This window comes from Oncorhynchus tshawytscha, linkage group LG09, assembly GCF_018296145.1.
Source record: "Oncorhynchus tshawytscha isolate Ot180627B linkage group LG09, Otsh_v2.0, whole genome shotgun sequence".
NCBI lineage: Eukaryota > Metazoa > Chordata > Actinopteri > Salmoniformes > Salmonidae > Oncorhynchus > Oncorhynchus tshawytscha.
The window spans coordinates 80,939,770-81,055,825 of record NC_056437.1 but is presented as its reverse complement, the minus strand read 5'-3'; the positions used below and the strand labels follow the sequence as shown (position 1 = coordinate 81,055,825).

At 44.4% G+C, this 116,056-nt stretch overlaps 5 protein-coding genes across 5 annotated transcripts; 1 reads left to right on the top strand and 4 right to left on the bottom strand.

The window, feature by feature from the left end:
* Positions 1-5,999: 5,999 nt before the first annotated feature.
* LOC112234629 (transcription activator BRG1) lies at positions 6,000-22,803 on the bottom strand. The gene is given in 31 exon segments (XM_042327630.1): positions 6,000-6,220; positions 6,529-6,665; positions 7,125-7,263; positions 7,461-7,562; positions 9,893-10,001; positions 10,154-10,416; positions 10,532-10,750; positions 10,985-11,062; positions 11,362-11,628; positions 11,832-11,995; positions 12,259-12,425; positions 12,541-12,587; positions 12,708-12,794; positions 12,922-13,029; positions 13,137-13,250; positions 13,344-13,586; positions 13,716-13,826; positions 13,970-14,036; positions 14,279-14,442; positions 14,638-14,901; positions 15,366-15,420; positions 15,668-15,798; positions 16,157-16,207; positions 16,355-16,531; positions 16,645-16,818; positions 17,469-18,022; positions 18,296-18,394; positions 18,632-19,057; positions 19,761-19,896; positions 20,084-20,341; positions 22,550-22,803. Coding segments are annotated over 30 exon segments (4,902 nt in total). The 5' UTR covers positions 20,300-20,341; positions 22,550-22,803; the 3' UTR covers positions 6,000-6,187.
* Positions 22,804-27,285: 4,482 nt separating this feature from the next.
* On the bottom strand, positions 27,286-35,537 carry LOC121838737 (transcription activator BRG1-like). The gene is made up of 7 exons (XM_042327887.1): positions 34,806-35,537; positions 31,134-31,391; positions 30,811-30,946; positions 29,131-29,550; positions 28,752-28,850; positions 28,127-28,477; positions 27,286-27,290 (listed from the first exon to the last, which is right to left on the bottom strand). The coding sequence occupies exons 2-7, from the start codon at positions 31,347-31,349 to the stop codon at positions 27,286-27,288; spliced, it is 1,227 nt and encodes a 408-aa protein (XP_042183821.1). The 5' UTR covers positions 31,350-31,391; positions 34,806-35,537.
* A 3,092-nt stretch (positions 35,538-38,629) lies between these two features.
* Positions 38,630-40,793, top strand: LOC112258865 (galactose-3-O-sulfotransferase 2-like). Its single transcript, XM_024433496.2, has 3 exons — positions 38,630-38,893; positions 39,182-39,487; positions 39,685-40,793. The coding sequence occupies exons 1-3, from the start codon at positions 38,775-38,777 to the stop codon at positions 40,592-40,594; spliced, it is 1,335 nt and encodes a 444-aa protein (XP_024289264.1). The 5' UTR covers positions 38,630-38,774; the 3' UTR covers positions 40,595-40,793.
* A 532-nt stretch (positions 40,794-41,325) lies between these two features.
* LOC112258864 (cysteine protease ATG4D) lies at positions 41,326-47,953 on the bottom strand. The gene is made up of 11 exons (XM_024433495.2): positions 47,781-47,953; positions 44,950-45,197; positions 44,782-44,865; positions 44,478-44,651; positions 44,043-44,319; positions 43,878-43,945; positions 43,636-43,784; positions 43,452-43,530; positions 43,289-43,365; positions 42,891-43,010; positions 41,326-42,398 (listed from the first exon to the last, which is right to left on the bottom strand). Exons 2-11 carry the CDS (start codon positions 45,134-45,136, stop codon positions 42,225-42,227), a joined length of 1,389 nt encoding a protein of 462 aa, XP_024289263.1. The 5' UTR covers positions 45,137-45,197; positions 47,781-47,953; the 3' UTR covers positions 41,326-42,224.
* Positions 47,954-48,386: 433 nt separating this feature from the next.
* On the bottom strand, positions 48,387-108,389 carry LOC112258862 (microtubule-associated serine/threonine-protein kinase 1-like). The gene is made up of 26 exons (XM_024433494.2): positions 107,491-108,389; positions 99,274-99,302; positions 73,122-73,219; positions 72,926-73,001; positions 72,268-72,340; positions 70,186-70,422; positions 69,602-69,811; positions 68,900-69,001; positions 66,399-66,531; positions 66,202-66,269; positions 65,712-65,788; positions 65,313-65,521; positions 65,050-65,188; positions 64,792-64,924; positions 63,997-64,162; positions 63,786-63,887; positions 63,434-63,556; positions 57,510-57,619; positions 56,095-56,255; positions 55,652-55,923; positions 55,323-55,553; positions 54,884-55,113; positions 54,574-54,696; positions 52,483-52,619; positions 52,160-52,347; positions 48,387-52,038 (listed from the first exon to the last, which is right to left on the bottom strand). Exons 1-26 carry the CDS (start codon positions 107,527-107,529, stop codon positions 50,366-50,368), a joined length of 5,139 nt encoding a protein of 1,712 aa, XP_024289262.2. The 5' UTR covers positions 107,530-108,389; the 3' UTR covers positions 48,387-50,365.
* Between the last annotated feature and the right edge of the window lie 7,667 nt (positions 108,390-116,056).

Here is a 116,056-nt window from a genome sequence, read left to right as displayed (position 1 = left end):
AGTTCTCATGGGTCTGCTGCACCGACCAGTACTAGTATGACATCCTGCCATGCCTCTGTCAACCAGTAACTGACTACAGCTCCCTATCCTATTTCGGACCAAATAGAACAAGCTAAAAACTGTAATCTAATAGTGGCTTCACATCAGAGTTGAGGATCTAGCTACACACTGTAGCTGGAAATAAGATGGCAGGAGAAGCCAAGGCTTTGATGATGACAGCAAATTCTATAGCTATTGCCCTCTCTTTCTGAAGCAATGGTGTTTTATTTAGTAACAGGGAGTGGTAACACAGATGTAATCAAGATTATGTCAGACAGATTTGGATCATACTACACTACATCAATATGAAAGAGTAACAATTACATTTCATGTTACAATACCTTACAAAATAATCATTGCTAATTTATTTTTACTCCAGGATTGAGATGGATTTCCTTCACAGGGATTCTGAGAAAGCTGACCTAATATTTGAGACCAATAATAGGAGTTGACAGTCTCTCTGACACAACTCTCTGCCCTCTGGTGAGAGTGGGTCCTCTCAGTGACCGGCCCTTGAATAGCCCACCATGGGGCATGAAAGCTTCTGAAACTGTGCAAAGGAGAACCACAGAAGTGCCAAATGAGACTGTCACTAATTGTGCTGCCCTCACTGCTCCCACTATTGGAATGCTGATGGAGCAGATACAGTGACATTTCACATTCTTAAAATAAAGTAGTGATCCTAACTGACTTAAGCCAGGGAATTTTTACTAGGATTAAATGTCAGGAATTGTGAAAAACTGATTTTAAACGTATTTGGCTAAGGTGTATGTAAACTTCCTACTTCAACTGTATATATCCTTCAAATGTTGATATTTGAGTGTTGACAATATTGCAAATGCTATATAGGCCTAAATAGCATTAACAATTATATACAGTTGAAGTCAGAAGTTTACATACTGTCACACCCTGACCATAGTATGCTTTGTATGTTTCTATGTTTTGGTTGGTCAGGGTGTGAGCTGAGTGGGCATTCTATGTTACATGTCTAGTTTGTCTAGTTCTATGTATGGCCTGATATGGTTCTCAATCAGAGGCAGGTGTTCGTCATTGTCTCTGATTGGGAACCATATTTAGGTAGCCTGTTTGGTGTTGGGTTTTGTGGGTGATTGTCCTTGTTCCTGTGTACTTTGCATCAGTATTAGGCTGTTTTGGTTTTCGTGTTACGTTTTTGTATTTGATTCGTGTTTACTTTGTTTTATTAAACATGGATCGCAATAGCCATGCCGCATTTTGGTCTGGCTCTCTTTCACATAAAGAAAACCGTTACACATACACCTTAGCCAAATACATTTAAAATCAATTTTTCACAATTCCTGACATTTAATCCTAGTAAAAATTCCCTGTCTTAAGTCAGTTAGGATCACTACTTTATTTTAAGAACGTGAAACATCAGAATAATAGTGGAGAGAATGATTTATTTCAGCTTTAATTTCTTTCATCACATTCCCAGTGGGTCAAACGTTTACACACAATCAATTAGTATTTCGTATCATTGCCTTTAAATTGTTTAACTTGGGTGAAACGTTTCAGGTAGCCTTCCACAAGCTTCCAACAATAAGTTGGGTGAATTTTGGCCCATTCCTCCTGACAGGGCTGGTGTAACTGAATCAGATTTGTATGCCTCCTTGCTCACACACGCTTTTTCAGTTCTGCCCACACATTTTCTATAGGATTGAGGTCAGGGCTTTGTGATGGCCACTCCAATACCTTGACTTTGTTGTGCTTAAGCCATTTTGCCACAACTTTGGAACTATGCTCGGGGTCATTGTCCACGTGGAAGACCCATTTGTGACCAAGCTTAACTTCCTGACTGATGTCTTGAGACGTTGCATCAATATATCCACATAATTTTCCATCCTCATGATGCCATCTATTTTGTGAAGTGCACCAGTCCCTCCTGCAGCAAAGCACCCCACAACATGAGGCTGCCACCCCTGTGCTTCACAGTTGGGATGGTGTTCTTCGACTTGCAAGCCTCTCCCTTTTTCCTCCAAACATAACGATGGTCATTACAGCCAAACAGTTCTATTTTTGTTTCATCAGACCAGAGGACATTTCTCCAAAAAGTACGATCTTTGTCCCCATGTGCAGTTGCAAACCGTAGTCTGGCTTTTTTATGGCGGTTTTGGAGCAGTGGCTTCTTCCTTGAAGAGCAGCCTTTCAGGTTATGTCGATATAGGATTCGTTTTACTGTGGATATAGATACTTTTATACCTGCTTCCTCCAGCATCTTCACAAGGTCCTTTGCTGTTGTTCTGGGATTGATTTGCACTTTTCGCACCAAAGAACGTTCATCTCTAGGAGGCAGAAAGCGTCTCCTTCCTGAGCGGTATGACGGCTGCGTTGTCCCATGGTGTTTATACTTGTATACTATTGTTTGTACAGATGAACGTGGTTCCTTCAGGCATTTGGAAATGGCTCCCAAGGATGAACCAGACTTGTGGAGTTCTACAAAATATTTTTCTGAGGTGATTTATTTTTGATTTCCCCATGATGTCAAGCAAAGAGGCACTGAGTTTGAAGGTAGGCCTTGAAATACATCCACAGGTACGCCTCCAATTGACTCAAATTATGCCAATTAGCCTATCAGAAGCTTCTGAAGCCATGACATCATTTTATGGAGTTTTCCAAGCTGTTTAAAGGCACAGCCAACTTACTGTATGTAAACTTCTGACCCACTGGAATTGTGATACAGTGAATTGTAAGTGAAATAATCTGTCTGTAAACAATTGTTGGAAAAATGTATTGTGTCATGCACAAAGTAAGATGTCCTAACCGACTTGCCAAAACTATAGTTTATTAACAAGAAATTTGTGGAGTGGTTGAAAAACAAGTTTTAATGACTCCAACCTAAGTGTATGTAAACTTCCGACTTCAACTGTATATTGTTTTGTATTTAACTAGGCAAGTCAGTTAAGAACAAATTCTTATTATAATGACGGCCTACACCAGTCAAACCCAGACGACGCTGGGCCAATTGTGTTCCGCCCTATGGGACTCCCAATCACAGCCTGGTTGTGATACAGCCTGGATTCAAACCAGGGTGTCTGTAGTGATGCCTCTAGAACTGAGATGCAGTGCCTTAGACCGCTGCGCCACTCAGGAGAATATGAGTGATAAAGTCTGGTCACATTTAATTTGCTCTGTTAAACCTACCCTTTGGAATGATTTTTTTAGCAATGCTGAATAAAAAAATAAACGCACGTGTGAAGTGTTGGTCCCATGTTTCATGAGCTGAAATAAAAGATTCCATACATTTTCCATTCACACAAAAAACTTATTTCTCTCAAATTTTGTGCACTAATTTGTTTACATCCCTGTTTGTGATCATTTCTATTTGCCAAGATAATCCATCCACCTGACAGTTGTAGCATAAATCAACAGCCTGATCAACTCTATGCGAAGGAGATGTGTTGCGCTGCATGAGGCAATTGGTGGTCACACCAGATACTGACTGGTTTTCTGATCCACGCGCCTACTTTTTTTTAAGGTATCTTTGACCAACAGATACTTATCTGTATTTCCAGTCATGTGAAATCCATAGATTAGGGCCAAATTTATTTATTTAAATTGACTGATTTACTTATATGAACTGTAACACAGTAACATCTTTGAAATTGTTGCATGTTGCGTTTTTATTTCTGTTCAGTGTATTTCATTTTTCAGGCGAAGATCCCTCAACAATCATTCCCACAATAGCACATTGGTAGTAGTCAGGGAAAACCAAGATAGTGAAGCAGGGCTGGTTAAAGCCCTGGATGGGAGACCAAAGGGTTACTGTAGACATATTAATTCTCCAGTAAGGGGTTCTGACCAGCCTGTTTTTTCTTCTGATAGTGGATATAACTTTGAAGATCTGACATTGTTTTAAATGTATTCTACATAGTTTATACAAGTTTAATCTATTTTGGAATTTGGTTACCATGATAACAAAATCCTGTGGTTGAAATTTCACCCTCAAAACAACAGTTTACATTGATGACCTTTTTCAAATCCAATGTATTTTCCATATCACAACACGCTGACAAATTAGATTGGAACAACGTTGATTCAACCAGTGTGTCCAGTGGGTTGGCTGGGAATGAGAGTCCTTTCTCCCTCACAAGAGAGGAGACATGAGAGTCAGATCAGGATCCTCCAGCTGCAGTAGAGCCTGTTGGCCCAGAGATCCATCTTGACAGACCTGGGAAGCATATGCTGCGTAGACATTGGGTGCCTTGCACTAGATGTACTATAGTAAGTTAAAATGAGGAAAGCACTAGGTTCTTGGCATGTAGACTAACTAGTCTGATGTGTCCAACACTCAAGGTCACTTCTGTTGGAACCTTGCTATCCAGCTTTCTCTCGTATGTCACGAGTCTTGGAGATATGACAATGTGAGACAACTTGTGCAGATACATGTTGAAACATAACCACTGGTTGCAGCCCCTCTGCCTTGCCCTCCACTCAACCCCTCAAGACAGCTCACATCCATGACACACCCCTTGTTCATAACAGACCGTCTCCTCTGCCTACAGAGCAGTGAGAGGAACTGTTCCATTGGCTACTTGGTCCTTACACCCCTGTGGTGCGCCAGCTGTTAATCCTGTACACTGATCTGTTGGTTTCAACCATCACATTCTTGCCCATCTTCCATGTCTCTTCAGATTTCACCTCAACTTCACCACTCTTGACCATCATCCATCCTAGCAAAGAAGCTTTCTTATTGGAATGTATTTCTGATCAATGACTTTTTTTTTTTAAATCACAAAATAAACCGGCCATGTTAACCTATATACACATAGGATAATAAGGCTAGTCAGAGGTTGGTCTCAGTGCAGTCAGAATCTCTGCCATCATGGTTAATGCGGTGACGGTAGCTCTTTAGAGTCACTTAAAATGAGTTGACAAACCATTTGAGGAGAGAACAGACTCTACTGCAGATCCATTCAAAAACGTTCCACTGAAAAATGACTTTCCACACACACAAAAAAAGTATTTGTCCAGGTGTTATGACATGAGCCCATGGCTGGAACAAAGCAGTGTGAGGGGGAGCGGGAAAAACAGCAGGGTCAATGAGTGACCTGAGGAAGAAGAAACTGATGTGTATCTGAGATCAGAGGCATGGAAGCCCTGGCAGGATCTCACACAAGCCCAGAGTAACATTGTTTGAAAAACAACTGTGAGTGCTACAAGCCTTTAAAAGCACTGTGGCCTAAAATACATAATTTATATAATTCAGTTTATCATAGCAAACTAGCGTTCATTTAGTGGTCAGCATGTTTACAGTTCAGACTCAAGGAGAAAATCCTCAACCTAAACATCAACAAAACACCTACATTTTCAACCCATGGCTTTTCATCCAGAGGCATTCAGTACTGTTATCTGGTCAAGGTGAGAGGGCCATCTACTGTACATACAAGATAACTACAGGTAGTCAAAGATGGCTTAACAAGTTCATTCCTTCCAGCACATTTAGGATACAGCAATCAATCATGTGTAGTGCATAAAGTGAATAAAGACAACAGCAGTGAGGAAAGTTTAATTACGAGACGCCTTTATTGTACTTTTTGGAATCCAGTGACACAGACGCGAGACAGAGTCCCGCCCTTCCCTTCTCACTCGTAGCCGGAGGAAGGCCTAAGGGGGAACGTACCGTTATCTCACTTGTATTCTTAAATTAAACAGAGATATAATAGAACGACACACCCAGGTGCATTTCCACAGACCAAACGACATGCATTCAGGGGACTTAGAAACCACAGCGACTCCGGTCACACAGCTCCATCTCAAAGGAAACAAAACAAACTCACTTAAAAAGTCAGCAAACTCTCCCTGTGGTCCACGATCAGTCTGCTAATCAAACCTTGTCCACCTTAAATCACTTTCATGAGAAAACAACAAGGCAAAAAGACACAGTCCAGCTATTCATACCAGGATTGCCTGCTTAAATATGTAAGTGTTTTTAATCATTTGTGTTTTTTTAAATTGATGGTGTATTTTAATTATGGAATACATTTCTCTCACTAAAAATCATCTCATCTAGGTAAAACTAGGCCCCTCTCCACTGGCTTGTCTCCCTGCTATAGAATCTAGGTAAAATATATAAGTTCCAGTCAAGGGTGTCAGTGGGCCGTTGGTCCTCACAGAACAGGAGTGGTTCAGTTCAGTCCTCCTCACTGCCGCTGACCGAACCCGCCTGAAACAGAAGCCAGAAGAAAAAACACTTAATCCTACAACCCAATACAACAGATCTTGTTGATCACAAGCCCAGTCTACTGTAGAGTACACGTTTAAGAAAACATTTCTGAAAACAAAGGTAAGTGTTAAATATATTTATTTTTAAATACTGCTGCTCTGAGTTACATACGTTAATCAGTGTTGCTAGACAGCCTTCTGTGCAAAGAGCTTAGAAGAGGTCAACTTCAGTCAGTACAGTAGACCGCTTCGATAGGAAGTTTAAATTGACAGTTAAGTAGTGTCTCAATGTATTTGTGTGTGTCTTACCTCCTCCTGCTCCTCCTCGCTGTCGTCGTCGCTCACCACAGGTTTGGCCCGGGAGCCACGGCCTCTCCGGCGCTGGCCCTTCCCTCTGCCCTCCTTCTCCTTCCTCCCCAGTTTAATCTTCACCTTCACTGAACGAGCTAAAAGAGAGGGAGAGATAAAGAAAGAAACATGGACACAAATCCATTAGTATACAATTCCTCAAAAGTACAACAAATGATTAAATAGTTTAAAGGGGCAATCCCTGATTGCAACATCTATTTTTGGACTTTTAAATGAATTTACACCCATTGATTCTTGAAGAATATAAGTTAAATTGTCACATTCCACCAGAACCCAAAATATAATCTTGTTTATCTCCTTTGTAAACAATGTAATAGTAAACAAACACTGTACAGCCTCAAAACATGGTTAAAACTATAATTATGTATTCATAGCTCAGTCTATGAATTTGAGAGTGGTTTCAACAGCCCCATCAGTCAGCTATTTACCAAACACCGGTGGAGGGAGGGTGGGATGCGTTGTTGTTTGAGCGGCAGATTGCCTTTTTGACAGTGGACTATGACACTAAGTGCATATGTAAATACTGTAACACTCACATTCAGACTCAGAGCCTTCGTCCACCTCCTCCTCTTCTTCCTCACTCTCCTCTCCCTCACTCTCCTCCTCCTTCTCCTTTTCAATCTTCTGCCGGACGCTGGTGAAGACTGACTGAAGTACGATGGAGTCCTCATAGATCTGGGGGGGTGAGAGACGTTTCTTCAGAGTATGAGAGGTTCAATTCACCATAAAAAGGTTGTGACAAGTCTACTCAGATCTGTAATACATTGGGCTGTAAAAGGCCCTCCATATCCCAGCACCCACACAGCGTTGTCTTATCATGCCCAACAACGGTCTGTCCTCCACTCACTCCCTCCCTGTTGCCGGACACTCACCAGAGAGCCCTCCAGGTTGAAGGTCTGAGCGTTACTACACAGCAGCATCACATCCTTCTCCAGGTCATTCAGGCTGCGGTACTTATGGCTGCGGATCCTCTCCTGGAGGGGAACAGAGGAGAGGACATCAGAATAGTGATCAGACTAGTAGAGAACAACACAGGACTGAAAAGATCAGAACTAGACAGCTAGATGTGACTTGTCAGTCCTCTAACCTCCCAGAAGGACTGTTTTACTGAATGCGATTCCCTAGTCGATTCCCGCAATGTCTAATATTAAAGAAGTCTCGAGGTATTGCTCGCCTGAGGGAGAGTACCTTATGATAAGCTGTAGACCACACTATCTACCAAGAGAGTTCTGATCTATATTATTCGTAGCCTTCTATTTACCACCACAGACCAATGCCGGCACTAAGAACACAATCAACGAACTCCATAAGCAAACAAGAAAATGCTCATCCAGAAGCGGCGCTTCTAGTGGCCGGGGACATAAATGCAGGCAAACTTAAATCAGTTTTACCAGCATGTCACATGTGCAACCAGAGAAAAAAAATCAATAATTCTAGACCACCTTTACTCAACACACAGAGATTCATACAAAGCTCTCCCCTGCCTTCCATTTGGCAAATCTGACCATAATTCTATCTTCCTGCTTACAAGCTAAAACTAAAGCAGGAAGTGCCTACCAGTGACTCACTCAATACGTAAGTGGTCAGATGAAGCGGATGCTACGCTACAGGACTATTTGCTAGCACAGAGTGGAATATGTTCCGGGATTCATCCAATGGCATTGAGGGGTATCCCACCTCATTCTTCGGCTTCATCAATAAGTGCATCGACGACGTCCCCCCACAGTGACCGTACGTACCGATCCCAACCAGAAGTAATGGATTACAGGCAACATCCGCATTGAGCTAAAGGCTAGAGCTGCCGCTTTCAAGGAGCGGGACACTAATCCAGATGCTTATAAGAAATCCCGCTATGCCATCAGACAAACCATCAAACAAGCAAAGCGTCAATACAGGATTAAGATTGAATCCTACTACACCGGCTCTGACGCTCGTCGGATATGGCAGGGCTTGAAAACTATTACGGACTACAGACGCGGAGGAAACTCAGACGCGAGATGCCCAGTGACACGAGCCTACCAGACGAGCTAAATGCCTTTAATGCTTGCTTCGAGGCAAGCAACAATGAATCATGCACGAGAACACCAGCTGTTCTGGATGACTATGTGATAACGCTCTCGGTAGCTGATGTGAGTAAGACCTTTAAACAGGTCAACATTTACAGAGCCGCGGTGCCAGACGGATTACCAGGTGTACTCACAGAATGCATGGACCAACTGTCAAGTGACTTAACTGATATTTCTCAACCTCTCCCTGACCGAGTCTGTAATACATACATGTTTCAAGCAGACCACCATAGTCCCTGTGCCCAAGGAAGCGAAGGTAACCTGCCTAAATGATTACCGCCCTGTAGCACTCACGTTGGTAGCCATGAAGTGTTACCCACCTGAACAAAAGGAACACCTATGTGAGAATGCTGTTCATTGACTACAGCTTAGTGTTCAACACCTTAGTGCCCACAAAGCTCATCACTAAACTAAGGACCCTGGGACTAAACACCTCCTTCTGCAACTGGATCCTGGACTTCCTAACGGGCCGCCTCCAGGTGGTAAGGGTAGGTAACAATACGTCTGCCGCACTGATCCTCAACACTGGGGCCCCTCAGGGGTGTGTACTTAGTTCCCTCCTGTACTCCAACACCATAATTAGGTTTGCTGATGACAACAGTGGTAGGCCTGATCACCAACAACGATGAGAAAGCCTATAGGGAAGAGGTCAGAGAACTGGCAGTGTGGTGCCAGGACAACAACCTCTCCCTCAACGTGAGCAAGAGAAAGGAGCTGATTGTGGACTACAGGAAAAAGCGGTCCGGACTGGCCCTCATTAACTGTAGTGGAGTGGGTCGAGGGTTTCAAGTTCCTTGGTGTCCACGTCACCAACGAACTATCATGGTCCAAACACACCAAGACAGTCATGAAGAGGGCACATTTACATTAACACCCCCCCCCTCCCTTCATTTCATTTGTTTTGTACACTGCTGCTACTCACTATTTATTATCTATGCATAGTCACTTCACCCCTACCTACATGTACAAATTACCTCAACTAACCTGTACCACCGCACACTGACTCGGTATCAGCGCCCCCTGTATATAGCCTCTTTATTGTTATTTTATTGTTATATTTATTACTTTAGTTTATTTGGTAAATATTTTCTAAACTCTTCTTGAACTGCACTGTTGGTTAAGAGCCTGTAAGTAAGCATTTCACAGTAAGGTCTAAACTTGTTATAGTCGGCGCATGTGACAAAAAGTTTGATTTGATTTAGTCTTCTAACCGATATATTAAAGTGTTAGCCCCATACCTTAATCTTCCTGAAGTCGACAGGTTTGCGGATGAGCTCGTAGTACTCAGGCAACTCCTTGCGCGAGGGCAGCTGGATGAAGACTTCACTCAGCTGGCGCCCATTGCTGCTGTGAAATAGGAGAACAGGGAAACTCCGGGATTAGTCCACCTCAACATGCTCTGCTGACCACTACATGACAAAACAGGTTGTGTTTGTGTATGTTGTCATGTTCTGACCTTCACTGAGTTGTCATCCAGACATAGGAGCTCACCAACTCACCCGTCCTTGTACTTGATGACAGTGTCCACCACCTTCTTCATCTTCTTGGTGAGGGATGGGGGGTTAGGGGACAGTTTTTCAGCTGGAGGGCGCCCACGTTTCTTGGCCTTCTTTACCTCCTCATCCTTGTCACGGCTGCGACCACCGCTGGAGCTGGGCGTGGCCGAGCCGGGCATGTCATCACGGTCTCGCTTGCGCTTCCGGGTCGTCTTCTTGTGACGCACCTCCTCCTCGAGGTCCTCCAGATTACCGTCCTCTATGGCCTGTTGGAGGGGAAACCACACATCAGCATTGCAGGTCATAGACCATAGATCTCAGTTATAGGACTTTCAATTATTAGTTAAATTATTTTTCGACTACAACAGCTGGATAGCTGACCTTGAGCCACTGCTTCTCTGTGAGTGAGTCGCTGTAGTCCACCTCCTTGCGCTGGCGAGAGCCGCGACCAAACATCTTCTCCTCCTCCTCCTCACAGGTGAGCCTCTCCACCTCGGCATCATCCTTTAGGATCCAGGTGGGCAGCTCGTCATCCTCCATCAGACGGGGCTTTCTCTTGGGGTTGCGGGCGTCCTCGCGGCGCCGGTCCAGGTCCATACGCTGGAGGGGGGAGGTAGAGTGTAAGAAAAGAGGGGGAAAAAAAAAAACTGTTGAAGAATGGTAGATTTCCACCTTAAGTCTATGCATGGGTGTCATTTTATATCAGACTTGAGGTTGTTTCAAAGCCTCCAACAAGGCAGTCTTCAGTCTAAAGGTTGACCGTGAAACCTCCAGTTGCCTCAAGCAAGACTCAAGACTACATTACTGTAAATCCTGAAGAACTATGGGACTGACCATGAACTGGTCAAACTCCTCCTCGCTTCTGGCAATCATCTGGTTGACGGTCTCATCATCAGGCACCTCGTCCTCCTCCTGTCGACAATAGAAAGGGTGAACACAGGGCTGTTAGTGGTGCCTCAGTCTCTGAACTAGAATTCTTGAATGCTTAACAGTTATGTTAGTATCATATAAAGTGCATTGTAATATGTAGCACATGATGCATTTTTAAAGAAAACGCAGGAAGAGGAGAAGAGGGGAAACCAAACCTAAAAAAAGGAACAGCCGCTAAATCCAGAAGGTAGAGAGGAGGAGAGAAAAGTAAAGAAAGGTTCAACCGTAGGGAGGCGTGTGGGTGGTTGGGTAGTGTGGTGGACGGTCATGATCACACCCACCAACGCCCCCCCAGCGCGCCAGCCCCCCGGGGCCCCGACCTCGTCCTGTTCCTCATGCTCCAGGATGGCCTGCAGGAAGGCACGGCGCTCGTGACTCGACGACTTCTGGTCGAACATGCCGGCCTGGATGACCTTCTGGTCCACGTTCAGCTTGTACTTGGCCGCCGCCAGGATCTTCTCCTCCACACTTTGAACGGTGCAGAGACGCAACACACGCACCTCGTTCCGCTGCCCGATACGGTGGGCTCTGTCCTGGGCCTGCAGATCCTGTACAGGGGAGGGAGAGAGAAAGAGAGGTGTGAGTGATCAGAGTTAGGGGGAGGGCAGGACATGGGAGTTGGCTATGTTATCTCACAAAAATCACCTCAATAGCCACTAATCCTAGCTGTTTTCTAAATATATATCAATAACTCCAGTGAGATTCCTAGATCATAATACTACAGTAGACAGTAGAGGGTAATGAGCTGAACCTGATGTGGGTTCCAGTCGGAGTCAAAGATGACCACAGTGTCAGCAGACTGAAGGTTGAGGCCCAGCCCGCCGGCCCTGGTGCTGAGCAGGAACACAAAGTACTGAGAGGCGGGGTCATTGAAGGTCTTCAAAAGCATCCCACGATCCTCAGCCTTGGTGGTTCCTATGGACAACGACCAATGGTGTTAGTTACCAGTTACCAGGACAACAGCAGGAGGGATGCAAGTAACATGAGCTCGTGAACGTACACCAGCCTCCCCACATCACAATGTTGAGCCATTGTGTTCTAATAAACTGCATACTACAAGTACAAAACAAACCCTACACATAGTTCTGTATTTCTCATAGTACAAAATACTTCTGGAATTTGTCTTGAATTTATTTCCCCAGCACCAGCCAAAATAACTCTCCTATCCCGCCTCTCACCGTCCAGACGCAGGTACTTAAAGTTGCGCCAGCCAAAGTAGTCCTCCATGATGGTCATGGTGGAAGTCATCTGACAGAAGAGCAGGACCTTGTGGTCAGTGACCATCAGCTTGGGCAGGATACGGTCTAGCAGCTCAAACTTCCCAGCGGCGCGGTACAGGTCAGGTCTGGAGGAGGCAGGGGACGAGAACAGAGGGGTGGATGAGGGAACGCGCCACACATAGTAAGATCAACCACAGCACCATGAAGCATCAACATGCAACGCCAAGATGCTTTGCTTACCCAGACACTACGCCTCCAGTGAATCCCAAATGCTCAGAGAAGGACTCCTGTGAACAGACGAATCACAACTACTCGGTTAAAATGAGAAGCTTTTACCACAATCTTACACTTCAGTCAACATCTCTTCTCAATTCATGGAAGAGTTGAGGTGGGCCCTTGCACTGTACCTCGATCTGCTGGAACATGTAGGGATGGTTACAGATCTTCCTCAGCTGCATGATGGTGTTCATCAGGGTCTTGGTGCCTCCTTTACCCTGAAACACAACACTCCGCACTTAGTCATCCTGTAGTACCCATCTAAACAGCCCAGTATAACTGACCCCCAGTCAGTTGTTAGGGGGTGTATGGAGAGCAGTGAGGGGGTTCTCTACTCCTCCTTACCTTCTTGTCTTTCTCAGAGCCGTCGGTGAGCAACACACCCTTAGCCTGCATGTGTCTGTACAGCACTCTCTGCAGGGCTGACATGTCACACTTGATCACATACTCCACCTGGGGAACACACACACACACACACGAACGAGAGAACAGAAAGAATCAATTGATTGATCTTCATTGTCCTTGGATACTGAAAGCCAAGTGATTGACAGGAGTCAGACCTTCTCAGGCAGCTGGGACTCCACTTCCTTTTTCAGTCTGCGCAGCAGGAAGGGGCGGAGCACTTTGTGCAAACGACGGATAATCAGGATGGTCTCTTCCTCGTTCAGATCCACCTGGGGTCGAGACAGAGAGGGGGGGGTAAGAGTCCAGCCATGATGACCCCAATGTCTCCAGAACACCCCTCTCCACGTCCCCGACTAACTCACCTTCTCTCCGGTCATGGCGAAGGGGGCGTTGAACCACTGCTCGAAGGTTGTGCAGGACTTGAAGATGGTCGGCAGCAGGAAGTTGAGCAGGGCCCAGAGCTCCGGCAGCTTGTTCTGCAGCGGGGTGCCGGTCAGCAGCAGACGCCGCGGGGCCAGGTAGTGGGTGTTCAAAACCACAGTCAGCTTACAGTGGTGGTTTTTCATACGGTGGCCCTCGTCCACTATCATGTACTTCCATCGCAGCTGAGAGGGAAAGAGTACAGTGGCGTGAGAAGATGAAATGGAAGTTTCCATAGGTTCACCTGTCTGACTAGGGCCATTTCTAAGGCGGTGTACTATTGCACAGGGTGATTTGAAGAGGTGGGTCCCTACCTTAGCCAGCACTTGCTTGTCTTTGATGATGTACTCGTAGGTGGTGAGCAGTACATTGAACTTGCCGCTGCGCAGGATGGGGAGGAATGCCCGGCGAGCCTGTGGGGAGCCCTGGACAGAGACATAGTAGAACACACATCAACTTTACATCTACAGAACACTGTAATCAAAGGATATTCACATGTACATGCGGACCACCTACTATGCAATTGTCAAACTTCACCCTGGAAGAAGGGTTGAAAGGGGCTACTCACTTTGTAAGAGACTTTCACCACCGTTGGAGCCCACTTATCAAACTCATACACCCAGTTGGACAGAGTTCTGAAAACAAAGACGGGAGATAAATGGCTAAACATACACTTTCTCTGTCCACCTCAAGTCGCACTGACATAAAACAAGGCAAAAATATCTATGACCGTGGAAAATACCTATAACAGCCCTTCTGGGCTTGTATCTGTATAATTACAGAACATCTCGATTGAAACAACAGAAATACTGCATCAGTCCCAGTCTATAAAGGAGCAGAGAAGTGACTAGAGGAAAGGAGAGGCAGAGGGACTCACGAGAGGGGCACGATGATGAGGAAGGGACCGTTGATGCGCTTGTGCTCCATGAGGTAGGTGATGAGGCCGATGGTCTGGATGGTCTTGCCCAGACCCATCTCATCAGCCAGGATCCCATTCAGGTTGTTGTTGTACAGAGACACCAGCCACTCCAAGCCCTTGATCTTAGATGTGAGAGGGACACAAACCAGTCATTCTACTGTCTCACATGGTCATCAGGTAGACATGGTTTTGGTCATGTGTTATCTCTTCTTTTTTGACCTCGTTACTTCTTGTAAGCATTGTGAAAGGTAATGAAACACTACAGCATGCATTGTGTATGTGAAATCATGTTACTGTGACGTGGGTAGACTGTGTACCTGGTAATGTTTGAGCTGCCCGTTGACCAGCAGCGTGGACTGTTTGTCCACCGTCTCAGTGACGGCGTGGGCCACAGCATAGTAAGACTGCAGGCCTCGGGCGAACGCCGCCTCGGCACTGTTATACTCATCATCAACATCCTGCTTGGCTCCCTCGATGATGTAGCGGGCGTCGACCTCGGACACGTCCTCTGTGTCGGGGTCTGGGATTTTCTTTTTCTCCTCAGTGGGAGCCTGGGAGGGCTGGGGCTCCTCCTCTTCCTCCTGAGGGGTACAGAGCAAGAGGATGGACTCAAATACAGACGCCACACAGCCTGGCTCAAATTGTCTCAGCTAAGGTCAAGTCAAAAGACGTTATCGAATCGGAATAAAATATTCTTTATGGAAACTAAAACACGGCTTGTCCCATGAACTGGTCAGGATTAAGATTTATCTGGAAAAGATCCAGTAAAGATATTTACAGCACAATATGTTTTGATTTACATTAATATAAGCTTTATAGTACACAATGCAGAGAAAGGGTTACATTAGTTTGGGCTTGGCAATGGCCTAGTTTCTGATAGCCCAAGGCAAGAGTGGTACGCCTCTGAACAGACTCCATACGCAAGGTCTCATCCACGGCGGTCTGCTTACATTTATTTAAAGGTGACTTGAGGTTTACGATATACATATATTAGAGGGGAAAGTGGGGGGTAAGGAGAGCATTGCGGTCTCTGTAAGGTACATACCTCCTCTTCCTCTGAGCCACTGTCCTCGCTGTCTGAACGAGGAGCCACTTCATACCTGCAGGAGAAAAGTTAAAATGATTAGTTGTGATCCCCGATGAAATTGTTTTGCGATGACAGTGTTTATGTACTTATGGCTAAGCAACAGTGTGAAAGGCATTTAGAATTGTACAATGTTCATCCTTTCCCAAGGAAAATGGTATTTCACATTCCTCAGACTCGTGTCGTCATCATAATTATTATTATTATTATTCCCACAGTCTGGGTAAACAAGCGTGTCTTCTAGCTAGCTGTGTTTAACTGACCCAGGGTTCATCTCCAGCCAGGTGTCCAGCTGGCCAGCCCGGGGCGCATCCAGCCCCGTCAGGATCTTCCCACTATCTACATGGATCACCTTCACAGGCAGGTCACTCATCTGACTGGTCTCATCCAGAGGCTGAGAGTGGATGAGGGAGTGAGTGAGAAATTGACTGGAAACTGTGTGATATATTATTGCCTGTCAATATGATAATTTCATAGTAAATTAAACAAGTATTCCTGTGGCCTTGTGAAAAACAGGGAGCCTGGAAACAATGCTACTTTTCAGTTTCTTATCAACACACCATGAGGCAAATGGCCTATTACCAGACATGAAAAGGGCCTATTAGTTCAAATGTTGAGTGATGGGGCTTACATTCGTTCATCATATTGTTCTTCATGAACTAATGGCAGAGAAGATTACTTTGTAAAAAATCTTGGGGGGAAATTGTCTGGATTTTATCAGACCAAATCTTTCACTGGGATCTGAAACTCACCTCTCCGTCGGGTCCCAGGGCAGGAGGCTGGCCCTCCCCACTCTCTGGCTTCTAGGGAACATGAACATCAGTTTCTCATATTACAATGACAGGCTCAACAACGTAAACACAGGGGGCCGCATATCGCAGTAAAACACAAGGTAACACAATAAAACAAATGGAACTTCAGAAAGATGCACTTTCAACATTTGGCTTCACCTTCTTCTTCTTCTTCTTTTTCTTCTTCTTCTTATCCTTGAGGGCCTGATCAGCCTTGTGGGCTCTGACCAGATCGGTGAGGTTGGCCACGTACTCGTCTGTCTGCTGCAGCAGGTAGGCCAGGCGCTTGTCTTTCTTCTGGTCAATCAGCTTACGGTAGCCCTCTTCATCTTCAGCCTAGAGAAGGACACACATTGACTACAGGTGTTAGAGGCACTGGGTGTGAGAGTAGATCTATGGCTATTTAATAGTGATTGTGTAAACGAGCATGCAGCTGTGTGGTCACTCACCATTAGCCTCCTCATTCTCTCCTTCTCAATGCGCTCGTTCTCCTTCTTCTGCTCACGCTCAGTGTTGGCATGGTACGTGGCCACAGCTTTGGTGGCCTTCTGGAGCTTGGCTGTGATAGAGCGGTGGTACTCCTTGAAGTCTTTAGCATGCTGCAGGATGCTGTTAAGGTATTCCTACACAAAAACCTCAGAATATTAGTGTCTATACAATACAACGCAAAGCACTGGAGGCACAAGATGTGAGGATCACCTGACATCTAGATTGTGAACTTCAGTCCCGACCCCTCTGTGTACCTGGCGTTTCTGTCCCGACCCCTCTGTGTACCTGGCGTTTCTGCCCCGACCCCTCTGTGTACCTGCGCGACCCCTCTGTGTACCCCCGACCCCTCTGTGTACCTGGCGTTTCTGCCCCGACCCCTCTGTGTACCTGGCCCCGACCCCTCTGTGTACCTGGCGTTTCTGCCCCGACCCCTCTGTGTACCTGGCGTTTCTGCCCCGACCCCTCTGTGTACCTGGCGTTTCTGCCCCGACCCCTACCTGTGACCCCTCTGTGTACCTGGCGTTTCTGACCCCTCTGTGTACCTGGCGTTTCTGCCCCGACCCCTCTGTGTACCTGGCGTTTCTGCCCCGACCCTCTGTGTACCTGGCGTTTCTGCCCCGACCCCTCTGTGTACCTGGCGTTTCTGCCCCGACCCCTCTGTGTACCTGGCGTTTCTGCCCCGTGTACCTGGCGTTTCTGCCCCTGTGTACCCTTCTGTGTACCTGGCGTTTCTGCCCCGACCCTTCTGTGTACCTGGCGTTTCTGCCCCGACCCTTCTGTGTACCTGGTGTTTCTGGCGTCGTTTGCGCTCCTGTTCAATCTTCTGTTGCTTCTCCAGTTTCTCTGTGATGCGGGCCTCGCGGAGGGATTGCCGCTTGCTGCGCTTGTAGGCCTTAGCGTTGAGGGCCGTCTCCAGGGCCGTGTCACGACGCATACACACCACTACCTCCTGACGCAGCTGTCTCTGGAAATTTAGCAGCCTCAGGGCCTTGAGCTCGATGTTGGCTTTGGTGCGCAGGTCTCCGGCCAGAGACCCTGGTAGATGCTCCAGCTCCTGGATACGGTGGGTGATACGAGCCTGCAGCCTGTACTCTCTCTCCTGGAGGATCTCTACTGGGTCCAACCCACGGGGCTTCTGGATGGGCGTGATGCGGTTCTGTTTCTGGTGCAGCACCATGGGTGGGGGCTGGAGGGGTTGCCCAGGGGACTGGGTCTGGGGGCATTACCGGGGAGGCAGCAGGGGGCACAGAGGGGGAGCAGGGGAGGGTCTGCCAGTGGGCTGAGGGGGAATCAGCTTCTGGGGGGCACTGGATGGAGCAGCAGCATTCACCATGGGCCCTAGAATATATGGCATTGAAAGAGGTATTAGTTCTACCATTCCACAGAATGTTTTGGTGCAATGATTATCTGTTCAATATGTGTGTATTAATTTTATTTAACTAGGCAAGTCAGTTAAGAACTAATTCTTATTTACAATGACGGCCAACCCTTGTGATAGGTCTGGTGAAATTATCAGCACAGGAAAGAGAAGAACATGGACTAAAAACACTACAGACTAGTGCCTTCTCACACACAGGTAAATCACTGCCCAGGGGTCAACTTGAGGCTCACCTTCGGGCCATTGTTTAGGGGGGCCATTGGTGGGCTGGCCCTGCATACCAGGAGGAACACCTGAGGGTCCTGGAGGAGGCATGTTTGGGCCTAACATTCCTGCAAGATGACATAAGATATGATCAGACACTACCTGGGCATTCATGCCTACTGAAGTCTAGTTAAAGTAGAAAATGGTGCCTGAACTGAGAACATGTGTTTGTAGTTTCACCACCAGGGGTCCGTGTTAAGCATTCAAATTATTTATTTGAGACAGACAGCATTTGTGTGTCATTCATAGGGTTGCAAAACTCAATGACAGACTGAAGCATAACCTTGTACACCCACCCCCCTCACCATGAGGTCGGTTATAGTTTGCTGGTGGCTGTCCAGGCCCCGCTCCAGGCCCAGAGGAAGGGGGCATGTTGGGCATCCCTGGCTGCTGCTGCATCCCTGGCATGGGCCTCTTACCCTGCACAGCCATCTGCAGGTGGTCTGGTAGGGGCTGGCTGCGAGCCAGCATCTTGTAGGCCATGATCTGGGCCCTGAGCTGGTGTAGCTGGTTTTGATTGAAGGGGGTGGGTCCACCAGGCCCAACCCCGCCTGGCCCAGAACCACCACTTGGACCTGGGACCCCAACACGGTTCTGCTGGCCCATGGACTGGGGGTCACCGCCCTCCATGGGGACACCTGGGCCAGAGGGCATCATGGGGCCAGCGGGAGGGCCGTTGGCTGGCACAGGGCTGGGAGAGTGCTCAGATCCCCCCAGTGGAGAGGGGTAGCCTGGGGAGGAGAGACAACAGCACAGGTGAGAAAAGTAATCTTCCCTGGGAATGGTAGGGCATGACTGTCCCTTTATCTGAGAACAGTGGGGAACTGATTTGAATGACCATTAAAATGGCTAGATACATTGAAATTGGTGGCAGAATGGATGCTAACAGACTAGACGAAATGTTAACCAAATCCAGACTGGTATTATGATTATGAGCTGGACTGGCGAAACAAACACTTTACAAATCAGTCTAACAGACATGCACACATTACAGCTGAGCCTCGCACTCTGTCACACCAGTCAATACAGGATAGAACAGTCAACAGAAAAACACAGTTACAGTATTTCAACAGCCCCTCTGTCCCTCTCTCCTTGGTGACTGAGTAGTTTTGTAGCAGACAGCTGCCACCAGCATTGTCTGAAAGGAGAAGCCTCATGCCCCGCCCCTCCACTGAGCGTCTGCTGCTCACGCTACCCAACAAAACGACAGAAGTGAAAGAGGAGAAACTAGCTGGTTGAGTTCACAGTACAAGTGCACACAAGTCTACACAAGTTAGCATTCTATTTTCGGGTAATCAGCTTTAAAAACAATTGTGCTTAAGTCTAAAATCATAAGCATCATATTTAGATCATTAACCTTTTGTGTAAAGCTCCTTCAATAACAGAGTCAATGTTTCCTCTATCCAATCTAATCAGTACCCCATGGTATGGTACCTTGTGAATGTTGATCCATGGGGCTAGGAGGGGGTCCCATTCCAATGTGGCCTCCACCTGGTCTCATGCCCATGCTCTTCATTGGTCCATAGCGAGGGTCATCAGACATGCCCTTCTCATGCATGCCTTCCATAGGCTGGGAGAAGAGAACACACAGTAATACATTGACATAAGCATGTCCTACTTAGAAAGCACATACATTTCTTATGTACAGTAAAGGATGAATAGATTAATGCAAAAAAAGTATCATAAAATGGTACCGCAGACCATAGAAGACATTTGACATACATTACAGTTATGGATATGCCCATTTTCTGTCTTACTTTGTGCATCTGATGCATATTCTCCTGAGGATATCCTGAGGGCCCCTGTTGTGGGTGGGAGTGTCCAGAGGCTGGGGGACCTGGGCTGGGTCCCATCATGCTATGAGCAGAGCCCGGGGAAGGGCTGGGTCCCCTCATGGCTCCTGGAGAAGGCCCCGGTCCTGGGGAGGGGCCCGGCCGAGGCGTCCCTCCCATGGGGGGGTCTGGGGTGGACATCTCTCAGCTGAGTCTGAGAATTTGACAGCACCAAGCTCCACTCTGCAGAGAGGACAAATTACAGATGATACTGTGCTCAGTTGTTGACAAATTTCACAATATTTGTTTGTGTTAGTTGGCTGTACCTGCACCAAATCTCCAGTGGTTTTCCTTCATAGCTTGTTGTCCATGATCTTTTTAAATAGGGAGGCCTTTTTTGTTGTATCGTGAATAATCGTGATATCGTATTGTGAGGTCCCTGGCAATTCCCAGCCCTAGTGCGTACCAGATGATCTCTATGTAGCCATCATCCACAAATGGACTTTGTGTTCTCTGAGCTTTGGGTTCTCGGATGTGCCCAAATTACCCAAATTACACCAGTTCGTTTGAATAACAAGATCCAATTCTCAAGATAGCCTTTTTGTAGTCATTTGAGTATGTTTTGCGTTAATATGCACACCTGGCACAAATATACACAAGTAGGATAAGAAAAAAGTAGAAATTAAGACACTAGACTGGTAGAACCTGAAAGCACAGTTCACACAGCTCCTGAGTTAGTTTATTTGAAAGCCAGTTTCTGCTTCAGTCACAAGGTGGCTCATTTTGTCAAGATATTAGCCCAAGCATTCTCAACTTAAGACAAAAGTGTGAGTGTAGGCAACTACACATCAGCCACACTGACTCTCAACATGCTACTGCTTATTATTTATCCTGTTGCCTAGTCACTTTACCCCTACCTATTTGTACATAGCTATCTACCTCAATTCCCTCGTACCCCTGCACATCGACTCGGTACGGGAACCTCGTATATAGCCATGTTATCGTTACTCATTGTGTATTTTGGCTATTCCTCAAATTACTTTTATATTTTTCTCTACATTGTTGGGAAGTTAGTCTACACCTGTTCGTTATGAAGCATTTGATTTGTTTAAAGACACCAATGTTCTGTTTATCTTCAGTTTGTACAGGCCTACCTAAAAACCTCTGGATGATTACATGAAGTGGTCCGCCTTTGATAATACAACACATATCACAAATAAATTAATAAAAGTATACCATTTATAATAATTGCTTTCCTCAAATATAATAATTGCACATACATAGTTGGACAGATATATGCTCCAATGACTAAATATGTTTTTCCAGTGTGTGGCGATTGACAGAATGAGGAGAGTTCTTGTTTGAAAACCTTAGACGAGGTGATTCAGACGATGCTGCCCAGCAGCAGCTGCATGCATAAAAAGAACCCCCATACACTCCCGACAGAATAAACAACATAAAAGGTAAACAGCAACCATGATGCGTGGGTAAAGTTGTCGACATCATGACATTCATGTTAGTGAGACGAGTAACGTTATAGCTAGCTATTTAAACGATTGAGAGTGGAATCTATTGTCGTTCCTCCTCACTAGATATTGTTATGTTAACAGTTATGTCCAAGGACTGATGCATTCTCTTTGGTGAGACAGTAGTAGCTTGATACTGTAAACCCTGCTACCGGCGACTTGACTTAAGCTAGCTAGCTTTAGTAAAACACGGATATTTAGCTAGCTAGTGGAACATAGTTGCCGGTTGCAGTTGGTAATCGTAGCAATTGAATTGCGGTAACTAACTAATTAATTAAAGACTTCGTTAACTACTTGCTTAATATTTAGTTATAGAAGCTAACTAACCAACGTTATAAAAAAACAGTTAACGGATGCTAAGCTAATGTGGTGTACGGTGTAGTTAGCATAGCTTGACCTGGCTAGAAAGCTAGCTATGTATAGTAACTCAGTTCCGTTTACAACACAGGTTAGAAACCATTCACTCATGTGATGTGCTAACAAACATTGTTTTCTAGCAAAATAATAAATGTATAACATGAAAACTAAAAACACAAAGAAACACTGCCAGACAGTTGGCTAACGTTAGCTGGTATAGTCTCTACTAGCCGAACATGCTGTCGTTACAAAATGTATGGTGAGAATTGGGTTATTTTGCTGACTTTGGAGATGCAGCAAGAGAGTTAAAGTTAATCATTTCAGTTGATTGATCCAACCTGCATCCCGTACCCCCGCTCTAGCTAGACAGATACATTTACAAAAAACACAATTCATTCATTTCACTCTGCCGCCAGTCTGCATTGCAGACTAGACAAAAAAAATGTCGGTCTAGATACTAACGTTCCTTCCAACGATAAACAAAAGAAACTGAAATTATGTAACAATAAGCTGAATAAGGATACCATCGAGGAAGTCTTAAAAAATAAAACTTTTGAATCTGACTTACATTGAAATCACCCTTCGCCGATAGGTCCCTTCGATTTCCAACGCTAGCCCAGAAACAAAGAGCGACCTAGCCTGTTAGCATTTTTTCTCTCACCACCCCCACTTCTCGTCTGATTGTATCGCCAAGGAACGGCCTTCACTACAGCAACGGTGATACAAGAGCGCCCCCCTACACGTTCATCCCCCATGAACGACTGGAAAATCAACGCATGCCCAGTCTAGGCCCCATTGCAGAGAAGAATGCGGGCGAAGTATGTCGACGTGGGGGATGGGTGTACAAGTTATTACAGAACAGCACCATTACATGTAGTAAAATAAGATGAGGGGTCCTTGTTGATTGTAGTCATTGACAGTAACAATTAAATTAATTGAGCTCCGTTTACATAGATTTTTTTCTGCCTGAATAAAATGTGCAATGTCAAAAAAGCATTTGCCGATATCAACACTCGTTTTTATTTTATTTAACTAGGCATGTCAGTTAAGAATAAATTCTTATTTACAATGACGGCCAAACCCGGACGACACTGGGCCTATTGTGTCACCCTATGGGACTCCCAATCACAGCCGGTTGTGATACAGCCTGGATTTGAACCAGGGTGTCTGTAGTGACGCCTCTAGCACTGAGATGTAAATGCCTTAGACCGCAGCGGCACTCGGGCTCGCCACTCAGTAGATGGCGTAGTAAAGGCCTGGGCCTTCAGCAAATGACTTGTGCGAGAATGATACTATAAAGACATAGAAGAGCCTTGTCTAGAATAATCCCTGAGCTGCAAAATAGAAAGTAAACATGATTTAGGCTAGGCCTATTCCACCATCTAAATATGTGTGTTATTTAATGGACATATAATTGCATAATATTTTTACAGCCACATGGGGCTACTGTAGTGATCATGTAACCTAATGAATCACACTTTTTCCAGTATTTGGGATTTTGACCTTGTATTTGCGAATTCCAACCTGTATGTAGGCTTGTTTTAGCCATTTGCATTGCACAACCCCATCACACAGAGGCTATATCCATTTCAAATAACGAGACAAAACAAAATATTAAGTGTTGGCTATAACCTGTCTTGAGCAGAATAGCCATGAGGTCCCAAATGGTCAAGACTGCCAGATCTGTTTTTCCCTATCAGCCACTGCATGTGTTTCTTCAACTATTTTGTTTAAAATGTATTTAGAGGCTATATTTAGAGGCCTGTGATCTAGGGTCTCTTTTTAAGGGGAGGCCTATAATAAAAACAGTAATAAAACACAAATAGAATCCTACAATTATTCCGCAAGACACCAGTACCAAAATTATAGCCCACATTGCAATGCCTGGCCCATTGTTTTATTTGGATAGGCCTAAATTAAACATTGATTTATTAAAATAGGCGACTTGAGAATTGAGATACTTTTGAATACACATATGGATTTCAATAAACAAACAGATAAGACTGTTGTTCTATTCTCTTTGATTTAGTTCCTATTACAACTCAGACCATAGACAGAATGGATGACATACTGACTGAACTGAATGAAGGATGAATTAAATGTTGAAATATGTGGGAATGAGTTGCACGCATTGTGCATGCTCGGTACTTTATTTGGCTAGTCGGCAAATAGGCATTAGGGTATAATGACTATGGCTGCATGCCTCCAGAGGGACATAGTGCTGTGGTAATGCATGGAGATCACAAGCTCTTCAACTGGGCAGCAGTTTCACAATGGAGGGAATAGCCTACAAGGAGACTACTTAAGACCACTGCAACAGAGTTATTGTAAAGTGTGGGAATAAGATCATGCTAGTGTAACAGTATAACTTTAGACCGTCCCCTCGCCCATACCCAGGCCGAAACAGGGACCCTCTGCACACAACAACAGTCACCCACGAAGCATCGTTTACCCATCGCTCCACAAAAGCCGCGGCCCTTGCAGAGCAAGGGGAACCACTACTTCAAGGTCTCAGAGCAAGTGACGTCACCGAGTGAAACGCTATTTAGCGCGCACCGCTAACTAAGCTAGCCGTTTCACATCCGTTACACCAGACTTAGCCTACGTTTAATCTCTCCCTTGTTCATTTTAAAAGGCCATATGTTCATGACCTGATTCATATAAATCATGTACAATTATTTTAAATTCATATTAACCCGTCCAACAGAATATGCTTTGGCAAGATTGAGTTGATTAAATAAATGTCAAAATATTCTAAAAATAATATTGAGTGGCAAAGGCTCCAGTGGTCATACATAATTCATAGATTCACCAAACATCTATGTTTCATTATTCCTGGTATATACTACCGGTTATGATTGCAGACAGAGAATGGGATGGTGCAGTACTAATTAGTCATATGTTGATAAGGTGCATGCATGGGGATGTCCGCGACACCCAGAAATATGCCCATGCTGTATTGAATCACCTGGTAATTTGAAAAATCAGTTAATCAATCAATCAATAATACTCTTAAGCAAAAATGTTTATATTTAATTTACAATCTGTTGAAACTATGAGAATAGAAAGGTTCTGAACTTTTGTGAAACATCACAGTACAGTTGAAAAATATATGGCAAATAGACATTAAAACTGGATGGTGTTCAGAGATGGATGGGAGGGGTTGAGAGGAGCTGAATGTTGGGACTAAAAATAACAAAAAAACAAGAAAGTAAAATGTACTGTGTCCGTAAAATGTAGAGGATATAGTATGTATAAGCTGTAAGTAGAAGCCTAAGTGTTGTCCATTAGTTTAATCCAATTAGGGGAGGGGTGGTAGGGTTATGGGAAAATAATAAACGGACAATATATAACAAATGTTTATATACATAAAACCTGTCAAAAGTTGACACACCTACTCATTCAAGGGTTTTTCTTTATTTGTACTATTCATTGTAGAATAATAGTGAAGACATCAAAACTATGAAATCATGCAGTAACCAAAAGTGTTAAATCAAAATATGTAATATTTTTCAAAGTAGCCACCCTTTGCCTCGGTGACAGCTTTACACACTCTTGGCATTCTCTCAACCAGCTTCATGAGGTAGTCACCTGGAATGCTTTTCCAACAGTCTAAGAAATTCCCACATATGCTGAACACTTGTTGGCTGCACGCTAGTAAAACCAAATGCCTGCTTTTCAACCGTTCGCTGCCTGCACCTGCACGCCCGACTAGCATCATCACCCTGGATGGTTCCCACCTAGAATATGTGGACAACTACAAGTACCTAGGTGTCTGGCTAGACTGCAAACTCTCCTTTCAGACTCATATCAAACATCTCCAATCCAAAATCAAATCTAGAGTCGGCTTTCTATTTCGCAACAAAGCCTCCTTCACTCACGCCGCAAAACTTACCCTAGTAAAACTGACTATCCTACCGATCCTCGACTTCGGCGATGTCATCTACAAAATAGCTTCCAATACTCTACTCAGCATACTGGATGCAGTTTATCACAGTGCCATCCGTTTTGTTACTAAAGCACCTTATACCACCCACCACTGCGACCTGTATGCTCTAGTCAGCTGGCCCTCGCTACATGTTCGTCGCCAGACCCACTGGCTCCAGGTCATCTACAAGTCTATGCTAGGTAAAGCTCCGCCTTATCTCAGTTCACTGGTCACGATGGCAACACCCACCCGTAGCACGCGCTCCAGCAGGTGTATCTCACTGATCATCCCTAAAGCTAAAACCTCATTTGGCCGCCTTTCCTTCCAGTTCTCTGCTGCCTGTGAATGGAACGAATTGCAAAAAAAATATATATATATTATTTTTTTTAAATCGCTGAAGTTGGAGACTTATCTCCCTCACCAGCTTCAAACATCTGCTATCTGAGCAGCTAACCGATCGCTGCAGCTGTACATAGTCCACCGGTAAATAGTCCACCCAATTTACCTACCTCATCCCCATACTGTTTATTTGATTTACTTTTCTGCTCTTTTGCACACCAGTATCTCTACCTGCACATGTTCATCTGATCATTTATCACTCCAGTGTTAATCTGCTAAATTGTAATTATTCACTCCTATGGCCTATTTATTGCCTACCTCATGCCTTTTGCACACAATGTATATAGATTATTTTTTTTCTACTATGTTATTGACTTGTTAATTGTTTACTCCATGTGTAACTCTGTGTTGTCTGTTCACACTGCTATGCTTTATCTTGGCCAGGTCGCAGTTGCAAATGAGAACTTGTTCTCAACTAGCCTACCTGGTTAAATAAAGGTGAAATAAAAATAAAATACAAATCTGAGGTGCAGTTAATTGCCAATTTTTGAAGCTGGTAACTGTAATGAATGACCATGTCTTAAAGTAAATATGGTCTATCATTTCTCTTTGCTTATTTGAGCTGATCTTACCATAATAAGGACTTGGTATTTTACCAAATAGGGCTATCTTCTGTATACCACCCCGACCTTGTCACAACACAACTGATTGGCTCAAGCGCATTAACTTTATCAAGGCACACTTGTTAATTGAAATGCATTTCAGGTGACTACCTCATGAAGCTGGTTGAGAGAATGCAAAGAGTGTGAAAAGCTGTCATCTACTTTGAAGAATCTCAAATATATTTTGATTTGTTTAACACTTTTTTGGTTACTACATGTGTTATTTCATAGTTTAAGTCTATACTATTATTCTACAATGTAGAAAATAGTACCTTTAAAAAAACAACAAGTAGGTGTCTAAACTTGAGACTGGTACTGTGTGTGTGTATATATATATATCCCAAAAATATGTGGGATTGGAAATTATGCAGATATTTACACTGATAGAAGCCACAGATATTTACACTGATAGAAGCCACAATCTATCTGCAACATTTGAGCTGATCTAACCCCCCTGCCAATTGTGTAGACTACATGACCAAAAGTATGTGGACACCTGCTCTTTGAACATTTCATTCCAAAAATCATGGGCGTTAATATGGAGTTGGTCCCCCCTTTGCTGCTATAACAGCCTCAACTCTTCGGGGAAGGCTTTCCACTAGATGTTGGAACATTGCTGAGGGGACTTGCTTCCATTCAGCCATAAGAGCATTAGTGAGGTCAGGCACTGATGTTGGGCGATTAGGCCTGGCTCGCAATCTGCGTTCCAATTCATCCCAAAGGTGTTCGATGGGATTGAGGTCAGGGCTCTGTGCAGGCCAGTCAAGTTCTTCCACACCAATCTCGGTAAACCATTTCTGTATGGACCTCGCTTTGTGCATGGGGCCATTGTCATGCTGAAACAGGAAAGGGCCTTCCCCAAACTGTTGCCACAAAGTTGGAAGCACAGAATCGTCTAGAATGTCATTGTATGCTGTAGCGTTTAGATTTCCCTTCACTGGAACTAAGGGGCCTAACCCGAACCATGAAAAACATCCCCAGACCATTATTCCCCCCCCACCAAACTTTACAGTTGGTACTATGCATTCAGTTAGGTAGCTTTCTCCTGGCATCCGCCAGAGCCAGATTCGTCCATCGGACTGCCAGATGGTGAAGCGTGATTCATCACTCCAGAGAACGCGTTTCCACTGCTCCAGAGTCCAATGGCGGCGAGCTTTACACCACTCCAGCCGACGCTTGGCATTGCGCATGGTGATCTTAGGCTTGTGTGTGGCTGCTCGGCCATGGAAACCCATTTCATGAAGCTCCCGACGAACAGTTCTTGTGCTGACGTTGCTTCCAGAGGCAGTTTGAAACTCGGTAGTGAGTGTTGGAACGGAGGACAGATGATTTTTACTCGCTACGTGCCTCAGCACTCGAGCCTGCAGCCTGTACTCTCTCTCCTGGAGGATCTCTACTGAGTCCAGGCCATGGGGCTTCTGGATGGGCGTGATGCGGTTCTGTTTTTGGTGCAGCACCATGGGTGGGGGCTGGGGGGAGGGGGGAGCAGGGGAGGGTCTGCCAATGGGCTGAGGGGGAATCAGCTTCTGGGGGGCACTGGATGGAGCAGCAGCATTCACCATGGGCCCTAGAATACATGGCATTGAAGGGGTATTAGTTCTACCATTGATTCCACAGTGTTTTGGTGCAATTATTATCTGTTAAATATGCGTGTATTCCTTGTTTAGTTTTTTATTTAACTAGGCAAGTCAGTTAAGAACAAATTCTTACTTACTAACCTTGTGATAGGTCTGGTGAAATTATCAGCACAGGAAAGAGAAGTACATGGACTAAAAACACTACAGACTAGTGCCTTCTCACACACAGGTAAATCACTGCCCAGGGGTCAAGCTGAGGCTCACCTTCTGGCCATTGTTTAGGGGGTCCATTGGTGGGCTGGCCCTGCATACCAGGAAGAACACCTGAGGGTCCTGGAGGAGGCATGTTTGGGCCTAACATTCCTGCAAGATGACATTAGATATGATCAGACACTACCTGGGCATTCATGCCTACTGAAGTCTTGTTAACGTAGAAAATGGTGCCTGAACCGAGAGCATGTGTTTGTAGTTTCACACCAAGGGTCGTTGTTAAGCATTTAAAATTATTTATTTTCTTTGTTTGAGATGGACAGCATTTGTGTGTGATTGACTGTAATTATGTGCATTTGTGTGTCATTCATAGGGTTGCAAACCTCATTAACAGGCTGTGTAGCATAAACTTGCATGTGCCCACCCCACTCACCAAGTGGTCTGTTGTAGTTTGCTGGTGGCTGTCCAGGCCACGCTCCAGGCCCAGAGGAAGGGGTCATGTTGGGCATCCCTGGCTGCTGCTGCATCCCTGACATGGGCTTCTTGCCCTGCACAGCCATCTGCAGGTGGTCTGGTAGGGGCTGGCTGCGAGCCAGCATCTTGTAGGCCATGATCTGGGCCCTGAGCTGGTGCAGCTGGTTTTGGTTGAAGGGGGTGGGTCCACCAGGCCCAACCCCGCCTGGCACAGAACCACCACTTAGGAAACCCCCGAGGCTCTGCTGGCCCATGGCCTGGGGGTCACCGCCCTCCATGGGGACACCTGGGCCAGAGGGCATCATGGGGCCGGGGGGAGGGCTGTTGGCTGGCACAGGGTTGGGAGAGTGCTCAGAACTCCCCAGTGGAGAGGGGTAGTCTGGGGAGGAGAGACAACAGCACAGGTGAGAAAAGTCATCTTCCCTGGGAATGGTAGGGCATGAAATGGTGGCGAAATGGATGCTAACAGACCAGAAGAAATGTTAATCAAATCCAGACTGGTATTATGATTATGAGCTGGACTGGCGATACAAACACTTTACAAATCAGTCTCTAACAGACATCAAATAAAATGTATTTATATAGCCCTTCTTACATCAGCTGATATATTAAAGTGCTGTACAGAAACCCAGTCTAAAACCCCAAACAGTAAGCAATGCAGGTGTAGAAGCACGGTGGCTAGGAAAAACTCCCTAGAAAGGCCAAAACCTAGGAAGAAACCTAGAGAGGAACCAGGCTATGAGGGGTGGCCAGTCCTCTTCTGGCTGTGCCGGGTGAAGATTATAACAGAACATGGCCAAGATGTTCAAATGTTCATAAATGACCAGCATGGTCAAAAAATAATAATCACAGTAGTTGTCGAGGGTGCAACAAGTCAGCACCTCAGGAGCACCAGTAAGCCAGTGACTCAGCCCCTGTAATAGGGTTAGAGGCATTCGTCACATGCACCCATTACAGCTGAGTCTCACTCTCTGTACATATTACCTCAATACCCCCGCACATTGACTCTGTACCGGTACCCACTGTATATAGCCCCGCTATTTTTATTTACTGTTGCTCTTTATTATTTGTTAATCTTATCTCTTACTTTTATTTTATATAAAGGTATTGTCTTAACTGCCATGTTGGTTAAGTGCTTGTAAGTAAGCATTTCACTGCAAGGTCTACACTTGTTGTATTCGGCGCATGTGACGAATACAATTTGATTTGTCACCAGTCAATACAGGATAGAAGAGTCAACAGAAAAACACCCTCTCCTGTGTTACAGTATTTCAACAGCCCCTCTGTCCCTCTCTCCTTGGTGACTGAGTAGTTTTGTAGCAGACAGCTGCCACCAGCATTGTCTGAAAGGAGAAGCCTCATGCCCCGCCCCTCCACTGAGCGTCTGCTGCTCACGCTACCCAACAAAACGACAGAAGTGAAAGAGGAGAAACTAGCTGGTTGAGTTCACAGTACAAGTGCACACAAGTCTACACAAGTTAGCATTCTCTTTTCGGGTAATAAGCTTTAAAAACAATTGTGCTTAAGTCTAAAATCATAAGCATCATATTTAGATCATTAACCTTTTGTGTAAAGCTCCTTCAATAACAGAGTCAATGTTTCCTCTATCCAATCTAATCAGTACCCCATGGTATGGTACCTTGTGAATGTTGATCCATGGGGCTAGGAGGGGGTCCCATTCCAATGTGGCCTCCACCTGGTCTCATGCCCATGCTCTTCATTGGTCCATAGCGAGGGTCATCAGACATGCCCTTCTCATGCATGCCTTCCATAGGCTGGGAGAAGAGAACACACAGTAATACATTGACATAAGCATGTCCTACTTAGAAAGCACATACATTTCTTATGTACAGTAAAGGATGAATAGATTAATGCAAAAAAAGTATCATAAAATGGTACCGCAGACCATAGAAGACATTTGACATACATTACAGTTATGGATATGCCCATTTTCTGTCTTACTTTGTGCATCTGATGCATATTCTCCTGAGGATATCCTGAGGGCCCCTGTTGTGGGTGGGAGTGTCCAGAGGCTGGGGGACCTGGGCTGGGTCCCATCATGCTATGTGCAGAGCCTGGGGAAGGGCTGGGTCCCCTCATGGCTCCTGGAGAAGGCCCCGGTCCTGGGGAGGGGCCCAGCCGAGGTGTCCCTCCCATGGGGGGGTCTGGGATGGACATCTCTCAGCTGAGTCTGAGAATTTGACAGCACCAAGCTCCACTCTGCAGAGGACAAATGACAGATGAGATACTGACCACTATTTACAACAAACCAACCCAGCAGTGGGGAGTAAAATGTAATGTGTACTAGTGATGGGGGCGATTGATACCGTTACATATCGGGATACTGTTGACGATATATTGTATCATTCTGACAATATTGCATTCGTTGGCTGTACCTAGGGTGGCAAAGGGTTGGAAACTTTCCAGTAAATTTTCTGATTTTTTTCCTGGAAAGTTAAGCCCTGGAATTTGGGGAATTTTGCTTAAATTCATCAAAGAAGTTAGCTTAAAACAGTGAACCTTTTTTGTGGGATACATGGCAATTCTAGGTCTTGTGGCATATTTTGGATAACCTATCCCCAATTCAATAGAATTGCAACCCTCTGCATGCACAGTGCATTCTTCCATCACATGTACAGCTGATTCTCAAGATCTTGCACACTAATGAGATGCTATTCAGCCCACACTACTACACTGTCTGATCTAAGGACTACATGCTTTCTGGTAAGTTTAGATTACAATATTGGGTGGGGTGAATTTTTTTTGTTAACTAGGGAATTGTTGCCACACAGAAAAGTGTGTTTAAATTATTTCTAACTTGTTAACAATTTCTGCTAGTTAGTGTTTGCTACCATGTGGGATTTAGCTCGCTTGAGCTGTTAATTCACCTGTTTCCATACACGTTTCATTTTAAAACATGTAACTTACAAAAGGAGTAATTTAATCTAACTGCTTAACTATTTATCTTTACATTGTAAAGAATTGTATTTGTTTTTTTACTAATTTTTTTCAAATCTTTACAGGAAAATGCCACGGGCACCATCTGATGTGTGGAGACATTTCACTACAGGTAACGTAGAAGGAAAAGTTGTGTACATTTGCAAATACAGTGCCAAATCATGTGAAGACTGCAACACAGATGCAGAATCATCTGGCCAAGTGCATCTGGCCAACTGGTTCACCTCTGATGCTCACAGGCAATGTGTATTGGAAGAGATTTCTGAATGTTCTTCGCCCAGCATACACCCCTCCAACCAGACATGCTTTATCTACTAATTTGCTGGATGCAGAGTTCAACATAGTTCAAGTCAAGATAAATCAAAGCATAGAGAAAGCAGACTGTATTGCAATAATCTCTGATGGGTGGTTGAATGTTTGTGGCCAAGGAATAGTTAACTACATCATCTCCACCCCTCAACCAGTTTTCTACAAGAGCACAGACACAAGAGACAGACACACCAGTCTCTACATTGCAGATGAGCTGTCATCAATGACCTTGGACCACAGAAGGTATTTGCACTGGTGACAGACAATGCTACAAACATGAAGGCTGCTTGGTCTAAAGTGGAGGAGTCCTATCCTCACATCACACCCATTGGCTGTGCTGCTCATGCATTGAATCTGCTCCTCAAGGACATCATGGCACTGAAAACAATGGATACACTCTACAAGAGAGCCAAGGAAATGGTTAGTTATGTGAAGGGTCATCAAGTTATAGCAGCAATCTATCTCACCAAGCAAAGTGAGAAGAATAAGAGCACCACATTGAAGCTGCCCAGCAACACCCGTTGGGGTGGTGTTGTCATCATGTTGTCTATGGTGTCATCACTACCGTGTCTCGCCACCTTGGCCTGGATGATGGCAAGGTTCTTGGCAGTCTGGCGAAGTACACTTCCAAGCAAGGGCTTTGGGATGGAGATGCAACATGGCAGTCGTGCCAACATATCTCATTAGTCACCTGGTGGAAGGAACTTTGTGGATCTGAGGCTCTTTCCCCTGTTGCCTCCATTATCCTCCAAATCCCACCAACAGCCGCCGCCTCAGAGCACAACTGGTCCTTGTTTGGAAACACACAACAAAGCACACAACAGGCTGACCAATACATGGGTTAAAAAATTGGTGGCCATCCAGGCAAATTTGAGGCTTTTTGAGCCTGACAATGAGCCATCCTCAACCAGGTTGGAAAGTGACAGTGAAGATGAGGCATCAGAGTCTGATGATCAAGAGGTGGACATTGAGGAGGTCCAGGGAGAAGACATGGAAGCCTGAGAGGAAGACGACCAAAGCTTTAGTTTCATTTTAAAGATATATGTTGAAAACGTTTTTGGGAGATGTGATGGACCATTGGGGATCATTCAATATTCCCTTTCTTTTGTTGTTCATTCTATGTGAAGAGTCATCTCATTTGAAAAAAGTTCAATTCGTAACAATTTTTATTTTATTATTATTTATATTGGAAGGATTGAATGATTTGCAATTATGTCTACTTTTAAGGTAAAAGGTTTATGTTTGTCTCCATATTATATGGTAAATACATCCAATGCAGAAAACATCTATATTTAAACGGTATTAATATGAATTTGCATATTGCCATTAATTCGCATATATTCCTGTTAATTCCCAAGGAAAGTATCCACCTCTGAATATTCCCCATAATGTGCAACTCTAGACACACCTACTCATTCAAGGGTTTTTCTTTATTTTTTAAAACTATTTTCTACATGGTAGAATAATAGTGAAGACATCAAAACTATGAATTAACACATATGAATTATGTAATAACCCAAAAAAGTGTTAAAACAAATCAGAATATATTTTATATTTGAGATTCTTCAAAGTAGCCATCCTTTGCCTTGACAGCTTTGCACACTTGTCATTCTCTCAACCAAAATTCACCAACGCTACACATACCCTTTCATGTCCTTCTGCACACATAGGAACCTCCAATCTACACTGCTGCCACATGACCATTAGCATGACACACCTGTAACGTTTACATCGTAATTTATTCGGTACAAAAGCTCGTACAGGGATAACTGATATAACATCACTTTGCCGGGCAAAGACTCAACATCAAAAGAACACAACGACTCCTCTGTTTCTCCACTCAAGCCACACGGTCTGCGTCACACCAAACGAAGAGCATCCCAAACACCGGGAATCTTCCCCTGGCTTCAGATTGTCCACTTTCACATTTACCGCTACCCCAGTAATCACTCCTTTTAATGGCGCCCTATGCTGGAGAGCAAAACAATTCACATATCCTGACCCCAGACGGTTGACGCGAAGCGCCTGCTTCATCTGGCCCAACACAGAAACACAAACAATCACAAGACCACTTCGAGTTTCCTTCACCGATTCCATACCACCCAACTCAATTTGAAAATGGATCCGCCAAAAGGCAAGGGTCCACTTTTTCCGTAATTTCACTCTTACGGTCACAGACTAATCTTTATCCTAACCCTCCGTGTAATCCTCCGGCTCCGAGAACTTCACCACACCTACCACCTCCGATACTTCGCCCTTATTCACTTTCATTTATCCTGTCTTCGATCCAGTGTACAGATCACACTTTCTACCATTCTTCAACAAACCATCTCCCTTTTCCTCCGCTTTTGACCAATTCAAACTCACCTTCCTCTGTTTCCTTCCATTCGTCCTCCGTAATCCAAGTATATATCTCCTGATAAATCTAGGACGCCATTCCCCGCTCGCCCCAGACCTCTGCATCCAGATTCGACACACACTTCAAGTTTGATCACCCCAAACATTTCCCTCACCAAAAAATAATGTTAACTCCTTATCGGTCATAACACTTTCAAAACTCGCAGAGATCTACAGTATTGCAGCGCGTAAGGCACCTAATGTGGTGCATAATTTGACTAGAAAGCTAGCTAGCAGCACAACAACCTCCGTTCGCAACATAATAGCACGCTATATTTGTTTGATGTCAGAATCCATTCACCCATGTGATGGGCTACATTTCAAACATTGTTTTCCACATAATAAATGCCAATAAACTGGAACACTGCCAGGCAGTTGGCTAACGTTAGCTAATGGTATGGTCTCTGCTAGCCGAACATGCTGTTTTAACAAAATGTATGGTTTGAATGACGTTGTTTTGCTGACTTGAGAGAAGACGCAAGTAAAAAAATAAATATTTCAGTTGATTGATCCAACCCGCATCCCGTACCCCGGCTCGAGTTAACTAGATACATTTACCAAAAAGTATGTATTAATTTCAGTCTGTCGCCACTGTCTGCAGAGACAGACGAGTAATGTCGGTCCTGACTACCGTTCCTTCCCAACCCAACGATAACCAAAAGGTACTAGAAAGTGAAATTACGTATCATTAATCTGAACAAGGATAACATCGACGAAGTATTGAAAATAAAACACCTGAATCTGACTTACATTGAAATCACCCTTCGCGAGTAGGTCCTTTCGAAGTATGTCGACGTGGGGGATGGGTGTACAAATTATTATAGAACAGCATTATTACAAGTAGTAAAATAAGATCATGAGGTATCATTGTTGATAGTAGTCGTTGACAATAATAATAATAGCAATTGAGCTCTGTTTACATGCATTTTTCTATCTGAATAAAATGTGCAATGTCAAAAAAACATTGACCGTTATCAACACAAGCAATATTGACTCGTTTAATAACCATAACCAAAGGTGCTGTTTTGTAGATTGGCATATTACCAGTCCGCTTTACAGTAAAACAAAATATGATGATACGGGTTATTGAAATTAAATGCATAGGGACTAGAGAGAACTGGGTAGTGGTGGATTGTCGACCTCAAAATAATCGATTCCTCGACTCCTTGCCTGTCGACTCCCTTTCCTTGGTGTCAAGCTTCGACTCCTAAAATTCAGTATTTTTGCAATGGAGGAAACTATTTCCAGAAGAACACAAACTCGCATCTTTCACCGCAAAGAAAGAGCGAGGGGGAGATGGGAGGGGCACAGCCAGGCATGTCCGCTAGCAGACAGAACTGTGCATCGGTAATCAAAATATGTAGGGTATTGCAATGTATTTCACAATTGCTTGCCTTGTAATGTCTCGCGCAAATTCACGAAGGCCAGGGCTATCAATGAGTAGGCTGAGCTATTCTACACGCAATAGACCGAAGACCAAGTACACACTAGGGTTTTTCATAGCGAAGAGAAAGAGGAGCAGGCGAGGGAGAGAGAAGATATGGGCAGGCAGAAAGACTGTTAGAACCATGCGCATAGGCTGTATCTTGGTAATCTGTATCTAGCTATGCCTCGCAAATTACCAAAAGTATATTAAAGTATATATTAAGCCGTCAGTGAGTATGGCTAAACTGATCTTCATAGTGCCAGTGAATTGAAGTTGAACATCGCCAAATGCATCAGTTAAATTAGGACTAAATGCGCTCTAAAAATGATTGCCTATAGTTTATTTAATGAAACTGGCTGGCTTTTGATGACCTAGGTCAGGGCTCCCCAACCCTGTTCATGGAGAGTTCCTGTAGGGTTTTGCTCCAGATCCAGTTGTAGCCTAACTTGATTCCGTTTATCAAGCAGCTAATTATTGAATCAGATGCGATAGATTAGGGTTAGAGAGCCCTGTCCTAGGCAATAGTTCGCAAAGCAGGATCCCCGCTGAACTTTATGTAAATAGAAAATTCACGTTCTCACCCATATACACAATCAAACGTGTATATACCGTTCAGCAGCTGAAATCAGCAGGATGTGGGGCATTGTTATTAGGAAGGACGTCATGAATGGATCGCAAAAATAATGGTTATGATCACACTTCATCAATATAAATATTATGGGGAGACCTCTATTTTTGTCAACGCACATACTTGGATAATAATTACAAAACCAACCCGTCCGAGTAGGGCTATAACATGTCAAAGAATAGGCTTAACAGCCTCGAGTGCGCAGTATCATCGCATGGGATCCGTGGAGGCTGCACACGGAAGAAATATCACTGAAATAGTATAGATGTAACTTCTTACACATCACCATCTATATTCAAACAAAATAGTAATTTAATATGCACCTGGTAGGCATCATGCTCTTTCCAGTCCTCTTAAACACAAATATAATCTTCCTAGTACGACTGCAATAATGAGGTGGTGCGTACGTGTGTGTGCATCCGTTTCAGCGTGTTTTTGGAGTTGAGCAAGAGTCGAATAAGTGGCGACTCATTTCGACTCCGATCACAGGAGTCGACTCCAAAAATCCTGAAGTCGCGCACCACTGGAACCGCGTTCATAAGGACACAACTTTTTGCATTATTTGATTTGATTTGATTTGACCTTTAACTAGGCAAGTCAGTTATGAACATATTCGTATTTACAATGACGGTCTACCAAAAGGCCTCCTGCGGGGACGGGCCCTGGGATTAAAAATACAAAATAAATACAATATAAATATAGGACAAAACACACATCACAACAAGAGAGACGACACTACATAAAGGGATGCCTAAGACAACAACGCAGCAACACATGACAACACAGCATGGTAGCAGCACAAAACATGGTACAAACATTATTGGGCTCAGACAACAGCACAAAGGGCAAGAAGGTAGATAAGACAACACATCGCACAAAGCAGCCTTAATTGTCAGTAAGTGTCCACGATTGAGTCTTTGAATGAAGAGCTTGAGATAAAACTGTCCAGTTTGAGTGTTTGTTGTAGCTTGTTCCAGTAAAGATTTTGGCCAACGTTCAGATAGAAATGTATGATGTAGAACAAATATTTAGTGTATAAAATCAGGTCTGCTCTAGTCATGGCATTTCTATCTGCAACGTTTTTGTAATGAACATGGCCTCCTCACAGGAGGGTAAGGGTTACCCGTTTATCACCGGTTTTATTATGAGCCAATAGTATCTTGACATGTAGCATTTTAACCAATTGAATGATAATGCACATTAAGGGTCGATGAGGAAAGCAACGCCCCCTCCAATATCAGACCAGTCCCTTTCAATGAAAAGCACTGTCAATGTGTTTGCCACCGTCATATCACACACATTCATATCAGACAATAGTGAAATACCATAAAAACAAGGGTGTCATTAACTTGTTTGTAGATGTGTAGGTTATTATTAAAATACATTTTCATTGTTGCACACCTTGATTTAGGTCTAGGTGGTTTTACTATTATTTGTGTTGGGGAATTTTGTGTTCTTATTTATTTTAATTGTATCTAATTTATTTTATGTATTTATTTTCCTTAATGTCCTTGTCTCTTGTCCAATTTAGATTTTAGTATTTGCGATCCCTGATATACAAAAAGTGATTGCTGCTCTTAACATGTGAATAAGGACATTAGCCTTGTCATATTGCAGTTGCACCTTACACAACAGCAGCAAAGCTTGAGAATAGACATTCTCAAATCTTATGTTAGTCAAAAACTCAATCATGGCTTCTTGGCTGGAGAGTTGCTGGCTGGCTGCGTGACGTCTCACTGAGCCAGCTTAGAGGGTGAGGTCAGGTCTCTCAGTTTCTTTAAGCTCCGGAACCCAGTCTCACCTTCAAAGTCCCAGAGCCTATTTTCCATGCTAGGAGGGAAGAAGGTTCCAGAGAAAAGTGTTTCGGGTGGGCCACAGAAAGGAGATGACCCTCCGCTGGTTGTCCACCCAACTTTGGAGACACCGTGTGATGGGTCTCCTGATGGCTTTCTGTGTCACCTTGTTACTCATGCTCCTGGCTACTCAGTCATTGCAGCATCCAAGGTAAGGGACAGTCTGTCTCTCTCTTTCTCCCCACACCATTATGCACTGTCTGTAGCTGTAGGTGGTGGTAAAACTAATAGATTTAACTCAGTGGTTATTGTGAAAATGTACCAGAGAAACACTACATATATTTGCGTAAATGCATTACAGTTTAAAAAAACCTTTCAAATACAGAACTGATTAATGAGGAGTTCTTTGTCATGGCATACAGCTAAGCTACATATGTTCTGTTGAGACTTTATTTACCTAGATGTCTGTTGAAATCCTCTCTCTTTCCTATGTCGAAAGCCACTATGGTGGCCATAAGGTGGAGAAGGGAGCACTTTCCGACAATGCTCCTCCAAACACCCCCGTCCCATCCCACACTGCCCCTAACAGCAGGAAGGAGGTTCAGACACCCAATCTGCAGCATCAAAGAGATCCCAATGGGTACACCTTTATGAGGACAAGGAGGAGCCCTCCACCTGTAGCTTTCCTCAAAACACACAAGACTGGAAGCAGCACTGTCCAGAATCTGATGTTCCGCCTTGGGGAGAAGGAGAATCTCACTTTCGCCTTCCCCTATTACGCATACCAGTTCAGCTACCCAGATAGGTATGGGCACGACTACTATCTCCTGTAAGATACGGTTACCTCTATTCATCTGATGAGTAGATATGTTCTATTGCAATGTTCAGATGATCAAATATACTGTCAGGTCTCTGGTACATTTGGAGCCCATCCATTTGGTGGATATTAACTGCAGATAACTTTCACTACTTTAACATGTTTAACCTTCCTTATGGCTCCAGGTTCCGAGCAGACTTTGTAGATGAGCTGCCACCGGGTTCCTCTCAGTTCGACATGCTCTGCAGCCACATGCGGCTGGACCTGGGACAGCTGAAACAGGTGATGCCCAAGAACACTATCTACATCACCCTGCTGCGTGATCCTCTACATACCTTTGAGTCCGTTTTCAGCTACTACACTTCCACTGTACCTGCCTTCACTCTAGCCAAAAAGGCAGCTGACACAGCTAACAGGAAGTCAGCCCTCTCAGTCTTCCTGGAGGCCCCAGAGTCCTACTGGGACCCTACAGAACCTGGGAATGGCCTAGCCAGGAACCCTATGAGCTTTGACCTGGGCCTCAGCAGCCAAGAGTGGAACGCATCCTGGCCCATGGAGCTGACTCAGCTGGAGGAGGCCTTCCAGCTGGTAATGATTGCTGAGCACTTTGATGAGTCTCTGGTTCTCCTGGGGGCTCTGCTGCAGCTGGAGCCTGAGGAGCTGGCCTATGTGCACCTGAATGTCCGCGCCCCCTCGGACATCACCCCGATAGAGGACGACACCAAGGCCAGGCTCTGGGCCTGGAACAGTCTGGATGTGCTGCTCTATAACTTATTTCTGCAGGTGTTCTGGGAGAAAGCTGAGCAGTATGGCCTGGGGAGACTGAAAAGGGAGGTGAACCTACTGAGGGCCTCCACACAGAGGCTCAGACAGAAGTGTGTGGCCAGAGGTGGAGTGCCCCCTGGTGAGCTGGAGGACCTGGTCAGGCCCTGGCAGACCGACACAGTCACCATCCTGGGATACAAGGTACGAGGGAACCTGACTCTGCAGGAAGAGGGGCTCTGTGTGCGACTAGTGCTGCCTGAGCTACAGTACCACTCTCACCTGTATTTCCAGCAGTATGGCCATGACATGAGGTCCATACCTACAGACTAATGTGCAGCACTTTCCCTTTTAGATACTACACTGCTCAGAATTTCTGCTTTTGATGCATTTTTCCAATAAACCAGAAATACTAACATTGTTAGGTCTCTTTCCAAATGTATTTTTAAATGTGGATCTTGTTAAAATACTATAACGACCTTAATTGAACTCCTAGAGACCTAACCAAGAGATGAAGCTAAAAGAGGCATAGTTCAGCCATAATCTGAGAGGAAGTGGCATAGCTCTCTACTAGAAGCTTGAGGACATTATTTTAGCTACAATCATTACATTTTTCAGTAAAATGTTCAGATTTTTTGGGGTGGGGAGAAAACTGAAGAGGGGTATCAAACAAATGTATTTATCAAGCCCTTTTTACATCAGCAGGTCACAAAGTGCTATACAGAAACCCTGCCTAAAACCCCAAATAACAAACAATGTAGAAGCACTGCAGGGTATCCGTTAAACATGTAATAAGTGGCTAAATAAGTGGCTTAGTGTTACACTGCTAGACCGAGATACAATCTTGGTCTAAGACCTGGGCTAGTGTCGTGGATATAGAATAATGTATAGGGTTTGCAAACAACACAGACAGCCAAAATAGAAAGAGAGCACCTTCCATTACCTTCCATTAACCCTGCCTAAAACCCCAAATAACAAACCATGTAGAAGCACTGCAGGGTATCCGTTAAACATGTTATTCAAATTTGTATGGCCTAAACTAAAATCAGTCTGATGAAGTTGACTGAGTTACTGAGCTTTTATTGAGTGCATTGTGCCACTCATTTTCCATGTAAAAAATATTCATTCCGAAAACAGGGCAAATGCAACCCCATATTGCTCAGAATGTGCCTCTTCATTGAAATTATTATTTTATACTCTCCCCACTCAACCACATAAAACCAACACATCTCTAAGAAGACAAATTGATTCCTTCACCAGTTCCATGTGCACGTCACAAGGTCTAAGGAATCCAATTTCCTAATCCATTCACAGAGCAGACATCCTGTCACATGATGTCAAACAGCAGCTCAGAGCCCAGATTGTCCAGCATTAGACTCAATACAAAGTAGTTCAACAAAAGGTTGTAGTGGAGAGCACTATGGGATGAGCAGCCTATCTACACAATGATGAAATAGGGTCAGTTAGTGTCTTTCAGCCAGGCAGTCACCCATGACTTCATGTAGAATAATAAACAATGAAGTTGAAGGCAGGTTATTTAAGGTGAGAACCTCAAAACCATACTGATATCAAAACAATTATACAAAAACCTTCATTTAAAAAATATTGTTACATTCATAAAAACACATCCCCTTAAATCAAATAATTAGCCCAAACTAATAAATACACAAGAATAGTGTCATTGGCCTGTTCTATTCAGCAACACCTCACCCAGCCTGGTTATTGCCTGTGGAGGTTGGGGATAAAGGCGAATGCTGGAGCATGTGCCCCGTCAGTAGCTGCCACTGAAAGCTCAGTTCAGTAACTGTGTGTATGAGTTGGTATGTGAATTATGTTCCCTGCTGGCCACATTGTCAGTCTGTCCACAGCACCCTTAGCAGAGTTGCCAACAACCGGATGTTCCGGTTTTCAGGGATACAGCTAATTCAACCTAGCTTAGAACTTTTATACCTGCTACGTTAATTCACAATAACACAAACTCATCCATGCTGTTACTGTTATTGGTCCTTTGCAGCCTCGCCTTGTCCTTGGTCAGGATGTGGGTGATAGAGTTTGGGGGTGCATCTCTCTCATCCTCCTGTCCCTGACCCTCTGCAATGGTGAAGATGGGGTACTTTTCTGTTGATGATGAGAGAGCCTGGGGAAGAGAGATGAATGAGAGAACCATCTCTAGAAGAGCTCTTATTTTTCCCCTCATCTCAATTTAACCATTAACCAATGACTGTATTACAGACATACTGTAAAAGCAATAATGTACTTGGCTCCTTGCAACTAAAACATGTTCTGCACCAGTTATATAGCATACTCTTCATATATGCATATTTGATCTCAAGAGTAAACAACAGCACCTTGTCCATGGTTCAAATTCATAGCCAGACATGGACACCACAAGTAAAATCAAGTTGGTCACATGCACAGGATACCAGGTGTAAACGGTACAGTGAAATGCATACTTGCAAGCTTTCCTCAACAGTGCAATACCCATTTATAAAAAGAATACACAATAAGTAATAAAGTAGTAACAAAATAACCATTTTTATGTTTGGAAATATATACACAAAAATAATATACAGTATAGCGTAAATAAATAGTAGCAGCAATAGTGCCTGTGTATGTGCCCCCCACATACCGTGCTAACAGTTGAACACAGTAACTCAAATTCCTTCTGGCTCTTGGCAAAGAAGCCTATAGTGCAGCTGGGATCCATGCGACTGAAGGAGATCTTCCTGGGACACTTACAGTGAAACGACTGCAGGGGGAGTGGAGAGGAGAAGAAGGCCCCATTAAGGCGAGAGATGGTGGCGTCAGGGTAGCCCAGTTTCTAGACCGAGATCTTATCTTGATTGTATCACGAAAGCGTGGCCAACAGGCACAGACAGGTCGGTAAATAAGTGGCTTAGTGTTACACTGCTAGACCGAGATACAATCTTGGTCTAAGACCTGGGCTAGTGTCGTGGATATAGAATAATGTATAGGGTTTGCAAACAACACAGACAGCCAAAATAGGAAGAGAGCGCCTTCCATTACCTCTAAGGGGAAGTTATCCTGTGTGATATCTACTGTGGACTGGCTGTAGTGGGGGTCCAAGTACAGCAGCTGTTCGTCTAGCACAGGAGACATGAACATGGTCAGAGTGAGGGTACAAGGAAGGTAAAATTACATAATGACAACAGGAAGACCATACACCTACCTTGGTACCCAACGAAGAACAGAGAGTGCTTGGGTTTGCCACCAATGATTCCAATGCAGCATTCTAACCTCAGGAGATTCTATGGAAATAAAAACAAGAATGGTTTACCAATCTCTCACTGTGTTCTGTGGTTGTCAGTGTCTGTGTGCATGTCTCTAGCATGTTACTCTGACTTGACACATACTTTGACACATTTGATGTAGGTGGTGTTGAGGACTTCTCCTCCCAGGCGCACAGGGACCAGGATGATGACAGACTTCCAGGCTGGACTGGGTCCTGTGGAGCCCTCAGATAGAGGTCTCTCACACAGCCTCACCACATCATCTACGTACACTACACAGGGACCACATAATGATACCACCTATTACTATAGTCTGATGGGCACCCTGCCAAATAGTGAGAATTAAATAACAAGGGAACACTCACCAGTGCAGTCCTGTGCTACATACACTGTCAGATTGGACACCTCTGCTGATGCTGCGTCAACAGCCTTACTAAAACAAACAGACAGCCCACATCACTAAGGGAAGATGTATTGTATGGAATGCAGATGGCTGGGGGGGGGGGCAGGTTTAGCTTTTAAGTTCTCACCGAAGAATGTGTGCTACGATGGAGGGGCCATACCAGTCCCCTGCCTTCTTCCCTGCGCTTGTGCCCTGTTCCACCAGCTGGTGCAGCCCGAACGGGGCGATGGGATGGTCCCCAAACCAGGACACCACCCGTCTGTGAGTGACCTCAGTCCGGCTCTCCAGGAAGGACACTATGCTCTTCCTCCTTCCCTTCTTAGTCACCTCTGGACCCAAGGAGCGAGACTCCTGTACCTCCATGTCATCTTTAGACACATGGTTGGCAGAGAGCCAGGTCCAGCCTGGCAACAATAGAGAGACAAGGGACAAGGCTAAGTAGTGATAAACTGTAGTAGTGTGTTACTCAGGAGATACTTTGAGATGCTGCTGGAAACATGCACCTGTATGTATGTATATATGTGTGTGTCTCCCACGTGCACAAGTGTGTTTTGTCTTTTACCTGGCGGCAGCAGGTGTAGCAGCAGCCCCTGTGCCAGCAGCATCTGTCCACTGCGCAGCATGCAGCCCCACCCACTGTCTGTGGTCAGAGAGGAACCATCCAGCTGTGGGAAGCCCCGCCTGTACGTCAGCCACAGCAGAGTGGCAAAGGCCTGGCGAAAGCACTCCCTCTCCACTGACAAAACAAAGGACAGACACTGGCCTTGAATATAGAATTTTCTCAAATCCAGTTACATACCAGTTTGCCATTCGGTGTGGGACTTTTTAAAAGGGTGGAGTTACGCAACCAACAGAACATCTCTCACCTCCATGACTGAGCAGATAAGACTGTCCAAGCATGGTCAGAGGAGAGGTCTTGCTGAAGTGGGCCTTTGACTTGAACGACCAGCCTGGATGGGCAAAGGAAAACTATAAAATGACAAGCAATAAGTGGCTGGTCACTGTTAGGTCAAAACGGTTTTAGGCACACATACCATATTTGACATTGTTCCATGCCAACACCAACTTGGACTTGAGTCTGCCTCTCTCCTCAGGTTCCTCTGGGTCATCCCGGCTCCCATCAGAGCCCTGAGTTCCCAGAGACATGGTGGAAAGGTGGAACCAATCATCTGGAGGGTCACCCTCAGGGCTCTGGCCCTCACAGGGAGAACTGGGGTTCATGACTACTGGGCTTGTCCAACTGTCTGGAGTCTGGAGGTCGTTTCCTTATTGCCATATCAACCTGAGAGTGGACACACCATTGAGTATTCAGCTAAGAAGAAACCTTGATTACCATCAGGGACAAAGCTCAGATGTAAGCTGAGAGATATTGGCTGCACAGAACATAGTAGTAGCTTATACTAAATCTTCTCTCCAGGAAGTAGCTACAAACGTATGTTAAACTGCATCACATGTTAATAATTCCCCTCAGTGAGTTAGACTGAGGGCACGTGACTAGCTTGTGATGACAGTAGGAATTTCAGACATGGGTTTCTTTCAAATAGATAGACTAGAATGTTGTTGCTAGAAGATACCAACCCTACCGTTAGGCTTGTTTACACTGAGCTCAAAACGCGATCATGGTTAAATTAAGACAATGGGGAGCCAGTGCGAGATATGGGTCGGAGTATAAATCGCAATGTAGGGATGGGATATGTATTATTACTAACATACGCTAGCTAGCATGAGGATGAAAAGGGCAGTTTCATTTGTCACAGCGCATTCGGAAAATATTCAGACCCCTTGACTTTTTCAACATTGTTCCATCTGCCTTACAGCCTTATTCTAAACTGGATTCAATATACAGCCTTATTCTAAACTGGATTCCCCCCATCATTCTAAACACAATACCCCATAATGACAAACCAAAAACAGGTTGACATTTTTGCAAATAAATAAATATATATATATATATACACACACACACACACACAATCCCATTTACATAGGTATTCCCTTGACTTAGTACTTTGTTGAAGCACCTTTGGCAGAAATTAAAGCCTCAAGTCTTCTTGGGTGTGACACTACAAGCTTGGCAACCCTGTATTTGGGGAGTTTCTCCCATTCTTCTCTGCGGATCCTCAAGCTCTGTCAGCTTGGATGGGGAGCGTTGCTCCACAGCTATTTACAGGTCTCTCCAGAGATGTTAAAATCGGGTTCAAGTCTGGCCTCTGGCTGGGCCATTCAAGTACATTCATAGACTTGTCTCGAAGCCACTCCTGCATTGTCTTGGCTGTGTGCTTAGGGTCATTGTCCTGTTGGAAGGTGACCCTTCACCCCAGTCTGAGGGCCATTGTGCTCTGGAGCAGGTTTTCATCAAGGATCTCTCTGTACTTTGCTCTGTTCATCTTTCCTTGATCCAGACTAGTCTCCCAGTCCCTGCCGCTGAAAAACACCCCCACAGCATGATGCTGCCACCACTATGCTTCACCGTAGGGATGGTTCCAGGTTTCCTCCAGTCGTGACACTTGGCATTCAGGCCAAAGAGTTCAATCTTGGTTTCATCAGACCAGAGAATCTTGTTTCTCATGGTCAGAGTCCTTTAGATGCCTTTTGGCAAACTCCAACCGGGCTATCATGTACCTTTTACTGAGGAGTGGCTCCGGTTTGGCCACTCTACCATAAAGGCCTGATTGGAGGAGTGCTGCAGAGATGGTTGTCCATCTGAAAGATTATCCCATCGCCACAGAAGAACTCTGGAGTTCTGTCAGAGTGACTATCGGGTTCTTGGTCACCACTCTAACCAAGGCCCTTCTCCCCCGATTGCTCAGTTTGGCCGGACGGCCAGCTCTAGGAAGAGTCTTGTTGGTTCCAAACTTCTTCCATTTAAGAATGATGGAGGCCACTGTGTTCTCGGGGACCATCAATGCTACAGAAATGTTTTGGTAGCCTTCCCCAGATCTGTGCCTCAACACAATCCTGTCCCGGAGCTCTACGGACAACTCCTTCAACCTCATGGCTTGGTTTTTGCTCTGACATGCACTGTCAACTGTGGGACCTTATATAGACAGGTGTGTGCCTTTCCAAATTATGTCTAAATAAATTGATATTTACCACAGGTGGAATCCAATCCAGTTGAAGAAACATCTCAATGATGATCAATGGAAGCAGGATGCACCTGAGCTCAATTTAGAGTCTCATAGTAAAGGGTCTGAACATTTATGTAAATAAGGTATTTTATTTTTAATACATTTGCAAACATTTCGAAAAACCTGTTTACACTTTGTCATTATTGGGTATTGCGTGTAGATTGATGAGGAAGCTCATTTATTTAATCCATTTTAGAATAAGGCTGTAACGTAACAATGTGGAAAACGTCAAGGGGTCTAAATACTTCCGAATACACTGTATATCAGTAACGTTAGCGAGCTAACAATCTGTGATACGTTGTGTGATAAGTCAGCACCTGAATTGTTTAACGTAAGTAATAATATTCGTGTTGACAACCAGCTAACATTACAGTGACATGCCTAGGGTTCAGGTAACTACATGTCTCAACATTACAGATGAATAGTTAACATTTTTTCCAACACGTTAGCAAGCACGTTGGTATTCATTTGTCACTGGCGAGCTTCTTGCCGGCTGAATGTGTTCTAACGTTGCATTGTAAAAATATAGCTAACAAAAATATTGTATATTGCTTTCAAATCTTAAGCGAACTCAATGCAGGCTGAATGACTTGCTAGTGAGTGAGCTAATAACTAATTGACAGCGGGTTAACTAGCTAGCCAACGACATCCATGTCTTTATTATATTCTGTAAAGAAGCTAACATTAGCTGTTCTCTCCTGAGCTCTTTATAGTTGGTCGATAATTTGTCCTCTTACCTTTATTTACATATCTGTCATCTTGTATGTTTCACTTACAAACTAACGTTACTGTCAACAAAATAAGCGTCGGAATTGGAGATGCCTTTCAAAAACAAGTTATCCCATGATTAGCTAGCGGCCTGACTTCCTGTTTGTCTACTTGGGTATCGTGATTGGTCAATAAAGGACCAACGTTTCATTTACCCTATGCATTTAACCCCATTTATTTACTCCGTCCACAGCGGGGTGTTCAGCATGACGTAACGTTTTGGAAGGTTCATATATATATGCTACGTTAAAAAAAACATGCCTCTCTGACGTATAGAATAAGGATTTATGTATTACTCTATTCATGAAACGTCTATCTGCAAGGTTGGGAAAAGTTTTGCTGAACGTGGCCCTGCTGTAGACCCCTCTGATATCCATTTAGAAGTTGTCTGTCAAAGTTATGTCTGACAACAAGAACACAAACATGCACATTATAATTTAAGGATTCTCTTTAAGTATTTTATTACTCTTTAGGCTTTTTTTTTTGCATTGGTTTCATAACAGTGCCCAGGGAATAAAATAACATGGACAACAATGAACTGAGAGAAGTGTCATAAAAAAGTCAAAACTCACAAATAAGTCAACATGGACAGAGGCCATGGTGTATTGCAACTCTCTTATGGAATGACAGAAGTATAACTGCACAAAATAGGACAACCACACAGATTTGGTAAATTCTCTCATTTGTAGACTTACAATTTAAAGATATAAATAACAATTCAAAGAACAATGCACAAGTAAACCATTTGAGGGCAATTGACAAATAATCAAATACAATAAATAGTGTAATAAATAGATAAATACATTTGACACAAAATAAAGTGCAATTTCCACACACACCCCCGCATACACAAACACAAGCTTTTAACTAGCATTCATCTAAATAAGAGCTGTTTGTTTTCTCCTAGAAGCACTGTATCTGTATCATACAGCTCTCTTTATCGGTCATAATACAAACAACAAAAGTTTTTTCAAATTGTATTTAGACAAACACGTTTCTAGTAGCTATATGAATGGAACAATGGTTACAATAGAACATAATGAAGATATGAGGGTAATATCTCGGATAAAATCTAATCTTGTGTCATTAAATTGTGAACTGATTATGTGTAAATTACATTTTGACCTCAAATGCCATCGTGTGATGGCCACAAGATGGCAGTCTGATACAGGTATGGGCATGAACATATTAAGTTACGTCACTGAGGAGAGCGCTGCCTAGGTCTCCGGTGGGCTCTCAGATCTCACTAGGAATTCTACATATAACTTGCATATCATTACATATCACTGTAAACAACATGTTATCCCTCAATTAAAACTGGCACTTTTATTCGCACATTACATTATACAATGCTAATTTTGCATACATTGAAAAGGGAGAGAGTTCTGTTGCCAGAGTATGAGTAAGTCTCAAAGAAGACTCCCATTCTATAGTATCTATTTCATCACCTGACTACACTTAATTCACACAGAGACATATGGGTTCCACTTCTTTAGTTCAATTCATTAGCACTGTATTCATGTCAGAACCTAAATAATTGCACAATTTACAATGCTCACTGGGCACAGACGTCAATTCAATGTCTATTCCATATTAGTTCAACGTAATTTCATTGAAATGACGTGGAAATAACATTGATTCAACCATTGTGTGCCCAGTGGGTGGAGTCAATGCAGACAATTCGGAGAACAATATATCTGCTCTGCTTGGCTTATTGCTTGGCTTACTCCCTAACATCTGTTCATGGGTACATTGTAGGGGACACACAGGAAAATACCTCAAAATCCCATTGCATAGTGTCCCTGTGCAAGTTCAGATAGTCCACCTAAATCCAACCAGGACTCAGCCCTTAAAACACTCAAACAAATTCATTCAGCTCTTCTTTACACAATACAATTCCAAGTTCCATATTTAGCAAGCAGGTCATCATCTTAGTCCAGTTAGGAACACATCTCAATGTGTTACACCAATACATGTTACACCAATGCAACAATTCTTCTCTCAATCTTTTTTTCCAGGTACTGTGTGAGAAAAAGAACAAGGTCTTTGTATTATCTTCATATTTTAACTGACTGAAGAGATAGCATCGAAGTTGACGGACATGGGTAATGCTCCTCATGGTGACAGACTGTGACAGGAGCCTGCCTATAGACATGCTGTTTACATTGGGAACATGTGGGGGCTGTTGACATGATGTTCACAGTGTTCACTACCATCAGGTCTGTTAGATGTTTTTCCTCATCTCTTTAAATATTCTCTTTCATCTCTCATGTACAATTTGGAACATGCAAGAAGACACGCTTTTACTATATACATTACACATACAGTACATACATACACACACATTTGAGAACAGCATTAAAGCACATTCCTCCACATATTCTTGTTTTATCTATAGGTCTGTATTTTCTAGCTATTTGGTGTGTGTTTCTTTAGGCGTACATGTTTTTGTCCCTTTTTTGAGGGTGCCCTGTCCGTGCCTGATATGGTGGCATGATATTCCGGTCCAAAAGGCATTTTCTGGGAGATCCCAGGTTTGTCCCTCACTCGCAGATCAGGAGTGGTGCTTACCTGAATTCCTTGTGTTTGCCTTTTCAGGCTGAGCTGAGCCGGAAGGACTTTGAGATGTCCCCTGAACCCCCCGCCGACCACCTCCAGATGGAGCCTCAGACTTTCCTGCTGAACTTCCCCGTTTCTCCTCACCGCCCTTGGGCCCTTCCTGGGATCCCATCTTCATAGGCCCCAGCACGTTTTTGGCCACACTGGTCAGCTGAGTCACAAAGCTTGGCTTGTCACCAGGGGAGACGGGGCGTGACTTGCTGGAGCAGGGGGAGGCAGCGGTGGAGGAGGGGGACATAGGGTTCTCCTCCACCACCTCCAGGTGACTCCTCTCCTCCTTGGCCCCTCGGTAGCTGCTCAACGGGACAGAAACCTTGTCTGCTCTGGATTTTGTTGAAGCAGGAACTGGGCCTATGGTAAGAGGGGATGTGGCCGGGGTTGGGGCTGGCGCTTGGGTTGGGACTGAAGGAGCAGGTCCTTTAACCTTGGTCTCAGTGGCTTTGTCAATGCCACCCATCCCTCCTTTCAAAGTGCTCTCTCCCATCTGTGTGTCTTTACTTGCCTTGGCCAACTCTGTAGCTCCCGCCCTCTGTGTAGTGACTTTGTCTGGGCCCACACTCCCTTTCTCCTCACTCTTCTCCTGGCTTCTGCTTGCTGGGGTGGTGTCTGTCTGGACAGCCTGGTGCTTACGCTCCTGGGAGAGTGGACTCTGGGATGTAGCCTGGACTGGGGCCCTCTCAGTGGGTTTAGGGCCTCCACTGGCTGTTTCAGAGCTTGGAGCACCAGAGCTTAGAGGTCTGTCTGCTGGGCTGGACTTGGCCCCTGGAGTGGAGAGGGTTGAGGCTGGGCTAGGCTGGGCCTCATCTGGTACTGGGGAAGCTTTTCTATTCAGAGCCTCACAAGGGGTTAATGTCTTAGCTGTCTCACCAGCGCTGGTCTTGGGCTCTACTTTAACAGGTGTGCTGTCAGTGTGAGAGTCAGATGCTGTAGTCTGGGCAGCTCTCTCCCTCCCTGTCTGCAATGTGTCCCGGCTCAGGGGCGACTCCTGTCTCCCTAGCCTCCTCACAGGCTTCAGGCACCCTGTCTCTCCAACCGTGGGGGGAGAGGGGGAGGAGGAAGATGAGGGAGAGGGGGGAACGGGCCCGTTCTCTCCTTCCATCTCCAGCAGACTCTGCAGGCTGTGCTCGCAGTGGAAAGACTCCCTCCTGTAGTCCCCATGTGACACCTCCAGGCTGTGCTTACGCATTGACACCCCCCCTGCAAGGGGAGAGGAAGCTGATGACGAAGATGAAAAGGAGGGCAGGAGGGTCGCGCCCAGTTTCTCTGACGACTGAACCCGCTGTAGCAAGGGTGAGCGGGGGGGCTCTGCGCTTTTGGGCCTGGGACGGGCCACAGGGGGAGAGGAGTGGAGCTTGGCTGGGAAGGCCTGGGTGGTGTTGGAGCTACCCACCGTGTGGCCAGACAGGGGTGGGGGAGAGGAGGTAGTGGGGGAGGGTGTGTGGGCCAGGGGGGACAGGGGGATGTTGCCAGCTGACTTGCAGCGGGCTGAGCGGTACTGGCGGTGCAGCTTGGGGGAGAGGCCGTGCAGGGAGCTGGGCCTCATGTGCTGTGAGGCAGCCGGGGAGTTAGGGGTGCTGGAGACTGGAGAGCTGCTCTGAGAAGAGTTGCCTGAGGAATGAAGAGGAGATATAGCAATAATTCAAACTGTATTATTTTATCATGTGAGAGTGCAGATGCTAAGAGGAGTGCTGTACAGTAATGTAGGTAGAGTATTGCCCTTCATACTGACCCAGGTAGGTGGATTCGGGGGTGGAGCGGTAGCTCTGTGTGGGGGAGCGGGCAGAGAGGTTGTGGGTGGGGGAGCCTGGGAGGCTGTCCCCTGATGACAGAGAGCGGTTCAGAGAGGACAGGCTGCGGCTGGTGTGGAGCAGGTTCGACTGCTTAGTGATCTTCCTGAACAACGAGCTGCGCTTCTTACTGCGAATAAGAAGTGAAAAGAGAGAGGTGGGAGGATGAGAGAGTTAGAAGAACAGAGTCAATGACATTGATTTTCTAGAGCGCTCATCTGAAATCATAGTGTAGCATCTGCTGTGCAGAGAAACCCACTTGTACCTTTCTTGTCCCTCCTTAGCCCCTATCTTCTTGTTGCGCCGTGCCATCTTGGACTTGTAGCTGGACTTGCGGGCAGGACCAATCTTGATGGAGGTGTTTTCAAAGGGAGTGGTGGTCACCGTCACATTGTTTCCACTCTGGAGAAACAACGGAAACAAAAAACGTACAGTATGCACTGCTTGCAGAATTATTAGGCAAATTGTATTCCTCAGGATTCATTTTATTGTTGAACAAACACAATGCTCTCAGTCAATCCAAAATGTTATTGCATCTCAAACCTGAATGTTTAACAAAGGAATAGTGAGGTTTGTCTTTCTCAGGGGAATATAAAAGTGTTAGGCAAGTATTAGTGTGCACAATTATTAGGCAACTAAACTACAAAAATAATTTGTCTCAACTCACTTTTTATTCTCAATTTTTAGAGTAAGTGTAACAAATAAGTAACACAAAATGACAATTAAATAACAAGTTTGGCCTTTCAAAAATATTCAGTGACCAATACAGCCACCCTCCTTTTCAAATACTGCCATGAGCCTTCCATCCATGGAGTCTGTCAGTTTCTTGATCTGTTCACAATCAACTTTCGCTGAAGCAGCAACTACAGCCTCACAAATACTGTTCAAAGAGGTGTATTGTCTTCCCTCACTGTAAATCTCATGTTTGGGAAGGGCCCACAAGTTCTCAATACGATTTAAGTCAGGTGAGGAAGAGGGCCAGGTCATGATTCAGGCATCTTTGAGGCCCTTGCTGGCTAGCCAAGCAGTGGAGTACTTGGATACACGTGATGGAGCATTGTCCTGCATAAAGATCATGGCCTTCTTGAATGCTGAGGACTACTTCCTGTACCACTGCTTGAAGAAAGTATCGTCCAGTTTCAGTCCATCTTCAACCTGATAAGGTCCAACTACCTCATCCTTAATGATAGCAGCCCATACCAGTACCCCTCCTCTACCTTGCTGGCGCCTGAATCAAAGTGGTACCCTGTGTCCATTACTGATCCAGCCACGGGCCCATCCATCTGGTCCATGAAGAGTCACTCTCATTTCATCTGTCCATAAAACCATAGAAAAATCTGTCTTCAGCTATTTCTTTGCCCAATCTTGACGCTTCAACTTGTGAATCTTATTCAGTGGTGGTGGTGTTTCAGCCTTCTTGACCTTGGCCTTGTCTCTGAGCACTTGACACCTTGTACTTCTGGACTCTCCAGGTAGGTAGCAACTCTGGAATATGGTGGCACTGGAGGATAATGGGTTCTTGGTAGCTTGATGTTTAATTCTTCTCAGCTCTGGAATATGGTGGCACTGGAGGATAATGGGTTCCTGGTAGCTTGACGTTTAATTCTTCTCAAGTCTGGAATATGGTGGCACTGGAGGATAATGGGTTCCTGGTAGCTTGATGTTTAATTCTTCTCAGCTCTGGAATATGGTGGCACTGGAGGATAATGGGTTCCTGGTAGCTTGATGTTTAATTCTTCTCAGCTCTGGAATATGGTGGCACTGGAGGATAATGGGTTCCTGGTAGCTTGATGTTTAATTCTTCTCAGCTCTGGAATAAGGTGGCACTGGAGGATAATGGGTTCCTGGTAGCTTGACGTTTAATTCTTCTCAAGTCTTTTGCAGTTCATTTGTGCCTTTTCTTCTCCATGCGTTTTTTGCGACCCAGTTGACTATTCACAACAAAACGTTTGATTGTCTGGTGGTCACGCCTCAATAGTTTAGCTATTTCAAGAGTGTTGCATCCGTCTGAAAGGCGTTTGACAATTTGTGACTTTTCAGTGTCAGTTAAATCTCTTTTTTGGCCCATTTTACCTGAGGTAATGAAGCTGCCTGGTAATTATGCACACCTTGACATAAGGTGTTATTCACTTTCACCACACCCTCCCTCATTACACAAATACATATCACCTGAAAATTATTCAATCCAAAAAGCATTCCAGTTTATATGGTTTGGAGTTGGAAAATGTGCATAGAAATAATGATAAGATCAGAATACTCACTTGCCTAATAATTGTGCACACAGTGTATGATAGGCTTCACCTGTATTCTATACTGTAGAAAAAAAACACCTGTTGTTTCTTTCCTTTCCTCTCACCTTCAGAATGAGCTCCACCACCTCAGTGTGCACCAGCCCGTGGACAGACTCCCCATTCACATGAGTGATGAGGTCACCAGCGCAGAGTCCCGCCTCCTGTGCAGGGCCTCCGTCCTCCACATGCTGTGATTGAAACAGATCAACATCAATCAAACAAGTCATCATGCTATTGGACAAGTCTGTTTTTTCCAATACAATTGTAGCGATGCTTTGTTATGATACAGAACTTCTTCAATAGAGTGATGTCTACTTAACACTACTTTCTCCATAGAAATGAACACAGAACATATAATCTCTATCGCTGTCTCACCCAGACCACGTGGTGTACGCTGTAGACATCACTGTCTCCCATGTAGACTCGAATGGCTCGGAGGGTGAAACCGTACTTCTTCCCAGAGCGGTGGATGGTGATGGGAGAACGCAGCACGTTGACCGTGGGTGAGTAGTCTCGGCTGGGGGAGGAGTCACGAGACGACAGGTCGGAGGATATGGATCGAGGAGACATGGGGCTGGCCAGGGGGGACATACCATGCTGCTCCACTGAGGAGGGGGGAGAGAATCACAGGAATAAAGTGTGACAAAAAACATCTGAATAAGTCAATTGAAGGTCAAATCAATAGATAGTCTTTAAGAAATGTACAATTTTCCATAACAAGCCCAGTTAACCATTTTACTGTTTAACATTAATATTGTCATTAGCAACAGGCAGCCTCGTTCTTCTCACACTCCCTTGCCTTCCAGCTCCTCACCTGCAGGTATGATGACAGACAGGGCTGTGGTGGAGGCAGACTTGATGACCTTGGTCACGGGTCGCGAGTTGCGTTTCTCTCCCTCAGCTGAGAGCTGGCTGTGGCGGACCCTCCTCAGGACCAGTTCGTTGGTGGCCCGGGACCCCTGGGGCTCTGTTGCCCCAGCAGTCACAATACTGTTGGGGCTGGGGATGACTCCCATTGGTACATCAGCTGGCCTCAAAAGCTTGTCTGGAGCAGAGCAGAAAGATGGAGGAATAATATCATGTAGGTATCAAAGTGTATGTCAAGCCAGGATTCATCCATTATCTAATGCCAAATGCCCTCACCTCCAGCAGTCAAACCGTTGCCCTCCTTTTCCTTCCTAAAATCCCCCTGGCTGGATGTGGTGCCCATGGATGTGGTGCCCATGGCCCCCTCCAGAGAGGTGCCCCTGGCCTTGACTGGGGGCTGCCTGGTGGGCACTGGCAGCTCAGGATCGGCCTCTAGTGGGGAGGCGAAGCGATGAGTGTCCATGAGGGCAGAAAAGCGTCGCCGGGCCCCAGATGGAGGACTGGAGTCACTCTCAGTGAAGGATGACTCTGAGCATGACAGTCGCTTCCTACACACAACACAACACAGAATAAATGTATTGTATTTATGAAAACAAACCATGAGTAATGATAATGAGAGCCGTGATAATGAGGACCAACAATGTCACATTTCCTACTTGTTATGCAAGGTAAGAGGGCACTAGTACTAGTCAGAGTACATATGGTGTGGTCATACTCACATCTCAGGTGATCCTGTCCTCCAGCTCTTATCTCTCAAGGTCAGGCTGCCCAGGCTCTCTCTCTTGGCCGCCCGGTCCTCCCGGGGGCCCTTGTGCTCCCGCCGGGTCACCGTCGGGGGCTTGTGCTCCAGCTGGGACAGGTGCTCCATGCTGCTGTATACCTGTAGTTCCCATCAGAGAGAGGACGCATAAGCTTTCAGCACCCACAGTGGGAAAAATCACACATTTCCCCATGATTCTTTCTTTTACAATGGGTTCAGTGGAACAATTAGCTTTCACAGATTAGTCAAGAAGGGGAGATCTGAGCAGAAAGATACATTTGTCTGAGGCATGTGTGTCAATAAATTCCAAGGTTACCAAAGAGGTTCTTTCATGACTTAGTCTCCCATGTGTGATAGTCACGTTAAGTCACTTGGCTCAGACGTATGTCTCTTTCTGCTCAGATCTCCCCTTCTTGACTAATCTGTGAAAGCTAATTGTGCTACTGAAACCATTTTAAAAGAAAGACTCATGAGAATTTAGGATTATGAGATTTACTGACAGGCTTTAGGGAAGGCACGTTTACATGGACTAGACTTGTACAATGAGGGGCATCAAGTTAATCTAGATCAGCAAGGAGTGTTGGAGAAGGGAGGTGAGACAGAATAACTAATTAGGCCGAAGTATAGGTTTTACTTAAACATCAATTAATAGCCCAGGCGTTTATTTGCTTGAATCACTGAACACAACAGGCGCTTATTAGACACAGGCTTCTATTTGAGTCATGAGTCTCTTTCCTTAAATGCACACAGCGTTTGCTCATTTGCTCACTTCATTGTTTAATTCCAGCATTCACTTCCAGTATTTTAATCAATATCTTAATTTCCTGCACAAATGTGCTATCATTTACACACTGTGCCACATTTATTTTGTCTTAGTTTGCCTCTAATAAAAATGTATAAAAAACCCCACCCATGACAAAATAATTATTCTCCCCTTTGAATGTGCATTTTTTCTGCAGTTCTTACTTTCGTCACTAGAGCGAACAGCTGATTTCTGGAGGGTCTGTATTCATGAAGTTGTTGACAGTTTTTGTGCTTGCCAGTTAGCTAGCAGTTCTCATCGGTTAGCAGCCAATGGCTAGTAGTTCTCATCTGTTAGCAGCCAATGGCTAGCAGTTTCTTACTGGTGATAAAAACTGATGATTGCCATCACTTTTTCAAGACATTGCTGGATTATTTCATGAACAAATTAAACATTAAACCTTGTAATGTTGTAAACAATTAATTTAGACCCAGTGTTTATTTGAAACAGGTGTTTATTAGCTGAAATGTGTAGCGTTGGCCGGCTATTAAAATGGACAGGTCGGCTATTTGAGACTGTGTTTAATTGAAGTTTTAAGGTAAGTTTAAAGATGAGTATGTGTAGAGTTTGACCTTGCTGAAGCGAGGGGAGCAGGAGGAGAAACGACGGATCTCGACAGGTTCATCATCATTGGTGTCGTCCTCATCATAAGAGTGGACGTGGTGGTAGCGGTCTGAGCGGGCTGGGGACAGAAGAGGACATGACACACACACACACACACTTACAAATGAAAACAGACAAATAGCAATATAATAACAATATACTTGCATTGAAGCCGCTCAACAACTACATCATACCAGTCATCCAACAGATTCCCATTCAGAGCGACACACAGAAGCAGCCAGGGTTAATGCCCCGCTCAAGGGAACGTTGACAGATCTCCCACCAGGCCAAAAAATGTGAACCCGAACCCTCCAAAATCCACCCCCACAGTTCCCCAGTTTCCCAACAACCAAGAGAATGAACTAAACAGGACAACTAAAATCATAACACTAAAGCCAACTGTACATGTTTGTGTGCATGTCTGGCACTATTACATGTATGTGTGTGTTCTTGTATGCGTTTATTTGAATGAGAGTATGTGTATATGCATGTGTACAAACACCTGCACGGCATCAACCTCAGGCAAACCGGCATTAGTTGTAAAAACACTACCCCCCCAGTGTCATTCAAGTATACTTTTTATTATGTTTTTACTTTAAAAAATATATATATCTTTGACCATCATTCTATCTTCTGCACAGCAACTCCACTCCCACTTGTCTCCAGTTCCACATCCCAACCCTCAGCTTCCCTCAGCCCATCCCATCTATCTCTGCTGGCCACCCTTAGCCCATCCCATCTATCTCTTCTGGCCACCCTCAGCCCATCCCATCTATCTATTCCCCACTGTACCTTAAAGAAGAAGTTACAGGTCTGTGAGAGCCAGAAATCTTGCTTGATGGTAGGTGACCAAATACTTATTTTCCACCATAATTTGCAAATAAATTCATAAAAAATCCTACAATGTGATTTTCTGGATTTTTTTTCTCATTTTGTCTGTCATAGATGAAGTGTACCTATGATGAAAATTACAAGCCTCTCTCATTTTTAAGTGGGAGAACTTGCACAATTGGTGGCTGACTAAATACTTTTTTGCCCCACTGTAGGTAGATGGGCTGTTTACAGATAGGCTAAGTACAGGTGCAGTGATCTGTAAACTGCTCTGACAGCTGGTGCTTAAAGCTAGTGAGGGAGATGTGAGTCTCCAGCTTCAGAGATTTTTGCAATTCGTTCCAGTCATGGGCAGCAGAGAACTGGAAGGTAAGACGACCAAAGGAGGAATTGGCTTTGGGGGTGACCAGTGAGATATACCTGCTGGAGCGCGTGCTACGAGTGGGTGCTGCTATGGTGACCAGTGAGCTGAGATAAGGCGGGGCTTTACCTAGCAGAGACTTGTAGATAACCTGAGCCAGTGAGTTGGCGACGAGTATGAAGCGAGGGCCAACCAATGAGAGCGTACAGGTCTCAATGGTGGGTAGTGTATGGGGCTTTGGTGACAAAACGGATGGCACTGTGATAGACTGCATCCAGTTTGTTGAGTAGAGTGTTGGAGGCTATTTTATAGATGACATCACTGAAGTCGAGGATCGGTAGGATGGTCAGTTTTACGAGGGTATGTTTGGCAGCATGAGTGAAGGATGCTTTGTTGCCGATTCTAGATTTAATTTTGGATTGGAGATGCTTAATGTGAGTCTGGAAGGAGAGTTTACAGTCTAACCAGACACCAAGGTATTTGTAGTTTTCCACGTATTCTAAGTCAGAGCCGTCCAGAGTAGTGATGCTGGACTGGAGAGCAGGTGCGGGCAGCGATCGATTGAAAAGCATGCATTTAGTTTTACTTGCGTTTAAGAGCAGTTGGAGGCCACGGAAGGAGAATTGTATGGCATTGAAGCTCGTCTGGAGGTTAGTTAACACAGTGTCCAAGGAGGGGCCAGAAGTATACAGAATGGTGTCGTCTGCGTAGAGGTGGATCAGAGAATCACCAGCAGCATGAGCAACATCATTGATATATACAGAGAAGAGAGTCGGCCCGAGAATTGAACCCTGTGGCACACCCATAGAGACTGTCAGAGGTCCAGAAAACAGGCCCTCCGATTTGACACACTGAACTCTATCAGAGAAGTAGTTGGTAAACTAGGCGAGGCAATCATTTGAGAAACTGTTGAGTCTGCCAATAAGAATGTTGTGATTGACAGAGTCGAAAGCCTTGGCCAGGTTGATGAATACGGCTGCACAGTAATGTCTCTAGGGGTCCAGATTTTGCAGCTCTTTCAGAACATCAGCTATCTGGATATCGGTGAAGGAGAAATGGTGGGGGCTTGGGCGGGTTGCTGTGGAGGGTGCCGGGCAGTTGACCGGGGTAGGGGTAGCCATGTGGAAAGCATGGCCAGCCGTAGAGAAATGCTTATTGAAATTCTCAATTATAGTGGATTTATCAGTGGTGACAATGTTTCCTAGCCTCAGAGCAGTGGGCAGCTGGGAGGAGGTGCTCTTATTCTCCATGGACTTTACAGTGTCCCAGAACTTTTTTGAGTTGGTACTACAGGATGCAAATTTCTGTTTGAAAAAGCTTGCCTTGGCTTTTCTAACTGCCTGTGTATATTTGTTCCTAACTTCCCTGAAAAGTTGCATATCACGGGGGCTATTCGATGCTAATGCAGAATGCCACAGGATGTTTTTGTGCTGGTCAAGGGCAGACAGGTCTGGCGTGAACCAAGGACTATATCTATTCCTAGTTCAACATTTTTTGAGAGGCGCATGCTTATTTAAGATGGTGGGGAAAGCACTTTTAAAGAATAGCCAGGCATCATCTACTGACGGGATGAGGTCAATGTCATTCCAGGATACCCCGGCCAGGTCGATTAGAAAGGCCTGCTCGCAAAAGTGTTTCAGGGAGCGTTTGACAGTGATGAGGGGTGGTCGTTTGGTCGCAGACCCATTATGGATGCAGGCAATGAGGCAGTGATCGCTGAGATCTTGATTGAAAACAGCAGAGGTGTATTTGGAGGGTGAATTCATTAGGATGGCATCTATGAGGGTGCCCGTGTTTACTGATTTGGGTTTGTACCTGGTAGGTTCATTGATAATTTGTGTGAGATTGAGGGCATCAAGCTTAGTTTGTAGGATGGCCGGGGTGTTAAGCATGTCCCAGGTCACCTAGTAGCACGAGCTCAGAAGATAGATGGGAGGCAATCAGTTCACATATAGTATCGAGGGCACAGCTGGGGGCAGAGGGAGGTCTATAGCAAGCGGCAACAGTGAAAGACTTGTTTCTGGAAAGGTGAATTTTTAGAAGTAGAAGCTCAAATTGTTTGGGTACAGACTTAGCCTGCAGAGTTCTGTATTACTTTCTATCTTTTCAGTAGATTGCAACACCGCCCCCTTTGGCAGTTCTATCTTGGCGGAAAACGTTATAGTTAGCAATGGAGATTTCAGCATTTTTGGTGGTTTTCCTAAGCCAGGATTCAGACACGGCTAAGACATCTGGGTTGGCAGAGTGTGCTAAAGCAGTGAGTAAAACAAACTTAGGGAGTAGGCTTCTAATGTTAACATGCATGAAACCAAGGCTTTTACGTTTACAGAAGTCAACAAATGAGAGCACCTGGGGGGTGGGAGTGGAGCTAGGCACTGCAGGACCTGGATTAACCTCCACATCACCAGAGGAACAGAGGAGAAGTAGGATAAGGGTATGGCTAAAGACTATACGAACTGGCCGTCTAGCATGTTCAGAACAGAGAGTAAAAGGAGCAGGTTTCTGGGCACAATAGCATAGATTCAAGGCATAGTGTAAAGACAAAGGTAAGGTAGGATGTGAGTACATTGGAGGTAAACCTAGGCATTGAGTAATGACGAGAGAGATATAGTATCTAGAGATGTTTAAACCAGGTGATGTCATCGCATATGTAGGAGGTGGAACAACATTGTTGGTTAAGGCATATTGAGCAGGGCTAGAGGTTCTACAGTGAAATAAGACAGTAATCACTAACCAGGACAGTAAATGGACAAGGCATATTGATATTAGAGAGAGGCATGCGTAGCCAAGTGAACATATGGGTCCAGTGAGTGGTCGGGCTGGCTGGGGACACGGCGATTCAGTCAGTTAGCAGGCTAACAAGCTAGCAGCTAGTAGACCAGGGCAAGCTAGCAGTTAGCAGGCCCGGGTTAGTAAGCAAGCAGTTAGCATGGGCTAGCAGTTAGTAGACCAGGGCAAGCTAGCAGTTAGCAGACCGGGTTAGCAAGCAAGCAGTTAGCAAGGGCTAGCAGTTAGCAGACCGGGCAGGCAAGCTAGCAGTTAGCAGACCAGGGCCCGGCAGTTTAGCAGTTAGCAGACCGGGTTAGCAAGCAAGAAGATAGCAGGGGCTAGAAAGTTAGCCTTTTGGGGGGGACGTCGCGATGGGGGTAAGTCTGTTTTTGCCTCTTCGTGCGGTGACGTCAATAGACCAGTCGTGGAATTAGTAGGGTTCCAAGTAGCTCTAGGTAGCTAGCAGGCCGATATTGTAGCCCAGGAGTATGCTTCGGTGGTAGCACAGGAGCCCTGGCCGGGCTAGCTTCAAGCTAAATTGGTGCTTGCTCTGGGATGGAAACGCTAGCCAGGAGTAGTCATCCGGGATTGTGGTTAGCTAGTTGTGACGATCCAGACGAAAATGTTCAGTTTGTGGTAGGAATCCGGGGATAAAAAATAACAGGTCCGTTATGCTCTGGTTAGAGTCACGTTGTTCGAACTGGCGAGAGCTTTCCGAGCTGAAGGTTAGCTGATGACCGCTGGCAATGGTTTGCTGACTGATATCTGGTAGTTAGCTGGCTAGCTTCAGTTGAGGAATTCCAGATCCGAAGAAAGTATCAATACTTTAGGAAAAAAAAGCAGATCCACGCCATATTGGGTGAGGCGGGTTGCAGGAGAGTATTTAGATGATGAGGTTTAGCAAAATATTTTAAAGGATATGCGACGAAAAATATGTAAACTGATATATACAAGGGACATGACAGGACAAGGACGTCTGACTGCTACGCCATCTTGGATTTTAGTGTTGTTATTGGATCTGATTTTAATAGCTAACATTTCGATGGCCATAACGAATAGATATGGTGACAACGGACACCCTTGTTTAACTCCTCTTGACAATTCAAAACTCTCTGAGAAGTAGCCGTTATTTACTATTTACACCTGGGGTTGCTATACATCCGTTTTATCCATTTTATAAGAGAATTACTGAAATTGAAAAAATCCAGACATTTCTAAATAAAATCCAGTCTTACTTTATCAAATGCCTTTTCAAAATCCGCTATAAATACCAGGCCTGGCTTCTTAGATGTTTCATGATGTTCTATTATTTCTAGTAGTGTCGTATATTATCTCCAATGTATCGTCCATGTAAAAAACCTGTCTGATAAGGATGAACAATACCTGGTAAAACCCTTTTAATTCTGAGTGCTATGTATTTCACAAGTATTTTTGCATCACAATATTGAAGTGTAAGGGGCCTCCAGTTTTTTAGATAGACTGGGTCTTTATATTTGCCATCTGGGTCTTGTTTTAATAATAGCGAAATCAGACCTTTCTGCTGAGTATCTAAAAGACTACCATTTCTATAGGAGTAGTTAAAACAATCTAACAATGGAGCTTTTAGTATATCAAAAAAGGCTTGGTATGGGCCTCCAGGGTGGCGCAGTGGTCTAGGGCACTGTGTCGCGGGTTCGCGCCCAGGCTCTGGTTATTTGTTGATGTAAAAATCAACATATAGCTATTGTCAATAGATTAGGGGTGGGGTGGGGTCACGAGAAACTGTTGCAAAAAAAATGGGTTCCCCAGAAATTCTGGAGAAGAGAATGGGGTCCCCGTTGAAAATGTTTGAAAACCACTGCCTTATGGTGATTCTATACATTAAGAATGCAACAAATCAGCACAGTTCCCCTCCATGTGACCAGGGGGCAGTGCAGTTAGAGAGAGACTCACTGTCGAAGTAGCTGGTGTCCTCCTCTGACTCTAGGTGGGGGATGAACTCAGCCTTCTGTCTCAGTAGACTGTTCCAGTCCAGTTCAGTGAAGAATGAGTGCTGCTTCACCTCAAATGCACCACCTGGGGCAGCAAAAGAGAAGGAATGAGAAAGAGAGAGAGAGAGAGAGAGAGAGAGAGAGAGAGAGAGAGAGAGAGAGAGAGAGCGAGAGAGAATGAAAGGGAGAGTGAGAATGAAAGGGCGAGCGAGAGAGTGAATCTATATTTTCACTATGAATAGGCAGTTTAGTCCATCTCAGTTACAGCACACATCTGATGTTAGCATGTTGTCAACATGCACGTTTATGCTGACCTGTGCCCAGTCGGACCAGTGGGTTGGTCTGAAGCAGAGTAGAGATCAGATACTGGGCATCGGCAGGAAGAGCGTCATCACCTTCTGGCCACACTATGTCATCTACAAGAGACAGAGATAAGTTGCATTGGACAATGTAGACGTGAGAAAGATGGCTTCAAAATGGCTGTAAGATGCTGCTCAATGAACCCACTAACCGCCAACCTCTCACCTGTGATGACCTGTCCAAAGAGCTCCTCAGGCGTGTCTCCAAAGAACGGCACACAGCCCACCAGGAACTCATAGAGGATGATGCCCATAGCCCACCAGTCTACTGGCTTCCCATAGCCCTGTCTCAGGATCACCTCCGGGGCGATGTACTCTGGCGTGCCACACACCTGATGGAGGGCAGAACCACAGCACTCCTATGAGAGGCTCTGTATTCATATTTATGGACAAAACACTACTGGTGAGATGCTAAGGCCAGTCTCTCTCAAAATGTGAGTGGGAGACATGTGTGGCCAATACACGTTTCTGCCAAGCTGAGGGGATCAATGCGAGAATGCCAGGATGAAACATGAAAGCTTTGGATGTTGTGTTTTCATGTGCAGATGGGTATTCGTCAAATGCTAACAGATCTGTTGCTGTGAGAAAGCCGAGCCAATAAATAATTGGGGATTTAATTGAAGCAGTACCATTCAAAGGGTGGGAAAAACAAAACATCTGAACATCTGTTGATTATAATAACTAAGGCATATTTCGTTATCATTTTGATCAACATTTTGTTTGATGTTGATCATTTCATTTCTTCACGCTTTGACAACTATATGCACACATTTATAAATTCAGCCTTAATTTATTAATTTGTCTAGAAATAAATACATAAAAAATGGATTAGGTATAGTTTTTTTTCTGAATGGTTATGGAAAATGTAGAACTTTAAATATATTACTGCAAATTAATGTTGAACGCCTGCCAAGGTTGTGTATACTGTGGTGGGTTTCTCTGCTCTATATACAATGCACACCTGTTTGTCCAGGAACTCTCTGGTGTCCTTCTCAATGTGTCCCTCGTACAGGTTAGTGGTGAGGCTCATCAGACCCATCTTAGACAGGCCGAAGTCAGTCAGCTTGATGTGCCCCATGGAAGTGATCAGAAGACTGGGGACAGACAGGTCAAAGGTTACCTGAAACACTCTTCGTGTTTGTAATATAATCAAACTTTGAGTTCACTCCAATGAGTCTCATATGATAATTGTTCAATGCCAACCCAAGTGAGGTCTTACTTGTCTGGTTTGAGGTCGCGGTGCACGATGCCATAGTTGTGGATGTACTCCAGTGCCAGGACGGTCTCGGCAAAGTACATGCGTGCCATCTCCACAGGCAATGCCCCGATGTTTTTCAGCAGGGTGGCACAGTCTCCCCCTGGAAACCGATAACACATGATCAGGCTGACTGCTAACATTCCCATCACCAGCAATGTCCTAAATGCTGCTCTTGTCCTAAACAGACAAGAAGTGGTGCCCAGTGTATTATTGTGTTAACTTACCCTCCACATACTCCATGACCATACAGAGGTGCCTGCGGGTCTCAAAGGAGCAGAACATGGAGACCACGAATGGGTTCTCAGCGAAGGTCAGGATGTCTCTCTCTACGAAGGCCTGCTGGATCTGGTTCCTCAGGATCAGGTTCTGCTTGTTGATCTTCTTCATGGCGAAACGCTGACGGGTCTCCAGGTGACGGACCAGGTAAACAGCCCTGGAGACACACACACGCATACACACAGTTAGTAATCTGATTTTATACACATTTTACTGAGTAAATCTAGTGTTTTCTCCTAAAAGCATTCAATGGACATCAACAGATGGCTCAGAGACATGTACTAATGTAACACTCATATGCGTGAACACACCCTCACACACACACCCACACTCACACCCACACTCACCCATAGGCTCCATTGCTGATCAGCTTTATGGTCTGGAAGTCAGCCTCTTCGGGCGTCTTCATAGCTCTCATCTTGCCCTGAGGGAGAGAGCATGACAGCAGGGTAAGACGAGACTGGATCTGGCCAGACCTCCAACACCAGGCCCACAGGAGTGACGTTGTCTCTTTTTCCCCCAGTGCTACCCTTGTCTTCCTGACTTCTTGTCCAGTTAGCGGAATTTTGGTACCTGTCCTGATGGTTGTAGGAGGGCTGATTGCAAGGCTACAAGGCACTAGAGGATATCCTGCTTTGACTTCGGACTCTAATCAAAGCAAATGGACTCAATTACGTAGGGTAATGTCCACTGTGCCAAGTAATTAGTAGAGGAAGCATATTCATTAGAGTCAGCAGGACCTTGGACTACAGTTTGACTTAACCCAAAGGGACAGAGGGAGAGGGGGGTTGATGGTGGGTGGGCTGAGAAGAGGTGGAGTAGGGACAGGGTTCTCACCTCTGTTGAGTCATCTGTTTCTGGAGTGAGAGGTCCCTCACTGTCGTAGCTGTCCAGGTTCACCATTTCTGGGGACATACAGAGGGAGTACCTATGAGCTGCATTTCAGCAATACATAGAGTGAGAGAGCAACAGTAGTCAACACAAGTCAAGTTTTCGTCTTTCTCTCTCTCTCTCGGGCTCATTTTCTCGCTCACCCTCTATAGGGTCTCGTGTCAGTCCCAGCTGGCTGATAATGTAGCGAGGGATGTCCGTCTTCATCAGGTGTCCCTCCTTGGCGTGGTCCTCTGCTGCCTCCAGCAGGTGGTAGAACTCCTCTGGATTAAACTCCTGAGGGACAGGAACAGGGGGACCACATTCAGTGTGACACAGGTATAACACTGCTTGAATCAAGATATAACTAATTTTATTGCCGCACTACAGACATGATATCAGTCCGCTAATACTGGATTAGTAAAGGCCCAATGCACTACTTTTTTGAAGAAATTTTTTTCAAATAATTATTCAGATTTTTCTACTTCCCACGTCTATGCATGTACCAAATATAAAATACTAGTTAAATGGGTTTCCATCACATTTTCAACTCTACTGATGATTTTCTCACCCCAAATGTTTTATATAGCGAGTGAGTCATCAGAGTCATCAGAGTCTCACCCTCTTTTACACTGCTGCTACTCTCTGTTCATCATATATGCATAGTCACTTTAACTATACATTCATGTACATACTACCTCAATTGGGCCGACCAACCACTGCTCCCACACATTGGCTAACCGGGCTATCTGCATTGTGTCCCGCCACCCGCCAACCCCTCTTTGACGCTACTGCTACTCTCTGTTCATCATATATGCATAGTCACTTTAACCATATCTACATGTACATACTACCTCAATAAGCCTGACTAACCGGTGTCTGTATATAGCCTTGCTACTGTTATTTTCAAATGTCTTTTTACTGTTGTTTTATTTCTTTACTTACACACACACACACACACACCTTTTTTCGCACTATTGGTTAGAGCCTGTAAGTAAGCATTTCACTGTAAGGTCTACTATACCTGTTGTATTCGGTGCACGTGACAAATAAACTTTGATTTGATTTGATTTGTGTCCACTCTGGTATTGGCACGGTACTGTTTCTGCGCCCTGCAGGCTGTTGGCTAGAGCACACGCATAGCCTACATCACGGGTATTCAACTCTTAACCTACGAGTCCAGGAGCCTGCTGGTTTTCTGTCCTACCTGATAATAAATTGCACTCACCTGGTGTCCCAGGTATAAATCAGTCTCTAATTAGAGGGGAACAATGAAAGTAATGCAGTAGAACTGGCTTCAAGGTCCAGAATTGAGTTGATGAGATTATTGATTATTGCATCGATGATGATGTCACTAGAATAAGACCCTCGATATTTATTGGAAAGGAGCATCAAGATCATGACCTTGCACTTTCACCACCCTGTGAAGTTCATCATAAATTATTTAATCTTTAGCCTAATAAACTGCATGCTTCCCTGACGAGTTGTAGTGGGAGGACCATACACATGTCATTGCAAGACTCTAAGTTAACTTAACTTCCATTTGATGGGTTATTATTTCAAAATTTGAGCATAAAAGAGTCAGAGTGCAGTATAACTACAGTATGCTGCAAATACTGTGTCCAAAATAGCACTGTTTTATTTACAGCAGTAATTTAGCAGTCAGAGTGCAGTATAACTACAGTATGCTGCAAATACTGCGTCCAAAATACCACTGTTTTATTTACAGCAGTAATTAAGCAGTTAGAGTGCAGTATAACACTACAGTTATTCTGCAATTACTGCATCTAAAACACCACAGTCAACTGCAGTTACTGCACTTTTACTGCAGTTTCAAAATTGCAATCTTTTTTTGCAAGGGCTTGTCTAACATATTTTGTTTGGTCGACATTTGGAAGGTTCACCGAAAAAAAATTATGTTTCCATCAGGCCTGTCATGACATTTTTTTATCCAACATGTCCTTTACGCACATAAAAAGGTTGGATGGAAGCCAAGTTTATGAGGCCTGCTGCCTGCGTTCACCCAGAGGACAGGACTACTGCTCTGCCAGAGACCCTGAGTCAGTCTGGGCTATACACACAGGCTCAAACTTTAAATGACACAGTCACGGTCTGTGAGACTCAGACAGGACTTCAGGGGGCCGCTGGTATTTGTAATACTGTAGCAAGGCAACTGGAATTTTAATCTAAATGCAAATGGGATTGCTAGCCAGTCAGATTGGGCCTTTTATCAAGGTGCTTAGTTGGAGCTCAGTATTTTTGCCCTACTGTGTAATAAACCCCCTGTTTAAATTTTTCTAATGACTGTTTGTGCTCATATTTATTTAAGGAAATGAATTTGTCTTTGGTCCAGGACAGGGATATGGTCTGTTAAATAATTAGTGGGGCCATGGACCGTGAATGTGACTGTGAACACTCCCATGACCATTCCCATGACCATTACCATGACTGTGAACACTCTCATGACCATTACCATGACTGTGAACACTCTCATGACCATTACCATGACTGTGAACACTCCCATGACCATTACCATGACTGTGAACACTCCCATGACCATTACCATGACTGTGAACACTCCCATGACCATTACCATGACTGTGAACACTCCCATGACCATTACCATGACTGTGATTGTGTTGAGAGTTCTGTTTTCTGTTCTCACCAGGCACTCCAGCAGCCTTGCTGGGCGAGAGATGATGATGAGGAGTTTCTTCACCAGCTCTGTGACGAAGGCCACCTCTGAGCTCTCTGATCGCTCGTACGCCTGAGAGAGAGAGAAATAGACGGAGGAAGAGAGAGAGAGAGAAACGTTGAGGGAGAGAGAGAAGTAGAGAGAGAGAGAGAGAGAGAGACAGCGACAGACAGAAAAATACAAAATAAATCAAAGCTTGGCAGCAGCGCTGGATGTGAGAACAGTCATATTCCAGGCAAAACTAATCCAATCAAACAGAATACTGGCAACCCAAAATAATCAGACCGATTTAATCAACCCGCCAAACCAGGGATACAGAGGAAGTTCCATGATAGGTTCTATCTGCTCACACAAATCACACACACTATTACACAATTAGCCTTATTTTACTCCTCTACTCATTCTTATCCTTCAGAAAGGCGTAGTGCTGTCATTTGAAATGAGATGATAGGAACTAAATGTGCCTCTCAGCAGCCTGCAGCTAGGCCACCCAGACCTGAGAAGAGCCTGATATTGAGACAATGTGGCTCCCATTCAACAATTCCACTCAGGGCTATGCTGATGTTATACACTGCAACATGGCTTATGGGCAGCTCTATAACCCCAGAACTGACCTGTCCTGGCACCTATCATGACATCTTAGCCTATAGTTGCAGAGTTTCTGTGACTCACGTCATTGAGCAGCTTCTCCAGGTTCTCCTGCAGCTCAAAGAAGTAGACAGTGGTGATGAGGCCCTCGCGAGCTTTGGACAGGCAGTCCCTGGACAGCTCTGCTATCTGATGGTGGATGAAGCTGATGACCCCGTCGGCCAGCGGCAGCACGCTCTCAGGGGAGAAGGCATTGATGAACTCTGCAAGATGCTCCTCCATCTGAGCCGTGGCCTGGGAGAGGGAGATACAGGAAACAGAGTTAGGAGAGTTTTACCCATTTCATATTTTAAATTCAAAACTGAAATAGTTCAGTTTCGCTCCATTGACCCGTGGTATTTCCATCATTCTCACTTCCACCTGTTTAAAAGTAGACATAACTCCTGACATACAAATCAGAGAGGAGACAGCCTCGTTTCCCCTCAACTTCCATAGAAGAGAGTTTCTATGACATACAGTACCACACTGAGCAAACACCATAACCTGCTTCCTTTTGATACCAGTGTGCTATAACCAATCCGTATCCTTACTTGCACTTGAAAGTGTGAGAGACAATTATGTTTTGTGTGTGTGTGTGGATGTGCGTCTGTGTGTGTGTCATGTCTTACTTTGGGGAAGCGCTCCTTGTACACATGGTTCATCATGACGATCTCATTGTCATAGCAGGAGGGGGAGCGTCCAGGACTGAGGCTGCGGGAGCGCGGTCGCATGTGTGGTGAGCAGCGGCCCCCATCATCGTCAGTGATGCTCTCCGTGCTGCCAAAGTGCTTGGACAGGAAGTGCAACTCGTCCATGGTGGGCTGGAAGGGCAGCTGGTGCAGCCGCTCCTGAGATGAGCTGGAGGACTGGAGGGGGAGGAAGAGAGAAGGAGGAGAAAGAGAAGGGAGGAAGAGTGGGGGTGTTGGACAGAAGACAAAAGAAGAAGAAAATTGATGTTCTCTCATACATGAAATCCAGTTTTTGTATTGGCCAGAACCATAGCTAATCATGTACTCTGGTGGCTCTGGTAGTGGCTATACTGGGAAGTGGGGACAGTTAACCTCATCCATCTGTCTCACCTCTGAGAGACAGAGAGAGACACTAATGAAGTGAGCACAGCACCAGGGTCTGCTACATTAATCTGTCCCTTTCTGACACAGACTCATTTACCTGCTGAGTCAAAGCAATGGGACTTGACATTCACCACTAACCACAGGCTCAATCCCAAATCAATCCCAATTGGCATCCCTGCTTAAAACAATCAGGACAAGGTTGGATGGAAGGACGGGTAGATTATCTCTGTCACTGCATTTCATGGTTATAAATGTTCTGTCATTCATCGATGCTGCTTTCTCAATATGTCTGCCAGGGTATTGAAAAATCACAGTTTTCACTCCCAAATGGATCTGTCTCCACCATAGCCATGATCAGACTCAGTCCCAGGGGAGAGGAGGGGACTCTGGGGTAGGACTGGTACTAGTTGTGAAGAGGGCATGATAACACCCTTTCCCCCTCAGGAGACTGAAAAGATTTGGCATCAAGATCCTCAAAAGGTTCTACAGTTGTACCATTGAGAACATCCTGACCGGTTGCATCACTGCTTGGTATGGTAAGTGCTCGGCATCTGACCGTAAGGCGCTACAGAGGGGCCAAGCTTCCTGCCATCCAGGACCTACTGTATATACTAGGCGGTGTCAGAGGAAAGCCCCCCAAAAAATTCTCTGCTACCGCACGGCAAGCGGTACTGGAACGCCAAGTCTAGGGCCAAAAGGCTCCTTAACAGCTTCTACCCCCAAGCCATAAGACTGCTGAACAACTAATGAAATGGCCACCAGATTATTTACATTGATCCTCCATTTGTGTTGTACACTGCTGCTACTCGCTGTATATTATCTATGCATAGTAACTTTACCCCTACCTACATGTACAAATTACCTCAACTAACCGGTACCCCCTGTATATAGCCTCGTTATTGTTATTTTATTGTGTTACTTTATACACACTTAGTTTATTTGGTAAATATTTTCTTAACTCTTTCTTGAACTGCATTGTGTTGGTTAAGGTTTTGCAAGTAAGCATTTCACGATAAGGTTGTATTCGGCGCATGTGACAAATAAAGTTTGATTTGATTTGAAGCCACCCTGCCAGCTCCATACTAAGTTCCATGTCTGGGCTTATTCAGATATATATGTGTTGTTTGTTGACGCATTATTTCCAGTGGGGGTATTTAGCTAAATAGAGCCTGTGGTGAATTGGGCACCGAACAGCATGTACTTGCGCTATCTATTTTCTCCTCTTTTCTACTCTCCTCTCTTATCCCACCGGTCTGGTACTTATCTAGCTACCCTCGTCTGTTCCTCCCTCTCTCACTGGCCAGACGAGAGCAGTCCCCAGGCCTCTGATGTTGTGTTACATAAGTGAGGAAAACAGAGAGAGAGAGAGAGAGAGGGAGACCTGAGGGAGGAGAATCAAAGACAGAGAAAATGTGGGTAGAGATGATGTACCATGGTGTTAGAAAGAGAAAAGAGACAGAGACAGTAAGAGTGTACCATGGTGTTAGAAAGAGAAAGGAGACAGAGACAGTAAGAGTGTACCATGGTGTTAGAAAGAGAAAGGAGACAGAGACAGTAAGAGTGTACCATGGTGTTAGAAAGAGAAAGGAGACAGAGAAAGTGAAGTAAGTCAGACAAAGCAGGGTAAATCTGTGCTACCGTGGAGCTGGGTGTGTTGGTGCCATATCCAGAGGAGGGCAGAGATGCCAGGGACCATCGTCGACCATCCGCCCTTCAGAGGAGAAAAACAATGTACAGTAATAAACCTGAGAGCATCAGACTTATGCCCAACATCCTCAATGCATCCACCAATCGAACTAATAAGGAAATATGCGAATGAGGCGGAGCCTGCACCCTGTATAACACAACTGATCCACCGTATTGTGTTAGTCATAAGTGCCATCCGAAGGGAGAGGGAATTGAGTGGAGTGGCCTGGCCATTGTGTTTCTATGGGGCTGCAGCATGCTGCAGTGACAGACTGGCAGAAAGATTTGATAAACACGAACAGTGAGTACAAAAAGCTATTACTGCTCATGCCTCTGCTCCTCTAACTCTGACTGACTGACTGAGTGGGAAGAGAAGGGATGACTGGATTGGACCTCTTCACATGTGTATGTTGTTGTGTATCTCAAACATACATACACACATTCCTACCTCCTGGCTAGGCTCTTTGGCACCCTCTCACCACTGACTCTGAGAGGTGTGATCATTCTCACTGGGAGGTGCTAGACCTGCATCTAACAGGTATTCAACTCTCCCTCCCTCTCTCGCACACATACACACGCATGCATACACACAGTGTCAGGGAGTTGTTACCTTCTGGAGGAGGCAAATGAGAAGTGTGCCGCGGTGCTGGAAGAGAAGTTGCGTGGGCTGTCCAGAGGGCTACTTCCTAGAAACATAAAGGAATGGGAATAGAGAAACAGACAGAGCATGAAAGATGGGGAGAGGTACTGTATAATGACGTGTTTACAGTAGGATGTTTCCAGTCCGAGATGGCTGTAGTACGTACCGAGGTGTCCAGGGAGGGGCAGAGGAGAGTGTGGGCGGTGGGGCAGAGTGGGGGAGGTGGTGGTCAGGATCAGACTCTTCCTGTTACTGGTACGACAACTGGAAACACAGAGAAAGACAAATAGAGGGAGTTTTATGAACAATGATGTATTAGTAGGAGACCTTCTGTGAAGGTTTAGTGTGGTACATAAAAGATAGAGTGTGTTACTGCAAGTATGTGTGTGTGTTTGTCTGTGGTTTAGTGTGTTCAAATGTGTGTTTGTGTGTGTGGATATGTGTGTATGCAGGGCTTACTGTAGGAGGAACAAGACGATAAAGAACATTCAATTTGCCATCAATCCCCAGCCGTCTCCTCTCATGCAAGATAAGGGTGAAGAGTAGGAAGTGGGGAGAGATACAGAGCGAGAGAGAGAGAGAGGGAAGACAACAGGATCCTCTCAAATCAATGGGAGAACCTCAATCCTAATTGGAACCTCCACTCCACACACTCTCCTCCATGTTGTACTACACATGATGACTCTATCTGAGTCACACACAGGCATTCTCAGTAATGGCACGAGGCCTCTTTAATGGCACTCTAAAAGCCCACAGCTGAGATCCATTTGAAACACACTCAGATAGCTCCATCACCAGCACTATGACATATTGCCCCATCCACTCCTCTTTAATACTGTATGCACTACCAGTCAGTCAGTGTAGCTTGGCTTTACCATCAAGGAAAGGAGGAGAGATGCTGCGTTCATATGCTGGTCGGAAATAGGAAACTCGAAAATGTCCGACTTGCTGATTCGTGGGACACGGCAAGTGTATAACTACAACCAGTTAGAAAGATAATCCTAGTTCCATATAGCACGTGAATGTGAGAAGAGTCCTGCTGGTTTTCCACATCCTACCTCTGTCACACAGGGGAGAGGTTATACAGACATGCCTGTTGCCATAGCCGCAGGAAGTAGGGGTGCTGAGGGTGCTGAAAATCCCCCTAAATAAAAACTCTGAATAAAATAAATAATAATAAAAAATAAAAAATACATTTCTTCACAAAAGTGGCGCACTGGGCCTTTACTAGTCCTTTATTAGCGGACCGGTGTAGCCCTCTGTAGCACGGAAAGATTTTCCTTCCCAAAAAGTGCCTCAAGCCTTGAACAATACAACATTTAACTGATTGAAAGTAAGGGCATATCAGTGAACAAATTCCATGGTCAAGGCTACGACGGCGCCAGAGCAATGAATGAAGCTTACTCACGTGTTCAAAAGCGCACATCAGACTGGGAGCCTAATGGTTCTCAGGCAGGCCTAGCTCTTCATGTGTTTAAGTTTAGAAAACTATCTCTCTGCAGAAGCGACAGTTACAGGGTTGGTAAAAACAGCTTGATTGCTCTAGCAACATCCGGGAAACTGGACAGAAGGGAATGGTGCTTCAAATACAGCAATTGTATATATTCAATTATATATTTAATTGTGTCTCTCATTCTCCTTCAATATATTATTGAAATAGATAAATTGCATCAAAAAAGTTATTTAACCATTTGCAATGTTTGAATTTCCAACATTAATTACTGAACAAGTAATTACATTATTGCCGCCAGCAAGTAGTCTAAAGATGGCAGCATTGCGATACCATGTATAGTGTCGTGAAATGTGAACATGAGGAAAGGATGACCAAATAGGCCTACCAATAAACATTTATCCATTAGCTAAAGCTCTAGGCTACATTCCTTTCTGCTACCACAGAAAGCCCATCATCGAATAGATGTCGCAATTTCAGCACCATGGACAGTGATCAGCAGTCTATACTTTGTTAGTGCCTGTCTGGTTAACGGGAGGATGAGCTCCTACCATGTGGGGAACCAGAGAAGCTACTTTATACCAGTGGCACAGATGGGGGGGGGTCTACCTGTGTCAGAGGACCGTCCCCTTGGCCATCCCACTCCTCAAGTGCCCTTTTGGGTATTTTTCTGTATACAGTTTTTGTCATTGTTGTTCTGAACCCACTGACCCCAAGTTGTCATGATGTCATCAAGTAACACTTGATAACACTTGATTTAAATAGTCATCCATATTCAGTCTGGTTTTTGACTGCTACCGTGACAATCCAATTGCTAACTCAACGACAAGCCGATGCTGATGACCAGCGCAACAGTGGTGCAATTCCATCGAGGTGCAATTCCCACTCTTTCTTCCTTCCGACTGGGCAGTAGCAGAGAGACAGCAGTTGTGTCCCACACCTGTGTGAAGCTAGCCACAATAAGGATTAGCCACAATAGTGGAATTTTTGCTTCGCCTTAAAAATAAAAGTCCCCAATTAATACTGACCAAAACAGATAGAGATAGTGGAATAATGCCATATTAAGACTAGATATTAATGATAAACAAGGTTGGAATGTTGTTATTTAACTTAAAAAGAAATACAATAATTTATTAATTTGACAATAAACAGTAAAAAGACAGTTAATTGGTGGCATAAATATATGCACATGTACAGCCTTGCCTATAGAGTGTGCACCCATGAAATGGGGTATCAGACTACTGTACAGTGACACCCACAGAACACAACTATGTCTCGGGTCAGATCTTGGGTATTCGGATTCTGAGTGGACCCGAGAAGAATTCTAATCCCCACTCAACTATTGCTACATGACATATGTCATCAATTTAGGGCACCAGGCATATACATTCAGCCTTTCCCAGCACACAGGCAGATACGTGAGAGGAACTCTCCTTGACCACACACATACACAGCCCCCCCCACTTTCACCACACCCCACCGCCACACACACAGTTTCTTTGACGTTGTTTCAGAGGAGTGTTTTTCCGTCTGAATAAATGCAGAGTCACTGGGACTAATAGGCTGATTGCTGAGTCATGACGTGAGCTGACTGTAGGATCACCCAGTCGGACAGACACAGAGGCAGTCGCAGAGACAACCTCCTCTATTCCATTGGGAGACAGTAACAGAGTGCTGCTAGCAACCAATCACAGACAGTCTAGTCAGGCTGCAGGTAATGCTAATGATTAGCATGACTCTGCAACAAATCAGTTCAATCAACCCCTGTGTTTGCTCTATCTGTTTGTTTCAGTTGTGAAGATTGTACTCCTGTGCTTGTGGTTATTACCGAGAATGTTGATAAAGAGTTGATCACAAAACCAGCTGTTAGCCTAAACCCAAATATCCCCAACCACTAACCAGAGTGAGTTCATTCATTTTTGTTTTCATTACCTATCCTATAAAATATGATCCGTCATCAAGCTTATAGTTATGGTCATTTAAGGTCTCAACTCTTTAGTCTTTGCTACTGATGGATGCCTCTGTAATCCTAATTTGTGGCCCTCATCCCCAGCACTGGGCCTCTCCAGATTCAGTCCTAATTCAACGTGAGGGAGAGGCTTTGGAGACGTATTAATTAACGTTTCATTTCACTAAAGATGATGGTGGGACCAGAAAGCGACGGCGAGCACATTAAACACTGTTTCACTTGGCTTTCATCACGTTTGTGGTTAATTGTTTCTTCAGCAACTGGGGCTATTTAAAGGAGTGCAGGGCGCTCAGAGGCATCAGTGAGAAACCCAGAGTACAAAGAGCCTCACTGGCTGAGATTCTACTTCTGTGGTTCTCAGACTAGCAGGATAAATGCACTCTCAATGCCGTGGGAAATAAATATGGCTAAGTGTTCACACAAATATGTACACACGCACACAAAGGCACGCACGCAAACGTACACACATGCAATTTAAGATGCACTACATGGCCAAAAAGGTGTGGACATCCCTCAAAATGAGTAAATGTGGCTATTTAAACCACATCCATTGCTGACAGGTGCATAAAATCGAGCACACAACCATGCAATCTCCATAGACAAACATTGGCATTAGAATGGCCCATTCGGAAGAGCTCAGAGACTTTCAACGTGGCACCGTCATAGGATGCCACCTTTCCAACAAGTCAGTTCGTCAAATTTCTGCCCAGCTAGAGCTGCCCCGGTCAACTGTAAGTGCTGTTATTGTGAAGTGGAAACGTCTAGGAGCAACAACGGCTCAGCCACGAAGTGGTAGGCCGTACAAGTGCATAGAATGGGACCGCTGAGTGCTGAAGAGTGTAGTGCGTAAAAATCATTTGTCCTTGGTTGCAACACTCACTAATGAGTTTCAAACTGCCTCGGGAAGCAACGTTAGCACAAGAACTGTTCATCGGGAGCTTTATGAAATGGGTTTCCATGGCCGAGCAGCCACCACATGTCTAAGATCACCATGTGCAGAGTGGTGTAAAGCTCGCCGCCTTTGGACTCTGGAGCAGTGGAAACGCATTCTCTGTAGTGATGAATCACACTTCACCATCTGGCAGTCTGACAGACATCTCTGGGTTTAGGGGATGCCAGGAGAATGCTACCTGCCCCATAGTGCCAATTTTAAAATGTGGTGGAGGAGGCTGTTTTTCATGGTGAAGGGAAATCTTAACACTACAGCATATAATGACATTTTAAATGTACAGGTTTTTTTTAACCAGGCAAGTCAGTTATTAAGAACAAATTCTTATTTACAATGACGGCCTACCGTGGAACAGTGGGTTAACTGCCTTGTTCAGGGGTAGAACGACAGACTGTCAGCTCGGGGATTTGATCCAGCAACCTTTCGGTTACTGTCCCAACGCTCTAACCACTAGGCTACCTGCCGCCCTGAATGATGATTTTGTGTTTCCAAGTTTGTGGCAACAGTTTGTCGAAGGCCCTTTCCTGTTTCAGCATGACAATGCTCCCGTGCACAAAGTGAGGTCTATACAGAAATAGTTTGTTGAGATCGGTGTGGAACAACATGATTGAACTGCACAGAGCCCTGACCTCAACCCCATCAGTACAACCCCTTACTCATTATTTAAAGGGAAATTAGTGTTGGTGTAATGGCTTTATAATTTAGGACCAGTCCCCCACGGCCTTGGGGCCCAGACCCATTCTCTGGTTGCTCATTCAGGGTCACAGGCAGACAGGACAGTGGGGAGATGTGGCTGTTTGTTTCAGCCCCAGTGACTAAGGCTGGACTGAACCGGCTGACTCCACACAACCTCCCAGCTGACAGGCTGCTCACTGCCTGGGGCTTCTCACTGAAGAGGACGGAGGGAGATTGAGAGGAGATAATAAATTAGGAGGGATGGAAAGGAAGGGAGAGATGGAGAAAGAAATATAGGTGGGGAGAAGACATGGAAAAGAACAAGGGCAAGAGAAGAAAGGGATGGATAAAGAAAATAAAATCATGTGGAAGAGAAAAAAAGGAGGGAGGAAAGAGAGAGAGAGACAAAGAGAAATGAGGTAGGGAAAGGAAGGATGTTCTCCCAGTGGTGCTCATCATCCTTGCAGGTGTAACCAGTGTGAAATGGCTAGCTAGTTAGCGGTGCCCGCTAGTAGCGTTTCAATCGGTGACGTCACTCACTCTGAGACCTTGAAGTAGTTGTTTACCTGGTTGTCGATGTGTTCAGAGGGTCCCTGGCTCAAGTCCAGGTTGGGACGAGGAGAGGGACGGCAGCAACACTGTTACACAGGTGTAAGGTAAACATGACCCAGTTCTTTCACAGTGCTATACACACACACACACACACACACACACACACACACACACACACACACACACACACACACACACACACACACACACACAGACAAACAAACTATAATGTAAACACATGGAAACATAGCGAACACACACATTCACAAAAAACACAGGCCCTTCTGCTTGAACAAAATGCATGACAAATAGGAGCCCTCATCACCTTATTTATGCTTATCCTCTGCAGAGGGAACAGACCTCATTAAAACCTCTTATGGCTGCGATCCCTGTACAGGGATCAACATCAGGGGACATTTCAGAGTGACAACTAAAAATACAATGTCGTAACATTAAATATTCTTGAAAATGCAAGTGTCTTACACCCTTCAAAAGATTAGAATCTTGGTAATCAAACTACGTTTTCCGATTTAAAATAGCTATTACAGAGAACAAATACCATGTTTTTGTTTGAGAAGAGCGATCAACAACAAAAAACATTTTCCGCCATGACAATTTTTACACATTCACATCTGAAGGTAAAATTATGACTTACATTCTGATATATTGCTCTTATTTCTCTTCCTGAGGGTCCCAGTGATCAAATTAAGTGCCGTTTTCTTTGATAAAATCCCTTTTTATAGCCTAAATCGAAACATTTTGTAAACCGTTTGTGCCACGAATTCCATCTCTATCAACTTTTTACGGAGCATTCGACGTAATTACACCCAGTAAACAATCGTTTATCTAGTCATGGTTGGTTTCAGTGCAATCCTCTGGATGTTTACAACACAGCCAAATGTGATTTTTTTTTTTTGAGGGGGGGAATTGACCGAAGTTAACTGATTTGAAGACAACAAGCAATGACTTCATTGCACACCAATAATTTTAGTGAAGCTTTGTTGATTGACTGTATTTCTGCCCAATGACCACTGATCTTCTTGAAATCTAGCTGGGTAGATAGCCAATGAGCTGAGGTAAACGCCAGTATGTGATGGTTATGGGTTGGACCACCATTCCTTGTTTGTAAACGCACGCGTAACGAACTCCATTCTCGCCTTGACCATCAGAGTAGTTGCAGTGACGCTTGTTACGCACAGCAGTATTTTGGAAAGTGTTTTTTCAACGATTTCATTGAAGACATCATGGCGAATAAATCAGGAAAAGCGAAGTCCAAGTATACAGATTTGCACCAGATTATAGAAGAGATTGATCGGGAAAGTGAGACTGATTTTTTGTTTAAGGAATCTTTGAGTGTTATGATTCAAACAGGAGCTGAGGAGCTGTTTCTGCAAGGACAGGACGTACTTCTGGACGGGTAAGTGCTAATGCCGTTTTATGAAATATAAATATATATATATATATATGTATATTTTTGCAGCATATATACAGTATATATATATTTTTTTTTGCAATTTGCAATAAAATGTGTAATGAAATGTGTAAAGTACACATTGGCTATAGTGTGTGTGTGTGTGTGTGTGTGTGTGTGTGTGTGTGTGTGTGTGTGTGTGTGTGTGTGTGTGTGTGTGTGTGTGTGTGTGTGTGTGTGTTTGTTGGTTGGTTTGTTTGGGTGTGTGTGTATATATGTGTGTGTTTTTATATATATATATATATATATATATATATATATATATATATATATATATATATTCCATGTCAGATTTTTTATTCAAATGGAATGGAGTAGAACAGCAAACACACACATGGCCACTGCACCTGCTACTCCTCCCCATTTCCATATGAAATAGCCATTGGGTGCTGTTCGGGGGAGGGCAGGCCCACAACAATGGCCGGAGTTGAATGGAACAGCACTTTACCTTAGTGACTGTTCCCTCTGCTCTATACAATACATATCTATTTATTTTATGTGATGATAAAAGGCTCATACAATACAAATATTTTTTAAATGTTTTCTTTCACAGTGATAGCGACTCCGACTGGGAGCCCCCGGTGCCAAGCTGCCCGCTCTACCTCTGCCCCCTCTACTCCTGCCTCCAGTGGTGTTCATATGCCACAGTTCATTACTGCAGGCGTGACTGTGCCTCAGGGCCAAAAGAGCACAGCATGGAGACGTCGTTGTGTTCTGTGTCGCATGAACTGCACCACTTGTTCAGTTTGTCTCTGCTTTACATCAGAAAGAGACTGCTGTGGGACATGGCACAGGCAACAAAATATTGTGTAGAGGACTTCCAAAGGGTCTACTGTTTTTTTAAATGTTTTTTTTCTAATATTTTTAAAAACATTTTTATATATATTTTGTGTGTGTTAGAATTGCTTTTTGATATGTTGTATATAGTTATTTGCACTGTTGTATATAGTTATAGGTCATTTCACCAATTTGGCCACTCGGGTACATTTGGGCAACTTGTGTGGGACACCTGGGTGACTTCATGCTAAATGTCATGTAGCTCACCCATTCCTGAAGTTATCAGTCTGAAACTTTGCACACCTACAGTTGCCCTCTTGTGGTATCCATCAAAATTATATCCAGCATCCTATCTGACTGTGTGGCTATTCTAGTACATGTGAAAGATGATACTACAACAATAAAAAACAGAAAACGTATGCTCTTTCTTTCTCTTTTCTTCCACCAGATCTACTGTGTTATATTCTCCTACATTCAATTAACATTTCCACAAACTTCAGAGTGTTTCCATTCAAATGACACCACGAATATGCATATCCTTGCCTCTGGGGCTGAGCTACAGGCAGTTAGATTAGGGTATGTCTTCAGGCGGAAACTGAGAACAAGGGATGCAGCCAAACCAAACCATGCCTCCCTCCATGCTAACAAACAGGCAGGTGCAATATTGTATTTATATGGATGAGATGACAAATTTGAAACTTACTATATTCTGAAGGACAAAGAGAATGCAAGAAAGTGGAAGAGAGCAAGAAAGAGAGACACACAGCTGCGATGGAGGGAGGAAAAGAGAGAGAGAGCAAGAAAGAGAGAAGCTGAGGTTGAATTGAGATACAGCAGGTGTTTACATCTGGCACTGGAGAGATGGATAGAGGAGGGGGAAAGAGATGGGTGGAGAAGAGCTGAGACTGGTAGAGAAAAGGAGGGGAGAGATGGATAGAGGAGGGGGAAAGAGATGGGCGGAGAAGAGCTGAGACTGGTAGAGAAAAGGAAGGGAAAGATGGATAGAGGGTAGCGTGAGCGATGGGTGGAGAAGGAGAGATATTAGTAGAGGAAAGGAGAGAAGAGAGATTTAGGTAGAATAGGAGACTACTGGGTACAGGAGAGGTGGGAAGGAGGTAGAGGACAGAGTTAGTGGAGAGGAGAGAGCACTGAGCGGTGGGCTCAGATCACATGATGGCTTGTTGCTACGCAATGTGCATCAGGGGAGACACAGATAAGAGTTGAGAGAGGGTGACCAGTGAGATGAGAAGAGGAGACAGAGGAGAGAGACACCCGACTCCGCAGTTATTCAATTTCACAGACCATGTGAGATTAAAATAAAATGACAAAGGAGAAGCAATAATGTGAAAGAGAGAAAGAACAAAATACAGTGAATGTATGATGTGGGTGCAATAAGATTTTTTTTAAATGGTGTAAACAATTGCTACAATAGTACCAAAGATTTTTGTAACTAACCCAAGATAGACCACAGTCTGTCGTTTCCATTGTAATCAAATTAAGCATAGTGGGCAGAACAAGCATGGAGGTGGGCAGAGCCAAGCACGAGCTAGCAAAATCCTATTGGCGTGGCCTAGCATGTATGTTGGTAAAATTATGATTAAAATGACTGAACAAATCATTTTAAATGGAACTGTAACTAAGTAAACTTATACTCTGTTTTATTATATCTGATTAACTATATGAGTTCATAAGGTGGGATTGTGAGACACGGACAAGGAGTAATAAAAGTTAATGAACACCATTCCAACTAGGAAGAAACGAATGGGTTGGGGACTGTGTAAACAAATAATGTCCTGTGCCTTCTCCCCGCACTCGCCCTGAGGTGCGTGTCACCAGCTCGGTGCCACCTGTACCGGCCCCACGCCTCAGACCACCAGTGAGTCTCCACAGTCCAGTGCATCCTGTACCTCCTCCCCGCACTTGCCCTGAGGTGCGTGTCACCAGCCCGGTGCCACCTGTACCGGCCACACGCATCAGGCCTCCAGTGCGCCTCCACAGTCCAGAGCTTCCGGCGACAGTTCCCAGTCCAGAGCATCCGGTGACAGTTCCCAGTCCAGAGCTTCCGGCGACCGGAGCCGTCCCCGACGGTAGATGCCCACCCAGATCCTCCCCTATTGAGTCAGGTTTTGCGGCCGGAGTTCACACCTTTGGGGGGGAGGGGATACTGTCATGCCCTGACCATAGATATCAAATCAAATCAAATTTATTTAAATAGCCCTTCGTACATCAGCTGATATCTCAAAGTGCTGTACAGAAACCCAGCCTAAAACCCCAAACAGCAAGCAATGCAGGTGTAGAAGCACGGTGGCTAGGAAAAACTCCCTAGAAAGGCCAAAACCTAGGAAGAAACCTAGAGAGGAACCAGGCTATGTGGGGTGGCCAGTCCTCTTCTGGCTGTGCCGGGTGGAGATTATAACAGAACATGGCCAAGATGTTCAAATGTTCATAAATGACCAGCATGGTAGTATAATAATAAGGCAGAACAGTTGAAACTGGAGCAGCAGCACGGTCACATGGACTGAGGACAGCAAGGAGTCATCATGTCAGGTAGTCCTGGGGCATGGTCCTAGGGCTCAGGTCCTCCGAGAGAGAGAGAAAAAGAGAGAATTAGAGAGAGCATATGTGGGGTGGCCAGTCCTCTTCTGGCTGTGCCGGGTGGAGATTATAACAGAACATGGCCAAGATGTTCAAATGTTCATAAATGATCAGCATGTTTGAATAATAAGAAGGCAGAACAGTTGAAACTGGAGCAGCAGCACGGCCAGGTGGACTGGGGACAGCAAGGAGTCATCATGTCAGGTAATCCTGGGGCATGGTCCTAGGGCTCAGGTCCTCCGAGAGAGAGAAGGAGAGAATTAGAGAACGCACACTTAGATTCACACAGGACACCGAATAGGACAGGAGAAGTACTCCAGATATAACAAACTGACCCTAGCCCCCGACACATAAACTACTGCAGCATAAATACTGGAGGCTGAGACAGGAGGGGTCAGGAGACACTGTGGACCCATCCGAGGACACCCCGGACAGGGCCAAACAGGAAGGATATAACCCCACCCACTTTGCCAAAGCACAGCCCCCACACCACTAGAGGGATATCTTCAACCACCAACTTACCATCCTGAGACAGGGCCGAGTATAGCCCACAAAGATCTCCGCCATGGGACAACCCAAGGGGGGCGCCAACCCAGACAGGATGACCACATCAGTGAATCAACCCACTCAGGTGACGCACCCCTTCCAGGGACGGCATGAGAGAGCCCCAGTAAGCCAGTGACTCAGCCCCTGTAATAGGGTTAGAGGCAGAGAATCCCAGTGGAAAGAGGGGAACCGGCCAGGCAGAGACAGCAAGGGCGGTTCGTTGCTCCAGAGCCTTTCCGTTCACCTTCCCACTCCTGGGCCAGACTACACTCAATTATATGACCCACTGAAGAGATGAGTCTTCAGTAAAGACTTAAAGGTTGAGACCGAGTTTGCGTCTCTGACATGGGTAGGCAGACCGTTCCATAAAAATGGAGCTGTATAGGAGAAAGCCCTGCCTCCAGCTGTTTGCTTAGAAATTCTAGGGACAATTAGGAGGCCTGCGTCTTGTGACCGTAGCGTACGTGTAGGTATGTACGGCAGGACCAAATCAGAGAGATAGGTAGGAGCAAGCCCATGTAATGCTTTGTAGGTTAGCAGTAAAACCTTGAAATCAGCCCTTGCTTTGACAGGAAGCCAGTGTAGAGAGGCTAGCACTGGAGTAATATGATCAAATTTTTGGTTCTAGTCAGGATTCTAGCAGCCGTATTTAGCACCAACTGAAGTTTATTTAGTGCTTTATCCGGGTAGCCGGAAAGTAGAGCATTGCAGTAGTCTAACCTAGAAGTGACAAAAGCATGGATGAATTTTTCTGCATCATTTTTGGACAGAAAGTTTCTGATTTTTGCAATGTTACGTAGATGGAAAAAAAGCTGTCCTTGAAATGGTCTTGATATGTTCTTCAAAAGAGAGATCAGGGTCCAGAGTAATGCCGAGGTCCTTCACAGTTTTATTTGAGACGACTGTACAACCATTAAGATTAATTGTCAGATTCAACAGAAGATCTCTTTGTTTCTTGGGACCTAGAACAAGCATCTCTGTTTTGTCCGAGTTTAAAAGTAGAAAGTTTGCAGCCATCCACTTCCTTATGTCTGAAACACATGCTTCTAGCAAGGGCAATTTTGGGGCTTCACCATGTTTCATTGAAATGTACAGCTGTGTGTCATCCGCATAGCAGTGAAAGTTAACATTAAAAAATATTTAAAAAGATAGCTTTTTATTCTCTATGTTGGTTAGGTCGGGGTGTGATTAAGGGTGGGTTATCTAGGTGAATTATATATCTAGGTTGGCCTGGTATGGTTCCCAATCAGAGGCACCTGTTTATCATTGTCTCTGATCGTAGATCCTATTTATGTATCCATTTCCCCATTGTGCTTTGTGGGATCTTGTCTATGTAGATTTGCCTGCGAGCACTACCTGAGCTTTACATTTCGTTTAGCGTTTTCTTGTTTTCCTTGAGTTTCACTACCTAATAAAAAGGATGGAACCATACCACGCTGCATCTTGGTCCACTCATTATAACGATCGTGACAGAACTCACCATGTTGTGCTGTGCTCACTTGAACAGAAGGGTGGCGAGGAGGTCCTTTGGATTTTCTGGATTTATTTATGGTGCTTTCAAGACAACTGAAAACTCAAAGAAAAAAAACCAAAGTCGATTCATGATGTTAGTGATCTTCAGGTCGGAGCTCTAGAAAGAGGTTCAAGTTCCAGACTTGGAATTCCAAGTTGGATGACTGTTCAAAACGTATTTTCCTAGTTCATTTTTTTCCAAGTTCCCAGTTGTCTTGAACGCACTGAAGTCTGAGATTTCACAGTTCCGAGTTTCCAGTTGTTTTGAACAAGGCAGAAGTGTCACGATCGTCGTCAGGGTGGAAATGACCGGATCAAGGTGCAGCATGGTGAGCATGGTACATTTATTTTTATTACTAAATGTCACCAACAAAACAAAGAATAAGGACACGACCGTGAAGCTTACTTCAGCTATACAGGCCACAAACAAAGACAACTACCCACAACTAAGGTGGCAAAACAAGCTGCCTAAGTATGATTCTGTCATGACGTTGGCCTGGGGGTAGGTTTATGACAATCAGAAATACCTCTTCTCTGCTTTTTCCTCTCTCTACCCTACTGATGTTACATTTGCAAAACCCTTGGTTAACATAGAGATTCTGGGAACATCAGAAGGTGGGGGGAAATGAACTATATTCTGGTCATCCGACCAATTGAACATATGTGGTGGTACTTAATGAATATGATGCCAGTTCGGTTGTCATCTGAGACATTCTCATCAATGATAAGATGACATAAACTCTACAGCGGAAAGTCTGCACATTGTAGTTATCGGATTCACATGGAATTGTTGTTCAATTTAAATGTTTGAATATAAAATTATTGGTGAAGAGATTAAATATAATTTTAGCTTCAAAATGAGAGATTTGGGTTTTCATAAGGTTAGGGCTCTGCTCAATCAGTGGCCCGCCCCTGTGAAGGGACATGGGTTATAAAACTTTTCAAACACGCCCTCCTCTCCCTTCCTATATAAAGCCTTGAAGACAATATAACCTCCGGTTCCAAGTACGTGAGGTCTGCAGCCTCTGCGTTAAAAGGACTAACATGTCAACTACAGAACTAAGCCAACCTCAGCATGAGCTTTGGTTGCGAATGATAGGAACTTTGAACTCTTATTCATTACAGAAGTGATATCTCCTAGCCGTTGAGTTAGCAATAGCAGCTGCAAACGCAGGCTAGGAAGAACAGACAGAGTATCCCATCTATCACACAACAACGTTACTACAACGTATCCAATTGAACACCAGAGACATTCTTCAAAGGACAAAGGACTCGGTTTGGCAACACGGCCTTCCATCTACCACCAACCTAACGAAGCACAGCTCAGAGTAAATATTTATTGCATTTTCCTTTTCCAAATGGGTGGTAATTTAGAATGCATAAGATACTGTATTTACGATAGCACAGCTTCTTTCTTTGTTCCTCAGTCTTCCCGCTCTTTCACTCAAACCCAGCCCCTTTTCTTTTGTGTAACAAGCTGTCATATCTGTTCCGCCCGCTAGGGACGTTTTCCTTAATGACGTCATTTGTAATCAAGGTATGATTCATTCTTTGTATATGTAATTCTGTGTGATTAGTTAGGTATTTAGTAAATAAATAATTAAACCACATTTTGTATTGCTGATTCAACTTGTTAGCCAGGGTTCGTGAAGATAACCAAGAATTTACAACTTTCAGATGAGACTAAATTAAGGTGACTATTAATATTGACTGCTGTTGATGTAAAATATTACTAGGTCTTTAAGAGTTTATTCGGGAGATAACAGCTCTATAGATATTATTTCGTAGTGCCCCGACTCTCTAGTTAATTACATTTATATGATTAGCTCAATCAGGTAATATTAATTACGGAGAAAGGATTTTATAGAATAGCATGTCATATCACTTAATCCGGCATAGCCAAAGACACGACAATTCCCAATCAGAGACAACGATAGACAGCTGTCCCTGATTGAGAACCATACCTGGCCAAAACATAGAAACAGAAAACATAGAAATAAAGAAACTAGAATGCCCACCCTAGTCACACCCTGGCCTAACCAAAATAGGGAATAAAAGCCTCTCTAGGGCCAGGGTGTGACAAGAAGTCATGCTGAATTGACAGCATGACCAATGTATTCAACCTTTTCTGGCCCATCGTGTTAAATGTTTATCCTTATATGCTTGGAAAAGAGACACTTACACCGAGACCACACACTGTCACGCCGTGACCTTAGGGGGTGGGCATTCTTAGGGGGTGGGCATTCTATGTTGTCTATTTCTTTGTTTTTGGCCGAGTATGGTTCCCAACCAGTCTATCATTGTCTCTGATTGGGAATCATACTTAGTCAGCCCTTTCCCACTTTCTGTTGTGGGATCTTGTTTTTGTTAGTTGCTGGTTTAGCGCTTACAATACTTTACGTGTCGTTTATTCTTTCTTGTTTTTTTGGTGTTCATTTAATAAATTCAAAATGTACGCCTACCACGCTGCACCTTGGTCTCATTCCGACGATAGCCGTAACACACACCCACTCCACTGAATTTATTCATCAAAACCCAGACCTTTCTGTGCCACTGTAAGCACTGAGCTAATCATTTTGGGCAGTGAAAATAATAAACATATATCTGGCACATCCCCGAATCTATTGCAATAGGTTTGGTTATTTTTTTATTGAACTAGGCAAGTCAGTTAAGAACAATAATCTTTACTCTTATTTACAATGATGGCCAACCCCAGCCAAACCCTCCCTAACCCGGATGATGCTGGGTCAATTGTGCACCGCCCTATGGGACTCCCAATCACGCCCAGTTGTGATACAGCCCAGGATCGGTCTGTAGTGACGCCTCTAGCATCGCAGTGCCTTAGACTACAAATACATGACCCTCCTCTGGACAAAATAGAAAAATACTAAACCCTCCCCCTGACTGAAATTGTAAAAGCATGACCCTCCCCCATTTTCCGCCAGGTAACAATTGTGTACATTTCGACCACTCCCTAAACAATTCAATTTTTTCTCAACTTTGGCAAAGGGTAAAGTCTACAAAACTTAGTCCAGATTTCATCTATGAGAAAATGTGCAGAATGTCAGCCAAAACCCATCTTGCTACATCTTCTCCCACTGCCGGCCAGTAGGCTTCCTCTCATCACCATATTTGGCGGTGAGTGGATATTCCAACCGTATGCTTCAGATTTATACATCCGGTGAAACATCTGTTATATCTGTGATAGAACTGTATAGGCTACACTAAATGACCACAATCGATGACATACCAATCAAAGAAAACTAGGGTAGAGAGAAGAATATTACAGTGAAAAAGAGAGTGCCTTGTCTTGTCCTCTATCCTGACACTCAACAGCTATACCCATCTAGAACCATCAAGAATATTCTCAGTCAATCCAAAATCACACATTCCTTCCATCTCCCAGCATCCTCTCCTCCTGACCTCCATGGGCTGGGACAAAGTCGCCAGCATCAGCACATCACAGCAACCCAATCTGGAGAGACACCCGAGGAGAGGCGATGCCATCCCAGCCTGGAAAACTGTCTACACGACTACTGAAATACTGCTACTGAAATGGATATACGGAGCTAAGAGTTCCTAAAAACACACAGAGATAAAGGTGCGAAAATGTACAGTATATTTTATATATGAGGGGACCTTTGTCCCAGCCTACTGTACACTTTATATACAGATGATGGATGTGGCATTATTATCCCTGAGAGTTTAAACACTGACGGATGTTGAAATGGACATGCCAGCCCTCAAGCAGAGCTCTGGCTAACACAGCCTTGTCACATCTCCACTGGACCACATAAGGATGCTGCGTGTTAAATGTCAAATTGTGTGGCCTAATTTCATTACCGCCACCAGAGAAGTCAAACAGAGCCTAGTCACCTTCTACTGACCCTCTTACAACTGAGACACAAGTTGAGACACAAGTTCCAGATCCTCATACAAGATGCCCTAGGGCATAGATCTAGGATCAGCTCACCTTCCCCAGATCCTTATAACTGTTCAAAACAAAAACAAACTTTTTAAGTAAGAAGTAGGCATTGGTCTGAAGCCGAAAAAGAAAGGATATTCATGGACACTACAATTACTACTCCACCCATGCTCTACCAAGGTTTTTCAGCACACAGCTTTGACCTAATACAATAGCTACATTGGTCTATTGTACTTCAAACAATGTGTATGCAGGTTGCTTAGAATTTAAACCTTATTAAACACCCACAGTAACTCAATATTAGGAAGTTTTTGTTTATATATATATATTTTTTATTTATCCTTTATTTAACTAGACAAGTCAGTTAAGACCAAACTCTTATTTACAATTACGGCCTACACCAGCCAAACCCGGACGACACTGGGCCAATTGTGCATCACCCTATGGGACTCCCAATCACAGCTGGTTGAGATACAGCCTGGATTCAAACCAGGGTGTCTGTAGTGACGCCTCCAGCACTGAGATGCAGTGCCTTAGACCGCTGCACCAATCTGGAGCCCATTCTAAACTTTGGTGTCCTTAATGTTTTGTACACTCAGTGTATGTAGACATGATAGTTTTTGCACCATAACACAGCAATACAAGTAAAGTAAAAATACACAGTAATGACAAATGGCAACAGAAATAATGTAGTTATTAGTATTCATTTAATATTAACAGCTGATTTTCCAGAGGGAAGTGAAAAACCCATTTAATCCAATATGGAGTAAACTGGAAAAATAACCCTGATCTCATTTAACAAGACAATCTATCATGCTACTGGAAAATATACAAATAATCAACATATAGCCTACCAATGAACTATTCACTTACATTCTTGACTGTCACATTAGGTGGCTCGGAGAGCAAGGCACAAAGTGCAAGAAGTGACACAAACTGCTCTGTGTTCTGCGCCAGCTCCCCCTGACATCCTACGTCTCCCCCTGACACTCTACGTCTCCCCCTGACATCCTACTTCTCCCCCTGACATCCTACTTCTCCCCTGACATCCTACTTCTCCCCTGACATCCTACTTCTCCCCTAACATCCTGACATCCTACTTCTCCCCTGACATCCTACTTCTCCCCCTGACATCCTACTTCTCCCCCTGACATCCTACTTCTCCCCCTGACATCCTACTTCTGGTCATCCAAATGTTTCCTGGGACAATGGTGGTCTTCTCTGATATCGCGCAGCGGAGGAGCTGGATGTTCCAGTGGGGCCAGAGGATAAACAAGTGCATAGAGAGGGCCCGGCAGTCTATCAATCATCTGGTGTATGCATTTCAGGGAACACAATCCGCCACCCTGATAAGCAGTGTGTCCCTGGGATGTCCCATAGGGATGGAGTGCATTTGATGGATGAGGGCAACAACGTATTCCTTGAGAGTTTACAGTTGGTCTCTCCAGTCTCTCCAGCATGGCAGTTTCCCAAGGTTTGGTGTTGACAATGAACTTTACTTAGCGAGCTAGCTGTGCTATGTGGGAGATATTGTCAACATTGAGTTGTGCCGGTTCATGATCAGTCCATACAGCTAATGTTAAAGCCTTGTTAGCTTGTAGCTAGCTAGTTAGCTAACATTACTGACTAACATTAGTTGGCTAGCTAACTGGCAATAGCACCCAAGGACTTTCGCTATCTTATTTGTGCTTATTTGTTTGTGCTCTGATTACATGCAAGTTTCAAGGTCAACAGTTTACACAGATGACTTCAGCCATGTGAAAAACCTTCCATAGCAAAATATAGCAAGCTTTCTTTTCTTGTAGCTTGCCTTTCATCCGACTGGTGAAAGCTAGCTACTAGCGCTGTTGCTGAGCAATCCAAGTGCTTTGGTCTGGTTTTAGAACTCTTGAAATTCGGCTTAAAAAGATGCCCAGCTAGGAATGAGAAATCTGCCCAGAAGCGGCCCTTTTCCGGGAGGCCATAACTGATTGAATCAGCTCGGAATCGGGTGTCGGACTCGGCCAGAAATCAAAATGAATGATTGACCAGAATCGGCCCGATGTTTCCATCTACCGGAATTCAGCTGACTTTGCCAGCATTTTACCAGAATCCTTCCAGAAGCGGCTCGATGCAATTGTAAATAAATGTATAAAAATTACCTGATTTAGTCATTTTATACATACAAATTATACCCATCCACAATTGTTTTAAATAATTGAATTGATTTATTACCCCCTTTTCATCATATCCAATTGTCTTGTCCCATCGCTGCAACTCCCATACGACCTCAGGAGGGCGAAGGTCGAGAGCCGTGCGTCCTCCAAAACACAACCCAGCCAAGTCTCGCTGCTTCTTGACACAATGCATGCTTAACCCGGAAACTAGCCGCACCAATGTGTCAGAGGAAACACAATACACCTGGTGACTGTGTATGCGCCTGGCCTGCAACAGTAGTCGCTACAGCGCGATGGGACAAGGACATCTCGGCCGTCCAAACCCTCCCCTAACCCGTACGACGCTAGGCCAATTGTGTGTCGCCTCATGGGTCTCCTGGTCACGGCCGGCATGGGTATTGAACCAGCATCTGTAGCAATGCAGTTTGCACTACGATGCAGTTTCTTAGACCTCTGCACCATTCAGGAGGCCCCATCCACAAAGGTTTTAATTGTCTTGCACAAAGTATCAAAATTCTAAAATACTACTTAAAGAATTTAAATGTTAATTTTATTTTTTTATCACAGAAACAATGAGAAAATATGGAAAAATAAATAAATAATGAAATGTTAATTATACTGTATAAAGCAGCCTGTGTAATCATCTGCCAGAGAGTAACCACAATCGGCCCGAGCCCCAAGTAATATATTTGGGCCAAATTGTCCCGAGCTCAATCCCCACAACCTAGCCATAAGTAATACTGCCGAAGGCGGCCCAGACTCGGGCCACATGACGTCGGCCAAGTCTAACTCTCAGTCGAGTGCCCGACTCTCAGCCGGAATCAGCCCAGATCCACTGTGCTAGCTGGGTGTTAGCGTTGTCAGAAATGTAACAAAAAGAGTAGCACATCATCGGTTCTTAATGGACAGAAACGAACACGTGAGATTGATAAATGATACATTTAATCAAAACTGTTGCCCCTACAAACATATTCAGTCCAAAAGGTGGCAAGTCTAATAATCACTTTATGGACTCTGTAGTCTTGGTCTTATCTGACTCCTAGATATTGAGCTAGGTCGGGACAAGACATTTTATTGTTTTCCTAATTCTAACAACCCAGGTGGGTCATGACCAGAGGTGTGTTGTGTACCTGAATTTAACATTGAGCTTCAACCAATGCCATACTATTGTGGGGGCTATAGCCAGTTAAGGGAAATCACAACTGACCGTAGATCAGTGTCTAGGGCAGTGATATTCAAACTATTTTTTCTCCCCCCCCCCAAAAAAAGAAACCAATAAATACATTTACTCAATAACAATTTTCAAATGATCTTTCTCAAAAACGTTTGTATAATTGTCCCATACAATAATCTTCACTCTTAATTATTATTTTTTTAAATTACAACCCCAACTTTGAATACCACTGGTCTCGGCGCTTACTTCAAAGCTAGAACAGCTTGACGTTGCAGTCTCAGAGTCAAAACATTAGCTTCTTGTTATTGTCTTTGATTAACAAAGATCCCTTATTTTGTCTAGAAACATAGAGGCTGACAGAGAAACAGGACAGTGTCAAGAGTGGCATTCTTCAGATTCAGTATTGAGGGGGTAGACTTTTTCTGGAACTGAAGTCAGGCTCTGACGGGACTAAAGAAGATCAAAGAGAATAAAAGCCCCATTACACCACAGAATGGATTTTTACTCTAAGAGAGGAGTAATGCTACCACTTCCACCAAAGCTACTGCTATTGAGTCCAAACATCCCCTGAGAGACAGGAGACCACTCAGAAGGACGGATTCTTTGGTCTGGCCCAGGTATCTCGACACCCCACTTACCTCCTTCGATGTGTGATATGTGGGGTATTGGTTGAAGGTAGATTCAGAGAAATCGCATTGCCACGAGCAGCACCGAAGATATATTGAGATAAATGAGATGCGAGACTTCACTCTCACAGTCACACACAGTATCTGCGTATGAGCACGGGTTCGCTTCACACTGTGAACAACGTGGCAGCCAGGGCACCAAAACAGTGGAGAAGCCTTGTGGTTCAATGCTCTTAGTTGTTGCGAAAATTGACCCACTACGCTCTTTACTTTCTGCATCTACGTCATATTACTGAGTCTACCTTTAAGTACTGTGTAATAGTGGGTCTGATGGCCTTGTTTGTTTGTAAGGGTTAAGGTGTGGCCATTAGAGAGGGAGAGGTATGTGTGTGTGTGTGTGTGTGTGTGTGTGTGTGTGTGTGTGTGTGTGTGTGTGTGTGTGTGTGTGTGTGTGTGTTTGTGTGTGTGTTCTAGGGAGGGGTTGGTGATGGAGACGTGTTGTTTTCGCTCTGATCATTTTTGTGATGAGGTACACCTGAGCCCAGCACCTGAGGGACATACACTGTCTGATTATCAACACTCATTATCTCTCCTTTTATCACTCCTTCCCTCTTTATCTTCTTTACCTCTCACTCCTTCCATCCTAAACACACCCACACACTACATCTGTATTTAGCTAACACACACACGGAAACACACACACCCCCACATAAAAAGAGGAGAGACTTGTGTGCACGCATGTGCTTGACTACGGCTGAATGGATCCCAGGACGTTCTCTCGCTCACGAGCTCTCTTTCTCTCTGCCATCCGCTCTTTCGTGTTTAAACTGTAAAGAGCTGGATACACACAGAAAGAAATAAGGAGAGGGAAAGAGAGAGAGAGAGAGAGAGAGAAGAAAGAGAGAGAGAAAAGAGAGAGAGAGAGAAAAAGAGAGAGAGAGAGAGAAAGAAAGAGAGAGAGAGAGAGAGAGAGAGAGAGAGAGAGAGAGAGAGAGAGAGAAAGAGAGAGAGAGAGAGAGAGAGAGAAAGAGAGAGAGAGAAAGAGAGAGAGAGAGAGAGAGAGAGAGAGAGAGAGAGAGAGAGAAAGAGAGAGAGAGAGAGAGAGAGAGAGAGAGAGAGAGAGAGAGAAAGAGAGAGAGAGAGAGAGAGAGAGAGAGAAAGAGAGAGAGAGAAAGAGAGAGAGAGAGAGAGAGAGCGAGAGAAAGAGAGGCCTGTGCATGTCTTCACTGCTCACATAACCCCAGTGTGTTGGTCCTTGATGGAGGCTGAGATAGAGATATTACCCCTGGGCCCTGTGCTCTTACTCACTCCCTCTCTCTCCCACTCTCATTTTCTCTACCCCTTTCTTTCTCCCTCACTCTCTCTCCTCACTTGCTCAAGCCACTTTGACTTGAGGATGTGACTTGAAGATAATGTAGTGTGATAATGGCATGTCCATTCAAAACAAATAGGGAATGATGTTGATAACTTAGCTGCTAACTTAAAATGGTAACACAGGCCGATAGATCTATTACACTGCAGTGTAATGGGAATATAGACATGTGTTTGAAAATAATAATATAGGGGCACTATGAGATGATTGAACACACAAATTCATATGAAACTACTACCATCAGCACAACAGACTTCTTGTTAATCAGCATGCTGACTAAGTCAAGTATTTTCTGTCTGGTGGGTGTTTGTGTGTGTTGGTGTGTGTGTTAAAACTGCAGTAATAACAGGCCAGAGGCAGCCTAATCCCTGGCCAATCAGCAGGAGAGAATGAAGTCCTTGTGAGTCAGAGGGACTGGGGCACAGTAGGAGTACTTCTCTGAGATTAAAGCAAAATGATGTTGATCATGGCTAGAACTAACTGTTTTATAATATTCTGTGTCAGAGAGCTACAGTTGAAGTTTACATACACCTTAGCCAAATAGATTTAAACTCAGTTTTTCTCAATTCCTGACATTTAATCCTAGTAACAATTCCCTGCCTAAGGTCAGTTAGGATCACCACTTTATTTTAAGAATGTGAAATGTCAGAATAATAGTAGAGAGAATGATTTATTTCATATTTTATTTTGAAACATCACATTCCCAGTGGGTAAGAAGTTTACATACACTCAATTAGTATTTGGTAGCATTGCCTTTAAATGGTTTAACTTGGGTAAAATGTTTCGGGTAGCCTTCCACAAGCTTCCCACAATAAGTTGGGTAAATTTTGGCCCATTCCTCTTGACAGAGCTGGTGTAAATGAGTCGGGTTTGTAGGCCTCCTTGCCCGCACACGCTTTTTCAGTTCTGCCCACAAATTTTCTATAGGATTGAGGTCAGGGCTTTGTGATGGCCACTCCAATACCTTGACTTTGTTGTCCTTAAGCCATTTTGCCACAACTTTGGAAGTATGCTTGGGGTCATTGTCCACGTAGAAGACCCATTTACGACCAAGCTTAACTTCCTGACTGATGTCTTGAGATGTTGTTTCAATATATCCACATAATTTTCCATCCTCATGATACCATATATTTTGTGAAGTGCACCAGTCCCTCCTGCAGCAAAGCACCCCACAACATGATGCTGCCACCCCCTGCTTCACAGTTGGGATGGTGTTCTTCGGCTTGCAAGCCTCCCCCTTTTTCCTCCAAACATAACGATGGTCATTATGGCCAAACAGTTATATTTTTGTTTCATCAGACCAGAGGACATTTCTCCAAAAAGTATGATCTTTGTCCCCATGTGCAGTTGCAAACCGTAGTCTGGCTTTTTTATGGTGGTTTTGGAGCAGTGGCTTCTTCCTTGCTGAGCGGCCAATCAGGTTATGTCAATATAGGACTCGTTTTACTGTGGATATAGATACTTTTGTACCTGTTTCCTCCAGCATCTTCACAAGGTCCTTTGCTGTTGTTCTGGGATTGATTTGCACTTTTCGCGCCAAAGTACGTTCATCTCTAAGAGACAGAATGCGTCACCTTCCTGAGGGGTATGACGGCTGCGTAGTCCCATGGTGTTTATACTTATATTCTATTGTTTGTACAGATGAACGTGGTACCTTCAGGTGTTTGGAAATTGCTACCAAGGATGAACCAGACATGTGGAGGTTTACAATTTTTTTCCTGAGGTCTTGGCTGATTTATTTTGATTTTCCCATGATGTCAAGCAAAGAGGCACTGAGTTTGAAGGTAGGCCTTGAAATACATCCACAGGTACACCTCCAATTGACTCAAATTATGTCAATTGGCCTATCAGAAGCTTCTAAATCCATGACATAATTTTCTGGAATTTTCGAAGCTGTTTAAAGGCACAGCCAACTTAGTGTATGTAAACTTCTGACCCACTGGAATTGTGATACAGTGAATTGTAAGTGAAATAATCTGTCTGTAAACAATTGTTGGAAAAATGTATTGTGTCATGCACAAAGTAGATGTCCTAACCGACCTGCCAAAACTATAGTTTGTTAACAAGAAATTTGTGGAGTAGTTTATGTGTATGTAAACTTCCGACTTCAACTGTACGTATTCCCTTACAGTCATCGCTCAACAAAGAGTTTATCTCAGCATCACTGAGTCAACCTGATTCAAACAGAGCCATGGATATAATCAAACAGTCAACTTTCATTTTTTGAGTCACTGATTAGTAAAAACTATATTAAGCCTCAAATAATATTACAGTCCTATCTTAGCTGGTACAAAGAGGATGTCCGTAGAACCCCTGACACAGCAATCTTTATAAACACTACTCTAAGCCACTCGACAGCCTCACTCAGCAGTACTGGGCAGAAATACAAAACCAGATGGACTCTCTCTCTCTTCTCTCTCACACACACACACACACACACACACACACACACACACACACACACACACACACACACACACACACACACACACACACACACACACACACACACACACACACACACACACACACACACTCGGTGACCTTATAAGCACAAACACATCAGTCGCACTGTCAATGCTAACCACCTCCTAATGTACACTTAGCTGATACACAAACACAGAGAGGGAGAGAAACACAGATAGATGAGGTGATGGAGAGAGGGAGGGATAAGAGAAGGATGCAAACAAAAGGGAGGACAGGGAACAACATCACGTATTACAAAGACAGAATCCCCCACCCCTCAAGACACACTGACCTATTTAACAGTGCCCTTTGTTTTATATTGTACCTTTTGGTGCGTCGGAACATGTTGCTTGCGAAGTGAGGGTAGCTTAGCGTAATGCTAAGCAACGAGAGCAGTTGAGAAGTGAGAGTCAGGAAGCAGCAGGGTCCCTTGAAAATGTCATCGCAAACGCTCCCTCAACCTTTAGATGTGCACCGGTGTTTGAGTGATGTGGCGGTAGACAAACGACAGTAAAGGAGAGGGAGGGAGGGAGGGAGGGAGGGAGGGGAGGGAGGGAGGGAGGGAGGGAGGGAGGGAGGGAGGGAGGGAGGGAGGGAGGGAGGGAGGGAGGGAGGGAGGGAGGGAGGGAGGGAGGGAGGGAGGGAGGGAGGCTGTCTTTGATTTTAAATAGGAACAAAAAAGCAGACAGGGAATTGTGGATCGTGTCTCAAGGGTAAAGGCCATGGCAAGGGAAGGGATGATGAATTCATTATCCCAGGGAGGAGGAGAATACTCTCAAAGAAGTCCAGAGCTTGTTAATTGAAGCTGATGCTAGAAGGTGGTAGAGGTGTATGTGTTTATCTGCAATATGTGTGTATACAAGTGGATGTGTTGTGCATAACAAAAAAACAGATATTTTAAATTAGATATGTGCACATCCATTCCATAATTCATCCAAGCAAATGTAAAACCACAAAAGTGCTGATAAATACAAGCCTACTGAGAACAATAGAGGAGACACCACATCCAGATGAATAGATCAAGGCAGTAGATGAATGTGAGGCCTACTCCAGTGAGCTCATCTATAATGGATGATATGGATGATACTGGTCTAAGGGGAGGGAGGCCTAGAATGGGAACCAGACTGAGACAGAATGAACCCAGATGGTACATCTCTGGAGGAGAGCATAGAGTTGATGACTAAATGGGGGACAAAATGAAAGCTGAATACCACTGTGAGGGAAAGATAGAGGAGATGACCAGTGGTCACTGAGGTCAGAGGTCAGCACAGTCCCCAGGTTCATTTCCTGGTTTATTTCCCAGGGGTATGGTGTGGGTGATATGGGCAGGGGGAAGAGACGGGTTACAAAGAAAGGCAGAGAGAGGGACTGGATGGAAGTAGGGACAGAGACTACACAGAGAGACTGCTTGTGTCTCTGTTCTGTATGCTGTGATTATAAACACACACAAGCGTGCACATACACACACACACACAATGATAGAATGATAAAAGCTTCATCTACCACATTATTAACTTATTATAACATTTAATTAACACAATAAATCATTTCAGCCATATCTTTGTCTTGCTGACACAGACAATAACACACTGGAGCTGTTTCCCTACCACACACAAGCTAGGGTATGAGAAGGAGGGTGAGAGAGACAGAGCGAGAGACAGAGCGAGAGAGGCAGAGTGAGAGATAGCGTGAGAGATAGAGCGAGAGAGGCAGAGCGAGAGACAGAGCGAGAGAGGCAGAGCGAGAGACAGAGCGAGAGAGGCAGAGCGAGAGACAGACAAAGAAAGAGGAGGAAGTGTTTCAGCACCATGGAAAGCAATCAGACGCAGAGCGCTGTCTACCCAGACAGACAGCAGGATTGCCTCCTCCATTCATTCTAATTCCCCTCTAAGTACCTCTCAAGTATCCTCAAACCCACAATAGGGTGTTGAAATGCTAATCATGTCTTAACAGGGATTCAACAGGGATGAAATCTTCCAACCAGGACAGTAGAGCCCTCGGCTGATAAAAGAGTTGTTGTTTCCAAACACACACTTCCCCAGGCTCGGGGGGTGTTTCATAGGGAGTGCCCAGTTGGCCAGGAGGGAGGGAAGATGTACTAACCTGCTGTTCTTGCGGGGCAGTGGCAGATCCTTCTGGAAGAAAGGCAGAAAAAGAGAGGACAACAGAGATCAGGTACTGGTAACATTAGAGGGATTCACAGGTTACGAGGTGGTTAGAAGCAGAGAAACAGACATCAACTAAACCCCTGTACGTCACCTCACCACATTTGACCATAAGCTAAGCAATGGAATGTTATGACTTGACACCTCCCTTCAGTCTCTTAGTCCACTTGGACCTCGCCTCTGCTATAAAGACTCACATATACAGGACATTAATATACACAGTACATGGTATTCTGTGTGTCTTTGTTTGTGAATTCCGTTGGGGGAAAGATACCACGAAACAGCCGAACAGAGAGGATGGATAAGTGCATTATGTGCTTGTATATGTGAGTGTGTACTTCAGCAATGTGGACCAGTGCTTTGAAGTGGACCAACACTCTCTCTACCGCTCCCTCTGTAAGGGAGTGCGTAACTGGTGGCAGGGAAGTCAGGCGCAGGAGAGCAAAACTGGGTAATCAACGGAGCAGTCTTAATCATAAAATCACCGGAAACCAGAACAACAAACAAATAGGTACAAAACCCGTCGCGCACCAGAGAAAACGTGCACATGCACTTACAATAAACAATTCCGCACAAAGACATGTGTGGGGGGGGACAGAGGGTTAAATACACAACATGCAATGAGGGAATTGAGACCAGGTGTGTGGGAAGACAAGACAAAACAAAAGGAAAAGTCGATTGATGATGGCTAGAAGACCGGCGACGCCGACCGCCAAGCGCCTCTCTCTCTCTCTCTCTCTCGCTCTCTCTCTCTCTCTCTCTCTCTCTTTGAAATGCTTCTAACTGAGGCACTGGTTTAGCATTTGGAAACAATGCCAGGAAAATAAAACTAACGCATGGATTGCTGTCATACCTTGTCTATAGACAACTCTCTCCAGACATTAAAGAGACAGAAAAATTGCAAATTGACCAAGAGGTACTGCAAAATAAATAAAGGAAAGAGGGGCCAAGAGAGAGAAGGCCAAGAAGAGGTGAACAGAGAGATAATAGAGAGAAAAGTGCTCACAGGCATCACTTCGGTGACTAACATGAGCCCGTTTCCCAGGTGTGTGTTGTGTAGAGCGCTAATTAATGCATTAGCAACTCGACTCAGTCAAGATGCCATTAATCAATACAATATTAGGTTAATCTTGAGCTAAAGTGTACATGTTTGTTTGAGTGTGTGTGTGTGTGTGTGTGTGTGTGTGTGTGTGTGTGTGTGTGTGTGTGTGTGTGTGTGTGTGTGTGTGTGTGTGCTTACATGTATACTATAAGCTGTTAGGGCTTGGAATTCCCAGGGACTTCACAATACGAAATCATCACAATATTAGGAGCTGATACGATATGTATTGGAATTATCATGATTCTATATTGCGATTTGATGTTGCAAACATATTGCTCACTATATGTCTGCTGCAGAGAGACGAGAGAGCATGATAAAATGAGTTTTGATCTGTATGGGAAATAAAACTGCTGAAATAATGTTGGCTCACTATTTAAAAGGAAGGTGGAGAACAAGCTATAGGATGAAAAATACCCGAGTTTTTGGCACAGCTACAACCGACTATCTCTACCTACAATTATTTGTATTATTTTTTATTATTACAAATTAATAATTAATATCATCCAAAAATAATGTTTGTGATATGTAACTGTATCAATTTTTCCCCCATCCCTATAGGAAATAGACTGAATAATGTGTGTGTGTGATCCTCTTCATAAGGTTCTCCCTCTGGAACAACTAGAGAAACCCTCTCCACAGTGTGTGCTTGTCAAGTAGAATGTCTTTGTATCCCAGGGACAAACCTCCCACGTAGCAGAATACCTTCAACACTCAGTTACCTTGAAGTGTCAAATGGAACACTCTACAGATTTAGTCTTACCCCAGAGAGAGTTGGTAAAAGCTATGAATGCTTGTGAGAGAAGGCAGCAGAACCTTGATTGAGGAGTAAATATGAAATAAATAATTTTGGATCAAAAGAGAAGTAACCTCACCATTGTAAGGTCAGATTCTCACATGGGTTTTACACCCAGCACAAGCCGAAGGTCACCGATAGTTGTTGGTGTATGTTAAGCTCCTCCCGTGGGTTTACGTGTTAATAGAAACAACTTCCTCTTTACAAGGATGACCGAATATTCAACCTATTGATTCCTCCTCACTCCTCCTCCATTGGTCAGACTAATTGATCCTGAGCCATCAGAGCTCTGTACATTACTTGAAAGTGTGGATGGAGGGAAGACAGTGCAGAGAGAGACTAGCAATGTGGAAGGTGTATGAACATATCTCAGACACAACATCATAAGCTATCTGGCTCGTACCCGTCATACTGCACATACCAGTGAATCACTTTATAATTGCCACTTTAAGAGCTGTGGCATAGATCCATATTGAGTCTATGCCTGTACTGAAATGCACTTTCAATGGATACTCTCCATTGCGCATAATTTTTCATCCAGGTCATGTAACCTCTCATAACATGATTATCTAGTTTGCTTTGACACACAAAGAGCGGAAATCTTTTTATGCTACAAGTGCAGACTAGTTAGAGTAAGAAAGAATGAAGAGAAAACCTTCCGAATATAGAGGTATGAAACCAAAGGAACAAAGCAGGATGCACTAAGCCGACTACAGCATTTAATCAAAATGAGTCTGCTCATTGTCTGATGTCCTCAGTAGGGCCCTTTACTGCTGTGGCCTGTCTGAGGCATGTCTAGACAACAAAGAGAACAATGTGGTGCATCAAAGAGAATGTGACCTTCTATTTGTCTGGGAGGAAGGAATCAGAACCATGGACAGGGCCCTACAGGTGTAGGATCTTAATTTGGAAAATTAATTTAAATTTAATTTGGACATCAGGAAAATAATCCAGCAGCAACAGGAAATGTGAATTATTATGTTGATTATAATGAATGGAAATGTTTGTCGGGGTTGATACATTTTAAGCAAGAGAAAATCAAGTCTGAAATTTCAAAATGTAAATTGCTTTCACGGATCCCTCCAAATCTTTCATCAAGCACACCTGTCCCCTATTCCCACTGATTAGTATTTGTATGTATGTGTCCTTTGGTTCCCATGGGGGGGGGGGGTTATTGTTCCCATGTCCGTTGGTGGTATGAGTGCCTATGCGTTGGTGCAGCAGTTATGCTGCGTGTTATATATATTGTGTATTATGGGTATTGTCCTGTGTCGGTCAATGAGGTTTACCCTCGCTCTTTTGTTTGGGTACAGCCCAGTGTTTTTGTATACGTGTTTGTTTTGGGTGTATTAAAAAAACCTATTGCGCCTGTCTCCAAAATCCTTTATACCAGCATGACAATTGGAAACTTCAGAAGCCTTTTACAACGTAAAATACACTTCCAGTTTTAAATGTCCTGCATTGGAATCAGCACCATGGACAGGGCCCTAGCTTGGAAGAAGGAATCAGTACAATGGACAGGGCCCTACCATGGAGGAAAGAAACTGGACCCTGGACCGGGGATACTTAGGAGGAGGTCACTCCACAGAGCCAACTCAGGAGTGGGATATGGAAGAGGGATATAGTAAAGGGATTCAGGAAAGCGTATAGGTTCAAAAAGAACTAATGAGTTTAGGAGAGGAGATTAGCTGCTTGAGAGCCAATGTATCCAATCAGCTCATATATGATGGAATAACATCTGGTCTGGAGAGTGGTCTGAAAAAAGGTGCCTCCCCTCCTGAATATTAATTTGCTTTAGATTTGCATGAGAATGTCAGATAATGTAAGTTATAATGTCATGTTTTTGAATAAAAAAATATGCAATGAATAAAGGTCACCCCCTCAAACTGCCTGACAAACAACATGATTTTCATTGTTGAACCAATATTTTAATGCTCTCTCACTTTGTCAGGCCATATGGGGAGAAACTCATGTCACACTGAAATATAGACTTTATTGATGGCCAGCCATTGTGTCATTGACTTAGTCAATCCAGGAAGCTGAGACTAATGAAAGAGATTGTAATTGAGTTTCCGCTCTCTGAATGTTAAACACACTAAAAGCACAGCGACTGGCTGACGGTAGAGATTGGTGCTCTGAATCTGATGGATCTGGAGCGGAATGACGACAGATGGAGCTCTGTCACAACCGTACTGTGCCCACTGCCTGATCACAGATTTGAAAGCAAAACAATTATGCTCTATATTTACCCCCTCTCTGTGACGAGGATGACTGCTCTTCCAGAAGGTTCTGCACTGTGGATTGAGGAGTCTAAATGGTCCTTCTGAGTCGCAACCACATTGGTATGTTTGTGACACAATGACGAAACATACGTCAAATGTCTATGAATATATTCAAATAGACTGTATTGTCCTGTGATTGCTGTGGTTGGCAGCATTACAAATACAGTTCAGGAGGTTGAACTCTCAGTTATAAGTCACTGTTCCAACGGATGCACCACAATATACTTGTGTATTCAGCCCAGAGCAGAACGTGGTGCGCTGGTGACCGTTTCAACACGGGATGGTGCATCTCAAGGAGTTTTATCCTTTCAATGTGAAATCCTAATTTATAGAATACAAGTGATTGTGATGTACAGTGCATTCGGAAACTATTCAGACCCTGTAACAACATTCATCGTCGGAAGAAGAGGAATCATCAGACCAAAGTACAGCGTGGTAAATGTTCATGTTATTTTTATTTAAACTGAACACAAAACAAAATAACAAAGAGAATGAACGAAAACGTCCTGTCAGGTGCAGAAACACAAAACAGAAAACAACTACCCACAAGACACAGGTGGGAAAAGGCTACCTAAGTATGGTTCTCAATCAGAGACAACGATAGACAGCTGCCTCTGATTGAGAACCACACCCGGCCAAACACACAGAAATAGAAAATATAGAACACAAAAACATAGAATGCCCACCCCAACTCACGCCCTGACCAAACCAAAATAGAGACATAAAAAGGATCTCTAAGGTCAGGGCGTGACAGACCCCTTGACTTTTTCCACATTTTGTTTTGTTACAGCCTTATTCTAAAATGGATTAAATTGTTTGTTCATCAACCTACACATAATACCCCTTAATGACAAAGCAAAAACAGGTTTTTAGAAATGTATGCAAATGTCATAAAAAAATTGAAATATTACATATACATAAGAATTCAGACCCTTTACTCAGTATTTTGTTGAAGCACCTTTGGCAGCAATTACAGCCTCAAGTCCACTTGGGTATGACACTACAAGCTTGGCAACCCTGTATTTGGGGAATTTCTCCCATTCTTCTCTGTAGATCCTCTCAAGCTCTGTCAGGTTGGATGGGGAGCGTCGCTGCACAGCTATTTTCAGGTCTCTCCAGAGATGTTCGATCGGGTTCACGTCCGGGCTCTGGCTGGGTCACCCATGGACATTCAGAGACTTGTCCCAAAGCCACTCCTGCATTGACTTGGCTGTTTGCTTAGGGTCGTTGTCCTGTTGGAAGGTGAACCTCCACCCCAGTCTGAGTTCCTGAGCGCTCTGGTGCAGGTTTTCATCAAGGATCTCTCTGTACTTTGCTCTGTTGATCTTTCCCTCGATCCTGACTAGTCTCCCAGTCCCAGACGCTGAAAAACATCACCACAGCATGATGCAGCCGCCACCCTGCTTCACCATAGGGATGGGCACAGGTTTGCTCGACATGACCAATGGCACTCAGGCCAAAGAGTTCCAGCTTGGTTTCATCAGACCAGAAAATCTTGTTTCTCATGGTCTGAAAGCCTTTAGGTGCCTTTTGGCAAACTTCAAGAGGGCTGCCATATGCCTTTCACACAGGAGTGGCTTCCGTATGGTCACTCTACCATGATGGCCTGATTGGGGGAGTACTGCAGAGATGGTTGTCCTTCTGGAAGGTTCTCCCATTTCCACAGAGGAACGCTGGAGCTCTGTCAGAGTGACCATCGGGTTCTTGGTCACCTCCCTGACCAAGGCCCTTCTCCCCCGATTGCTCAGTTTGGCCGGGTGGCAAGCTCTAGGAAGTCTTGGTGGTTCCAAACTTCTTCCATTTAAGAATGATGGAGGCCACTGTGTTCTTGGGGACCTACAATGCTGCAGAAATGTTTTGGTACCCTTCGCCAGATCTGTGCCTAAAATCCCCTGGGAGCAACAGTGTGCAGTGTTTTCCTTTCTATTAAACATAAATTCACCTAGAACTCCAGAACCTGCAAAAAGTACCTGGATGAACATATGTTCTCCAGCTTTTGTACAACACCTCAATATCAGCAATATGGTGCTACTTTAATTATCTTCCCCCAGACCACTTCCTGGCAGTAATCTCTGTGAAGCTCTCTGATAATGAGATGGGCTGGCTAAGACACCAGCCAGCCATGAGGATCAGACAGAGGCAGGCTGAGAGTAATGCTGCTGCCGGACCCTGCCATGCTTCCCGAGATAGGAGAAACAGCAGCACTATAAATGGTCGTCTGACGTCATGCCCTTCAGCTCCTCCTGTCTGAGCCGGAAGAGAAATGTCCCCGGCTGTAATGAAACAGTACCGGCTGGACTCCCTGCCCACAGCTACACCACCGCTGGCCCCATCATTTCGTGGACACACGAAGGACAATGGTGAGAAAGTGAGTCTGGGGGGCTGATCAGAACCTAGACAGGGTCCTACTCATCACCTCAGTCAGTGTCAGTGATTGGCTTACCGTACGTACCATGTCTGACAGATGGAAAGTGGCTGGGGAGGAGGGTGATACTGTAGTATGGAAGTGTCATGTCATCCCCACTGGCTGGCACACAATCCTCAATAACCCACACATTATTCAGGTCGGTCCTTCCCCTGTATGCTACTGTACATACTGTACAAGTATATACATGTGTGTGTATGTGTATGTATGTATGTGTGTGTGTGTGTGTGTGTGTGTGTGTGTGTGTGTGTGTGTGTGTGTGTGTGTGTGTGTGTGTGTGTGTGTGTGTGTGTGTGTGTGTGGAGGCTGGAGGGATAGTGTGGAGCAGATACAAAGATGTTTGTTTCATGTTAGTCATGTTGAAGCAGTGCATTATGGGGCTGGCCTTTGACCTGCCCTCTGTGGGAGTGGGGTGTGTCACCATATGGCGCAGAGAGATGAGAGATGCGCCAGAAGGGGAATTTTAAACAGACACTAACGGTTGTGAGAGTGGCTGGGATGATGAGACTCCAGGGAGATGAGCTGTTGGATGAATCTGAAGGATGGTCATCCAGACACTATCCATCCTCATAAACACACAGAGAGAAGCACACTGGCATACACACACATCTTCCTTATGCACATTCATGACTCATGCTTGTTGTTGAGACATGTAGATGTTTCTAGTTGTCTCCCGATGTCACTAGTTTGCTTTGCCCTATGTTTTACTTCACACACACATCCACTGTTTGTTTGCTGTTGTGTTTGTGCTGTTGCCAGTGTCTTCTGTCTGTGTTGTCCATTTTGTCTTACATTGCCATTTGCCTCTTGCCAGGCCATCATTGTAATTAATGATTTGTTCTTAATTAATTGAATCAAGCATATGTGCACCGACACGGACCCCACCACACATGATGGAATTGAGAGAGTTGACGATGCCATGAGGTGGATTTTCCCAGCACAATAAAGAAACTGAGTAATGGTCAACCCCAGTCTCTCCATTCCCAGCTCTCTATCCTCCGTCCTCTTCATCACTATACTGCCCAGCCCTAATCAGGCCCTAAGGCACTCTGCCTGCCTGCCCGCCTGGCTGACCGCTCAGCTCAGTTCACTTGACTGAATCACGTTCAAAGGGGGAGGGGTGACCCGTACTTAACCAGGCTACTTCATAATGGATGAACACGTCGGCTTTAGTAATATGTACATGTCATATCAATATGCATGGCGGTACATTTTTATTATGGAGATATTACCTTGAATGGCATTATAGACATAGAGTCGCCAAGTATCTTATGAACATGACCTCTGCTGAGATACATTAAATCAAGATTTCTGCAGCTGAGCATATGAAGTCATAAATGCATAACACAGTTGTTATATATATATATACACATGCTCTAAAAAGGATGTTGTGTGTGGGTAATTGGTTATTAACATATTAGCCTAAAAATTGTATTGAACATAATCTCAACTCAATGGCACATTCTGTACGATTTCTATTGACATGAGTGTAGCCTACATGGAACTAACTGTCAATTAGAGATACTATCAAACACATTACACCCAGACCTCACCTGCAGCCTCCGACGCCGAATTATCCCCGAGTCATCCATGTTGTAATAAGGCGCAGTCGGATGGGGAATTCCCCAAAACAGCCCCCTGACCCTTCACTTGTTTCGGTTTCGACCCAAACAACTCTGCGGCATCCACTGGCTGTCCGGTTCTCACTCAAATAACACAGCCGAGACGGCGGCGTTGCTCACTTCGAGCCAAAGCTCACAGTGCGCGTGTAGTGTCACTTTGAGGAACCGCTTGAAAACCACCAAATGCCAGGATGTCCCGTAGCATCTGAAACGAGCAGGGTCTTCGGGCTTTTACGTGTCTAAAATAAAGTTATTCCGCTGTAGCCTATAGGTTAATTAAATTATTAAATCAATCCCCATGTTGATAGTCGACTGTCACCTTCACTTCTTCCGGTTGTTTTTAGAGCATCTTTGTGCACCACCAACAATGTCTTTAGAGACTTCACTTGCAATACAGTCTACTGCACCAATTCTTTGGCGGTGTCTAAAATAAGTTACACCTACAGCATTAAATGTTCACAATACACCAGAATGTTCATTTCGCGGTTGATGCTGCTTGAACAACGGTGCGTGACGTGCAAAGATGCTTCCTCGAGCTCAGTTAGTCCCGTTGACATTGTCGCTGATTCGCCCAGGAATCCATCCACTTCTTTGGACTCCCAAGGCAATAACAGTCCATGACATAACAAAACACATCGTCTTTCCGCTCAACCTTTAAAAATTCGAGAGAATGTTCTTCTCCCTACTGTATATCGCGGTCCATTCATTATTCCACCTTCACTTCCTTTGATAACGGACGACAATAGCGCGATATATGTAACCCTTCAGTGCCCGGGATTCCCTCACGCCCCTCCTCCACGCGCAATCCGCAACCGGGCCAGTGTGATGAATTTAACATCCCTCTCTTCTCGCCACAGGTAAATGGGGGGGATAAAAAGGATAATATGGGGTGAACTACTTCATTGTTGGGCAACGATGAGAACCGCATGCTTGTGAACGGCCATACTGGTCATTTAGGACCATGGACAGCGCCACGTAGCCTACGAATGAGTGCCTTAGCGTTTAGATAGTTTTACTGCGAGCCATTGCATTGTCATTATTTTTTTTACCAGCTTTACAATCAAAATGATGTACATTGTATACGATATACAGTACCACTCAAAAGTTTGGACACACCTACCCATTCAAGGGTTTTTCTTTATTTGTACTATTTTCTACATTGTAGAATAATAGAGACAACATTGCAACTATGAAATAACACAAATGGAATCATGTAGTAACCAAAAAAGTGTTAAACAAAACAAAATATATTTTAGATTTGAGACTTTTCAAAGTAGCCACCCTTTGCCTTGATGACAGCTTTGCACAGTCTTGGCATTCTCTCAACCAGCTTCACCTGGAATGCTTTTTCAACAGTCTTGAAGGAGTTCCCATATATGCTGAGCACTTGTTGGCTGTTTTTCCTTCACTCTGCGGTCCGACTCATTCCAAATCATCTCAATTGGGTTAGGTTGGGTGATTGTGGAGGCCAGGTCATCTGATGCAGCACTACATCACTCTCCTTCTTGGTAAAATAGCCCTAACACAACCTGGAGGTGTGTTAGGTCATTGTCCTGTTGAAAAATAAATGATAGTCCCACTAAGCACAAACCAGATGGGATGGCGTATTGCTGCAGAATGCTGTGGTAGCCATGTTGGTTAGGTGTGCCTTGAATTCTAAATAAGTCACAGTGTCACCAGCAAAGCACCATCACACCTCCTCCTCCATGGTTCGCCTTGGGAACAACACGTGCAAAGATCATCTGTTCACCTACTCTGCGTCTCACAAAGATACAGCGGTTGGAACCAAAAATCTCAAATTTGGATTCATCAGACCAAAGGACAGATTTCCACCGCTTGTGTTTCTTGGCCCAAGCAAGTTTCTTATTATTATTGGTGTCCTTTAGTAGTGGTTTCTTTGCAGCAATTCGACCATGAAGGTCTGATTCACGTAGTCTCCTCTGGAAAGTTGATGTTGAGATGTGTCTGTTACTTGAACTCTGTGAAGCATTTATTTTGACTGCAATTTCTGAGGCTGGTAACTAATGAACTAATCCTCTGCAGCAGAGGTAACTTTGGGTCTTCTTCCTGTGGCGGTCCTCATTAGAGCCAGTTTCATAATAGCACTTAGTGGTTTTGCGACTGCACGTGTAGAAACTTTCAAAGTTCTTAACATTTTCCTGATTGATTGACTGTCATGTCTTTTTGCTTATTTGAGCTGTTCTTGCCATAATATGGACTTGGTATTTTACCAAATAGGGCTATCTTCTGTATACCACCCCTACATTGTCACAACACAACTGTGTCACGCCCTGGTTGAAATATATTGTGTTTATCTTCATTTATTTGGTCAGGCCAGGGTGTGGCATGGGTTTTTGTATGTGGTGTGTTGGTATTGGGATGGTAGCTTAGTGGGGTGTTCTAGTTAAGTCTATGGCTGTCTGAAGTGGTTCTCAATCAGAGGCAGGTGTTTATCGTTGTCTCTGATTGGGAACCATATTTAGGCAGCCATATTCTTTGAGTGTTTCGTGGTTGATTGTCCTTAGTGTCCTGATGTCCTTGTTCTGTGTTAGTTTACACAAGTATAGGCTGTTTCGGTTTTCGTTACGTTTATTGTTTTGTAGTGTTTGTGTTTAGTGTGTTTTTCATTTAACATGAATCAAAATCTACACGCCGCATTTTGGTCCGATCCTTGCTATACCTCTTCGTCAGAGGAGGAGATAGTAGAAGACCGTTACAAACTGATTAGTTAAAACGCATTAAGAAGGAACGAAATTCCAAAAACGAACTTTTAACAAGGCACACCTGTTTATATAAATGCATTCCAGGTGACTACCTCATGAAGCTGGTTGAGAGAATGCCAAGAGTGTGCAAAGAGGTCATCAAGGCAAAGAGTGGAGAAGAATTTCAAATATAAAATATATTTTAGGTTACTACATGATTCCATAGGTGTTAATTCATAGTTTTGATGTCTTCACTATTATTCTACAATGTAGAAAATAGTTTAAAAAAAAAGAAAAACCCTGGAAAGAGTAGGTGTGTCCAAACGTTTGACTGGTACTGTATATATTTATCCTTTCGCAATATCTGTTCATGGTGTATGTTGGTCTCAAAAGCTCAAATCAGGAGACCATGCGAATGGAATCCAGTAAGTCTTCTGACCCGCTGTTGATCAAGCATGGATCATCTTTATCATGCATGGCATACCCAGGATTTAACCCCCCTAGGCACGACTGATCATTCCTGGCCCATTTCCAATATCGTTAGGTCCTGGTTATTGATCAATCTGCCTATGTGCAGCAAACAGGTTAGATCTCAAACATTTGTCATCCACTTTTTGAATGAATTAGAATGAACGACTAGAGGGCTGGGAGCTGAAACTTTTGAATGTCTCTCTCCATCAGAAAAATGCTTGAGTGGAGAGAATGTTTTACTCATGGTTTGGTGCCCTCAACATTTGTGAACAAACTGAAACAGACAGTCAGACAGTGCATGACCTGAGTGAAAAGAAGGAGCACAAACAATGGCCAATGTTTGCCCTTGGACAGTTGGCCATTGGATAGATCTACAGATCTACTATAATGAGTTCCTCCCATCATATTTGTTTGCCTGGGATGATGATGAGGGACAGATGGGTTGCCCTTTGGCAGAGAGAGGTTGCGTAATGCTTTGCGATCAAGGATTAGGACTTTCACGCTGTTTTCATGTAACATATGGTCGGTCCGAGTGTATGGCCCACGCAATGATGACCTCACCCTCAGCCCAGACATAGCCAGCCCACAGAGCAACACTGCACCACACACACACACACACACACACACACAGTCCAGCTAGACCATCCTGTCCAAACAAATATGCTGTAACCAATTTAAATGTATTCAACAGATTAATTCTCCACATAGAATTGTGATGCCACTTGAATTAGTACATTGTGCTCATGATGCAAAATCATGGAGAAAGGCTGTGGTAAGCAGGCTTTGATTCATTTGATTAAATAGCAACCATCAGGGCTTTCTGGCTGGCTGGCACGCTTTCCTAATGCTGATGGCTGCTCTTTATGTTCCAATTCTATCCAGCCAACATCCACCTAACAGAGACAAACACTCACAACACAATCAGGTAAGCCATTATCAGGAAGCCAGTCCCTCACCCAAACCCTGTAGCACCTCATCCACTCCACTCAGTGAAATCCTCAGGCATCTCTACTGCTGTGGTGCCTTCAGACATACTGCAGGTACTGTATTGATTATTGCTCCTTGTTGCTTTAACTCGTCTGACCGATAGACCCTGCAAGATGCCCTGCACGGCAGGTAAAAGTCTGGTGGGCATACAGTACATCGGAAAGTATTCAGACCCCTTGACTTTTTCCACATTTTGTAACATTACAGCCTTATTCTAAAATGGATTAAATACACATTTTACTTCATCAATCTACACACAATACCCCGTAATGACAAAAACAGGTTTTTAGAAAAACAGAAATACCTTATTTACTTATGTATTCAGACCCTTTGCTGTGAGAATCGAAATTGAGCTCAGGTGCATCCTGTTTCCATTGATCATCCTTGAGATGTTTCTACAACTTGATTGGAGTCCACCTGTGGTAAATTCAATTGATTGGTCATGATTTGGAAAGGCACACACCTGTCTATATAAGGTCCCACAGTTGACAGTGCATGTCAGAGCAAAAACTAAGCCATGAAGTCAAATTAGTCTCTGTAGAGCTCCAAGACAGGATTGTGTCGAGGCACAGATCTGGTGAAGGGTACCAACATATTTTGGCAGTACAGAAGGGCCCATGAACACATTGGCCTCCATCATTCTTAAATGGAAGATGTTTGGAACCACCAAGACTCTTTCTAGCGCTGGCCACCTGGTCAAGGGCCTTGGTCAGGGGAGTGACCAAGAACCCGATGGTCACTCTGATAGAGCTCCAGACTTCCCCCGTGGAGATGGGAGAACTTTTCAGAAGGACAACCATCTCTGAAGCACTCCACCGATCAGGCCTTTATGGCAGAGTGAGCAGACGGATGCCAAAGAAGTGGGTCACAGTTTCCACACACACACACACACACACATACACACACACACCACCTGCGTGGAAAGAATCCCCAGAGGATCATCATTAAGAGGCAACAGACGTGGCTCTGGACTTCAGAGAACACATTCAGCCACACAAGGGGCTTGTTCCAATGCCAAGCCATGAGGAGTGTAAACATCACAGAAACGAGGGGATGAGAGGGAGGAGAGGAGAATAGACAGAGATAAAAACACAACTGATGTTGGCAGTTATTTTTCCCTCTTCTTCTCTGAACCATCCATTGACATTCCCATAGGAACATCAGTTTCCTTGTTTCTCTTTTCCTTGCTTTTCCCAAACCACTGTAACCTTAGACCAGACTGTTCTATACTCAATCCGATTATTCCTAATGAGTAGTTTCATTTTATTACATTTTGAAGAGGTGGTGAACTATAGTTTCATACCACAGCCGCTGTGGAGGGACATGAGTCTGGTAAACAAGACCAGCTTCACTGTAATAAAACCCAACTGTGCCACTGCCACCAAGTGGTGACATGTGACAGTGCAGCAAAGTTGTCACACCTATTTTAACAGCACTGAGTGGACCCATGCTGGCCTTCTCCCAGTGAGAAGTGACTGACAATATATTTTACATAGGAAATCCATGAGGCAATAAAAGGATCAAGCAGTTTAACGTAAACCAGTCTTCAGGCAGGCTTTCAGTTATTGTTCATGGTGGTACAGTCAGATCTGGATTGGCCTGCTTTGTATCATGCAAATGCAGGTGACACACTGCCCCATCATAGAGTCACTAACAAATCAAAGTCACAGTAAACAGTATCCTATCTATTCTCTGTCTGTCTGTCTGTCTGCCTGCCTGCCTGTCTGTCTGTCTTTCTCTCTTTCTCTCTTTCTCTCTTTCTCTTTCTCTCTCTTTCTCTCTCTCTCTCAGCACATGTCCCCCCACCCAAGCATTAAGAAGATCCCCACCCGAGCACTAACAAGATGACGTCATTACTAGATGATGACAGAAGACATGGTGGGTAATCCGTGTGGTCAGCGTGTCTGTGTCTGAGTTAGGAGGTGAGTCCCCTCTGCTAAACCAATGGATGAGCCCAGCAGGATGCCATTACTGTAAGCTCTGATCAGCACCACAGTCATCACCCACTGTTAGGGACAGCCACTCTAAGATGATTGGTCAAACACACACACACAGACACAGGCACACACACACACACATTTCAAATGGCTCACAACCAACCAGCCAGGGACTGAGGGAACAGCCTGCCTGGCCTAATGACCATGGCTCCTTTCTTTTGGGTAGCTAGATATTCTCCTGGATCAGACTCTTTTTACTGTAACTGAGATAACAGCAGACGGTAACCGTAAACCCATATGTGCCAGATAACTGTATTAGAGATCCAGGTAAATTAGTCTTTGTTCCTGATGACAGGGGATTTCAAGGAAGGATTTGCCCTGGTCACGTTCGGGTCTTACAATCTTTATTTTTTTTTTTTACTCAATGGGACATTCTGGTTAAAAAAATAAACAACTTTACTTATGAGAGAGGTTTTTCTGTCACTTTTCTGTCACAGAAGCCAACTTCTGAAGAGAAACTCCTTTTCATGTATAATTCATAGTTACTTAGCTCAGGCAGAAGGCAGTACACAATATACCAGAGATAACAGGCAACAACAAAGACAGACATAGCAAACGTCATTAGAAGAAAGTGTTTTCAGAGAGCAAACTGAGATAGATTAAAGTCTTAGTGCAGTGTTTGTGTGTGAGTGTGTGTGTCACTGTGGAGTAGAAAACAATGATTAGCACTGTTGCCAAGTGGCTCTGCAGGCACTGTGAGTGAAACATGGCGATCAGAATAGATATCATACACAGCATGTATATAGGATGTACTACTTCTCTGTTGATTTGATGACCACAGAGACAGCTGGAGTTATGGTCTCCCTGGACACCTCCTGTCACACTCACACACATACATGCGGGCTTTACACTCACACTCTGTTCCTGTCCAACTAAGCCTATTAAATAGAAGCAGAGGGTCAGTGTGTGAATCTGTTTGAGAGTGTGTGACGGCGTGAGAAAAACAGTACCCTGCTGCAGTAACAGGCTTAGAAGTGGTAATGCCCCACTGACCCACTGAACATAGGTCACAGGGGTGTTCCATCCAAACAAGTCTTTCTCAGGGTTTTTCCGGTTCCACTAATTTCATTAACAGTGGTTACAGCCCCTCGTCTACAACGAATGATGATGAATGCCAAAACAAAGTGTGATCAGCATGCATACGGCTGGTCGCGCTCCAGAGATGGCAGAGAGGGGGAGGTCAGTGTGGCGTATTGATCTGTTCTCTCTGAGGTTTCAATGTAAAGGTAGAGTTATGGGACAAACAGGGCCTTACGAGAGGACGCTCCCCTCGAATCCATCTACAGGAGACGAGATTGAGTGCAGAGACTGCTCATAATACAAACATGAATCTGTCTGCATACTGTCTCATGCAAGCTACGTTGAGTGTACAAAACATTAGGAACACCTTCCAAATGTTGAGTTACACCCCCACAGCCTTAATTTGTTGGGGCATGGACTCTACAAGGTGTCGAAAACATTACACAGGGATGCTGGCTCATGTTGACTCCAATGCTTCCCACAATTGTGACAAGATGGCTGGATGTCCTTTGGGTGGTGGACCATTCTTGATACACACGTCAAACTGTTGAGCGTGAAAAACCCAGCAGCTTTGCAGTTCTTGACACACTCAAACCGTTGCGCCTGGCACCTACTACCATACCCCGTTCAAAGCCACTTAAATATTTTGTCTTGACATACACAATCCATGTCTCAATTGGCTCCAAAAAATATTATTTAACCTGTCTCCTCCCCTTCATCTACACTGATTGAAGTGGTGACATAAATAAGTGATCATAGCTTTCACTTGGATTCACCTGGTCAGTCTATATCATGGAAAGAGCAGGTGTTCCTAATGTTTTGTACACTCAGTGTATCTTCCCTGTGTGTACACACAGACAGACACTCTGGAGCTATACTCTCAAATAACGGTCACAACCCCGTGGGTGCATAAATGTCACCAAGTTTCTGTAGGCATTAAGGTGTGTTGGGAGTGATGAAAATAAAGAGAGAGAGAGAGAGAGAGAGAGAGAGAGAGAGAGAGAGAGAGAGAGAGTGTGTGTGTGTGTGTCAGTGCACCTCTGTCGAAATCAGATCTGATTATTACTCATTGATTATTTCTCTCTGTTCATCACTCCGTCTTTCTCTGAGCCTGTCTGTCACGGAAAGGAAATGAAAAAAGATACTCTTGGAAAGCGTAAAATGTCTACCGCCTCCTCCAGCCAAGTCATAGGCTGGATGGATGCCAAAAGATGAAAAAGACAATGAAAAAGCCTTACTCCCCCACTCTCATTTATACAGATACATTGTTTTATTGAAAACAAACTTCATCCATGTAACCATATGATATGCTCTGTTGTA

Bases quoted from the DNA above. Each gene is read 5' to 3' on its own strand.
- LOC112258865 (XM_024433496.2), top strand. From the start codon at position 38,775: ATGACCCTCCGCTGGTTGTCCACCCAACTTTGGAGACACCGTGTGATG. The intron at 38,894-39,181 runs GTAAGGGACAGT...CTATGTCGAAAG, and splicing joins CAGTCATTGCAGCATCCAAG to CCACTATGGTGGCCATAAGG. The intron at 39,488-39,684 runs GTATGGGCACGA...TTATGGCTCCAG, and splicing joins CAGTTCAGCTACCCAGATAG to GTTCCGAGCAGACTTTGTAG.
- LOC121838737 (XM_042327887.1), bottom strand. From the start codon at position 31,349: ATGTCCATCCCAGACCCCCCCATGGGAGGGACACCTCGGCTGGGCCCC. The intron at 30,947-31,133 runs GTAAGACAGAAA...CTCTTCTCCCAG, and splicing joins ATATGCATCAGATGCACAAA to CCTATGGAAGGCATGCATGA. The intron at 29,551-30,810 runs GTACCATACCAT...TCTCCTCCCCAG, and splicing joins CATGGATCAACATTCACAAG to ACTACCCCTCTCCACTGGGG.
- LOC112258862 (XM_024433494.2), bottom strand. From the start codon at position 107,529: ATGGATGACTCGGGGATAATTCGGCGTCGGAGGCTGCAG. The intron at 65,189-65,312 runs GTAAGTTAACAC...ATCGGTTTCCAG, and splicing joins GGTCATGGAGTATGTGGAGG to GGGGAGACTGTGCCACCCTG. The intron at 64,163-64,791 runs GTGTGCATTGTA...GCCCTCCATCAG, and splicing joins GAGAGTTCCTGGACAAACAG to GTGTGTGGCACGCCAGAGTA.
- LOC112258864 (XM_024433495.2), bottom strand. From the start codon at position 45,136: ATGAACCCCAGTTCTCCCTGTGAGGGCCAGAGCCCTGAGGGTGACCCT. The intron at 43,946-44,042 runs GTGAGAACTTAA...TGTTTGTTTTAG, and splicing joins ATCGTAGCACACATTCTTCG to TAAGGCTGTTGACGCAGCAT. The intron at 43,011-43,288 runs GTAATGGAAGGC...CTCCCCCTGCAG, and splicing joins AGGATAACTTCCCCTTAGAG to TCGTTTCACTGTAAGTGTCC.